The 125,963-nt window shown below is 33.9% G+C and overlaps 3 protein-coding genes and 4 pseudogenes across 4 annotated transcripts; all 7 read right to left on the bottom strand.

Moving 5' to 3' along the window:
* Positions 1-5,444: 5,444 nt before the first annotated feature.
* On the bottom strand, positions 5,445-25,339 carry LOC131870097 (ATPase family AAA domain-containing protein At1g05910-like; annotated as a pseudogene).
* A 9,420-nt stretch (positions 25,340-34,759) lies between these two features.
* LOC131870096 (ATPase family AAA domain-containing protein At1g05910-like) lies at positions 34,760-72,914 on the bottom strand (annotated as a pseudogene).
* LOC131870091 (uncharacterized) lies at positions 39,643-40,973 on the bottom strand. Its single transcript, XM_059215797.1, has 2 exons — positions 40,412-40,973; positions 39,643-40,066 (listed from the first exon to the last, which is right to left on the bottom strand). The coding sequence occupies exons 1-2, from the start codon at positions 40,512-40,514 to the stop codon at positions 39,846-39,848; spliced, it is 324 nt and encodes a 107-aa protein (XP_059071780.1). The 5' UTR covers positions 40,515-40,973; the 3' UTR covers positions 39,643-39,845.
* Positions 43,688-48,672, bottom strand: LOC131870089 (uncharacterized). Of its 2 annotated transcripts, XM_059215796.1 has the most exons (3): positions 48,470-48,672; positions 44,574-44,639; positions 43,688-44,149 (listed from the first exon to the last, which is right to left on the bottom strand). In XM_059215796.1, the coding sequence occupies exons 1-3, from the start codon at positions 48,532-48,534 to the stop codon at positions 44,050-44,052; spliced, it is 231 nt and encodes a 76-aa protein (XP_059071779.1). In that variant the 5' UTR covers positions 48,535-48,672; the 3' UTR covers positions 43,688-44,049. The 2 variants fall into 2 exon arrangements, with proteins under 2 accessions (XP_059071779.1, XP_059071778.1); XM_059215795.1 differs by lacking the exon at positions 48,470-48,672 and having other exon boundaries at positions 44,574-45,227.
* A 290-nt stretch (positions 72,915-73,204) lies between the features above and the next one.
* Positions 73,205-75,653, bottom strand: LOC131870095 (ATPase family AAA domain-containing protein At1g05910-like; annotated as a pseudogene).
* Positions 75,654-78,613: 2,960 nt separating this feature from the next.
* On the bottom strand, positions 78,614-79,922 carry LOC131059698 (uncharacterized). The gene is made up of 2 exons (XM_057992717.2): positions 79,530-79,922; positions 78,614-79,166 (listed from the first exon to the last, which is right to left on the bottom strand). Exons 1-2 carry the CDS (start codon positions 79,591-79,593, stop codon positions 78,964-78,966), a joined length of 267 nt encoding a protein of 88 aa, XP_057848700.2. The 5' UTR covers positions 79,594-79,922; the 3' UTR covers positions 78,614-78,963.
* Positions 79,923-92,085: 12,163 nt separating this feature from the next.
* LOC131870094 (ATPase family AAA domain-containing protein At1g05910-like) lies at positions 92,086-122,992 on the bottom strand (annotated as a pseudogene).
* Between the last annotated feature and the right edge of the window lie 2,971 nt (positions 122,993-125,963).

Below are 125,963 nucleotides of genomic sequence, written 5' to 3'. Positions count from 1 at the left end.
GGGATTGGCTCTTGTTTCATCATAGGATACACACATGAACTCTAGATCTTGCTCCCTAGGCCTCCATCTATCAAAAATGGGTGTCAAAATAGCCTTATCTCTCCTCAGCTCATTCCATATTTCCATAATTTTCCCCACATTATTGTAGAGCAATGAGGCATTTATTGTATCTGCAAAACTGGAGATTGTGGCCCTTACTTTCTCCTCATATTTCCTTGCATACAAGGCCTGAGCCTGTTTCAAGTTTTCTAGTTCTTGGGGAGTGATCTCAATCATTTGAGAGCTGGAGGGTGCTGGAGATGGTGGAAGTTCAATGATAGGGCTAGTAGGTGGAGATCTTATAGGAGAAGAGGAAATCATCAGTGTTGAAGACTCACCTTGTTGGTATTGTCCCATCAACTGGCTTTGCAATTTAGCAATGATGCTATCTTTACCTCTTACCTCCTCCTTGGCACTGTTATAGGCCTTTAAAACTGTTTCCAACTTAATTTGGAGGGCCTCCTTTTCTTTGGCTTCCTTCTCTGCCACTGCAACACTGAATTTTGCAGTTTCCAACATAGTGCTAGCAGCCTCTACTACCCCTATACTCTGCACTCTCTTTACCATCATTCCACCAAGGCAACTTGACCCTGGGGTGTCTTTGCCTTTCTTGCTCTCATTTCTCTTGAGAGACCACATGACTAATGCAGCATTATCCTTATTGAAAGTAACCCCTTCCATGGGTTTAGTATATTTTCTTACTGCATCTAATACCAGGGCATCTACAATATCCCACTCTGGTAAGATAAGCACTCCAGCTTGTGCTACCATATCTCTTCCCTGCTCAGGGGTGATGGTTTTGAATTCTTCCATCATCTCTTGTTTTATTTCTTCTTCCACTGAGGCTGGATCTTTATTGGGCTGCTCAGCCTTTCTTGTCTCACATCTAGCATTATATCTATCTATATGTTGTTTCCAAATGAATTGCATAAATGCCTCCGATGTGACAAAATTGTCATCAGCTAGAAAGGCACTACTTGCCTTTTTTAATCTCAGGATCCCATTTCTGGCCTTTAAGTTCAGTGGAGGTGATATCCATTTCAACATCAATGGGTTCTTTTGGCATCTCTTCCTCCACTTCATCATAGGTGTATGCAATTTCCCCTAAACTACCCAACTGCAAGAGTTGTTCAGCTGCTGCTTGTTCATCTCCTATATGGATAGGGGATTGGGATGGGGAATACAAAGGTGTATCTGATTGCACTTCCTTCCCCACCCTTTGCTTCTTTGGGCTATCTTGGATGTCAATGAAATCTTGTATCTTCCTCTTTCCTTTGGATGTAGAGGGCTCCCCTATTGTAGGCACCAGCACACTGTAACCTGATTTCTTATGCAGTGTGTAATCACCAGGAGGAATTGCTTTGCTAGAAGCTGACCTGCTTAGGACCATTCTGGCTTTTTCAGGGTTTCTCTTAATCACAACTTCCCTCTTCTCCTTCAGTGTTTGCATCACATCCTTAAAGCAAACAATCAAAAACTTTATTTTCTCTTCTAGTGGGAAGAAGCTAGACAATGGGTCATAGCTAGTATCAAACTGATGCACAAAATCCAAGGCTTTCTTATAAGCCACCCACTTTTCTTTCCTTAGCTCCTGCTCATCTAGATCAAACTCATTTCTGATGAGGTCTTCAGGAAATTGGAATTGATGAGGCCTACCTCTGCATGCTACCTTCTTCCTAAACACACCATTGAAGAAGTCCTCTGGATCAGCACACCTGGACACTACAGTGGATAAATGATAAGGTTTGAGGAAATCTTCAAAGCAGTTCCAGCCTCCCTTTGTTATTACAAATTGGTGGGCTATGGTAGCTGTAGGGAGAATAGTCCCTTTACCTCTGCCTGTCAACTCTGCTTCTTGTAGGCCACCAATTTGCCTAAGGATCTCCGCTATTCCCACTTTGAGAGGGACCTGGTAAGGTAACAAAAATGGAGTGCCCCTGAAACCGAAAACTCTAAAAACTGTGGAGAGTAGATATAAATAAATGTCACCCCAGTTATGAACAATTTTTATATTCTCTGTGAATTATTTTGGCCTTATGAATTCCAGAAGAACCTTGGGGACTCTTGGGTTATCAGAGCAGAGGAGAGTCCTTATTTTGGATGCAAAATATTTATCAAACTTCAAAAAACTAGCATCCTCTTTGTCCCATGACAACACAGTACTCCATAATTGTACTGGCATTTTTTCTCCTTCCTTCTCCTTAACCAGGTCTAGTCCACTGGCAAAATAATCACCACCTTTGAAGAGAAAAAGGTGCATTAGGAGTGAATACCATCCGAAAGGTCTGTCCACCTTTCCATTCTTTATTCCTATCAACCCTCCATGGATAGCATTGGCAATGAAAGAGGCATAATCAAATGTGATAGCAAGAGAAGGATTCAAAATCTAGGCAATCATTAGCAAGTAATGATTCGGCATATTTGCTTCAGTATCTTCTCCTAGAACTTGACAAAGTGCCCAATACATTCCTTTAGCCCTCAGTGTAAACATACTTAATGAGAAGGGCTCTTGTGTGTTGGGTCCTACAACTGTTAACCCTCCTATTTTCACAAAAAGTTCTTTGAGAGGCCCATTCCTGAGATGACTTCTCTGTGCACCATAAATTTGAGCTAATGATGTGAAATTTATAGGTTCTAGGAAGTTTGTGAACTCATTAAGCCCGAATGCCGTCCTAAACTCTTCAGCATTAATTTCAACAAGGGTTTTCCCATTTACATCTCGGATGCATCTTGTGACTTGATCATAATTTAACGCCATTTGGGTTAGCAGGTCTATATCCATGAATACCCCCGGGACTACTAATTTCCCAACATCTAATTCCTAGATACTGTTTTGAGGGGCAAGAGAATTTCTCATTCCGAATCCAACTTTACACAACCCCAACCCAGACAGTCCAACCTGTGGATCTTTCAACCAATTACCTTTATCATATAATCCTTCTCTTATCTTTAAGTGGGGAGCCCTAGGAACTAACTCTTTAGCCTTTGATGCCTGATTGGTTGACAACGTCAATTGTTCTAAAAAATCATCACATACACTTCTTTCTAAATAGTTAACCTTGCCAGAGAATTCCCTTTTAGGAGCCATTTTGTAAATGCAAGAAATAAATGTCACTCTTAAACAACTCTGCAAAGAATTAACTATCTATTTTAGAACACTGCACAAGAATTGCTACACAAAAATACAAGAGAACCTGTTCTTTGCTTGAAGGAATTTGCTCTGCAACTGAATGGACTCGCTTTGTATATCAGGAAAATAACTCTGTGTCTGCTCTTCTGCAAAATCCTTTAAAAGATATCTTTACCTGGTTGTTAGGAAATCAAATATTTGTACTCAGGGCCTTAACTATAACATTGATTCCGCATGCTTCAGCCGTCCCTTCGAAATTGAATTCATACAAGAATTCATATTTTTCGCTCCAACGGGTCACAATATTCCTGCAAGTGCTTCATTTTGTTCTTTCGCAACTTCGCGAGGCATAACTATTGGGCAGCTTAGTCCTGCGAAATAATGCCAACCGTTCGATCAAAAGAAACTTGATCGAGCGTTAGATCAACTGACAACTTTGGCTTTTCTCTGGGTCCCACTTTTCTATTGGCTGCGTGATACCACGTGGCGTCCAACCATTGGCCTTAAAATTCCCTTCGCATTCCACTTGATACCAGCCACCTGTCTTTCTTTCATACCGCCAGTTCTACCTTGGCGGGCCCACACTTTCTTTCTTAGACCACGTGTCATCATGACACGTGGACGGCTCGCGTTCACTCTCGCTATTTTGCAGGGTATAAAGGACGAGCATCTTACCCTTGCAAAATAGCGTGGGCTGTCGGATCATCTCTGAAGTTGATCGGCGTTTAATCCTCTGAAAAGGCTTTCAGGAGGGGTGGGCCCGTTGACGCATCGTAAACACCTGGCACCCTGTCACCTTTGGAGCTGATTTGTCGCTCTGTCATTTGCCAAAAGAAAACCACGAGGCCCCACTTTCATCTCAACAGCTGCATCCTCCAGGTCATCATCATGGCACGTGGACGGTTCTCGTTCACTCTCGCTATTTTGCGGGGTATAAAGAGTGAGCACCTTACCCTTGCGAAATAGCGCGGGCCGTCGGATCATCTCTGAAGTTGATCGGCGTTTAATCCTCTGAAAAGGCTCTCAGGAGGGGTGGGCCCGCTGACATATCATGAACACCTGGCATCCAGTCACCTTTGGAGTTGATTTGTCACTCTATCATTTGCCAAAAGGAAACCACAGGGCTTCAATAAATTATTAACAGCTGTACCTGCCAGGTCATCTCCACTTGCGACCTAACTCACCTCTGGGACCTGCCTTTCAGCCTTTAATCCTGACCAGCTGACTGTTGTGACTTGTGCCATGTGCCACCATTTTACTTGTTGTCAACAACCAGCTGGACTGTCTATGTGGCATGCCATGTGGTTTTCGCAACTTTGCTATTTTTAAACTACGCGCAACTTTTCCCAGCGAAATAGCGCGAGCCATGGATTAATCCGCGAGATGCGCACTGGTTACTAGGCCCGACAACTTTAGAAGAAAAAAACACAAGGCATAAATTTTTCGATTAATCAACATAACCGCCTAGGCAAACAACAAGGGGGGACACATCCTACGACCCCATGACCCATTACTTAAGTGAATAAAGTAATGGAAGATTAGAAACCAGAATGTTTTAAAACAAATACGATAGGATCTAAAATCAAAAACCCTTAAACCCTTAAAGGCTAGAACAAAGCTGAAGCATTTGGAATTACACCCTATTCAAAAAATTCAACATACCATAGCCAATCATAAGAAAAGAAAAACCCAATTTTAATCAGTGATAACAGAAGGATCTATAATCAGCAACCATCTCATTAATCTTTTCAAGCCCCTCAAAGTTGTTGTTCATGGCTTCTTCACTAATGTCGACAAGATTCTTGAGATTTTTCTTAATCTCAGCCATTGAATATTCCACCCTATCAATCCTTTGTTAATGGTTACATTTCATTACCTCAACATTCTGAGATAGTTTTTGAGTCATGATCATGAGTTTTTCCAGCTTGCTGGGTTCAAGGGAAGCAGTGAAAATGTCAATTATTTTTTTAACCCCCATCTTGAGGGTGTCGATTTCTCACTCGACCCACTTCTAGCAGCGCTCCTCGCTTCTGGTGGCTTCCATGACAAGATTCATCAGACTACCATCTTTCCCCTGATTATCTTTCTGGACATTGATAGGGATGTCCAATTTAATCCCTTGGTCCATAATCTTCGAGCTGTGATCCTTTGCCACCAGCTTTTTCTTTTTGGTGAGGGGTTCAGCCTTGGAGATTAGCTTGTTGTTGGATTTGTATTTACTAGCTACCCATATGGGGGGTTCTTGTTGTTGAGCATCTCAGGAGTGACCATCTTTTCATTTTTCGTCTACAGGTTCATATTTAAGGTCATCAACAGGAACCCCATTATCGTCCAGGTCCATCTCCGAATCAGAGACGTCTTGGACTGCCATTTGCAGATCAATCTCGGCAAGCAGAGGAAAAATTTCAAGGGATTTGGTGTGTTCCATGATAAGGACGATAAGTCCCTCATGCAGAACAGGGTTGTTAGGGTTTTCCAGGTGCTTTTCCAGGCTATTCTCAAGGGAGGAGGCAAGATAGTAGGGAACAGAGATAATTTTACCATGGTGAAAAAAATTTTAAATAGTGAAATGGTAGGAGAAGATACTTGCATACTTGCCATCAAGGGTGATATATCTCATTATAAACTCTTCCATGTCAGCCCATGGGGCCATGAGGTCTTTTCTATTATAGCCACCATCAGCCATCTTGGTGACTTTGGAGCGCTCCTTGTCTTTTTCAAAGAAACTCGATAAGTCCTCCTCCCCAATTTTTCTATCCCTGTAAAACCTTCTTCTAGTCGTAGCCAGACCAGTGACCATCACCACCAAAGTTTCATCAATCTGATATTCGGCACCATAAGCCCTGAGACTCCCTTTTTTCCATCCATTTACAAAGGCATCAGTAATTAGAGGAGAGGGGCCATGAAGTCGGTCTAGGTAGGGGACAAGACCACCATCGACGACTTCCTACCAGACATCTTTATTCTTTTTCCACTTCTTGAAAGTAGAGGGCTCTTGTCTGTTCTTATCCCCTCCCATTATGCTCCTAGTCGCCAGATAATAGGAGATCACTATCACCAACCAGTTACAGAAAATGGGCCACACCCAAAGGATATCAAAACAATAGTAGAAAAACCACACAAGGAGATAGGAAAACCAGTCGCTGAGGAGGTTTCTAGACTTTAGATTAGGGAAAACCATAAAGAGTCATTTCCCTATCAACTCAGTCATATCATGGTGAGGGATCATTGATTAATGTAGTAATCGTTACCAGCCAGATCGCACAGATTTTCGGGGAAAGTGTCTCTGCTACACCACCAGTTGGTTGCACGTATCCCATCGCTAGATTGGCCAGTGGATTCATTGCCTTAATGCCTTCTCGGTATATGTGCAAGATTTGTAAATATGTCAGATCATTAATAATATTTCCGCAGTCCTTGATCAAGCTGACAATCGTCCAGCTAGGATCCAAGCGACCACTCAAACAGTTGATAGTGTTTAGTGAGTTGTACTCTAGCCACACTTTAGTAAACCCCTCTCTTTTAGCCATGTGTAGCCTAATGTGGGAAACACTGGCTTCCGTGTAGTGGTTATTCTAGCTGCCCAGGGGGAGCGCCACCATGGAAACCAATAGACTAGAGTGATTCCTAGCCACTCCCCTGCACCCGGCTCGCCCAGGATTTCCTTTAGCCACCCCATCCACATTGGTTTTGATCCTGCCCATAGGGGGAGGATGCCATGCCACATTTTGTCTGCACTGCTTGGTTTTGTGGACTGGGTTGGCAATGTTCCAATCAATTTTCCACCGATTGATAGTATCCCAATCTTCTTGGAGAGTAGGAAGGCGGGAGTCACTCTTTCGGCGGGGGCAGGCATGGAGAAAGTTCTCTTTTATAGAATTGTGTATTCTAACAACCACAAAAAAAGGAGGAGTTTCCAAGTCCCTAAAAACTCTATTATTTCTTTCTTTCTAGATGCCCCAGGCAATATGAGGAAGAGATAAATTCCAAAGAGCACCTAAGGCCTGATTATCAGAAGGGCATTTCCATTCAAACCACATTTGCTGAGTAGAAACAGGGAAGACCGAGGCAATGTTCCAAATGATAAGGAAGTGATTCCAGATATCTTTGGCATAGGCGCAATGCAGTAGAAGATGACTAGCATCTTCCTCCACCTCTTTACAGAGAAAACATTTGTTAGAGAGAGGAATACCTCTTCTGCAAAGATTATCGATGGTAGAGATCTTGCCCTGCATAAACAACCAGAAAAAGATGTTAATTATAGGAATTAGGAGTTTGTTCCAGATACATGCCCAATAGGGGGGAAGAAGGATCTAGAGATGAACTTATAGGCATCATCAACTTTGAACTTCCTTGAAGAGGAGAAGTTCTAGAATGCTTTATCCATCCCTTGAGAGCAAGGGATGTGGATGCATTTCAACCAAGGCTGCATAGGTCTTAGATCATTATCAACAGAAGAGAGGTCCAACCATTCTCCATTTTTAATGTAATCAACCACCCAGGCGCCAATTTTTCTGAGGCATAATTCTTTGTAGGGGGAAGCCCAAACAGAGTCTGATAAGGGGCCCTCACCGGTCCACCAATCATCCCAAAACCTGATTCTGGTACCATTACCTAGCATCCATCTACAACCATGCAAGATAACTTTGGAGGAGCCAAAGAAATTTCTCTAGAAATCAGAAACTGTGTTGGGGAGCTCATAAGTTTCCGTAGTGTATTGGATATCAGGGATGTGGTACTTAAGTTTGAATATATCAGTCCATTCATTAGTCTCCTTAAGACATCTCCATGGTTTCTTAGACATCAGGGCTTTATTGAAGTCTCTCAAATTTTGGATATCTAGACCTCCCATGAGTTTGGACAAGCAGACTTGATTCCAGGCCACAAGGTGTAATCTATTTTTGGATTCAGTTCTAGTCGATATTTTTTTTTTTTGAATTCTTTCCAATTTATCTACAATTTTGGCTAGTTTTTTGAAAAGACTCATAGCATAAACTAGAAGGCTCTGAAGAGAGGCTTTGAGAAGTTGGAGTTTATTAGCTTGGCTTAACAAGGCACCTTTCCATCCAGCCAGTTTGTTTTAGAATTTGTCTATAAGATTCACCCAAAAATATTCAAAAGTCGGGCCCTGACAGAGTGGAAGGCCCAGATAGGAATCAAGCAAAGTTCCAATTTTGCAGCCAATAATCGAGGCAATATTAACTTTCCTATGCTCGGGGGTGTTAAAGAAGAAGATGGAGCTTTTAGGCAGGCTAATTTTTTGCCCCGAGCCATGTTCATATATATTAAGAGTCGTTTTTAAGTTCTTGGCTTCTTTGATCGAACCTTCCCCCATCAAGAGAGTGTCATCAACAAATTGCTGGTGAGAGCAAGTGGGGGCCTGAGAGGAGGGCCGAAGGCCCATAATATTTCCATTTCTGACCTCCCTCTGAATTATTCTTCTAAGAGATTCACTCATTAGAATGAAAAGGAAAGGAGATAGAGGACCCCCTTGTCGAATGCCCCTAGACCCAAAGAAAAAACCGGAGGTAGATCCATTATTCAAGACAAAGAATTTTGGGGTGGAAACACATTGCTCAATAATTTGGATGAAGTTATCTCTGAATCCAAAGGACCTTAGGATTCTGAGGAGGAAGCACCAATTAACTGTATCAAAAGCTTTTAGCAGGTCAATTTTTTGGAGAAAACCCAGTTTTTTGTTAATAGAAAGGGAGTGGATGTTCTCATGAACCACAATAGTAGAATCTAGGATCCACCTCCTGGGCACAAACCCATTTTTATGTTTAGAGATTAAAGAGGGGATGATAAGCTTAAGCCTGAGTAGAAGAATCTTGGTAAAAAATTTATAAATAGAGTTGCAAAGGCTAATAGGTCTAAAATCCAGAAAAGAGAAGGCGTCAAGTTTCTCTGGGATGAGAACCAGGAATGAGGCATTCATCTCCTTCAAGAGAGAGCGGGATCCAAAAAATTCTTGAGCAGCAATGACCACATCAGAGCATATAATTTGCCAAAATTTTTGAAATAAAAAAAGAGAGAAGCCATCAGGTCTGAGGACCTTGTTACCTCCAAAAGAATAAACACCATTGTGAACTTCTTCAGGGGATAGGATTCTGGTAAGATCCAAATTCATGTCCCTAGAGATGAGGGAGGGAATTTCCTGCAAGATTTCAATCTAAGTTGAAGGATCCAGAGGATCATCCACATAAAGGAGATTGGGGAAGAAATTGATGGCTTCCTGACAAATCTCATCATGCTTCACAACCCATCTCTGCCCAATCTGAATTTTGTTTATTCTATTGGTAGCCCTATGCTTAAAAGTTGTCATATGGAAGAACTTAGTGTTTTTGTCACCGCTTTTGAGCCCTAAGGGTCTAGATCTCTACTTCCAAAATTCTTCTTCTTTGGAGATAATATCATGTAATTTGGTCAAAATATCAATTTCTTTATTCGAGACATCAATATCAAACCCGTAAGCTTGGATATGCTCTTGAACCTTCGCAAGTTCTAGTTTGAGCTTCTCTTTAGCTTTGAAGATGTTGCCAAAAGTGGATTTATTCCAGTGTTGGATATTAGACTTAACATTGGAAAGCTTTTTGGCTATACGAAACATAGCCATTCCCTGGATATCAATATTCCACCACTCCAAAATTTTATCTTAGATTTTTGGGGCCATGAGCCACATTTTCTCAAATCTGAAGGGGTACACCTTTCTGCCAGACAATGGAGAGACTGAGAGGCAGATGGCGAAGTGATCTGATTCAACACGGGCTAAGGCATTGAGTCTGCGGGATGCCAGCTGGATCCAATCTGGGGAAATAAGATCGCTATCAAGATTGACTTGAATAAGATCCTCCCCACTGCATCTATTGGACTAGGTGAATTTAGCCCCAATAAGATCAAGATCTCGGAAATAGTTTCCTTATATAGTTCTAAAAACTAATATTATTTTGGGAGAAGAATGTTCAAACGTTGAATTGTGAGTGAAATAAAATAGATAAGATGAATGCAGATGCACGCACAGAGATACAAGCATAATGGAAAATTTAGAATGATGAATAAGACGTAAACCATGACATTACTAGCAAGTGCATTGAACGATGCAACAAGCTAAAGTGAAGAATAATAAAATTTGTTTTAGTTGAACAATGAAAGTGTTAGAGTTTCAAGCATATCTGAAGCAAATATGAACTAACAATTATATGCAGATTTAAATATAAAAGATAAAGAAATAAAATAGGACATAGATAACATAGAGATTTAACGTGGTTCACCCAGAATGGGTTACATCCACCATACACAGCCGTCCAATCTTTCTTATTATCCAGCAAAAATAGTACATCAACCTTATAATGCCTTAAGCATCCCAGCCGCTTACCCCGGCGAGGATATGTGCTGAGTGTACAGTACTTTGCTAATCAGTCACCATATTTCAACAATCTCCCACTTGGAGACTGATCAGGCTCCACACCGAACAATCTCCCACTTGGAGATTGATACTACATGACACCACTATACATGTAACATCCGCTAGATAAAACACTAGGACTCGACTGGTATAAATTCCACAATTATCAATCAAGAAAACCAACAGAAACTGATGAAGAAATCAGCTTCTCCTGTGGAACTGCCTTTGTGAACATATCGATAGGATTCTCACTTGTGTGAATCTTCTCAAGCCGTAACTGACCCTCCTCCAAAATAGTTCGGATGAAGTGGTACCTGAGCTAAATGTGCTTTGTCCTTGAATGAAAAGCAGAGTTCTTCACAAGATGAATGGCACTCTGGCTATCAGTATACAATGGGCTATCCTCTTGTGTCTGACCCAATTCCTCCAGAAAACATTGCAACCAAATCATCTCCTTGCTGGCTTCTGTAGCAGCAACATACTCAGCTTCAGTGGTTGAAAGTGCAACAACCTTTTGCAGCCTAGAAATCCAACTGACTACAGTTCCCCCTATAGTAAAAACATACCCTGTAGTACTCCTCCATGAATCAATATCACCTGCCAGATCAGAGTCAACAAATCCACTCAGAGAAGCATTAGATCCTTTGAAACATAATGCCTTTGAAACTTAATGCCTTCGTAGTAGTTCCTTTCAAATACCGAAGAATCCATTTCACAGCATTCCAATGTTCCATACCCGGATTACTCATAAACCTGCTCACAACTCCCACTGCATGTGCAATATCTGGCCTTGTGCATACCATTGCATACATCAAACTGCCAACAGCTGATGAATACGGGATGTTAGACATTTTATTAACCTCTTCCTGTGCCTTTAGGGCACATCTCCTTAGTCAATTTGAAATGACTAGCCAAAGGTGTACTAATTGCTTTTGCATCCTGCATGTTAAATCTTTTCAACACCTTCTTTATATACTCACTTTGGGACAAATTCAAGGTTCTATTTTTCTTGTCCCATGTAATCCTCATACCAAAAATTTACTTAGCTGCACCCAAATCCTTCATAGCAAATGACCTGGCTAATTTCTGTTTAAGATCATTTATATGTTGCATGTTAGACCCAGCAACAAGCATGTCATCAACATAAAGCAATAAGATAATATAAATGCCATTATCAAATCTCTTAAAATATACACAATGATCAGAATGACATCTATGATAACCGTGTTCAGCCATGAAATTATCAAATTTTAAATACCATTGTTGGGGTGCTTGCTTTAGGCCATACAGACTTTTCTTCAACCTGCACACCAAGTTCTTCTTACCTTTGACCTCATATCACTGTGGTTGCAACATGCAAATTTCCTCCTCCAAATCTCCATGGAGAAAAGCTATTTTGACATCCAATTGTTCAAGATGTAAATCATCTACAGCCACAAGACTAAGTACAGTTCTAATTGATGTCATTTTTACAACTCGAGAAAATATTTCATCATAATCTATACCCTTTTTTTGGGCAAAACCTTTTACCACAAGTCTAGCCTTATATCTTTTCTGACCTCCTTCCTCCTCCTTCAGTTGATAAACCCATTTGTTAGGCAAGGCTCTTTTTTCTACAAGTAAAGGGACTAAGTCCCAAGTCTTATTTTTCATCAAGGAGTCCATCTCCTCTTTCATGCCTAGCTCCCACTGTTGTTTGGTATCTACTTGCATTGCTTCTTCATATTCTTCTGGTTCACCAGAATTAATTAATAATATAGAATACAAAGAAGGAGAAAATCTTTCAGGGGGTCTACTTGACCTCGTAGAATATCTAACACTTGCAGGAGTTTGTGGAACATTCTGTTGTTGCTGAGCATTAGGTACCTGTGGCATTTCATTTTCAAGAATCTCATCCAACACCACATATCCTTGCTTGTCTTGTTCATGCTTCTTTTCCTGCATCTGTTCTTTATACATAACCTTCTCATTGAATATAACATCTCTACTTCTAGTTATTTTCTTATTTTCAAAATCCCATAACTGATAGCCATATTCATCTATCCCATATCTAATGAAGGTACATTTCTAAGATTTGGCATCAAGCTTGGCTCTGTTTTCTTTATCAACATGGACAAAAGCTTCACAACCAAAGGTTTTCATAAAAGAATAATTTACCTTTTTACCAGTCCATGCCTCCTCTAGAATACCACCATCCAAAGGGGTTGAAGGTCCTCTATTTATAAAATAGACAACAGTATGTACAGCATCTGCCCAAAAATGTAAGGGCAATCTAGCATGCAATCTCATGCTCCTTGTGCATTCCATGATAGTCATATTCATTCTCTCTAACACACCATTTTCCTGTGGAGCTCCTGGAACTGTCTTCTTCTTTCTAATCCCATTTAACGAGCAATAATCTTGAAATACCTTGCTGCAATACTCACCTCCATTATCAGATCTGAGATACTTCAACCTTTTTCCTGTCTCATTCTCAACTAAAGCTTTCCATTTCTTAAAAGTTTCAAAAACATCTGATTTTTGCTTTAAGAAATATACCCATGTTTTTCTAGTTGAGTCATCAATAAAAATAACATAATAACAAGAGCCACCAAGAGATGATACCTGAGCTGGTCCCCATACATCTGAATGCACAAGCTCTAACTTCTCACTCTTCTTCTCTTATCCAACCTTGAGAAATTTGACTCTTTTTTGTTTGCCATAAACATAGTTTTCACAGAACTCTAAATCTATCTTCTTTAGTCCTGGCAATAGATTTTTGGAGTGAAGGATTTTCATCCCTTTCTCACTCATGTGCCCAAGCCTATGGTGCCACATTATCGAATTTGTTCTTACAACATCTATTGTTGTTGTCCCTATAGTAACTTTATCTGTAGCAGCTAAGGTAGAGTAAGTGTCACCAGTACACAAATATAATGTGCCTACCTTCACACCTTTAGCTATTACTAATGATCCTTTACTAACCTTCTAGATACTGTCTGAGAAGGTAACTATGCAACCTTCACTACCTAGTTGCCCTGCAGAAATTAAATTTCTTCTTAAGTTAGGAACATGTCTTACCTCCTGTAGCAACCACTCATTACCATTCTGCAACTTGATCTTTATCTTTCCTTTTCCAACAATTTGATAGGGCTCATCATCACCCAAATATACTTGTCCAAAATCACCTTGAACATAATCTAGAAAATATTTTCTATGGGGTGTAGCATGAAATGAAGCCCCAAAATGTATTACCCAGGAATCATTAACATTATCCAAACATAAGATTAAAGCATCTTGTAAAGTATTGCTTGCAATATTAGCTTCCTTACTGTCATTTTCATTTTTGTCTCCTTCTTTGTTTTTCCGAGACCAACAGTCTTTCTTTCGATGACCAAGCTTTCCGCAGTACCATCAATCTTTCTTTCCTCTAGATTGAGAGCGTCCTTTCTTTGACTTCACTCGCGACTTCTCATTCCCAGGGCCTTTCCCTCTTTCCTTTGATCTTCCTCTATTCTCCACATTCAAAACACTACTTGATGATGTTGGAGTCTCACCTGTGCTTTTCCTTCGCATTTCCTCGCTTAGGATAACACCAAAAATATCATCAAATACAAAAGTATTTTTACCAGAGACAGAGTTACTTACAGCCATAACCAAGCTATTCCAGCTTTCTGGCAAAGAACATAAAATTAAGAGAGCCCTAACCTCTTCTGCAAAGGTAATTTTTACCAAAGACAGTTGACTAGTAATTGTATTAAATTCATTTAAGTGCTCTGCTACAGATCCTCCCTCACTCATTTTCAAATTAAACAAACACTTCATAAGAAATACCTTATTCGAAGCCGAGGGTTTCTCATACAACTTTGCCAATGTCACCATCAAATCTACAGTCATTTTTGCTTCTGCTATATTGAATGCTACAGACGGTGCAAGGCACAATCAAATGGATCCCAGTGCCTTTCTATCTAAAATGTCCCACTCTTCATCTGACATTGTGGTCGCTTTCTTTGCCTTTCCTTCCAATGGCCACCACAAATCCTTTTGATACAAGTAATCCTCCATCTGCCTTTTCCATAACTGATAGTTCTAGTCGTTAAAATTTTTGACCTTGAACTTGGAATCCTCCATTGCCCCCACTCAAATCTGAGAGTCCTACTAATTTACAGAAAACCTTGCTCTGATACCAATTGTTAGAGTTTCAAGCAGATCCGAAGCAAACATGAACTAACAATTATATGCAGATTTAAATACAAAAGATAAAGAAATAAAATAGGGCACAAATAAAACAAATATTTAACATGGTTCACCCAGAATGGGTTACATCCACCATACACAGCCGTCCAATCTTTCTTATTATCTAGCAAAATAAGTACATGAACCTTACAATGCCTTAAGCATTCCAGCCACTTATAACATGCGTTTTTAGGGCAAAAACAAAGTCGGCCTTTTTAGGGTTTTTCTTATAATGTCGATTTTCATCAAAAAATACCCAAAAAACATTTTCTCGGGGGCTCCCACCCTCGAACCCCTACTTTTCTCAGGGGCTGCCACCCCCGAACCCCTTCCTGGGGCCCGGCCTAGCCCAGGACCCGACGAGGATACGTGCTGAGTGTACAGTACTTTGCTGATGAGTCACCACATTTCAACAATCTCCCACTTGGAGACTGATCAGGCTCTACACCGAATAGAAAGGAGTAAGATAGTTAAGGACTCAAACAACAACATTGGGCACTTTGAATTAGGCAACTAAGAATTTCCCATCATACTCCTCGTACATGGAGTTTAAAAGAATAAATCTATTTTTATAGTTGAATTGGGTGGGGAGGGAGAAAACAATTGGAATGGGGAGACCATCTTTATGGTAAGTTAAAAAGGGATAAAAAGTTAATGATGGAAATTTGAAAGATTTGAAGAGAATTCTCATAATACCACCAATTCCATAAATCATGCCAATTCAAGAACTAAACCAAACTCACATTCCTAGCATTAATAGGAATAAGAAACTAAGTTTAATTATGATAAACCAGCTGCTGAAGATCCTTATATCCTTATATTTATTGAAAGGCAAAGATCGCAAAAATGATATGAATTCAAAATGACTTTTTGATCTTTATGAACTCAAGTAAGCAAATAATAGATCATCCAATATAAATGAGACTATTGAGATAAATATAATTCACATACAAAATATATCATAACAATATAAAATGTGTTAATTCAGTGGAATTTACTTATCTTCTAGCATCTAGTTAAAAATAAATTGTAAGAGGTGAATATGAGAGTTAGATTCACACCAAAATGAATCCAACAAGAGAAGTCATCTACATCCTTCTAATACAATTTATATTAAATTAAGTGACTTCTAAATATTTATTATTCAATATGAAAAAGGTATAACTATGCAAGCATATGACGATAAATACATTTTTTTTACTCATCAAAATCTCACAATTCTTTGACTTCCACATTTTGGCATGGCCTAAAATTGAAGATGTTTTATCCTTTTATAAATATTCTAATGAATCGTTGATTCTCAATACCCTAAACCAATATTTTCTACATGTAGGAATTTAATAAATTGAAGTTAAGAAATAGGGCTTATGCATATCCTTTAAAAAATTAAAAATAAAATTTGAAGGTCGAATTATCACTATATTGGAAGAATCATATTTAAATGTATTTAGAAAATTTCTATCACATAAGAAAAATATTTGTAGAAATAAATCATGCAGAAAAAAATAGAGATTGAGTAAACAAACACACTTTCAATGTGATACCACACATTAAAAATAAAATCTATTTATAATATGGGGCACCAAAATAAACTTAAAATATGCATATGAACATTTTAAAATTATAACTTCCTATATCTATTCATTGTTGGACAAGGTAAGGGAGTTTGGTTTCATTCATTATGATAATTATAATAAAAAAAATTTTTGGATTAGATATCATAAAGTCATTACATATCATCAGCCACATCAAGGTACTGTAGGAGGGTGCATACACAAAAAATATACAGTTTACTGAGCACCTCCACTTATGGGAAGATGATTACAATAATTACATCATAATTATACGAGCAAAAAAGACCAAAATAGAGAGTTCTAAAGGACTATGCAAAAGATATTTCAGATTCTGGTGCAAATTTGTCTCCCAATGGAGGGATCTAGGCCACCCAGCCCATGATTCCATCTTGCCATACTTCCACATGGCCATCAAGTACATCCTTCTTGTGGGGGTGTGAGGTGCGTTCATGAAACAAGTCAGCTTCCTCCCCAGAGATCTCGATGTGTAGGTGTCTACGGTCCATCTGTCTCATGAAGGCCATGAGTGCTTGCTCAAATACTGTCTTTCCTGGTTCATCTCTCTCCCATGTGTTAATAAAAGTTTTGAAATAAATAGTGTAATTTATGTATAATTACTATGTAAATAAGATTGGATTTGAATCTCTAACCTTTAATTTATTTGTGTATGCATCAACAAATTTAGTTACATGAATAATTATATCCTTTAATTTTATGGACTATATTTATGTAAAAGTAAAATATTTTAATTATTTTTAAATTAACCATGCCTAATATAAATACATGCATAATGAACCATAAATGTAAGTGGTAGTTCCAAAACATACTAATACAATTTGGAGAGAAGAATGTTCGAATATGATTTACATATGTCATTAAAAATACTTTAAAAATTAGAGAGAGAAAATAACACAATATTTCATTATTAAGAAAAATTAAAATTGAACTAAATTCATCCAATCAAAAAAATAATACTAATAAGAAAGTTAATAAAGAGATTATTCACATTGTAACAAATAATCTGATTTATACAAAATAATAGGAATTTCATCTTTTAATTTATATAAATTTGAGTAATGATATTTATTGTTATTGTAATTAATATGTATCTCAAAGTGAGGATAAAATGTAATGATGAAAATTACATATATTGCATTTATTTCTCTTATTTTAAATTTGTTTCTTTCATTAATGCGTAACAGATATATTTTTACACTAAAAGTTAATACATTCCATGAATGTAATTTGATTTTGCATCCACAAATCTAAATTGATTTGATTTCTACACATTTGTATGAATCATATTTTATCCTCATTTACCCATTTGTTTATATTGGTATGAATCATATATTGCATGTTGTCTATGTCTCCCTTAGTGGCAACGCTAGTTCCAGCAGACTTCCAAATACATAAGAGTGATAAATCTGAGTTCCAAATACATAAGAGTGATAAATCATAAACCCATGCAAATAGAAAAAAGCTTATGACACAAGGAAACATCCTCTGCAAAAGAGACTGTTTTCATTCTAAACCGCATGCATTTTCACATACATTAAAAAAATATATACAATTACCATAAAAATACGAGGAAAAATATGGTGGCAAACTGGGACAAACTAAAACATTGCATACAAGGAGTGCATCTCAGGAACAAAACCTATTAAATAAGCTGTATTGCATAGATTAGGTGTGGGCTGCAGCATTTCGGCAAGGCGGGACACCGATACAACGCACCTTTTCTTAAGCTTGGGACTATGGTCATGTTTATGCTTGTCATGATACAAAGCATCTGCAGAGAGCAACCTTTTTTCTAGTTTTTTTTGGGTTCTTGTTAAGACATAACCTCTAACCCTTTATATTAGTCCACGAAAAAGGTCGGAAAGAAGTCAGTTTCTTACATTAACTACCGAATACCTGCACATCCTCGTACTATTATTGAATTCAATTAATTTACATTATTAATCTAATAATATTTATTTCTTTGTAAATCTACAAGAAGGTAGGTGGTTTATTATATATATATATAAGTTTAGATTATTTTATCTACTTGAGAATTATCGAATTTAGAAGATTATATATTTTTTATAATATTATTGTATATATTATATTAATTCTCCTAGTAAAAACAATTCAAATGGGAGGCCATCTTTATGGTAAGTTAAAGGGAATAAAAAGTTAATGTGGAAAACTGTTGGTAATGTTAATGTGGAAATCTTAGATGAGATCACTAATATATGTATTTCATAAGAATTCATTGACTCTAATCTAGGAAGAAAGCTATTATTGCTAAATTGTATGTATATGGTATCTATGGAATAGAATCTAGTACATGGATAGAGCAAAAATGGATGGGTGTGAATTTGGAGGTGATTTTCTTGGTATGAGGTTTTTATATATATTCTTTTAGTTGGAATTTGAGAAAGATAATGTGTTTAAGGGAGGTCCTTGGTTTATGTAGAAGGTGAATCTACAAGTCAAAGTATGGTCTTTAATCTTTGACTCACACAAGAAATTTGAAAGATGTGCTTATTTAGAAATCTTAACATCGAATTACAATGTTGAGATTTCCAAATGATCATATCTATTAATAACTTCAAAATTGCAAAGTTATCCTCATAATACCAAAAACCAAATAAATCATGCCAACCCATTAACCAAACAAAATCACATTCCTAACATGAATTAGGAAGAAAAAATTAAAACCGATCATGATAAATCAACTACAAAATATTCTTCTATTTATTGAAAGGCAAAGACCCCCAAAATGATACAAATTCAAAATGACTTATTCATCATTATGAACTCAAGTAAGATAGCCCTCAAATACTACATCATTAAATATAAAAGAGATTATTGAGATAAATATCATTCACATAGTAAAGAAAATAATTCTACATACTTTCAAATAACAATTTCTATTAAATTAGGTGACTCCTAAATATTAATCCTTCAATGTAAATAATGCATAACTTTTCAAGCATACCAAAATAAACACATTTTGTGTGCTCATCAAAGTATCACAATCCTTTGACTTCTACATCTCGCATGTTTAGTGTTCTACATTATTTCTAATGTCAATTTCTATTATATTGACTCCCAAATATTAATCTATCATTGTGACAAATACATAAGTATACAAGCATATGGAGATAAACACATGTTGTGTGCTCATTAAAGTATCACAATCTTTTGACTTCCACATCTCACATAGATTCTAATGAATTTTTCATTCTCAATACCCTAAACCAATATTCTATATATGTAGAAAAAAATCAGAAAGAAAAAAAAGAAGATATTAAGTAAGGAAACACACTATTAATGTGATACCACCCTAATATATTACAATTAAAATCTATTTATATAAAGGTGCACCAAAATAAGTTTAAAATATTCATATAAACAGTTTAATATTATAACTTCCTATATCTTTTCATTGTTGGACAAGGTAAGGGAGTTTGGTTTTATTCATTATGATAATTATAATATAGAAATCCAAATAAATAATATAATTTTTAGATAATGGTTATGTAAGTAAAATAGGATTTGAATCTACTACATTTGTTTAATTTTTTTATATACCAACAAATCTAGTTATAATTATACCATTTAATACTATGCATTATATTTACTTAAAAGTAAAATATTTTAATCCATTTTAAATTAACCATGCCTGATATAAATACATGAATGACCAACATAAATCTATATTTAATGATCATAAATGCAAAGAGCTAGTCACCTCTTAAATATATTATACTAACAAGAAAGTGAAAAGAGATATTCCATATTGTAACAAATAATCCGATTTATACAAAATAATCAGAATTTCATATTTTAATTTATATATATGAATAATGACATCCTAAAGAAGAAGTTGATTTGATATGTGAACCAATTTCATTGAAGAAAAACCACTTCAATTTAATTCAAGGCTAAAATTTCTAATCCCATAAAACAATAGTGGCCTAGAACAAAATGAGGAGGGAATGTAAATAAAAATTAACCTTGTTGTTGAAGAGCCAACATGTTACAACTTATTAGATAAAACATTATTAAATATGATAATAATTGAAAGGAGCTTGTAAATTATTTTATTTGTTTTATTTTGATATTTATTGTTATTTTACAAAATCGTTCGCCATGAGCATTCCCATTGAATTCATGAAAAGAAATGTTGAAGTTCTCTTGCAGAAGTATTTTTATTATAAATAGCTTTGCACATTCCTTCCAGTTTAAGTTTATATCATCAAATTAACCTTCACCTTCACCTTTATTTTTGGTGTGGCCATGACATGCTAAGGTCATGTGTGTGACCTAGTCTTGTTAGCTATCTTCAACATACATAAAGAATTTTATGTGTTTAGAAACAATATCTAATTGATGTAGCAGGTTCTATGGATGCTTGACATTGGTGAGCATGTTTCAATCTCATATCCTTACAATATAAATTAGCAATAGTTAAAAATGCTTTCTATTTTTCTGCAAGAAAAAGTTTTAGTCACTAGATAAACACAGAGCCTCCAAAAACTAAAAAGCTTATGATTTTGTGACAGATGATCAGAAAAGGAATTCATGTGTATAATTTCAATATCCTGAAACTGTGAGCTTGCACATGTTTATCAGTCAAAGTTGAAATTTGCAAAACTTGTTTGTACATGGATTACTATGTAATACATACTGAAGACTGCCTTACAACAAATATGAAAATTTAGATATTAATCAATTTTAAGAAATTTACAAGTTCTAAGAAATGTTTTAGATTTATAGAGAAATTAAGATGTTTTGTTTAAATGAAATCCATGATTTCCATTTTGAAAATTATAGGCTACCCAAAGAAAGAAAAAAAAATTATATAGGAAAATGTAATCTATGGAAAAATTTAATCTCTTTGATTTTGGTATAAAAAGAGAGATAGCTATATATGTAGACAATAAAACTATATGTACATAATCCACCATTAACCATTATAGAGTGATTTCATTTAATTCTCTAAAATGTTATGTATGACACTTGAATGCTAAGAATGGGTGATACTATAAGATGTTTTTGATAAGTGCCCTAGGATTTGTCATTGATTGTGACATCATAAGACCAAATTCAAATATTTTCAATACATTTCACAAAATTATGTTCTATTGATTTAATCTGTTTGATTTGCATTCCGATTGATTCATTATTTCTTCTTGATTATTTTCCTCACATTGTTGCACGCCTTTAAATGCCTCATTTGTCACACAACCATGATGGCATTTTGTTTTTAGAGTATTCTTCCCATGAGTATCAATCTCCATGGGTTGTGATCTGTCCACAACAAATGGATCAGAGTTCCCAACCACAACTTCACCTGTAGAAAATAAACATTTCTGAGAATTTCAATACAATTGTGCTTCTAATTCTAAATATAAAAAATAAAAGGATTAGAAGTGGCATGGTGCAAAGCTTAATTCCACCTTGATCAGGATCATTATTCTTCTTTGAGCGCTTCAAGACCTCGTAACTTTGAGATACATTCATATTAGGTTGAACGTTGCGCAAGCATTCATTTGCTCTTGCAATATGAACTGGTTGAGCAACAAGATTTTAAGGAAAATTTATAGTCGAATCCTCTGACCTGCAAGTTGGCCCACCCTAAGCAGCAATTTTATCACAAAAGGCAACTAGTGTAGGATCCATTTGAGAAAGCATGCCAAGAACCTGATTATGCGTAAGACAATGATTGGAAAAGTGAACAATAAATGCTTACTACTTGACATAAAACATTTGAACTTAAATTACTGTATGTCTCTCTTAGCACATTTAACCATACCGCATCCCTTAGTGCATATGCTATGTTGACAGTTTGAGCTCCATTGTAATAATCACCATTATATGCCTGTTATGTAGAACTAATGACAGTTACTATTAGGAATGAATGGAAAACAAATTTGTGTTCAACCCCATAAAGTTGCTAGGATCATAGGCATGCCCATTCACGCTTACTTTTGCATTGGCTGGAATTAGTTCCACATCTTGCAGTAATGCTGAGCATGTGAAGTAACACCTGTTATCCACATGCTGCATTAAAGTAGTGATATCCATTGAATTTTGAACTATTGAATAATTGTAAGGAGCGTCTTCATCCATGAGAGGGTAATGGAAGATAGTGAACCATTTTTCATATAGAAGTCTGCACATTAGATTTGGATACATATAAGCACTCAAAATTAATTTTCACTTGGTAAATACATCCTCAACAAAAGAATCAGATAATGATTGATGCATCACTACAAAACCTACTGCAGACATCCCAAAGACACATTCAGGGTCATCGAATAGCATGCTCCTCTACTTCTGCCTTGGCACGTAGCTCAGTTTCACTTGGTCCTCTTGCTGCTTTTGGTACCTTTGTAAGTTCAGGATTAGAAACATTCTTTTTAGGAGGAATTACCACTTGTTGATCAGGGATAGTAAGAACAACATCAACCAGTTGCGAGATGAATCTACACCTGTCATTCGAACCTGGTTTTTCTACTTGGTTACTGCTCATAATGCAAAAGAATGTAATCCAATTAGATCAGCTCTTATTAATCTCTGGCACCCAGGTTTAATATTAAGGATTCTATGAATTAATCTGCTAGAAAAACTAGGATCTATTGGATTCATTTGTAGGAAAATGCCATTGGTGTCTCAGGATTTTACCTTCTATTATAGTAAATCAAAAAAAAAATTGTAATGCATTCAAGGTGTACTAGATACGATCAAATTCATGTACACTCAATTCAATGACAAATTCAATTTATAAAGAGTCAAAAGCTAATGAGGTACTTGGTACACAATACTTTACAGAATGGATTCACATGCATAAGCATAATCTTCAAAAAAATAAGTAGGAAAAATACAAAAAGTAAAACAATGATGCCCTTGATACATACATATAGCGACAAACAAACAAGGATGCAACTTCTCCATCCAATTCGTCAGAGAGTACAGAGGAGGTTGCAAGAAGCAATAAAGGAAGGTATGATGGCAATCCTTCCAATATAGCTAGTAGAACAACTCTTAGATGATCGTGGGCCTATGAAGCTTAGTGAAACAATCAAAATCAAATATGTAGACATTTTAGGAAGCTTTAGCAATAAAAAAAATATGATTTCAAATATTGCATAGAACATTAAAGGTATCAAGTGTATTAATGTAATGATATACACAATGTCTCCCACCAAAGTTGAAGTTGAGGCAGATACAAGATAGAAGGAGTAGTCATCCTTGCTTCTCCCACAATGTGTACTAATGCTTCCTTAGGGGTCCATGCACTTGGGTCAAACAAAAGTGATGGAAGTCCAAGACAATGCACAGTGAACCTCTCTAATTCATGTAAAACTGCAAGGCCAATGTGATCTTGGCAAGAAAAGTACAAATATAGTATCCTTAAAAAATTTAGCCAGCTTACAAGCCAGCCAATTCAAAAGTTTTTAAAAACAGACTCATTTTATAGACGTGTAAACATCTATGAAAGCATTTTCTAACCGTACCCAACTAGCACCCTCCTTCTCACAAAGTAGAAGTCTTGGTCTGTAAACAAATGAAATGGAAGAACCATAGGGAAATCCAAGTAACTTGGCAAGATTGAAAGAACAGTCATTCAATGAATTTTTTTAATCACCCTTGGCCACTATGTAGAAGATCTCAAAAATATAATCACTGATTATTTTTAAATGTCCTTGTAAGCATTGAGCTATTACTGGGGACAATGACCTTGACTATATTGTTGCACCTCTATTGTAGTAGGACTAATAGCGGACTAGATTCCAAGAAATCATGCTTCTCTACCTTCATAGAATCCAAATCTATGACAAACTTATCATCACTAGTGTATACTTGAGGATATTTCTCACGAAAAGCATTAATGGCAGCTTCTATGCACGAAGCTTTTAAATCAGCACCACAAGACCCCACACAAGTTGCTTCTACTTCCATTCTTAATTCCTCTGATAAATGATTCTTTCACTTTCTTCTGTGGATCTTTAATATCTCAGCTCATGCTTTACAATTGGGTAAGGAAAATACAAATTCATTATCAAATCGACCAGGCCAGCGCAGAGCTCCATCAATAACATCAATCTTGTTTTTCACTCCAATAAGAACTACTTGACATATAGAGTTTAGACCATCCATTAGAGAAAGAAGTGTAGATACAATAGAATTATGAATTTGTTCATGTTTACTAGACCTCGCTAGGGCAAGACCATCTATTTCATCAAAAAATATTATGGATGGTTGGTTCCTTTGCATTTCTTCAAAAAGTAATTTCAGTTGCCGCTCAACTTCCCTAACCCACTTGCTCAACACATCAGCTCCCTTTCGCATTTAAAAGTTTATTTTTTGTCCTACCTTTCAAGCTACACATGCTAAAGCCCTTGCAATCAACATTTTTCCAGTTCTTGGAGAACCACACAATAAGATTCGCCTTGGAGGAGAGATGTGATATTTTGCAAAGAAATCGGGATAGAGATGAGGGAAAAATCCCATTTCTTTCAATGCATCAACGTGGATAGATAGCCCTCCAATATTATCAAAACTCACTGTTTCATCACCCTGCAAGGGTTGAATGCTAGCTCCACCTTTTGAACTAGTCTCAGTAGGTTGTGTAGCTACACCTCCATAACCAAACGTATCACCTTGGTGTCCCCATCCAGATGCTGCAACTTTCAAACCCCATGTAGCTGCGTTGCTCTTACTTGGTTCTGACCTTAATTCTTTTTCTGCATATCTTCTTGATCATTTGATCTTTGATCTTTCCTACATTATTGTTGAATGATCAAGTTTAGTCAAAACAAATTTATAGATTTTGAACATTGAAATTATGATGCAGCATTTACGAGCAGAAGGCAAGCCATCAATGGGGCATTCATTGCATTCACATCATGATACTACACTTAAGAATCTTGTGGATAATGATATTGTTCCTTGACATCAAGTTGCAACACTACCATCCATTTTGAGTACACCCATAAAGCTTTTCTTAAGCTTTAATCCGAAATTTTTTTATACATTCTAAACATTGAAATTATAATTTGTAATTTTTATTTATATTAAAACTTAAACTTGATATCCAATGAACTATCTTTTTTATCCATGGTGTGTAATGAACACATTTTGAGCTCTACAATATTTTTCTAAAATTTAGTAGTATGCATGTTTTTCAAAAATATTTTTACAAATTTATTTATTATTCTTAAATAAATAAATTTATTATTCCCTATTCTTCTAAAGGTCTTCAATTAATTAATTCCTCTAAATTCTTATCTTCAGAAAATTTGGTGAGTTTTTGAAATTTGAACTTCTTTGGGTTTGCTAAGTCTTTGAATTTTTTTTGGGTTTGTCAAACTTTTTTCTAGTCCAAGTTTTTCAACTATGCTACTAAGTAAACTAGCAACTTAGTGACATATAAGTAATATGCCAGAATGCACTGTATTCTACCCAAACTAAAATCTACACCCAATTCAGAACAAATAGCCAAGATTTTTTTCTTCATTCTTCTTCATTATTCCAGAATTTGACCTTGGATGTTAAGGACCACATTTCCTTGATTCTATATTAATTGCCTCACCAATATCTTTCATCTGGAACCACCATCCCAGGACATTATGGGCAAATTCACTTGTCGATATATAATTCAAGAACTTGTAATAAAGTCCACCACTAACAAAGAATTTGGTTTACATTTATATGATTTCTTTCTTCATTTGGCTACAAACACTGCATTGGTAGCAACAATATTAACATGTCTTTACAATAATATCAACTGAAGTTGTTAAGACTTAAGAATATAACAGTGAATGCCCCTGGAGCAAGAGATTAGTCTACCCTATGTAAAGCTGAAAAATGTTATATATCTTGCAAACTTCAAGTTCATGGACAATCAGATAACTTCATAGACATCTAAACAAAAATATTAGGAGGACAACTCCTATACTAGATCACCACTAAACAAGATATCAGTTTTTTAACATCGCCACCAAACAAGACACCATTTTGATGTATGAGAGTACACTAATGCAAGAAATCTACTACATGATTATTTTTTACATTTACCTTATGTTGCTTTGAACTATACAACCCTACCCCCTCCAAATTCAAAAATAAGACCTCAGTTATACTCCATAACAAAACCTAAGCCATTGCAAAAATTAAAACCATCAACGGAACTGTAGAGTACAAGTTGGAGCAATCACCAAAAGGCAAGTGTTCAATTCTTGTGGGTTTAGGTCTCCAGTGATAAACCCAAGCGAATTGAAAATTGGATATAGTGAGAATTATACATTCTCTTCGTATTAAAATAAAAAAATGGAAGGGGTTTTCGCATACACTATAACAACATCTAAATCTGAGTTCCAAATACATAAGAGTGATAAATCATAAACCGATACAAATAGAAAAAGCTTATGACACAAGGAAACATCCTCTAACAAAAAGAGACTTTTTCATTCTAAACCGCGTGCATTTTCTCATACATTTAAAAAATATATATAATTACCATAAAAATATGAGGAGAAATATGGTGGCAAACTGGGGGAAACTAAAACATTGCACACAAGGAGTGAACACCAGCTTAGGAACAAAACCAATTATTTCTTTGCACGTCACTTGTTGGATTTGCCAACCGTGATAAAAACAGGGACGCCGATACAAGGCACCCTTTCTTGAGCTTGGGACTATGGTCATGCTTATGCTTGTCATAATACATCTGAAGTCACCTTTTCTTGAGCTTGGGACTATGGTCATGCTTATGCTTGTCATAATACATCTGCAGGTTGTGGTTGAGATTCTGCCTCCTGCACAGGGCTCTCTTTTGCGAATTCTTCTTCTTTTGTTTCTGTTTCTGTGACTCCCCACTTTGTAATTTTAGACCGTATATTACAACTAATAAAATTAGTGGACCGTATGTATCGACAGGCTATTTTTTCCACAAACCGTATATATGACACTTAAAATTATTAATAAGCCGTAAAATATTATAATAGGTAATATATATTATTTTACAATGTTTATTATAAATATATGAATTTATTTAGAATATTTTAAAATGGTAGATTTAAGATATAATTGTTTCTTATTTTATATTATTTTTAAAAGATTTTTAATATGTTTTTTCTTATATAAATTTAGAAACTTTGTCAATTTATTTTTTAATATTTTTTAAAGATTGTCTTAAATATCAATTTAGAAACTTCTAACAATTGAAATGATAAGATATAATCATTTCTAATTTTTTTATATATTATAATAAAAAAATCTAAAATGGTTTCTATTTTTATAATAAACAAAATTTTTGGGTTGAATTTAGAAACTTACAAGTAAATTAATGATTTTCTTAGTGCATTACTAATTTATCTTTATTTTTTTAATTTTTACCATTTTTTGATGGAATTATTTCTTTTCACTTCAATTGAATTTTATTGGAACTTCAATTCTGTGAAGCTTAAAGAATTTATATTAAACTATTCACAAATTAAAAAAAAATTAACACTTAATATATTTTTTAAAACATAAAACGAAAGGCATTAAAATTACTAAACCGCCATGAAAAATTCATATGACAAGCAAGGGTGGCCGTCAAATTCTAGGCCTGACCTCTAACCCTCTAGCCCTCTATATTAGTCCACGAAAAAGGTCGAAAAGAAGCGAGTTTCTTACATTACTTACCGAATACCTGCACTGCCTCATACTATTATTGAATTCAATTAATTTTCATTGTTAATCTAATAATATTAATTTATTTATAAATCTAGAGGAAGGTGGTTGCTTCTTATTCTTATTAATTTTAATATTAAGAGTATAAAAATGTTTAAAATATATATTAATTTTAAAATATTTTACTTTAAAATCTTAAGAATTTTTGTGGTTTATTAAAGATTATATATTTTTTATAATATTATTGTATATATTATATTAATTCTCCTCGTAAAAACAATTGAAATGGGGAGGCCATCTTTATGGTAAGTTAAAGGGAATAAAAAGTTAATGTGGAAAACGGTTGGTAATGTTAATGTGGAAATCTTAGATGAGATCACTAACATATGTATTTCATAAGAATTCGTTAACTGTAATCTAGGAAGAAAGCTATTATTGCTAAATTGTATGTATATGGTATCTATGGAATAGAATCTAGTACATGGATAGAGCAAAAATGGAAGGGTGTGAATTTGGAGGTGATTTTATTGGTATGAGGTTTTTATATATATTCTTTTAATTAGAATTTGAGAAAGATAACGTGTTTAAGGGAGGGCCTTGGTTTATGTAGAAGGTGAATCTACAAGTCATAGTATGGTCTTTAATCTTTGACTCACACAAGAAACTAAAAACATGTGCTTATATAGAAATCTTGACATCAAATTACAATGTTGAGATTTCCAAATGATCATATCTATTAATAACTTCAAAATTGCAAAGTTTCAGGACAATCCTCATAATACCACAAAACCAATAAATCATTAAATCATGCCAACCCATGAAACAAACAAAACTCACATTCCTAACATGAATTAGGAAGAAAAAAGGAAAACTGATCATGATGAATATACTACAAAATGTTAGATAAAAATGAATTCGTTTATTGTATCTATTTTGGATTCTTTTTTATCTAACATTTATTTTTTCATTAGGAAATTATGTGTTTCATAAATCTAACTTGATCCCACCCCCACCAAGACGTACTGGCATGCTTGGTTGTGGATTCCTCCATCTAGTTCTAATTCTCTTTCTTCACCCCCATTTTAATAATTTATTTTAAAAAATTTATTTTAGTGTTTACTAAATAATAAATTATTCTCCTACTTTGTCCCAATTAATTAAAATTCTTTCATCATTGGAGATTTATATTGTTAAGCAATAACTTAAAGTAGTTACAATCCTAATGTAGATGGAGTGAAAGTCTTTTGGCTAATACAACTTAGCTAAATCAAAGTTTTTCTTCCTTTGCACATTATAGAAAAAATATTTAGAGACATTTTTATGAGTAGAGTTGAATCATGAAAATGGCTATTTCATTTGGCCTAGTCTATTTTGCATGGTTATGTTTGTTATTAATATCATTTTTCAAAGATTTTTAACTTTTTTAATACACTTGAAAAAAAATGTTGTTCATAAAAATAGATTTTAGCATTCTTTTGAGATGAGAAGAGAAGTCTCCAGTTATATTTTAGTGGTGTATTAAACTTATAGAAGATGATACAAAATTTTAAATTCATTTTACAAAATATGAAGTGTTTTATACCATGTAAAAACATAGCTTAAAAATAATCATTAATAAAGTGATCTTTTAATGGTGTGCCTATACATGATTATTTTTAACCACTAAGGATATTTATATATACATAATCTTAGTCATTCAACTAAAAAATAGAAAAATAAACAATTCATAATTCTTTAAAAGATTATCTTACAAGTGAATGTTATAAATTAAGTTAAATTATACAATATAATTTATAAATTGATTTATATTATACAATTTAGATTGAAGTGGAAACAATATTGCGAATAATAAAAATTAGACTTCAAGAAATCTGATTAATAATTTTAAAATAGATTCTTTTTACAATAGAAATATTTTAAACTATACTAGACACTAATAAAAAAAAATTCAAAGTCAAATTTCGTATGAAGTTCCAAAATTAAAATTAATTTAGGAGTAGAGTGAAATACGTGGCCACGTAACAGACGGGTATCCCAACACGGTTAAAGATTAATGCGAGTGGAGCGAAGTGGTGAGAGTGAGAACTAGGAAAGAAAGATTAGATGATAAAATTCACCGTCTTATGTCATTCACCGTTTGCGGCGGCACAACATGAAAAATTAGCAGCAGATATAAATGTGTATTAAATTAGATGGAACATTCCTTGCCTAGGTTATTTTAATCAAAAAAGCAGTTTGAGTTTATTTTGGGGATTGGGGAAGGAAGTTGTGGTAATGAGTTTAGTGTTTCAATATATTATATTTAGTTAATAATAATTTTCTATTTTAAGTAAACAAATTGAATTTCTTTTAGATTTAAAAGTAGTGTATATTATGGTGGATAATTTTGTATTTGTTTTTTATTTTTGTATTTTGGTCTTTAGACTTTTATGAACTATAAAGATGTGATTTATAGTTATCCATCATTTTTATGTATATACATAATAATATTTTATAAATGAAAATATTAAAAATTATTTATCAAAAAATATTATGTAGATGAATTCAAAATTTTAATTATTTTATATTAATTGAAGGATATTCTCTAATCATTATGTAACTTAATTTATTTATAATTAATATAAAGAATGTGATTAGTATAATTTATGTGATTAATTTGCAATTATAATCTTCTTTGGAATGAGATCTTTACATTTGTCCCTAGCAGAGAGGCTAGAAAGGAAGTTACCTTTAGAGGTGAATAACCTCTAGTAGCATTATTGGAAAGCATTTTTAATGTCCTCATTGTCTACCAACTCTCTAACTTCCTCCTAGATTCTCTCAATTCTTTCTTTGTATTCCTTTTGCCTCAACATGTTAAAGAAAAACTTGGAGCCTTTATCTCCTTGCTCTAGCCAATGAATTCTAGCCCTTACTTCGATTCTGGAGATCTTTTTATGCTGCCTACCTCTTAGCATGTCTCTAGTTTGGGATATGGAGTGAGATAGTTCCAAATTGGTAGGGTCAATTTGGTTATGAGCTTTTAGAACTGGAAGATTATCCACTAGGTCTCTTTCTAGCTTCCTACCATCTTTAGATTTCTTCTTTCCAACTGTTTGCTGAAGGACCTTCTAGCTCTTAACATTTTTGTTCCATTTATCAATCGTAGAGTGGGTGTGACATTCCCATTTGGTTATTTGCCTAATCATGTAAATAGCACTCCTAACACCTCAATCTTCCAGAAGGTTGGTGTTAAGGATAAAGTTTTCCTCCCTCTAAGGGTGAGGGATCGTTTTAAAATTCAATGCAATCTATGTTGAAATCAGATGATGATTTGAGAGGGTAAAATGGGGATACTTTTGCTATGATTCCATCTTCCCTTTGCTTGAAAGAGAAAAGATCTTTATTAGCATAAAACCTATCCAGCCTACAATAAATTATTGTCCTCCCTTGTTGGAAATTGCACCACGTATACCATATTGACCCATAATAATTCTTCAATCCTTCAAGAGGATCAAATACTCCTATTTTATCCTTCAACCTAGCCCAGTAAAGTTTCTCCCCACACATCCACTCTAGGTTTAGGCCTCCTAGTTTATCCTCTAGGTGCTCAATCATGTCAAAGTCACCCCAACAATATAGGAAACATCTAGGAGGGTACACAACCATTTCCACAATTCCATTCTTTCTTTGTAATCATTGAAAGCATAAAGGGAACAAACACCAGTCTTAGTATCATGAAGATTAAGAATGGTCCACACCACCCTATTGCATTGGGAGGAACCACTATCTAAGAGATGCAGTTCAATTTCATGGGAAACCTTAGGCAATGATGTCCTTAGCAACTGTAAACCTGTCAAAACATTTAGGAAGGTGCTTCTTATTATCTTTTTTCTTAGGTAAGGGAGATTGTTTTCCTTTAGGTCTTCCCCTCTTTAGTTTAAACTTAGTAAAAAGAACATTTATGGCAGGTATAAAAATCTTATAATCTTCAATTTTAGATTCCATAACTTGATCATGACCTAGGATTTGCTCCTTTTTAGTGACCAAATTGCTAGACGTAGACCTAGTTTCTAGGTTTGATTCTTTAGTGATATCATCATAGAGGGTCATTCTATACTTGTCATATACGATTATGGCCAAGTCATGGGCCTGATTAGAGGCCATGTTTCTAATAAGCGAATCCACAACAATAATATCAAGGAAGGCATCATCATTGTCAAGTTTAGAGTTTTGGCTATGGTTGAATTTAGATGTCCTATCACAAAGTTGAGGGGAGAGAGTAGTCTAATTTGTTTAACAACCATAGTCTATTTCTCTATAAAAAAACATAATCTTATATGAAAAATAAGTATAATTTTTCCTTGATTTAATAAATCACAAAATATTTATTGATAATTTGATTACTTCTTCATTTCTACAATATTGTTAATGCTCCATTTATATAAAATTAGGAAACTAAGATTTTTTTGACAAAGTTATCAATTTTGACCAATAATATTTTTTAAATGAAAATAAATATTGAACTTTCAACTCTATAATACCACTAAATCAAATACTAAATTAATTAAAACCTTACTAGTGTTACAAAATATGAAGTGCAACAAAAGTATGAAAAACAGCATAACTATCCTCTCCCCTCTATCTCAAGATGACCAAACCATTATCAAATGGATTTGCATAATTTAATGTTTTCTAGTGCAATCTTTTCTTTCATATAATTGCATATTGCTATAATTAATATTTCAATGTAGGATACGAGAATCTCCATGTGGTAGATGTGAAACTTAGAAGGTAGTTTCTTGGGAAGATGATCATAGCCGTCTCACTCAGTTTAAAAAATAGTTATCAAATTTTCTCCAATCTATTCAACGAGACTAGAAACCTATCAATACGTATGGAGATGGAAGCTACCTCTCATCTTTTACTATTCAAAATATGAATGCATTGCCTTAGTTTAACATCAACAAGACTTAAAAAAAAATATTTTCGCAAAACAAAATTAAAGATGAATCAACTCAATTCAAGTTCCCAGAACTTTTATCAAAAAAGAGAATAACATTAAACTAGTCGTCCAAAATAGTGAGCCTACACTATACATGAATGAAAACAAACTAGGTCAGATTCTAATTGTTTGTTTATATATTGATGATTTGATCTTTACTGGAAGTTTATCTACTGATGAGTTTAAAATAGAAATGAAAAAGGAATTTGAGATGATAGATTTGGGATTAATAAGATATTTTCTTGGAATTGAAGTTATGCAAAATAATAAAGGGATTTTCATTTTTCACACAAAATATGCAAAGGATGTATTGAAGAAGTTTAGAATGATAAATTGCAAACCAGCATCTACTCCTATAGCAATAGGGACAAATCTTAGCAAAGAAGATAATGAGTACAAAATTGATTCAACCATATTTAGAAGACTTGTTGGAAGCTTGATTTATCTCACTGTAACTAGGCCAGATATTATGTATGGAGTCAGTTTGATATCTAGATTTATGAATACACCTAAGAATTCGCATTGGCAAGTTGGAAAGAAAATATTGAGGTATATCGCAGGGATAATAGACTATGGGATATTGTACTCCAAAACAAATAATTTTGAATTGACAGGATATACAAATAGTGATTTTGCAGGGAGCATTGATGATCAAAAGAGTACTTTAGGATATGAATTTCATCTTGGAACAAGAGTTGTTGCATGGGCATCAAAGAAACACCCTATAGTGACTATTTTATCTGCAAAAGCAGAATATGTAGCAGGAACATCAGTGGCATGTCAAGCAGTATGAATGTGAAGGATCTTGATGGACTTAAAGCATGATAAAAAAGAGTCAACAACAATATACTGTGATGATAAGTCAGCAATTGCACTATCAAAAAATCATGTCTTTCACAAAAGAAGCAAGCACATTGACATGAGGTACCACTCCATTTGAGAATTGGTTAATAATGGAGAAATCAACTTGAAGCATTGTAGATCTGAAGAACAATTGGCAGACATATTCACAAAGGCATTAGCACAAGAAAAATTTGAATATTTAAGAGAAAAGTTGAATATTAGTAGAAATTAGGGGGGAGTGTTAGAATAGTCTGGTAATTTCTACCAGTTACCACTATCAACTTACAATTAATGCTCAGTCTAGAAACATCGATAAAAAGACAAGTCTAAGCGATGATAGAAGAGTCCAGAAGGGATGACCAACGAAGAAGAATGAAAAATCTAGAAAGATCCTATGATAATAATTCTAGATCATTCTCTACAGACCTCTATAAATAGAGGCGATGTAACCCATTTCTGCAAGCAATAAAAATATATGTTTGGTTTATGTACAGCAGTACACTTGTGTAACATACATTCTATTTCATTAATGCCTCTGCCCACTTCATTGAGACACCTCATCTTGCGTCATGTGCATTTTTTATTCTCATTCCTTTATGCAGTACTTTACATAGTGGAGACTGCAATCATTGCTTTTCTTCTTTTTTAGGAGAAAACCTCCTCGCATCAGTGTGATTTAGGAAAGAATGTTGTCTCCTTCCTTCTTGTTCTTTACCCTGCTCACCCTTTTCCTCAACTTCATCTTCTTCATCTTGCTCTCCTCCATCCCCAGCCTCCCCTTGATTTCTATCATCTTCCTCCTTTGAGTATTCCTAGTTTTCAGAATATTGATATACATAATGGATTCACATGCCTAAGCATAATCTTGAACAAACTAAGAAGGAAAAATACCAAAACTAAAACAATGATGTCGTTGATATGTACATATAGTGACGACCAAACAAGGATGTAGCTTCTCCATCCAATTCATCAAAGGGAACAAAGGAGGTTGCAAGAAGTAATAAAGGAAGGTTTGATGGCAATTATTATAGTATAGCTAGTAGAACAACTCTTAGATGATCGTGGGCCTAAGAAGCTCAGTGAAACAAACAAAATCAGATATGTAGTCATTTTAGGAAGCTCTAGAAATAAAAACAAAATGATTTCAAATATACCACAGGAAATCCCAAAGTCATAGAACTTTAAAAGTATCAAGTGTATTAATGTAATGATATACACATCATCTCCCACCAAATTTAAAGTTGAGATAGATACAAGATAGAAGGAGTAGTCATCCTTGCTTCTCCCATAATATGTACTAGTGCTTCCTCAAGGATCCGTGCATGGTCAGACAAAAGTGACGGAATTCCAAGACAATGCATAGTGAACCTCTCTATTCCATGTCAAACTATAGGGCCAATGTGATCCTAGCAAGAAAATTACAAATATAGCATCCTTCAGAAATTTAGCTAGATTACAAGCCAACCAATTCAAAAGTTTTAAAAAACACTCATGTTATAGATGTGTAAACATCTATGAAAGCATTTTCTAACCTTACCAAGTCAGTACCCTCCTTCCCACAAAGTAGAAGTCTTGGTCTGTAAACAACCAGAATAGAAGAACCATTGGGAAATCCAAGTAACTTGGCAAGATTGCGAGAACTGTCATTCAACGAATCTTTTTTATAACCCTTGGCCACTACGTAGAAGATATTAGACATATAATCACTGATTATTTTTAGATGTCCTTGTAAGCATGGAGCTATTATTGGGGACAATAGCCTTGAGTGTACTATTGCACCTCTATGGGCAGCAAGAGTAATAGTAGATATAGCTTCCAAGAAATCATGCTTCTCTACTTTCATAGAATCAAAATCTATGACAAAGGTATCATCACTAGTGTATACTTGAGGATATTTCTCACAGAAAGCATTAATTGTAGCTTCTGTGCACAAAGATTTTAAATCAGCACCACAATACCCCACACAAGATGCTTCTAATTCCATTCTTAATTGCTCTCATAAAGGATTCTTCCACTTTCTTGTGTGGATCTTTAATATCTCATCTTGTGCTTTACAATCGGGTAGCTTCCAAGAAATCATGCTTCTCTACTTTCATAGAATCAAAATCTATGACAAAGGTATCATCACTAGTGTATACTTGAGGATATTTCTCACAGAAAGCATTAATTGCAGCTTCTGTGCACAAAGCTTTTAAATCAACACCACAATACCCCACACAAGATGCTTCTAATTCCATTCTTAATTGCTCTCATAAAGGATTCTTCCACTTTCTTGTGTGGATCTTTAATATCTCATCTTGTGCTTTACAATCAGGTAAGGAAAATACAAATTCACGATCAAACCGACCAGGTCGGCGAAGAGCTCCATCAATATCATCAATCCTGTTTGTCACTGCAATAAGGACTACTTGACCTCTAGAGTCTACACCATCCATTAGAGAAAGAAGCGTACATACAATAGAATTACAATAGAATTGTGAATTTGTTCTTATTTACTAGACCTCACTGGGGCAAGACCATATATTTCATCAAATAATATTATGGATTGTTGGTTCCTTTGTGCTTCTTCAAAAAGTAATTTCAGCTGTCGCTCAGCTTCCCCAACCCACTTCTTGAGCACATCATCTCCCTTTCGCATCTAAAAGTTTACTTTATGTCCTACCTTGGAAGCGGCACATGATAAAGCCCTTGCAATCAACATTTTTCCAGTTCTTGGAGGACCACATAGTAAGACTCCCCTTGGAGGAGATATGTGATAATTTCCAAAGAAACTGGGATAGAGAAGAGGGAAAAAGTCATTTCTTTCAATGCATCAATGTTGTCAGAAAGCCCTCCAATATCATCAAAACTCATTGTTTCATGAACTTGCAAGGTTTGAATGTTAGCTCCACCTTTTGAACTAGGCCTAGTAGGTTGTGCATGTACACCTCCATAACCAAACGTATCACCTTGGTTTCCCATCCAGATGCTACAACATCCAAACCCCGAGCAGTTGCGTTATGCATGTCAATTCCCCCACAAACCCATTGCTGGCCAAATTTTCTATTTGCAACATGCATCAATGATAATGAACCAATAGGACCCTAATCCATCTCATCCACAAGAAGAGAATCATCTGACTCATCAATTCTTATAATATTATGCAACAGAGTATTGGGCAAAAGAAGTTTTATCTTCATTTATAAAAAACAATGGAGATATCCTCTGGACGTATGTGACTACTAGTATAAGCAACTTCAGCATACAAATTTAATCATGAAAGATGCCTACATATTTTTCTGATTTGAAGGACAAACTATTTTATGCACCTGAGAAAAGAAATCAAAATAATATAGAGGCTTACGTATTGTAATAAACAAGTTACTTCCAAATAGATTATTAAAATAATACCTTATCATATTTTATAAATGGAAACATGTATATAACTTGCAAAGATCATTAAACATTATTGTAGCATATATATTCCTATAATTCTATCATATTCATAGATTTATCTTTGATCTAAATGTTGCTATAACAAAATAATTTTATGCTCTTACTTGTTTCTAACCTTGATTTTTTTTTTCATATCTTCTTGATCATTTGATATTTGATCTTTCCTACATTGTTGTTGAATGATCAAGTTTAGTCAAAACAAATTTATAGATTTTTAACATTGAAATTATGATGCAGCACTTACAAACAAAAGGCAAGCCATCAATGGGGAATTCGTTGCAACTCTACCATCCCTTTTGAGTACACCCACAAAGCTTTTCTTAAGCTTTAACCAGAATAAAGTTTATACATTCTAAACATTGAAATTATAATTTGTAATTTTTATTTATATTGAAATTTAAACTAGTATGCATTTTTTTCAATAATATTTTTACAAATTTATTTATTCTTCTTAAAAAAAATAAATTGATTATTACCTATTCTTCTAAAGGTCTTCAATTAATTAATTACTCTAAATTCTTTGGGTCAAGTCTTTGAAGTTTTTGAAATTTGAACTTGTTTGGGTCTACTAAGTCTTTGAAGTTTTTTTGGGTTTGTCAAAACTTTTTTCTAGTCCAAGTTTTTCAACTTTGCTACTAAGTAAACGAACAGGTTAGTGATATATAAGTAATAGGCTAAAATGTAATGGATTCTAACCAAACTAAAATCTACACCCAATTTTGAACAAATAGCCAAGATCTTTTTCTTCATTCTTCTTCATTATTCTAGACTTTTACCTTGGATGTTAAGGAGTACAATCCCTTGATTCTATAAGAATTGCCTCACCAATATCTTTCATCTAGAACCACCATCCGGCAAAATCACCTGTAGATATATAATCCAAGAAATTGTAATAATGTCCACCACTAACAAAGAATTTGATTTACATATATATGATTTCTTTCTTCAATTGGCTACAAACACTGCATTGGTAGCAACAATATTGACATGTCTTTACAATAGGTGTTAATTAACTATGATATCAACTGAATTTGTTAAGACAAGAATATAACAGTGAATGCCCCTGGAGTAGGGGATTATTCTACCCTATGTAATGCTGAAAAAATGTTATATATCATGTAAAATTCAACGAGACTAGAAACCTATCAATACGTATGGAGATGGAAGCTACCTCTCATCTTTTACCTATTCAAAATATGAATGCATGAAATATTTTCGCAAAACAAAATTAAAGATGAATCAAGTCAATTCAAGTTCCCAAAATTTTCATCAAAAAAGAGAATAACATTAAAGTAGTCATCCAAAATCTAACGAATTGAACTAATTATAAAATAGACAAACTGAATATATGACTGCAAAATAACCTTATACTAAAAAAACCCATTGGAGAATAAAATCTAATTACCAGAATCAAAGAAAGTACCAACCACAGAAAAAGGAGGTGTGATTCGAGAGGTTTTCACAAACAAGCTAATCCTCTGCCAGGAAATTGCACATATATACATTGGCATTGGCTACCTTTCCAAACTAAAACAACAAGGCCAACAATTTCTCTACAAAAAAATGATTTCTGGAAGGGAGATAATATCAGATTTATGAATTCGAATGAGATCTTGAACAGTCTTTTGAAAGAACGGTCATTTTTCAAGCAGAGAAAAATGGATGCAGATATATGTTGTGCTTCAAAAACACTGGCGAATCAAAAGGAAAAAAATCTTGAGCTGAACCTAAAGGACACGCTCTGGACATGCTCTGAATCAAAACTTGGCTAGACAAGAGTAAGAACTTGCAAGAAAAAAGTAAGAAAATAAACGGAGAAGATAAAGAACATGGTAATAAGGAATGATGCATGAAATCATGGAAAAACTCTACTGCCGAGTTGTCTACTCAGATATTGTATCACAATATTTATGTAATATGAGCTGTGTATGAAATGAAAGTGCTACCGTGCCGGGAGCTTTTTCAACTTTTTTTTCATAAAATTTAAAAATATCCAAGTAAATTTAATCTCATTTAGCAAAGATTTTCTCTTTCCAGCAGAAATTTCATCAATCAAAAGTATTGGTAGCAGTAATTTTCAAAAATCTACAATCACACAGAGAATATGAATCGAGTAGAAAAGCAGAACCACCATAATCCTTTGAAAGCTTTTAAAAATAATTATAATACTGTGTTAATTGCAGCGGAAACAATTATAATTTTCGTTTGATAGCAAACAGCTCTAAGTATTAAATCACACTTTCTAGATTACCCTTCATAACTTCAATCATTAAAGCTATGAGATTTCTACAATCTATTTTGTATCTATTTTGTATTCTAATGGAAAAAAAAAATACACACAATACAATAGAAACAGATAAGAGAATAGTATATGTAGTAGGCTTAGCTATTCTGCAGAAAGTTGTGAAGGAAATGGATTGTTCCAAAATGTACAGGAATCGGACATATCGGCTCCTCCAAAATAGTGGGAAAAAGTCTTATGGAGGATATTTATCAAATGGAAAAATATCTTGAGATTCGATTGTCAAAGTGCTGCTAAATCAAACGCTAAGATCGAATCGGAAAGAAAACGATTGAAGAGGTAACGATTACAAGATTGATAATGACCAAATGTAAGACGAAGATGATTTCGTCTCTCTTATCTGCCTTTTCTTTTACCACAATGCGAGTAGAACCTCTTGGAACACTTTCAGATGACCCAGATTTCGTTTCAATTGTCCTTGTCGTCTCAGCAGTAGCCTTTGTCAGAGGGTCCAGAGATATCAATCCTGCGACAACAAATGTAAAATAAATTTCTATACAAAAATTATTTGAGACGTTTATGATTGCATTTCTTAATCACACATTTTCTAGTCTCTTAGCTTTGATGGAAATGCCTAGTGGTTGAATTTTTACTCTCTATATATCGAGAACATCCTAAATTGCAGCAATTTAAGTGAAGTATGAAAGAAAATGCAGGGAAAGAAAAGTAGAGCAATATTAAACATATGGAAGGAACAACACAAAATTCTCCTGCGGCAGATGGATTAAGTTATCTTCTATTTAGTTCAGAGATGAGGTGTTCGATACATGCAAATTATAAAGTGAAGAAATAAAAAGATAGGGCGGCATACTGTCTTTGTCTCCCTCAGCGGCAATGCTAGTTCCAGCAGCCATGAGCATCGCCATTCCCACCATTACGACAAAGAAATAGGCATATTTTCTCTCTAATGCCATTTTCGTTAGGAAAAGCTCTGAAATGCTATCAACTTGTATAATGACAAATTCATACAGCTTTTTTGAGAGTTTAGTAGATTTCTCGTGAAGCTCTTATAGAGAATTTCTCCACGCCCCTTGCGATTAAACCCTAATGTGGATTGAGTGTGAAATAAAACAATTGCAGCTGCGCGCATGGAGATTAGCGAGGTAGTTGGGAGAAGAGTTCTAGCAGGACATTAATAGTGGGTGCATTGAACGATGCAAATAATTGAAGGCGAGAAGAACAAATACAGTTTTTGTTGAATTGGTTGAACAAAGAAGGGACAAGACAGTTGTTATGGACGTGAGTGAAATAGGACAGCTATAGGATGATTGTACCTGCGATAATGATATGAGATTCCACAATAAAGTAGTGGAAAATCGACAATGCGGACCACAACGCTGATTGTACCTTTCCCATTACTTCTCAACTTTCAAGGAGTCAAGGATAAAGTTAGTATCTGTTGAATCAGTTGTAGAGGCTGTTGTTATGGTAAATTATGTGCATTAAGTAGCGATGAATCAAAGTTATAAAGATGAACAATTTAAGACAATATCGTAAAACTAAAAGTTACAAGTCATTAGATAGATAGAACACTAGCTAACATTAGCAAACAAGATATAATTGTACGTGAAATATAATAATATTATTTTTTTTTTTAATTTATCTTAAAGTAATAATAATAATAACAATATAATTGGAGCATTCTACTTTTATGAATGTTTTTTCATGTCTCATTAAGGTTTGAATATGATGATGATGTCTAATATTGGATCGTTTGAATGAGTCAACTAACTTTTTCTCATCACTTTTCAACTTTCAAGGAGTTAAAAGACTTATAGATAAATTGGTATTTGTTGAGTCTAATGGGAAGGGCAACTATCTCTACTCAAAGATAAGAGGGGATATTTTTTACTATCTTTGATTATTTTACAAAGATTGTTTAATTGGTCTACTTAGGTTTTGAATGAAGTGAATTTGCATAGAAAATGGTAAGAATTCATTTTATTTTGGAGTGAGAAAATTTACATTAATGAAATTTAACTACATCAAATTACTATATTGAGATATTTAAATAACTATATCTATTAATAAGTTTAAAATAAAAAATATTCAAAAAATATTCTTACAATACCATCAACCTTATAAATAATACAAGAGAAAATACAAATAAGATAAAAGTATTTGGCGATAGCTAAATATTAAAGAGAAGAGTAGGATTTACGAAAGAAAATGTAGTTAAAAAAAACTTAGAGCTAATAAAAACTTGTGTGAGGCACAACACAAAATTATCCGACCACAAATAGATTATGCTACTTTCTATTCTGCTTAAAAGTTTAGTCTTAAAAAATTTATAAAACATAAGTGAAAAACAAAAAGCACAGCAGCATACTGTTTGTGTCTCCCGCAATGACAACTCTAGTTCTATCCGCAGAGCGTCGCCATTCTAATCATTATAGCAAAGAAATATTCTCTCTCAAATGGCATTATTGTTTAAAAAGGCTCTGAAATGCTTTCATATTATGATGAATGGATTCAATTTCAGAGAGAGAGAGAATTATTGACTCTTGCAATAAAACCCTAACATTTTAGATCTTAAGATTTCCCAAGAAGAATGTTGAATTGTTGAATCATGAATTGTTGAATCACGACTGAAACCGGGGAAAACAGATCATAAAATTTACAGTGGAAAATTGACTTCTGAGTCACAATTAGTGGCATGAATATGCATGAAATTATTGGGTCAAACGCGGCTTATTTAAATTTACTTGTAAACATCTCAAAAATTTACATAAAACAAAAACAAAATACAATAAATAAGTAAACGAACTAACTAAAGTTTTTTATGAGTTTGATGAGACAGGGCAGACAATAAAATTAGCAGAACAATATGTTTAAAAAATCTCAGCAGCGATTCATACTAGAGCTTTCTTTTCTGCCCTCTTTCCCAGTAGCGTTTCATTTCTTCTATTCTTTTAAACCCTTATTTTTTTAATAATTGCAATATCATTATCGTTGTCCTCGTCCACAGTCAAGACTAATTTTTGATAGTCTTCATGTCTGCTAACTTCCACATTTTCTTCTCGCTGATAACGTCAGCAATATTATTGGCTATTTTGGTTTGTAATTTCGCCGATGGTGCAACAGATTGAAGGGCCATATGAGCAAAAACCAATTTTATGTGTTTTTCTTGTTTAGTATGACGAGGTCTATTAGTTAGACCACGTTCAAATTGTTGCATAGTAATTAATTGTTGACTTAATGAATAGTGAAAAAATAATTGTTGTAGCTTTAAAGATGTCACTGTTCATCATGAGTATTCTTATGTGCATGTTCAAATGAATATTAAAAAAAAATAAAAATTGAAAGAAAAATGAAAGTCCAAATCATTGCCATCTTCAACTAAATCATATTTTAAAGTATTTTAAAAAAAAAAACTTATGAAAAAGATTTGGAAAAATAAATCATATAGAACAAAAGTGGAGATGAGGTAGACAAACACACTATTAATGTGACATCATGATAAATAAGAATTAAAATGTATTTATATTAGGATAGACCAAAACAAGGTTAAGATTGTATATAAACATTTAAAATTATAACTCCCTATATCTATTTATTATTCATTGTTTGAAAAGGTAAGGGATTTTGGTTTCATTAATTATAATAATCATAATAAAAGAATTCAAATAAATAGTGTATGTTGTGGATAATTGTTATGTAAATGAGAAAGGATTTGAAGTGCTGACATTTATTTTCTCTGCATCTAACAACAAACTCATTTACATAGATAATTATACCATTTAATACTATATGTTATATTTACTTAAAAGTAAAATGTTTTAACCCATTATAAGTCAATAATGCTTACTATAAATACATGCATGATAGACATACATGCATATTTAATGATAATAAATGTAAGAGCTAGTCTTAAAACATACCAGTATAATTGATTATACTTAGAAAGAAGAATGATCAAATACCATTTACATAGATCATTAAAAAAAGCTTAAAAAATTAAATGGAGAAAATAACACATTATTTTTATATAAATAAAAATTAAAATCAAATTCATCCCACTAAAATTTCTAACCCCACAAAACTCAGTCAATTTCCCTTTCCAAAGTATAAGAAAATGAAAGATAGCTTGAAGTAAAACTTATCAAGTTGAACCGTCTGGGATAAATTTAGCAAACATTGACTTCAAGTCAAAGCCGATTTCTGGCTTCCTTGCCTTAAATGCATTTCAAAATCAGGGAACAAGAATTTATAGCAGACCTTGGCATTTTGCATAAAATTGAAGAAATGGATTGTTTCAAAATAGGGAAAAAAAAAAGATGATATCCCAGAGTGCTTCTAAATCGAACGCCAAGTTACTATAACTTTGATGCAGAGAATAAGCAGAGAATAGCCAGAGAAGTGAGAAAGAGTAAAAAGAACAAGAAGAAGATCGCGTCTCTCAAAGCCGCCTGCTCAGTTATCGGCATCTCAGCTAATACAGTTTCAACACTATCCGACGGCCGTGATTTCCTTTCTGTTATTCTTGCCGAGTGGACATGAAATGGCGCCTGAGTAGTAGCTTGTGTCATAGAGAGCAGTGATTTCGATCCTGCGACCACAGAAATTAAAATTTCCATATAAAAGAATATTTGAGGTCTATATTGAACAAATATTATTGGTGCAATTCCTTATCTTTCAGTTTCCATTCACTAGCTCTTATGATACCTGGTGGTTGCACTCTTGCAAAAGAATTTCAGGAAAAAGAAACAGATATTGACTAGGGTTAAATATTAAAGAAAAGAGCGGGCAAGACCTAAACCCCAAACACATTTTCTTGTTTTTTTTTCACATATATTGAGAGCATCGTAATTTTCAGCATTTTAAGGAAAGCACGAAAGAAACTACAGGGAAAGAAGAGTTGAACAATATAAAACTTGTGGTTGGTGCAACACAAAATTTTCCTTCGGCAAATAGATTATGTGTTCGAAACTTGCAAAATATCAAGTGAAGAAATAAAAAATATTACGGCATACCTTCTGTGTCTTCTGCAGTAGCCATGCCAGTTCCAGCAAACATGATGATCGCCATTCCCATCATTACTGCAAAGAACCACTCATATTCTATCTTAAATGCCATTTTCGAAAGGAAAAGCTGTCAAATGCAGGCAACTTCTGACGAATGGATACTGTTTTCAGAGAGAATGTAGTAGATTTTACAGAAAGCCTTTTAAGGGAATTTCTGCCTGTCCCTTGCGATAAAACCCTAATATTTTATATCTTTTAGGATATTGCTGTCTTGCTTCGGATATAGTTTCCTTATACAGTTCTAAAAAATAATATTATTTTGGGAGAAGAATGTTGAAACGTTGAATAGTGAGTGAAATAAGATAGATAAGATGAATGCAGATGCGCGCGTGGAATGATGAATGCAGATGCGAAAGTAATGGAAAATTAGGAATGATGAATAAGACGCAGACCATGACATAGTAGCAGGCGCATTGAACGATGCAACCAACTAAAGTGCAGAAGAATAAAATTTGTTTTAGTTGAACAATGAAAGGAGTAAGACAGTTAAGAACTCAAAGAACCACATTGGGCGCTCTGAACGAGGCAACCAAGAACTTCCCATCAATACTCCTCGTACATGGAGTTTAAAAGAATAAATCTAGTTTTACAGTTGAATTGGTTGGGGAGGGATAAAACAATTGGAATGGGGAGGCCATCTTTATGGTAAGTTAAAAAGGGATAAAAAGTTAAAACGTGGAAATCGGTTGGTAATCTTAATGTGGAAGTCTTAGATGAGATCGCTAACATATGCATTTCAGAAGAATTCCTGGACTCTAGCTATTATTGCTAAATTCATAGGTATATGGCTATCTATGGAAAGGATTAGGATATGGATAGAGTAAACATGGAAGAGCCTTAATTTGGAGTTAGATTTTTTTTTTTGTGTTAGTTTTTTTATGGATAGTATTTTAGTTAGAATTTGAGAGATAATGTGTTTAAGGGTGGGTCTTGATATATGAAAATTCAAATTTATATAATTTTGTTTAGTTCTTAAGTTTGGATTCTCATTAAGAATTTTTGAAAATCTTCATATCAAATTAGAATGTTATTATCTTCAAATAATCATATTTATTAATAAAGTTAGAATTTGAAAGATTTAAAGAGAATTCTCATAATACCATCAACTCTAGAAATCATGTCAATTAAAGAACTAAACCAAACTCACATTCTTAGCATTAATAGGAATAAGAAATTTAATTTAATTATGATAAACCAGCTATTGAAGATCCTTCTATTTATTGAAAGGCAAAGACCACAAAAATGATATGAATTCAAAATGAGACATTGATCTTTATGAACTCAAGTAAGATAAACCTCAAATAATAGATCATCCAATATAAATGAAATTATTGAGATAAATATCATTCACATACAAAATATATCATAACAATATAAAATGTGTTAATTCAGTGGAATTTACCTATATATCACTAAAGATAAACTGTAAGAGGTGAAGATGAGGGTTACATTCACACCAAAATGAATCCAACAAGAGAAGTCTTCTACATCCTTTCTAATACAATTTATATTAAATTAAGTGACTTTTAAATATTAATCCTACTATGCAAACATATGAAGATAAACACATTTTGTTTACTCATCAAAATATCACAATCCTTTGACTTCCACATTTTGGCATGGCCTAAAATTGAAGATGTTTTATCTTTTTATAAGCATTCTAATGAATCGTTGATTCTCAATATCTTAAATCAATATTTTCTACATGTAGGAATTCAAATTGAACATGATTGCTTATGGCACAGTACATAATCCAAATACATGTTTTTAAAGATTGCACTAATTTGAATATTAATGCACATAGCAGGCAGTAGAAATCTTTTGTCTTCTCCACAAAACATTTTTTTGGTTTGTTCAAAATGGTTTTATGTTATTCACAAACCCTCTCTTCAAATTTGGTTAAAAGGGCTTCGGCCCTAGCTCACCCGGTCGTGGATCGCAACTTAAGGCGTGGGTATGTTCCCCATGGTCTTGAGTTCGAGTCCCCGGCTGTGTTAACTCTCTGTGTGTGTTTCTACCTTGTGAGTGGGTCGTACACACTGGGGGATTAGTCTTGCTTCGGCAAGGACACCTCCAGATTCCACGATAGTGAATATAAAAAAAATTTTGGTTAAAAGAAAAATGATTGTGAATTTGACATGGTTAGAAATAGTGTATAATTTAAATTAGGATTGAGATTTTAAATCAATTGATTTTTTTAAAATATGAAAAGGTTCCATGTATATCTAGATTTTATTTTTTAATTTATTTTAATATTAATTGTTGATTCATTTAATGTGGTTAATACTTATCAAACTTAATGAAAAAAAAAGAGTTTAGTTTAATTCAAAAATTTTAGAATATAAAATGATTTGCATGTAGAAAGGTTGCATTTATATCAAGATTTTAACTTTTACTTTGTTTTAAGACTAATTGTAGATTCATTTTAACATTAACACAACTCAAATTTAATGATTCATTTTAAAACCCTTAGGGTTTAAAATCAATGAAGGGTTAAAATTAATATGCCCTAATGTTAATTGATGACATCAAGAGTTAATAATTTTAGTTTTAGTTAGAGATTATTTTAATAACTTTAGTTAGAGTTAAGCATTTAAATTAATTTAATTATAAGCAATTAAAATTCAACTTACTTTATCTTTTGACAATTATTTACAATTTAAAGACTCAAGCAAAACTACATTACATAAATGATTCACGCAAAACTACTTAAAGGAAGAAAAATGGTTTCAATTAGTGTAAACAAAATTGGACCATATCTCTAAACCTAATTAAATATTAAATCAAAGTTAACCCTAATTCCAACCCTAAACCAAATTGAAATTCTAATCCTAAAACTTGATTTGATTGAACCTTGATTGTAAATCTAATTGAACTCTAACTATGATAACAAACCAAATTTAAAATTAAAACAAATTAAACCCTAATTTTTTATCTAGTTGAACATTGTATTTAATAAGACTCTAACCTTATACCCAATTAAACAAAATACCATTTATAATAATAAATCATTAGATTTATAAAAGAAAAAAATTATTAAAAAAATTGAAATCAAATTCATTTAATTATATAAATATAACAAAATAATAAAATTAACAAATTATTCACATTTTAATAAATAATTCTTAATTATATAAAATAATAAAAATTCGATATAATAATTTATTTTAATTTATATCTCTATCATATATATGTGTGCGCTTAAATACCTTTAGGTAAAGCTGACTAATGATATCCCAAACATTAAATTGGCGGGACGTGTAAATTTCACCATTTTCACAGAGCACAAACAAAGTCGATTTAATTAAAGGACAAAACTTCTAAACACACAAAACCCAGTCAATTACCCTTGAAAATTTTTAATTTTAAAATATATTAAAATGAAAGTTTGCTCCTAGTAAAACTTCATATGTGAATTGTCTCAGCTAAATTTTTCGAATATTGACTTACAATCAAAGTCAGGTTTTTTTTTTGTTTCTTTGCCTTATAATATTAGATTGTAAAATAGAGAGTATCAGAGTTTAAACACAAAATTTTAATGGAAGAGGGAAGGAATTTGATATTTACAAATGATAAAAATATAAAGATAATGATACAAATTTTTAAAATCAATTTACAAAATATGAATTCTCTTATTTCAAATAAAAGCATAGCTTAAAAATAATCATTAATAAAGTGATCTTTACATTTTAAAAAAAAAATTAAAAAAAATTTAATTCTTTAAATGATACATGATATTTAATCAAAATTAAATTATACAAATAAAAAATAGATTTGAAATAAAATTTTATGAACTCGCTTTTAACTTCATAAACTACGAGAGGTGTTGGGAAACAGGTGGTTGCCTCTTCAAAACGCCCAATATTAACGTTGTGGCCGGCATTTTATTCATGGGCGCTGCTGCAGTCATCTTACACTTAAAATTGCAAACAAAATATTTGCAAATAGAATCGCAATGCTTCTTTGTGCCAGAATATATCCATATCGAATCGTAATGATGCTCGAATATTTCCAAATCAAATGGCAATGCTTCTTGTGCCACAATATTTCCAAATCAAATCGCAATGCTTCTGGTGCCTCAATATTTGCAAACCGATTTGCAATGAACAAAAGCAAATCATCCATGATCCGAATTGGCAAGAATTCAGAACCGTTTTTCATGATGTAGTGATGAATTTGCCCTTATCAGGCATTACAAATGGTCCCACCATCTTCGCAGTGACAAAGGCATTTTCTGATACATCATATTATAAGCTTCCTGCTGGTCACTGCATATCAATAACTTACAAACTACTTTGGTCTGTGCAGTAGAATTACAATGGAAAAATCGATTTCGCAGCATTCTTGCTCTATTTTACAACATCGGCTTTCTCAATGGAGGAAGCGGTGAAGCAATGTGCGGTGATATATATGAAGATGAAAAGAGAATTTCATGAGGAATTTGTGGGATCGCCTTAGCTGGTCTCTACCCCATGAAATATTGAAGGAATCACCGAAGTGACCTTTCTTTAAACTATGATCCCTATTATGAATAAAATAGGTCATGATGTTTATAATATGTGTGTCAAACCAATAGCAGAAAATGGTTTTACTAAATGGATGTGATAACAGATCCGGCAATTTTTTAGTCTTAATCAACTGATCTCTAAAATGACTTTCATTATTTGTTCCTCTTTAAATTAGAAAAATGGTTGGCCAGATTCACATTATTATAGTTATAACATCAAAGCTTTCTTGTAACCTTAGATAATTTTTTTTATTATTTTATTTTTATTTATAACTCTCATTGACAAGCATTCTCTTCTGGTATTTTTATTTTGTTTCGATGTGAATGCAATCATCATTTTGACTTCTTATAATTGAATTTTAATGAGATGTTAGAATATCTGTAAAGTTTGAACATGATTATCAAATTTCATATGTAGTATGTTGGTTTAGTTAATGCGAAGAAACCTGCATGTTTTATATAATCTGTAAATGTTTTTTCGTTTTTTGGTCCTATTAATAAAAACTGCGAAAGTGAGTTGAAATAAAGTTCTTCCTGATACGATATCTGTGGTTTCTTTTCTGAATTATTTAAAAATAAAGTAGGAAGGAGCAAGATAAATAAAAGTGCCTCCTTGCATTATTTTCTCTGTTGAAAAGAAAGGATTAACCGCTAGTACATTTGTTGACTCTTTAGTTAGATACAATATACTGATGGGACACATTTTATCTCTCAGCTTAAAACATTGGACAAATTGCGTATCTAGAGAGCATTCTCTGTTTATAAAAGAATATAAGGAAATAATTTACAAGTCATCTCATAAAGAATTAATGTGTGTTACATCATTCTTGAATATGGATGCAATGGTTTAGTAAGGTTCATTTAATGGGATGTATTATGTTGTATGAACTCCTGTTTATATTTGTAAATTATGAGAAATTAAGCTATACTGTTTTGCATCCCTCAGGTTTTAGTTTCAACAAATTAAAATATTGATGGCAATAATAGAAATAAACAATGATTAAATATGAGTAAAATGTTGTGACAAAATTATCCGTAAGACTTTAGTTTTTTCAGACCGAAATAGAATTGTATCAAACAATAAACATTTACTTTTAAGATAACCGTTGTATTTGGAGTGGAGAATGGAATTTTGTGTAGAGTACTCAAACAAAAGCGAAATTCAACAAATAAAGTTTGATACGAATTTTTAGAGCCACCTTGCTATGCCTTCTCATAGCCGTTGATTCGCTCGATTGGTTGGATAGAACTAGTACTGTTAATAGGCTTAAAGGTTCATTTATCGTCTTTTCTAGCCATTGATTTTGCTTAAAACAAATGGCTCAGATCAGTTTAAGAGTACTTGAATTCCTTGTGATATGTGTTTGAAATTGAGAGAGTTCTTAGCGTACGAGAAAAGAAACTTAGGGCATAATGTTGTTGCCATCACTAGCCATAGATCTGTCTTTAAAAGAACTGTTCAGATCTCATTCCACAAAAATTCAAAGTTAATTAGGGTAATATCATTTTAGTTCTAGAAACATGGATTAGAAGGGGTCACTAAGGGCATGTCCCCATGTTGCCGCTTAGTTTATTTTGACTAGCAGCACCTGCTCAGCTTTTTAAGGAGCAATTTGTGGAGTAGGTGGCCCCATGGATAATCAAATGGCTGCTTATTTTTATGCAATCTTCTTAAACTATTTTGTAATGAAATTATTGATAATATTTTTTACAAATAAAATTCATAAGCTTATTTCAAAGCTTATTTTCATTTTTTAAGTAGCTGTGCTCCACTAAAATAGCGAAAGATTCTAATTTATCCTTTTCTCTTAATAATAATTTTACATGAGAACACTCTCACAATTTAGCTTCAAGAGAATTAACTAGGTTTTGCACTCCATGGATTCAAAAAGTATATCTGACTTGATATTTTTTTGTCAACCTCTACATGTTGTTTATGCACTCTTCTTTCCAACTTAATTTAATGCACTTACTACATTATTAATCTGTGTCTAATTATCACTAATTGTAAGGAAGAAAAGATATACTTTTTACACAAATAATAAGAAATTTAATATTGCATAATCTAATATTATAAAACACACAACTTTTGTGTCATCTCACTATCAAACAAAAATAAATATTTCCCCAGTTTCTTCAATGATGTTACTAAAGGTTTTTTCCTCTCACCACCTTCGTATGCCCTCACTCTTTTGTTTTTCTACATCTAGTAAATTCAACAATATCATCATATATTTTTTTTGATAAAGGGTATAAAGCCTGAATTATATATATAATTTTAATAATAAAATTTACATAAAGAAAGGAATTATGAATGCAGAACTTATGTACTGCAATCCCAAAAGATGATTACAGAAACACGCTAGGAGAACTATGAACCAAGTCATGGAAACACATGCTAGGAGAACTATGAACCTAGTCATGGAAACCCTAACCAACTCAAAGACCACAAGACAAATAATCTGTACCACACAAGACACGAAAAAATACAGAGCATTATGACACTGTACAAAGCCAAAAAAATTACAAAGAGCTTTTAAAATTTGGGAGAATTTTCTCCCCATCCTTCATTATCCTTTCTTACCCCTACAATATCCTTTCCTTTTGACTAAATATCTACTACCATATCTGCTACCACACCTTAGTTTTCTATAGACACAACCTTCATATGCTAAAGAGACATAATCTTGATAGTATGGGGTTTATAGAGTAATAGTCAATGGAGCACATAGAAAACACCAAAGAATCGACCAACCATAGAAGAAGAAATGATATTCAAGAAGAGCCCTATTAATTTTCAAAAAGCTTATACAAGCATTTCTTAAGATATTTTTAGGTAAGAGTCCTCCCACCCAAGCGTTGACCTCAAGGAGACCATAGTTCTTCATTGCATTATCCAAACCCTCTAGAAAAAAATTCCACTTTCACATATTGTATTGCAATTTTGAGCAATAGGCCATAATTTTGTAACACGTGAAATCAAGTGGAGAGAAAGATAGAACCTCCTGTGAAGGATAAATGTTGGGGTTCTTTCACATTTAGAAAATTCTCCCCAACAATGGTGATAATGGTCCTCTCAACTTTTGAACAATCCGATTTGAAAGTTCGCTTGAGATGATCTGTTAGGATTTAGAAATGAATTAGAAGAACAATGAATTCACAGACAAAGACAAATGAGATACACAATATATCATGGTTCGACAGATTGCCTACATCCACACTTAAAGAAGGGGAATCAATGTATGAATAACCAATCTATAACAAATCTGGTTTGTACATACACATCTGCAAGAAGCTTTAGAATACCTCTCACAAAATGATATTCAAACAGCTCTTAAAGAGCTTTATAAACGGAAGATGAAGAGCCAAGAGTTTTGGCGGCAAAATGGAAGGAGTCCGTTGGACTTCACTTCCAACAATCTACCCCTTGAAGGCCAACAAACTGCTGCAACAAGTAGATTCCCCCACTCAGTCCTACTATCAGATATTGGAAAGGCCGAGAGAAGCTTGACAAAAATCAAACTTCTCCCACTTAACAACTTTAGTGAGCACATCAGCTAGATTCTTTTCGGTGTGAATTTTATCTACATGAAACTTACCTTCTTCGACCATGTGACGAACATAATGACTGCAAAAATCAACATGTTTGGACTGAGCCTGAGATGCCTAATGCTTAGTTGTAAAGATGGCACTGCTATTATCACAAAACAAAGAAAAATCTTATTGCTTCAAACCCAGCTTGCTAACAAGAGTTGCAACCATACCATCTCCTTGGCTACTTCAGAAAGAGCTATGTATTCAGCCTCTGCAGTCAATTGAGCAACTGTATGTTGTAATTTAGAAGCCTAACTAATCACTACCCTAGCAAATGCGAAAGCATAACTTGAAGTAGACTTCCTTTTGTCTAAATCTCCAGCAAAATCAAAATTAGTATACCCTTACAAGTGTGCCTTGCCCTTCCCAAACCATAAGAAAAAGTTTGAAGTAGCCTTGAGATACCACAAAATATACTTGACCGCCTCCCAATGTGATTTGTCTGGATTAGACATAAATCTGCTCACCACTCCCACAACATGAGCAATATCCAGACAAGTAGACACTATAGCATACATAAGAATTCCAACTATAGATTTGCATAGAATTTTGTCCATAAACTCCTCATCTTCTTGTGTTTGTGGACACAATTAAGAAGACAACTGAAAATGAGAGGCTAAGGGGACACATATAGACTTAGCATCCGCCATACCAAATCTGTCCAATACTTTTTTAATGTAACCTTGCTGAGATAGTTTAAGTTCTCTCTTTTTCTTATCTCAAAAAATAGTCATTCCAAGAATTTTCTTCGCTAGCCCTAAATCTTTCATGGAAAAATCATTAGCTAAGTGAGTTTTAAGCTCACAAACAATCTTCATGCTTGTGCCGGCTACTAGCATATCATCCACATAAAGAAGAAGTATAACAAATTCGCCATTCAGTAGCTTTTTAAAATAGATACAAGGATCAAACTCACAACGAATAAACTTGTGATCAATCATAAACTTATCAAATTTAAGATACCACTGTCGTGGGGCTTGCTTAAGCCCATACAAACTCTGTTTCAATCTACAATAGAGATGTTCCTGACTCTTTTTAATAAATCCTTCAGGTTGATGCATAAACAATTCCTCATTAAGGTCGCTATGGAGAAATGTCCTCTTCACATCCATCTTTTCAAGCTCAAGATCCTAGGCTGGAACTAATCCCAATACTGCTCAGATGGTAGTCATTTTGGTTACTGGCAAAAAAATTTCTTTAAAATCGAGGTCTTGCTGCTGAGCGTATCCCTTGTCATTCCTCTTTCGGAATACCAAAGTCTAATTTAGTTGAGGGACTTTGGTTGATCAAATATACTGCTGTGTTACAAGTCTCTGCCCAAAATTCCTTTGCTAGACTGCATTTGATAACATACATCTTGCCTTTTCAAGGATTGTCCTATTCATCCTCTTGGCTACACCATTTTCTTGAGGAGTTAAAGGAACAACCTTAATTCTTCTAATCCCCTTATCAACACAAAAGTCATCAAATTCATGTGAACAAACTTTAGATTTCGTAGAGAGCATATAAATCCATACTTTCCTTGTACAATCCTCAAGAAAGGTGACAAAATAGTTAGCTCCTCCAATGGAGGTTATCTCGGTAGGCCCAAAAACATCCGAGTATACAAGCTCCAACAGTGTTGTCTTCGTATCACACCCACCTTTCAAAAAATTGACTCACTTTTGTTTTCCATAAAGACAGGTTCACAAAAGGCCAAGTCAACAAGTTTGAGGCCCAGAAGGTGATTTATTGTGTGCATAACATCAATCCCTTTCTTGCTAATATGCCCAAGCCTTTGATGCCAAAGATTCGCTTTGCTATCCTCAATCACCATTGCAGCTCCCACTTCACCATGAGTGTTAAATATATATAGACTACCCAATTTATTTCCATTTTCAATCACCGTGATACCATGAGTTACCTTCCAAGTATCTGGAAGAAAATTTACATTAAGAACATGATCAAACAGCTTTCCAATGGATATCAAATTTTGCTTCAATTGTGGGACATGCCAAACATCTTTGAGCAGTCGTGTTTTACCACCTTCTAATGGTAGCAACACATCACCCTTGCCTGTAATTTCACAATCTTTGTTATTTCCTAAGAAAACATTTCCAAAATGTTCTTCTTTGTAGTTAATGAATGCTTCAAGACATAAGGTAGCATGATGGGAGGCACCAGAATCAAGTACCCATGAACCCGGGGTAGGGTTGGTTGTTGAATGGATTAGTACACTATCATCTTTGTCGTAGACTGTATTTTCTTTGCTCTCCTGCACCTTCTCTTGTGCCCTTTTGTAGTTTCTACAATCCTTCTTTACATGACCAACTTTTCCACAAAACCAACAATCACCATTTATGTTTCTAGACTTTGATCTCCTTGCTGATTTCAAACATGTATGATAATTATTTCTTCCTCTATTATGGATCCTACCTCTATTTTCGGTGCTTACCACTGTTAAGGCTTCACCGGATGAAGGTTCTTCATTCTTTCTTCTTGAATCCTCGCTGAGAAGAGTAGCTGCTACATCATTAAAAACTAACTTATTTTTACCAGATTTTGATGTGCTAACTATTGTTACAATGCCATCCCAGCTGCTTGGCAAAGAGGATAATAAAAGAACAACCTTGCTGTCATCATCTTGTGTCATCCCCACTGAAGTTGCTTGACTAATCAATGTAATAAATTCATTGATGTGATTTCCCATAGTGCAACCTTCCTTCATCTTAAGCTTGTACAATCACTTCATGATAAACACTTTATTGGCAACCCATGCCATTTCATACATGGCTGTGATTTTGTCCCATACATCTTTCATTGTTGCTTCAACCGTGACATTGAAGAGGACATTGTTGGACAGCGAGAGGAAAATTGTCACTCTTGCCTTCTTATCTAATTTTTCCCATTCTTCATCAGCCATCATAGTTGGCTTCTTTGCTTTCCCTTCAAGTGCAAGTGAAAGGTCTTTCTTTATCAGCAAGGACTCCATCTGCACCTTCCATAACCCGAAGTTCTGACCGAAAAAGTTCTCTATCTTTGATTCTTCCATGATTCTGGAATTTCAACCACCCAAATCTTAATAGCAATCTAACCCTGCTTTGATACAAAATGCTAGGATTTAGAAACAAATTAGAAGAGTAGAAATAGAATAACAAATTCATAGATAAAGACAAATGAGACACACAATATATCGTGGTTTGACAGATTACCTAAGTCCACACTTAAGCAGGGGAATCAATGTATTAATAACCAATCTAGTTTGTACATACACAGCTGCAAGCAGCTTTAGAATACCTCTCACAAAATTATATTCAAACAACTCTTAAAGAGCTTTACAAACAAAAGATGAAGAGCCAAGAGTTTTGGCGGTAAAATGGAAGGAGTCCGTTGGACTTCACTTCCAACATGATCCCCAGTGAATGGACCAGACGTGGGAAATTCCCATTATTTGAGTGGGATAAAAATTCTTCTATTGAGTGCCTTGTATTCCATTATGACCCCTTGAACTATGAATTCAGAATTAAATTGAAAATAAAAGTTGTCTGGTGAAGAAATAAACATGAGACCCTCCATTCTTATAGCCAAGCCAAAATCTTCAAACAAGCTTTGACAGGCAAAAACAAACCATATTAATAACTTACACATGTCAAATGAAATTAAAAATATTTGGAATATATTGGGAAATCCACAAAGGCTCCACCATATAAATTCATGATGATTCTAACTCATTGAAGGACACAACTCGAATAAATTATGAACAGTTTGTGAAAACGAGCATACGTAGACCTTGATTTGACAATATTCCCTAGGGCCCAAAAAGAAGTGTTGCCAACAAAAAGAGAAATGAAACCATTCATTGCAATTGAGAAGGGTAGTTAATGATTTAACCAAACATGTTAGGAAATAAACACTTAGGCCATATCATGTTGCATAATTACTACAAGATCTGTATCCACTCTTGCATCTTCCTTAATAAAATTTCTCCATTGTCTAATCGACATCCTTTATTTTCCAACCCATCCACCAACTTTTTTTCTTCCATGAAATAATGATTAATTTGATATTGGTCAAGATAATGGAGGAAACTCCAAGCCTCCTACAATATGTATTCAGTTTTCTAGTTTAGAGATTGGAAATTATTGAATGCAAATATAATGTTCATAGAGTCTCCTTCTAGGATTAGGTTTTTGATATTAAGCTTACTTTCCATTCTAAGATCAAACATGTGTTCTCTAGATTCTACCATATTATTAGTTCAATCTAGATTTCTTGTTTCCCATGCTTCCAAAATGACACCCTCATGATCTCTCAAAAGATATCCAACACTCAAAGTCCTACACTCAAAGTCCTGAGATTCCCTTTCGTTGGTCAATCAAAATTTAATTTGGAGTGTCTAATATTTGAGGGTTTTCATTTAATTTATTTTCTATTAACCTTCTTCCTTACATTATTAATGAGGCTTCCCTTAAATGGTAGCTTTACATATTTCCATTCCTTAAGAACATTATCCTTTCAAGATGTGAAACAAGAGTCTAACCTTTTAATTCACATGAATCAGACCATTTATGTTTAATTGTATAACCTTTAACCACTTCTGAAATTTGATTCTAAATCTTATAAGGAACAACCTCAACCTTATTCCTTTCATTTCTGAAAATTTTCTTGTTCCTTTCCCACCAAATATTCTAGATCAAAATAGTATGAGCAACCTCCCAAAGGATTACAAAAAATGATTCTTTGTACAATTTGGATCAAGTTTCAAAGAACATTAAAAATTGGAGTGAAGGGAGTAGACCAACTCAATTTATTGAGTAGCCACAACCAACATTCATATGTAAAAGCATGTTTGAGAAGAAGATGATCCTTTTGTTTCTTCATCCTTGTCACACAAAACACAATTGAACACTAGAGTAATATAATGCCATCATATTGCATTTTTAAAAGGTGTGGTTAAATAATATATGGTTAGTTTTTCCATTACTAAAGAAATTATTTGGATAAATGATGGGAAAAATATAAAATGAGCATACAAAACATGTGTAGAAAAATCTCATGGTTTCAAACATGCACTTCACATTGTTCAAGAATGGGATTTTTAAACAATTGTGAAAATCCCTTTGAAAAGAAAAAATGTCATGCTACAATGGCTTATCAGCATACAAAATGGTACTTTTACATAATTCAAAAAAACCATTTGAAAATAATAATAAAAAAACTCTTTTTTATAGCCCCTCTATTTCTCAAACTACTTACCCTCTCCATACTTCCTATCTACAACAACAAGATGGAAAACATATTTAGGTAGCTATATATACCTATCTTTTGTAGAGTTTGTGAAATTCCCACAAAATAGATCAAATATGCACGTCAAAAATGAAAATGTGAGTTTAGGCACCCGTAAATTGAACCAAATTATGCCTCTATAGTGCTAAAAATAAACCCTCGGGTCCTCTAAAATAGGAATTTAAAAACATTTCAAAACTATTACTAAAAATAATATTGCTAGGTCCTCTAAGATTTTGCATCTTTTTCATATCGCTCCATAAAATTGGACAGAAATAGTAAAGGGACAAAATAAAATCCTATTTAAAGAGCATGTAGGGAGGGATCATGGCTACTCTTTATCTCATGCATATGTCTACAACATGTTATGAGTTGCCCCTTTGGTGGGAAAATGAAACTATTGTCAAAGACAAAATATATAAAACTCAAATAAAAAAATGACAATTTGGGTCCACTTTTTTATGTTTTATGTTTTTTTTAAAAATTGGCATATGAATTCATGAGTTGTGATGTTGCTATAATGGAAAGAGGAGAGATTTGTCTCTTTAGTTGGCTATATAATCTATCATCATTATGTCACCCTATGTGGTATGTGATCTTGTATATGATATGATGTTTTATGATGCATCCATATGCCATTTTATTGGGAGAATTATTGTAGATAGATTTTTTCCATTTGGTAAATATCATCTATAATATTCTAGTTATTTTTTCTATAAATTTTGATTCCCTATTTTTATTTGGACAAAAGTTTAACATGATTGAAGTTATCTAGTTTCTAATCTCTTGTTAAAAAATGGTTGGTTCAAAACGCCCAATATTAACATTGTAATCTCCATTTTATTCATGGGCACTGCTGCACTCATCTTAGACTAATTGTAAACCGAATATTTGCAAATTGAATCGTAATGCTTTTTGTGCCAGAATATTTCCAAAGCGAATCGCAGTGCTTGTGGTGCCTGAATAATTGCAAACCGAATCGCAGTGAATAAAAGACTTTTGAGTTGGTCCACTAGTCCAGCTCAACACGCATAATTTTTAATTATATTTCATTTTAATGTAGTAGAAAATCTAAATTTTTGAATGAAAATTGATTGAGTTTTATGGGGCCTTCAATTAAATTGTAGTTTCTGCTCTACTTGAATAGGCAAAAAAAAATTTATCATCTCAATATAATATTTGGATATCAATATCAGTTTTAATAAAACATGTGTATAATTTGATATAATTTATAATAATTTATTATAATATGAATAATATTTTTTAATTTTATTATTAATATTATATTTTTTATTGAATGAATTCAGTTTTAATATTTATTTACAAAGAATCAATCTAATAATCTTTTATTCACTATTTAAATGATATTGTGATGGTATTTCAATATTTGTCATTCTAAATATTATGAATTGTATGAGTATGTTTTGGTATTAGTTATTCTTCTTATAATGTAATTATATTAAATATATTTATATGTTCATTACACATATATTTATTTTAGACATGATTGAATTACATATAGAATCAACATATCATTTCATATTAAATAATTATATCAATATAAGATATTTTATTAATAAAATAAAGGTTACATATTAAAATATCATTCTATTTGTACTAATTTTTTTAAAATTGAAAAATAAAATATAAATAAAATAATGATACGAGATACTCTAATTTTTTTGACTAAATAGTTAAAACAATATTTATATAAATTATTATATATTTACTTGAAATAGTTTGAAAATAATACTACGACTTAAATTGTTTATTTATTTGAAATCTTACCTTCTGCAACAATGAAAGAGCCATAGAGTTCATAATGCATTGTAAGCTATAATTCTTTAAATGTTTATTTGTAGATTATATGCTTATTTTGGTCCACCATAATATAAATATACTATAATTGTGATGTATGAGGTGATTTCACACTGAGTGTTCTTTTACCTCCTGTAAACTTTAAGAAGTGATGGGAAATAGCTGTTTGCCATTTCAAAACTCCCAATATTGAAGTTGTGGTCTGCATTTTATTCATGGGCTCTGCTCAAGTCATCTCACACTTATAATTCGCAATGCTTGTGGTGCCTCAATATTCGCAATGCTTCTGGTGCCTTCATATTCTCAAATCGAATCGCAGTGAATAAGAGCAAATCACCCCTTTTGAGCTGGTCCACCAGTCCAATCAGCTCAACAAGCACAATTTGTGTTTCATCCATGATCCCAATTGGCCAGCATTCAGAACAGTTTTTCATGATATAGCGCTGAATTTGCCGTAGGAGGCTTCTTCATACATGACAAAGGTGCGGCGTTCTCTAAGGATGTCTCTTGTACGTATACGTAAACAACCCCATTATATTATAAGCCTCTTGCTAGTCACTCCATATCACTAACTTACAAAATACAGAGGAATCGATTTCTCACAGTAGTTTTGCTTTATTTTGCAATATCGGCTTTCTGAATGGAGGAAGCGGTTGACCTAGGGTACAGCCGCGCAGATTTCTGTTCTAAAGAAACGATGATCCACAAATTTGAGGAGTGGGCGGGTGTGCATATATGAAGATGAAAAGAGAAAAATCATCAGGACTTTGTGGGATTGCCTTAGTTGCTAGCCATCCCACAAAGCATTGATTCCATGAACTTTCTTCAAACTATGATCCCCATTATAAATAAAATGGGTCATCAGATAACCACAAACGTTGTACATAAGTAAATCAATTTGATATATGACATGTGATGCATTTATTTTGCCCTATAATTCTCTTTTATATGATATGTGTCATACCAACAACAGTATGAAAATGGTTTTACGAATTGGATGTGATAGTAGCTTAATCAATAATAAAACCAATCCAGTTTTCTTTTAAATGACTTTCATTACTTGTCCCTCTCTAAATTAGAAACATGGCAGATTAGTTGTTATAACATCAAAACATTCTTTCCCTTAAGATAGTTTATATCTTATTTTATTTCTAGCTTTCATTGGCAAGCATTCTGTCGCGGTGTTTTATTTTGTTATGCCAATGTCATCATTATCTTGATCTCTTTCAATTGAGTTTCAATCAGGCATAAGAACATCTATAAAGTTCACATGATTATCAAATTTTATATTGGTATGACTTTTTATTTATATGAATGATATTTATCTTGAATATGGATAACTGTAAAATCTTGTTATTAGAGGCTTTTGTAGTATGTTGGTTTAGTTAATATGAAAATTCTATAGTCCATAAATGCTATTTTGAGCTAATCATGAAGTCCGAAATATATTCAATTTCTTTTCTGTATTATTTAACAAGAAAGCAGAAAGAAGAAATGTAACTAAAAGTGCCTCTTTGCATTATTTCTTTCTCTATTGAAAAGAAAGGATTAGCCAGGATTACATTTACTGACTCTTTAGTTAGATACAATATATTGATGGGATATATTTTATCTAACAGTTTAAAACAATGGACAAATTACCTATCTTTAGACAATTCTCTTTTTATAAAAGAATATAAGGAAATAGTTTACAAGTTATTTCATAAAGAGATAATGTGTGTTGCATCATTCTGGAATATGCATGCAATGATTTGCTAGGTTCATCCAATGGAATGTATTATGTTGTATGAACTCCCATTTATATCTGTAAACTATCAGAAATTGAGCTATGCTATTTTGCAACCCTCCAGTTTTACTTCTAAACAAATGAAGATAGTTTTAAAATATTGATGGTAATAACATAAATAAACAATGATTAAATAAGAGTAAAAAATTAGTGAGAAAATTATCCCTAAGACTTTAATATTTTCAAACCGAAATAGAATTTCTTCAAATAATAAACATTTACTTTCAAGACTGCAATTGTATTCGGAGTGGAAAATGGACTTTTGTATCAGAGTAATCGAATAAATAAATTTTGATACGAAATTTTAGAGGTAACTTGCTATGCCTTCTGATAGCCGTTGATTCGCTCGATTGGGTGTATAGAACTAGTACTGTGAATAGGCTTAAAGGTTCACCTCTCGTCCTTCCTAGCCGTTGATTTTGTTTAAAACAAATACTTCAGATCAGTTTAAGAGTATTTGAATTCTTTGTGATATGTGTTTGAAAATGAGAGAGTTTATAGCGTAGGAGAAAAGAAACTTAGGGCATAATGTTGTTGCCACCACTAGCCATAGTTCCATCTTTAAAAGAACGACTCAGATCTCATTCCACAAGAATTCAAAGTCAATTAGGGTAATATAATTTTAGTGTTGGAAACATGGGTTAAAATTGTGCAGTTGCTATGCTAATACTAAGTTCTGATGTTTTAGCTTCAAGAGAATTCATGAGGTTTTGCACTCAATGGATTAAATATTACGGCCAAGACTTTAATGTGAAGCATCGATAATGATGTACATGGTCACATGAATGACAAATTAGCATCATGGGAAGTTTTGCAATGGTAAGATTATTAGTGTAATAATGTGGAGTTTAATTTTAGAGTATTGACGTTGTCTGTGTTTTTTTAATTTCAGAGTGTTGATGGGTATGTGTATGTGTGTGTATGCGTGTGCATATGCGTGTGCTTGTGGATGTGTGTGTGCTTGTGTATGTGTGTTCATGTGCATGTGCGCATGTGTTTGCGTGTTCGTGTGCATGTGTGTGCATGTGTGTGTGCGCGTGTGCGTGCGTGATGAGGGTACAACCTGAGAAATAGAAAAACACAACAAATTACAATAAAACACATAAGATTATGTTATTATTATCTGAAACAAAACTATATGCAATACATGTAATTACAATCTAGAATAAATCCTCGCAGGATGCAACACATTATAACTTAGAGAGTTTTTTGAAAAACCTTACAAAATAATTTCCAACCCAAAAACTAACTCCCAAAAACTCAACTCCAAACACTCACATCCCAAAACTAAACTCACAGGTTTCCTCAATGAGTCCTAAATAGCCTTATCCAGCTTGGAGCCAAAATTACAATTTACAAATTACGAATTGGCACACAAATGCCAAAACATGAAATTGGAAATATAAAAATATAGCCAAATTCAAAAATTGAAACTTTCTGAAAAATTGTCCATCTTTTGGCAGCCATAACTTTTGATGCGAGAATCAGACTGACGAACCGTTTGAAGCATCAAAAATCTCTATGAGCGAAGAATTTGTGAAGAATCTTCATTTCTAATTCTCGCCATTTTCAGGCCTGTTTGAAACCGTTTAACGCCTCAAATCTCACTCAAAATATTTTTTTTTCAATTTATTTCGAGAAACTAAAAGTTTAATAAATTCCAAACCATGCTTTGACCTGATTCTTTTGCCAATGTGCTTATTTTTCCTTCCTTAATCTTCTTGCAAATTTTGGTCTCCATCCACCTTCAAATAAAAGCCTTCTATCTTGGGTAGTCAGCTAGAAAAACCAACTTGTCAATTCTGAAAGTTGGAATCACTTATTCATCCAAATGGGAATCCAGAATTGCAAAAAAATTAAAATAAAACTAAACAAAACAAAAAAATTTTGGGTGATGCAGGAGTGCCCTTATACCGCCGGATATTCTTGCATAGTGCATGCATGTGTGTACATGTGCATGTGCATGTATGCATGTGTGTGTGTGTGTGTGTGTGTGCACGCGAGCATAGTGTGCATGTGTGCACATGTGCAGGTGTGCATCCATGTGCCTGTGCATGTCTGTGCATGTGCGTGCTACCATAAATACTAATATTTTCTTCCCACAATCAGATCTGCATTCTCTGTGTCTATGCTATCTGTTTCATAATCCTCTAAATTGATAGAATTTGTCCTCTTTCTTGTAGAACAACGTGGAGTAGATGTATGTGACTGCCAATATAACCAACTTCAGCATACAAATTTAATCATGAAAGATGCCTACATATTTGACAAGAGCAGCTGAGAAATCTACGAGTTACCTGCATGTTCATGTTCTCTGTCTGATTCAAAGGACCAATAATTTTATGCACCTGAAAAAAGAAATCAAAATAATATAGAGGTTTTTACAAGAAAAATGAGAAATCCACAATGATCTACATAACAAAGCATATAATGAAGGATGTATTGTAATAAACAAAAGTCTCAAGTATCTAAGACTCAAAAAGCACAGATCAATGAGAAGGGAATAAATTTTTATAAGTAAAAATGATTTATCATTTAAATCAGCATACATATTCATCTCTACCAAGTAAAATGTTGAAGAACACTAGCATACTAAAACTAAGAAGAAATTAGACTCAATTTAAAACTTACATAAGAAAGTTATAGAGCTTTAGTACTAAACTTGACTAAGTTGCTGAGCATAGAATCTAAGTCTAGTAACAAAAAATATAAAGCACATATCAGGCAACTGATGTAATTCATTAACTTCAATGAACTACAACTTGTAGAAGGAACCATTCAAAACTAACAAGAAATTAGACTCAGTTTAAAACTTACATAAGCAAATAATAGAGCTTCATTACTACACTTGAGTAAGTTGCTAGGCATAGAATCTAAGAGTGGTAACAGAATATATAAAGCACATATCAAACAACTGCTATAATTCATTAACTTCAATGAACTACAACTTGTGGAGGGAACCGCTGAAAACCATCTTCACCTCTCGTGAACTCGAAAGGCTGATTGGCCTTCCCATTTTGCAATCCATATCTCTACATTCCAAATAGATTAATAAACAAATACCTTATCATATATTATAAATGGAAACTTTTATATAACTTGCAAAGATCATTAAGTGTTGCCAACATTATTGTAGCATATACATGCCTATAATTCTATCATATTCATTCTTCTCTACTTTCATAGAATCTAAATCTATGACAAACTTATCATCACTAGTGTATACTTGAGGATATTTCTCACGCAAAGCATTAACTGCAGCTTATGTGCACAAAGCTTTTAAATCAGCACCATAATACCCCACACAAGTTGCTGCTAATTCCATTCTCAATTCCACTAATAAAGGATTCTTTCACTTTCTTGCATGGATCTTTAATATCTCAGCTCGTGGTTTATGATCGAGTAAGGAGAATATAAATTCAGTAATGAAGAAGAATGAAGATATTTTTCTTCATTCTTCTTCATTATTCCATAGTTTGACCTTGGATGTTAAGGAGCACATTCCCTTCATTACATAAGAATTGCCTCACCAATATCTTTCATCCAGAACCACTATCCAGGGACATTGGGGGCAAATACACCTGTAGATATATAATCCAAGAAATTGTAATAATTTCCAGCACTAACAAAGAATTTAGTTTACATTTATATGATTTATTTCTTCATTTGGCTACAAAACTACATTGGTGGCAACAATATTGACATGTCTTTACAATAAGTGTTTATTAACTATGATATCAACTAAAGTTGTTAAGACAAGAATATTCTACCCTATGTAAAGCTGAAAATATGCTATATATCTTGCAAACTTCAAGGTCATGGACAATCAGATAACTTCAGACATCTAAATAGAAAATTAGGAAGACAACTCCTATACTAGATCACCACCAAACAAGATATCAGTTTTTTAAGGTCACCACCAATCAAGACACCATTTTGATGTATGAGAGTACACTAATGCAAGAAATCCACTAAATGATTTTTTTTTAAATTTACCTTATGCTGCTTTGAACTATACAACCCCACGCCCTCCAAATTCATAAATAAGACCTTAGTTATATTCCATAACAAAACCTAAGCCATTGCAAAAATTAAAACCATCAACTGATCTATAGAGTACAAGTTGGAGCAATCACCAGAAGGCAAGTGTTCAATTCTTGTGGGTTTAGGTCCCCAGTAATAAACCCAAGCAAATTGAAAATTGGATACAGGCAGAATTATACATCCTCTTGGTATTAAAAAAAAATAGAAAGGGTTTTTGCATACACTATAACAACATCTAAATCTGAGTTCCAAATACATAAGAGTGATAAATCATAAACCTATACAAATAGAAAAAAGCTTATGAAACAAGGAAACATCCTCTCGCAAAAGAGACTTTTTTCATTCTAAACCACATGCATTTTCGCATACATTAAAAAATATATACAATTACCATAAAAATACGAGGAGAAATATGGTGGCAAACCGGGGCAGACTAAAACATTGCACACAAGCAGTGAAACACTATCTCAGGAACAAAACCAATTATTTCTCTGCACGTCACTTGTAAAAGATTGACGCATTGTAAGAGATTGACTTACTTACACTTCAATAAGCTGCATTGCTGCCACATTTCCGCGAAGCGGGATGCTGATACAAGGCACCTTTTCTTAAGCTTGAGAATTTGCCTCCAGTGCAGGACTCTCTTTTGCGAATTCTTCTTCTTCTTATGTTTTTATTTTCGTGACTCCCCATTGCATTTTGCGGTCGAAGGGGAGGTTGATGCTTTTCAATCCATAGCTCATACAAAACAAACCACTGCAGATAGCGACCTTTTTTCCTGTTTTTTCTTGTTTTTGTTAAGACATAACTTCTAACCCTCTATATTAGTTCACGAAAAAGGCAGGAAAGAAGCCAGTTTCTTACATTAATTACTGAATACCTGCACAGCCTCTACTATTATTGAATTCAATTAATTTTCATTGTTAATCTAATAATATTTATTCCTTTATAAATCTACAGGAAGGTAGGTGCTTCTTATTATTATTAATTTAATATTAATATTATAAAATTGTTTAAAATATATATGATTAATATATAATTTTATATATTCTAATTTAAAAATATTGTACTTTAAAATCTTAATTAATATTAAGAGTATAAAAATGTTTAAAATATATATGATTAATATATAATTTTATATATTCTAATTTAAAAAATATTTTACTTTAAAATCTTAAGAATTGTCATTTTTTTATTAAAGTATATATATATATATATATATATATATATAAGTGTTTAGATTATTTTATTTACTTGAGAATTATCGCATTTAGAAGATTATATATTTTTTATAATATTATTGTATATATTATATTAATTCTCCTCGTACATGGAGAAAAAAGAACAAAACTAGTTTTACACTTGAATGGGTTGGAGAGGTAGAAAACAATTGAAATGGGGAAGCCATCTTTATGGTAAATTAAAGGGGATAAAAAGTTAATGTGGAAAACAGTTGGTAATGTTAATGTGGAAATCTTAGATGAGATCACTAACATATGTATTTCATAAGAATTGGTTGACTCTAATCTTAGAAGAAAGCTATTATTGCTAAATTGTATGTATATGGTATCTATGGAATATAATCTAATACATGGATAGAGCAAAAATGGATGGGTGTGAATTTGGAGGTGATTTTCTTGGTATGAGTTTTTTATATATAGTCTTTTAGTTGGAATTTGAGAAAGATAATGTGTTTAAAGGAGGGCCTTGGTTTATGTAGAAGGTGATTCTATAAGTCATAGTATGGTCTCTAATCTTTGACTCACACAAGAAATTGAAGAGATGTGCTTATTTAAAAATCTTAACATCATATTAAAATGTTGAGATTTCAAAATGATCATATCTATTAATAACTTCAAAATTGCAAAGTTTGAGGACAATCCTCATAATACCACAAAAAAAATAAATCATGCCAACCCATGAACAAAACAAAATCACATTCCTAACATGAATTAGGAAGAAAAAATTAAAATTGATCATGATAAATCAACTACAAAATATCCTTCTATTTATTGAAAGGCAAAGACCCCAAAAATGATACAAATTCAAAATGACTTATTGATCACTATGAGCTCAAGTAAGATAACCCTCAAATAATAGATCATTAAATATAAATGAGATTATTGAGATAAATATCATTCACATAGAAAATAAGTCATAACAATATAAAATGAGATAATCACATGAAATCTACATATTCTCAACCATCTCATTAAAACTCAACTCTAAGAGGTCAAGATGTGGATGAGAGGTCAAGATGTGGATGAGTCACTCCTGAATATTAATCCTTCAATGTAGATAATGTATAACTTTGCAAGCATACCAAGATAAACACTTTTTGTGTGCTCATCAAAGTATCACAATCCTTTGACTTCTACATCTCACATGGTTAGTGTTCTACATTGTTTCTAATGTCAATTTCTATTATATTGACTCCCAAATATTAATCTTTCATTGTGACAAATACATAAGTATACAAGCATATGGAGATAAACACATTTTGTGTGCTCATTAAAGTATCACAATTTTTTGACTTCAACATCTCACACGGTTCAGCAACCGAAGATTCTAATGAATTTTTCATTCTCAATACCCTAAACACATATTTTGTAAGTGTAGAAAAGAATCATTAAGAAAAAAAAAAAGATATTAAGTAAGGAAACACACTATTAATGTGATACCACCCCAATACATTACAATTAAAATCTATTTATATTAAGGTGCACCAAAATAAGTTTAAAATATTCATATAAACATTTTAATATTATAGCTTCTTATATCTTTTCATTGTTGGGCAAGGTAAGGGAGTTTGGTTTTATTCATTATGATAATTATAATATATAAATCCAAATAAATAGTGTAATTTTTAGATAATTGTTATGTAACTAAGATAGGTTTTGAATCTATTACTTTTGTTTTATTTGTGTATATACCAACAAATCTAGTTATAATTATACCATTTAATACTATGAATTATATTTACTTAAAAGTAAAATATTTTAATCCATTTTAAATTAACCATGCCTAATATAAATACATGAATGACCAAGGTAAATGTATATTTAATGATCATAAATGTAAGAGCTAGTCACCTCTTATATATATTATACTAATACGAAAGTGAAAAGAGATATTCCATATTGTAACAAATAATGTGATTTATACAAAATAATCTCAATTTCATATTTTAATTCACTTGTTTATTGTTATTGTATATTTATAAACAATATCTGATTGGTGTAGCAGTTTCTGTGTATGGTCTAGTCTCGTTTAACAGAGTTATTCTCTTTCTAGCAGAATTTACAGCAATCAAAAGTGCTACTAACAATAATTTTCAAAATTCTAGTTCAAAGAATATATGTCGCTTAAAAATGCAAAAAAGCCATTATCCTTTGAAAGCTTTTAAAAATGGTCATTGATAGCAAGCAAACATCTGTAAATGATAACTGGCACTTTCTAAATTACCCCTTATTAACTTCAATCCCGATAAAATTCTGTTCAGAGAAAATAAGAGATCCAGAATTTGTCAAATGGCAAAAGGTTTTATTGAGGATATTTATCAAATGGCAAAAACTCTTTGAGATATGTTATCTTAATATAAAATCGAAGAGAGCACTGATGCAGGAAAAGTGAGCACGAGCAAGATGAAGATGAAGATGAGCGCCCCTCACATCTTTATGCTCATATATCGCCTTGTTAGAAAAATCACAGATAGCTGCCATTCTGATCTTGCAACCACAAAAGTAAAATAAATTTATATATTTAAAAAAATGAGGTGTATATTAAAATTCTCCTCCCTCTAAGGGTGAGGGATCATATTAAAATTCAATGCAATCTATGTTGAAATTAGATGATGATCCGAGAGGGTAAAATGGGGATACTTTTGCTATGATTCCATCTTCCCTTTGCTTGAAAGAGAAAAGATCTTTATTAGCATAAAACCTATCCAACCTACAATAAATTATTATCCTCCCTCATTGGAAATTGCACCACATATACCATATTGATCCATAATAATTCTTCAATCCTTCAAGAGGATAAAATACTCCTATTTTATCCTTCATCCTGGCCCAGTAAAGCTTCTCCCCACACATCTACTCTAGGTTTAGGCCTCCTAGTTTATCCTCTAGGTGCTCAATCATGTCAAAGTCACCCCAACAATCTAGGAAACATCTAGGAGGGTACACAACCATTTCCACAATTACATTCTTTCTTTGTAATCATTGAATGCATAAAAGGAACAAACACCAACCTTAGTATCATGAAGATTAAGAATGGTCCACACCACCCTATTGCATTGGGAGGAACCACTATCTAAGAGATGCAGTTCAATTTCATGGGAAACCTTAGGCAATGATGTCCTTAGCAGCTGTAAACCTGTCAAAACATTTAGGAAGGTCCTTCTTATTATCTTTTTTCTTAGGTAAGGGAGACTGTTTTCCTTTAGGTCTTCCCCTCTTTAGTTTAAACTTAGTAAAAAGAACATTTCTGGTAGGTATACAAATCTCATAATCTTCAGTTTTAGATTCCATAACTTGATCATGACCTAGGATTTTCTCCAGTGACCAAATTGCTAGATGTAGACCTAGTTTCTAGGTTTGATTCTAGTGGATGATCTTTAGTGATATCATCATAGAGGGTCATTCTATACTTCTCATATACGACGATGGCCAGGTCATGAGCCTCATTAGAGGTCATGTTTCTAATAAGCGGATCCGCAACAATAATATCAAGGAAGGCATCATCATTGTCAAGTTTAGAGTTCTGGCTATGGTTGAATTTAGATGTCCTATCACAAAGTTGAGGGGAGAGAGTAGTCTAATTTGTTTAACAACCATAGTCTATTTCTCTATAAAAAAACATAATCTTATATGAAAAATAAGTATAATTTTTACTTGATTTAATAAACCACAAAATATTTATTGATAATTTGATTACTTCTTCATTTTTGCAATATTGTTAATGCTCCATTTATATAAAATTAAGAAACTAAGCTTTTTTTGACAAAGTTATCAATTTTGACCAATAATATTTTTTAAATGAAAATAAATATTGAACTTTAAACTCTATAATACCACTAAATCAAATACTAAATTAATTAAAACCTTACTAGTGTGACAAAATATGAAGTGCAACAAAAGTATGAAAAACAACATAACTATCCTCTCCCCTCTATCTCAAGATGACCAAACCATTATCAAATGGATTTGCATAATTTAATGTTTTATAGTGCAATTTTTTCTTTCATATAATTGCATATTCGTATAATTAATATTTCAATGTAGGATATGAGAATCTCCATGCGGTAGATGTGAAAATTAGAAGGTAGTTTCTTGGGAAGATGATCATAGCCGTCTCACTGAGTTTAAAAAATAATTATCAAATTTTCTCCAATCTATTCAACGAGACTAGAAACCTATCAATACGTATGGAAATGGAAGCTACCTCTCATCTTTTACTATTCAAAATATGAATGTATTGCCTTAGTTTAACATCAACAAGATTGAAAAAGAAATATTTTCGCAAAACAAAATTAAAGATGAATCAAGTCAATTCAAGTTCCCAAAATTTTCATCAAAAAAGAGAATAACATTAAAGTAGTCATCCAAAACAGTGAGCCTACACTATACATGAATGAAAACAAACTAGGTCATATTCTAATTGTTTTTTAATACATTGATGATTTGATCTTTACTAGAAGTTTATCTACTGATGAGTTTAAAATAGAAATGAAAAAGAAATTTGAGATGACGGATTTGGGATTAATAAGATATTTTCTTGGAATTGAAGTTATGCAAAATAATAAAGGGATTCTCATTTTTCACACAAAATATGCAAAGGATGTATTGAAGAAGTGTAGAATGATAAATTGCAAACCAGCATCTACTCCTATAGCAACAGGGACAAAGCTTAGCAAAGAAGATAAAGAGTGCAAAATTGATTCAACCATATTTAGAAGACTTGTTGGAAGCTTGATGTATCTCACTACAACTAGGCTAGATATTATGTATGGAGTCAGTTTGATATCTAGATTTATGGATACACCTAAGAATTTGCATTGGCAAGTTGGAAAGAAAATATTGAGGTATATCGCAGGGACAATAGACTATGGGATATTGTACTCCAAAACAAATAGTTTTGAATTGACAGGATATACAAATAGCAATTTTGCAGGGAGAATTGATGATCAAAAGAGTACTTCAGGTTATGAATTTCATCTTGGAATAGGAGTTGTTGCATGGGCATCAAAGAAACACCCTATAGTGACTATTTTATCCGCAGAAGCAGAATATGTAGCAAGAACATCAGCGGCATGTCAAGCAGTATGGATGTGAAGGATCTTGATGGACTTAAAGCATGATCAAAAAGAGTCAACAACAATCTACTGTGATAATAAGTCAGCAATTGCACTATCAAAAAATCATGTCTTTCACAAAAGAAGCAAGCACATTGACACGAGTTACCACTTCATTTGAGAATTGGTTAATAATGGAGAAATATATTTGAAGTATTGTAGATTTGAAGAACAATTGGTAGACATATTCACAAAGGCATTAGCACAAGAAAAATTTGAATATTTAAGAGAAAAGTTGAATATTAGTAGAAATTAGGGGGGAGTGTTAGAATAGTCTAGTAATTTCTACCAGTTACCACCATCAACTTACAATTAATTCTTAGTCTAGAAAAATCGATAAAAAGATAAGTCTAAGCAATGATAGAAGAGTCCAGAAGGCATGACCAACGAAGAAGAATGAAAAATATAGAAAGATCCTATGAAAGTAATTCTAGATCATTCTCTACAGACCTCTATAAATAGAGGCGATGTAACCCATTTCTGCAAGCAATAAAAATATATGTTTGGTTTATGTACAGCAGTACACTTGCGTAACATACATTGTATTTCATTAATGCCTCTGTCCACTTCATTGAGACACCTCATCTCGCGTCATGTGCACTTTTTATTCTCATTCCTTTATGTGGTGGAGACTGCAATCGTTGCTTTTCTTCTTTTTTAGAAGAAAACCTCCTCACATCAGTGCGATTTAGCAGAGAATTTCATCTCCTTCCTTCTTGTTCTTTACCTTGCTCACCCTTTTCCTCAACTTAATCTTCTTCATCTTCCTCTCCTCCAACCCCAGCCTCCCCTTCATTTCTATCATCTTCCTCCTTTGAGTATTCCTAGTCTTCTGAATATTGATATACATAATGGATTCACATGCCTAAGCATAATCTTGAACAAAGTAAGCAGGGAAAATACCAAAACTAAAACAATCATGTCGTTGATATGTACATATAGCGATGACCAAACAAGGATGTAGCTTCTCCATCCAATTCATCAGACGGAACAAAGGAGGTTGCAAGAAGTAATAACGAAAGGTTTGATGGCAATTATTATAGTATAGCTAGTAGAACAACTCTTAGATGATCGTGGGCCTAAGAAGCTCAGTGAAACAAACAAAATCAGATATGTAGTCATTTTAGGAAGCTCTAGCAATAAAAACAAAATGATTTCAAATATACCACAGGAAATCCCAAAGGCATAGAACTTTAAAAGTATCAAGTGTATTAATGTAATGATATACACATCGTCTCCCACCAAATTTAAAGTTGAGACAGATACAAGATAGAAGGAGTAGTCATCCTTGCTTCTCCCATAATGTGTACTAGTGCTTTCTTAGGGGTCCATGCACTTGGGTCAGACAAAAGTGATGGAAGTCCAAGACAATGCACAATGAACCTCTCTATTTTGCGTCAAACTATAGGGCCAATGTGATCTTGGCAAGAAAATTACAAATATAGCATCCTTTAGAAATTTAGCTAGCTTACAAGCCAGCCAATTCAAAAGTTTTAAAAAATACTCATGTTATAGATATGTAAACATCTATGAAAGCATTTTCTAACCGTACCAAGCGAGCACCCTCCATCCCACAAAGTAGAAGTCTTGGTCTATAAACAACTGGAATGGAAGAACCATAGGGAAATCCAAGTAACTTGGCAAGATTGCGAGAACTGTCATTCAACAAATCTTTTTTATCACCCTTGGCCACTACGTAGAAGATCTTAGACATATAATCACTAATTATTTTTAGATGTCGTTGTAAGCATGGAGCTATTACTAGGGACAATAGCCTTGAGTGTACTATTGTACCTCTATGGGCAGCAAGAGTAATAGTAGATATAGCTTCCAAGAAATCATGCTTCTCTACTTTCATAGAATCAAAATCTATGACAAAGGTATCATCACTAGTGTATACTTGAGGATATTTCTCACGAAAAGCATTAATTGCAACTTCTGTGAGCAAAGATTTTAAATCAGTACCACAATACCCCACACAAGATGCTTTTAATTCCATTCTTAATTGCTCTCATAAAGGATTCTTCCACTTTCTTCTGTGGATCTTTAATATCTCATCTTGTGCTTTACAATCGGGTAAGGAAAATACCAATTCATGATCAAACTGACCAGGTCGCCAAAGAGCTCCATCAATATCATCAATCCTGTTTGTCGCTGTAATAAGCACTACTTGACCTCTAGAGTCTACACCATCCATTAGAGAAAGAAGCGTACATACAATAGAATTGTGAATTTGTTCTTATTTATTAGACCTCACTGGGGAAAGACCATATATTTCATCAAATAATATTATGGATGGTTGGTTCCTTTGTGGTTCTTCAAAAAGTAATTTTAGCTGCCGCTCAGCTTCCCCAACCCACTTGCTGAGCACATCATCTCCCTTTCACATGTAAAAGTTTACTTTATGTCCTACCTTGGAAGTGGCACATGCTAAAGCCCTTGCAATCAACGTTTTTCCAGTTCTTGGAGGACCACATAGTAAGACTCCCCTTGGAGGAGATATGTGATAATTTCCAAAGAAACTGGGATAGAGAAGAGGGAAAAAAGTCATTTCTTTCAATGCATCAATGTTGTCAGAAAGCCCTCCAATATCATAAAAAATCACTGTTTCATCGACTTGCAAGGTTTGAATGTTAGCTCCACCTTTTGAACTAGGCCTAGTACGTTGTACATCTACACCTCCATTACCAAATGTATCACCTTGGTTTCCCATCCAGATGCTGCAACTTCCAAACCCTAAGTAGTTGCGTTATGCATGTCAATTCCCCCACAAACCCATTGCTGACCAAAGTTTCTATTTCCAACATGCATCCATGATAATGAACCAATAGGACCCTGATCCATCTCATCCACAAGAAGAGAATCATCTAACTCATCAATTCATTGTGCACAATGATGTTTTTCCGCCCTTGAGACACCTCGTCTTGCATCATGTGCATTTTTTATTCCCATTCCTTTATGTAGTACTTTACATGGTGGAGACTACAATCATTGTTTTTCTTCTTTTTCAGGAGAAAAACCCCTTGCTTCGGTGCCATTTCAGAGAGAATACCATCTACTTCCTTCTTGTTCTTTACCCTCCTCACCCTTTTCCTCAACTTCATCTTCTTCATCTTCCTCTCCTCCATCCCCAGCCTCCCATTCATTTCTATCATATTCCTCCTCTAAGCATTCGTGGTCTTTAGAATCTTGACAATAATGTTGGATAGTTGACTTTCAAGGCCAAATTCCTTCTCATTGTGGCAAAGATATAGTATCTCTTGTCCTCTTCTCTTGCATTGGACTGGACTGCTCATCCTAACTAGGGTTATTCTCAAATTTAATAGTAGCTGGGTGATACATTTATCTCTATAGCCATTGATACCCAAACTTATAATATTATGCAACAATGTATTGGGCAAAAGAAGTTTTATCTTCATAAAAAAAAACCAATGGAGATTGGAGAAAATCCTACCATCAGATCTGTATCCTCTGTGTTTGTGTTATCTGTTTCATAATTCTCTAAATTGACAAAATTTGTCCTCTTTCTTATAGAACGACATGGAGTTGACCTATGTGACTGCCAGTATAAGCAACTTCAACATACAAATTTAATCATGAAAGATGCTTACATATTTCACAAGAGCAGCTGGGAACTCTATCAGTTACCTGCACATTCATGTTTTGTGTCTGATTCGAAGGACAAACTATTTTATGCACCTAAGAAAAGAAATCAAAATAATATAGAGGCTTTTACAAGAAAAATGAGAAATCCACAATGATCTACATAACAAAGCATAGAATGATTGATGTATTGTAATAAACAAAAGTCTCAAGTATCCATGACTCAAAAAGCACAGATCAATGAGAAGGGAAGAAATTTTTTAAAGTAAAAATAATTTATTATTTAAATTAGCATACATATTCATGTCTGCCAAGTAAAATGTTGAAGAACACTAGCATACTAAAATTGAGAAGGGATTAGACTCAGTTTAAAACTTACATAAGAAAATTATAGAGCTTTTGTACTAAACTTGACTAAGTTGCTGAGAATAGAATCTAAGACTGGTAACAGAAAATATAAACCACGTATCAGACAACTGTTGTAATTCATTAAGTTCAATGAACTACAACTTGTGGAAGGGACCGCTAAAAACCATCTTCACCTCTCATGAACTCGAAAGGTTGATCGGCCTTCCCGTTTTAGAATCCCTATCTCTTAATTCCAAATAGATTATTAAACTAATACCTTATCATATATTATAAAAGTAAACATGTATATAACTTGCAAAGATGATTAAGTGGTGCCAACATTACTCTAGCATATATATTCCTATAATTCTATCATATTCATAGATTTATCTTTGATCTAAATGTTGCTATAACAAAATAATTTTATGCTCTTACTTGTTTCTAACCTTAATTCTTCTTTTTTATATCTTCTTGATCATTTCATCTTTGATCTTTCCTACATTGTCGTTGAATGATCAAGTTTAGTCAAAACAAATTTATAGATTTTTAACATTGAAATTATGATGCAGCACTTACAAACAGAAGGCAAGCCATCAATGGGGAATTCGTTGCATTCACATCATGATCCTACGCTTAAGACTCTTGTGGATAATGATATTGTTCCTTGACATTAAGCTGCAACTCTACCATCCATTTTGAGTACACCCACAAAGCTTTTCTTAAGCTTTAATCAGAATAAAGTTTATACATTTTAAACATTGAAATTATAATTTGTAATTTTTATTTGTACTGAAATTTAAACTTGATATGCAATGAAGTAGCTTTTTTATCCATGGTGTGTAATGAACACCTTTTGAGCTCTAAAATATTTTCCTTAAATTCAGTAGTATGCATTTTTTTCAATAATATTTTTATAAATTTATTTATTCTTCTTAAAAAAAATAAATTGATTATTACCTATTCTTCTAAAGGTCTTCAATTAATTAATTACTCTAAGTTCTTATCTTCAGAAAATTTGCCGGTCCAAGTTTTTCAACTTTGCTACTAAGTAAACGAACAAGTTTGTGATATATAAGTAATAGGCTAGAATGCAATGGATTCTAGCCAAACTAAAATCTACACCCAATTATGAACAAATAGCCAAGATCTTTTTCTTCATTCTTCTTCATTATTCCAGTCTTTTACCTTGGATGTTAAGGAGTACAATCCCTTGATTCTATAAGAATTGCCTCACCAATATCTTTCATCTAGAACCACCATCCCGGGACATTAGGGGCAAATTCACCTGTAGATATATAATCCAAGAAATTGTAATAATGTCCACCACTAACAAAGAATTTGATTTACATATATATGATTTCTTTCTTCAATTGACTTCAAACACTACATTGGTAGCAACAATATTGACATGTCTTTACAATAGGTGTTAATTAACTATGATATCAACTGAAGTTGTTAAGACAAGAATATAACAGTGAATGCCCCTGGAGCAGGGGATTATTCTACCCTATGTAATGCTGAAAAAATGTTATATATCATGTAAAATTCAGCGAGACTAGAAACCTATCAATACGTATGGAGATGGAAGCTACCTCTCATCTTTTACTATTCAAAATATCAATTCATTGCCTTAGTTTAACATCAACAAGACTGAAAAAGAAATAGTTTCGCAAAACAAAATTAAAGATGAATCAAGTCAACAATTCAAGTTCCCAAAATTTTCATCAAAAAAGAGAATAACGTTAAAGCAGTCGTCCAAAATCTAACGAAATGAACTAATTATAAAATTGACAAACTGAATATATGACTGCAAAATAACCTTATACTAAAATTGACAAACTGAATATATGACTGCAAAATAACCTGAAATCAAAGAAAGTACTAACCACAGAAAAAGGAGGTGTGATTCGAGAGGTTTTCACAAACAAGCTAATCCTCTGGCAGGAAATTGCACATATATACATTGGCATTGGCTACCTTTCCAAACTAAAACAACAAGGCCAACAATTTCTCTACAAAAAAATGATTTCTGGAAGGGAGATAATATCAGATTTATGAACTCGAATGAGATCTTGAACAGTCTTTTGAAAGAATGGTCATTTTTCAAGCAGAGAAAAATGGATGCAGATATATGTTGTGCTTCAAAAACACTGGCGAATCAAAAGGAAAAAAATCTTGAGCTGAACCTAATGGACACGCTCTGGACATGCTCTGAATCAAAACTTGGCTAGACAAGAGTAAGAACTTGCAAGAAAAAAGTAAGAAAATAAACGGAGAAGATAAAGAACATGGTAATAAGGAATGATGCATGAAATCATGGAAAAACTCTACTGCCGAGTTGTCTACTCAGATATTGTATCACAATATTTATTTAATATGAGCTGTGTATGAAATGAAAGTGCTACGGTGCCGGGAGCTTTTTCAACTTTTTTTTCATAAAATTTAAAATTATCCAAGTAAATTTAATCTCATTTAGCAAAGATTTTCTCTTTCCATCAGAAATTTCATCAATCAAAAGTATTGCTAGCAGTAATTTTCAAAAATCTACAATCACACAGAGAATATAAATCGAGTAGAAAAACAGAACCACCATAATCCTTTGAAAGCTTTTAAAAATAATTATAATACTGTGTTAATTGCAGCGGAAACAATTATAATTTTCGTTTGATAGCAAACAGCTCTAAGTATTAAATCACACTTTCTAGATTACCCTTTCATAACTTCAATCATTAAAGCTATGAGATTTCTACAATCTATTTTGTATTCTAATAGAAAAAAAAATACACACAATAGAATCTTGAAAATTCTGTTCGATAAAATAAGAGAACCAGAATATGTAGTATATGTAGTAGGCTTAGCTATTCTGCAGAAAGTTGTGAAGGAAATGGATTGTTCCAAAATGTACAGGAATCGGACATAACGGCTCCTCCAAAATAGTGGGAAAAAGTCTTATGGAGGATATTTATCAAATGGAAAAATATCTTGAGATTCGATTGTCAAAGTGCTGCTAAATCAAACGCTAAGATCGAATCGGAAAGAAAACGATTGAAGAGGTAACGATTACAAGATTGATAATGACCAAATGTAAGACGAAGATGATTTCGTCTCTCTTATCTGCCTTTTCTTTTACCACAATGCGAGTAGTACCTATTGGAACACTTTCAGATGACCCAGATTTCGTTTCAATTGTCCTTGTCGTCAGAGGGTCCAGAGATATCGATCCTGCTATAACAAATGTAAAATAAATTTCTATACAAAAAATATTTGAGACGTTTATGATTGCATTTCTTAAACACACATTTTCTAGTCTCTTAGCTTTGATGGAAATGCCTAGTGGTTGAATATTTACTCTCTATATATCGAGAACATCCTAAATTGCAGCAATTTAAGCGAAGTATGAAAGAAAATGCAGGGAAAGAAAATGCAGGGAAAGAAAAGTAGAGTAATATTAAACATATGGAAGGAACAACACAAAATTCTCCTGCGGCAGATGGATTAACTAGTTATCATCTATTTAGCTAAGAGATGAGGTGTTCGATACATGCAAATTATAAAGTGAAGAAATAAAAAGATAGGGCGGCATACTGTCTTTGTCTCCCTCAGCGGCAATGCTAGTTCCAGCAGCCATGAGCATCGCCATTCCTATCATTACGACAAAGAAATGCTATCAACTTGTATAATCACAAATTCATACAGCTTTTTTGAGAGTTTAGTAGATTTCTCGTGAAGCTCTTATAGAGAATTTCTCCACGCCCCTTGCGATTAAACCCTAATGTGGATTGAGTGTGAAATAAAACAATTGCAGCTGCGCGCATGGAGATAAGCGAGGTAGTTGGGAGAAGAGTTAGAACAGGACATTAATAGTCGGTGCATTGAACGATGCAAAGAATTGAAGGCGAGAAGAACAAATACAGTTTTGTTGAATTGGTTGAACAAAGAAGGGAGAAACAGTTGGAATGGATGTGAGTGAAAAAGGACAGCTATACTGGGCGCTTTGAACGAGGCAACTAACTTTTCCGAATTGGCAAGAATTCAGAACCGTTTTTCATGATGTAGTGATGAATTTGCCCTATCAGGCATTACAAATGGTCCCACCATCTTCGCAGTGACAAAGGCGTTTTCTGATACATCATATTATAAGCCTACTGCATATCAATAACTTACAAATTACTTTGGTCTGTGGAGTAGAATTACAATGGAAAAATCGATTTCGCAGCATTCTTGCTCTATTTTACAACATCGGCTTTCTCAATGGAGGAAGCGGTGAAGCAATGTGCGGTGATATATATGAAGATGAAAAGAGAATTTCATGAGGACTTTGTGGGATCGCCTTAGCTGGTCTCTACCCCATGAAATATTGAAGGAATCACCGAGGTGACCTTTGTTTAAACTATGATCCCTATTATGAATAAAATAGGTCATGATGTTTATAATATGTGTGCCAAACCAATAGCAGAAAATAGTTTTACTAAATGGATGTGATAACAGATTCGGCAATTTTTTAGTCTTAATCAACAGATCTCTCAAATGACTTTCATTATTTGTTCCTCTTTAAATTAGAAAAATGGTCGGCCAGATTCAAGTTATTATAGTTATAACATAATTTTTTTGATTATTTTATTTTTATTTCTAACTCTCATTGACAAGCATTCTCTTCTGGTATTTTTATTTCGTTTCGATGTGAATGTAATCATCATCTTGACTTCTTATAATTGAATTTTAATGAGATGTTAGAATATCTGTAAAGTTCACATGATTATTAAATTTCATATGTAGTATGTTGGTTTAGTTAATGCGAAGAAACCTGCATGTTTTATATAATCTGTAAATGTTTTTTCGTTTTTTGGTCCTATTAATAAAAACTGCGAAAGTGAGTCGAAATAAAGTTCTTCCTGATATGATATCTGTGGTTTCTTTTCTGAATTATTTAAAAATAAAGTAGGAAGGAGCAAGATAAATAAAAGTGCCTCCTTGCATTATTTTCTCGGTTGAAAAGAAAGGATTAACCACTAGTACATTTGTTGACTCTTTAGTTAGATACGATATACTGATGGGACACATTTTATCTCTCAGCTTAAAACATTGGACAAATTGCGTATCTAGAGAGCATTCTCTGTTTATAAAAGAATATAAGGAAATAATTTACAAGTCATCTCATAAAGAATTAATGTGTGTTACATTATTCTTGAATATGGATGCAATGGTTTAGTAAGGTTCATCTAATGGGATGTATTATGTTGTATGAACTTCTGTTTATATTTGTAAATTATGAGAAATTAAGCTATACTGTTTTGCAACCCTCAGGTTTTAGTTCCAACAAATTAAAATATTGATGGCAATAATAGACATAAACAATGATTAAATATGAGTCAAATGTTGTGACAAAATTATCCGTAAGACTTTAATTTTTTCAGACCGAAATAGAATTGTATCAAACAATAAACATTTACTTTTAAGATAACCGTTGTATTTGGAGTGGAAAATGGAATTTTGTGTAGAGTACTCAAACAAAAGCTAAATTCAACAAATAAAGTTTGATACGAATTTTTAGAGCCACCTTGCTATGCCTTCTCATAGCCGTTGATTCGCTCGATTGGTTGGATAGAACTAGTACTGTTAATAGGCTTAAAGGTTCATTTATCGTCTTTTCTAGCCATTGATTTTGCTTAAAACAAATGGCTCAGATCAGTTTAAGAGTACTTGAATTCCTTGTGATATGTGTTTGAAATTGAGAGAGTTCTTAGCGTACGAGAAAAGAAACTTAGGGCATAATGTTGTTGCCATCACTAGCCATAGATCTGTCTTTAAAAGAACTGTTCAGATCTCATTCCACAAAAATTCAAAGTCAATTAGGGTAATATCATTTTAGTTCTGGAAACATGGATTAGAAGGGGTCACTAAGGGTATATCCCCATGCTGCTGCTTAGTTTATTTTGACTAGCAGCAGCTGCTCAGCTTTTTAAGGAGCAATTTGTGGAGCAGGTGGCCCCATGGATAGTCAAATGGCTGCTTATTTTTATGCAATCTTCTTAAACTATTTTGTAATGAAATTATTGATAATATTTTTTACAAATAAAATTCATAAGCTTATTTCAAAGCTTATTTTCTTTTTTTAAGTAGTTGTACTCCACTAAAATATCAAAAGATTCTAATTTATCCTTTTCTCTTAATAAGAATTTTACATGAGAACACTCTGACAATTTAGCTTCAAGAGAATTAACTAGGTTTTGCACTCCATGGATTCAAAAAGTATATCTCACTTGATATTTTTTTTGTCAGCCTCTACACGTTGTTTATGCACTCTTCTTTCCATCTTAATTTAATGCACTTACTACATTCTTAATCTATGTCTAATTATCACTGATGGTAAGGAAGAAAAGATATACTTTTTACACAAATAATAAGAAATTTAATACTACATAATCTAATATTATAAAACACACAACTTTTGTGTCATCTCACTATCAAACAAAAATAAATATTTCCCCATTTTCTTCAATGATGTTACTAAAGGTTTTTTCCTCTCACCACCTTGGTATGCCCTCACTCTTTTGTTTTTCTACATCTAGTAAATTCAACAATATCATCATATATTTTTTTGGATAAAGGTTATAAAGCCTGAATTATATATATAATTTTAATAATAAAATTTACATAAAGAAAGGAATTATGAATGCAGAACTTATGTACTGCAATCCCAAAAGATGATTACAGAAACACGCTAGGAGAACTATGAACCTAGTCATGGAAACCCTAACCAACTCAAAGACCACAAGACAAATAATCTGTACCACACAAGACACAAAAAAATATAGAGCATTATGACACCGTACAAAGCCAAAAAAATTACAAAGAGCTTTTAAAATTTGGGAGAATTTTCTCCCCATCCTTCATTATCCTTTCTTACCCCTACAACATCCTTTCCTTTTGACTAAATATCTGCTACCATATCTGCTACCACACCTTAGTTTTCTATAGACACAACCTTCATATGCTAAAGAGACATAATCTTGATAGTATGGGGTTTATAGAGTAATAGTCGATCGAGCACATAGAAAACACCAAAGAATCAACCAACCATAGAAGAAGAAATGATATTCAAGAAGAGCCCTATTAATTTTCAAAAAAATTATACAAGCATTTCTTAAGATATTTTTAGGTAAGAGTCCTCCCACCCAGGCGTTGACCTCAAGGAGACCATAGTTCTTCATTGCATTATCCAAACCCTCTAGAAAAAAATTCCGCTTTCACATATTGTATTGCAATTTTGAGCAATAGGCCATAATTTTGTAACACATGAAATCAAGTGGAGAGAAAGATAGAACCACCTGTGAAAGATAAATGTTGGGGTTCTTTCACATTTAGAAAATTCTCCCCAACGATGGTGATAATGGCCCTCTCAACTTTTGAACAGTCCCATTTTAAAGTTCACTTGAGATGATCTGTTAGGATTTAGAAACGAATTAGAAGAGCATAAACATAACAATGAATTCATAGACAAAGACAAATGAGATACACAATATATCGTGGTTCGACAGATTGCCTACATCCACACTTAAAGAATGGGAATCAATGTATGAATAACCAATCTATAATGAATCTGGTTTGTACATACATAGCTACAAGAAGCTTCAGAATACCTCTCACAAAATGATATTCAAACAGCTCTTAAAGAGCTTTACAAATGGAAGATGAAGAGCCAAGAGTTTTGGCGGCAAAATGGAAGGAGTCCGTTGGACTTCACTTCTAACAATCTCCCACTTGAAGGCCAACAAACTGCTGCAACAAGTAGATTCCCCCACTCAGTCCTGCTATCAGATATTGGAAAGGCCGAGAGAAGCTCGACAAAAATTGAACTTCTCCCACCTAACAACTTTAGTGAGCACATCAGTTGGATTATTTTCGATGTGAATTTTATCTACATGAAACTTACCTTGTTCGACCATGTGACGAACATAATGACTATGAAAATCGACATGTTTGGACTGAGGCTGAGATGCCTGATGCTTAGTCATAAAGATGACACTGCTATTATCACAAAACAAAGAAAAATCTTATTGCTTCAAACCCAACTCGCTAACAAGAGTTGCAACCATACCATCTCCTTGGCTGCTTCAGAAAGAGCTATGTATTTAGCCTCTGTAGTCAATTGAGCAACTGTATGTTGTAATTTAGAAGCCCAACTAATCACTGCCCCACTTGAAGTATACTTCCTTTTGTCTAAATCTCCAGCAAAATCAAAATCAATAAACCCTTACAAGTGTGCCTTGCCCTTCCCAAACCATAAGAAAAATTTTGAAGTACCCTTGAGATATCGCAAAATATACTTGACTGCCTCCCAGTGTGATTTGTCCGGATTAGACATAAATCTGCTCACCACTCCCACAACATGAGCAATATCCAAATGAGTAGACACTATAGTGTACATAAGAATTCCAACTATAGATTTGTATGGAATTTTGTCCATAAACTCCTCATCTTCTTGTGTTTGTGGACACAATTAAGAAGACAACTAAAAATGAGAGGCTAAGGGGACGCATACAAACTTAGCATCCACCATACCAAATCTGTCCAATACTTTTTTAATGTAACCTTGCTGAGATAGTTTAAGTTCTCTCTTTTTCCTATCTCAAAAAATAGTCATTCCAAGAATTTTCTTCGCTACCCCTAAATTTTTCATGGAAAAATCATTAGCTAAGTGAGTTTTAAGCTCACAAACAATCTTCATGCTTGTGCCGGCTACTAGCATATCATCCACATAAAGAAGAAGTATAACAAATTCGCCATTCGGTAGCTTTTTAAAATAGATACAAGGATCAAACTCACAACAAATAAACTTGTGATCGATCATAAACTTATCAAATTTGAGATACCACTATCATGGGGCTTGCTTAAGCCCATACAAACTTTGTTTCAATCTGCAATAGAGATGTTCTTGACTCTTTTTAATAAATCCTTCAAGCTGATGCATAAAAAATTCCTCATTAAGGTCGCTATGGAGAAATGTCCTCTTCACATCTAGCTTTTCAAGCTCAAGATCCCAGGCTGCAACTAATCCCAATACTGCTCAGATGGTGGTCATTTTGGCTATTGGCAAGAAAATTTCTTTAAATTTGAGGTCTTGCTGCTGAGTGTATCCCTTGAAAACTAGTCTTTCTTGAAATCTTTTCCGACCACCAGCTTCATCTTTCAATTTATACACCCACTTATTTCATAATTCCTTTCTGTCAAGCGGAAGTGGCACCAAATCCCATGTCTGATTTTGCAATAGTGTGTCCATTTCTTCGCACATTGCAGCATGCTAGTTATCACAATCTGCAATTTTACAAGCTTCTTTACATGTTGCAAGATCTGTTTGATCATAGATTAACAAAGTAGGGTCAGCTTATTCACAAAATAAAAAGTCATAGTCAAAGAACTTTACAGGAGGTCGCCTCTATCTGGTATATTTTCACAATTGACTCTCTATTGGAGTAGTGGAATCATTCACTTTATTTGTGCTCTCTTTATGCAAATCAATGTTGCTTACATTTAATGTTTGATGCCCATGGTGGATTTTACTATCTACATGGCAATCAATGACATGTGGATTCTTGTCCAGGCTATGTGAAGGCAGGTCGCAGGAGTAGGAAGTCGTGGAAGCATCCTCCATGGCCAATGTGTGTTGTTGGTGCTGGCAGGAGAGACCACGTGAATGGTCTTTTACGAGACCACCACTAACGGTAGGTAAGACTTGTAGTGGCGGTGAACCCGTAGGAGTCTGTGAGGTGGTGAGCTCATGAGTGTGGAGTGGAGGCTTTTGCGGTGTGAGATGGCAGTGCCATGAGATAATCCATGACACTGTGCAAACCATGACAAAACTGTGCTGAAAATGCCTTCGTCAACAGTCTTCCTGCAAGCTCATGTTGGTTGTGATATGTTATCTGATCCCCCTGTTCCATGGTGTGCTATTTAAAATGGCAGTGAGAAGTCATGATAAATGGTTTCTTCTTCATCATTCTCATGCTGAGAATTATCTTCAACCATGGTAGATGACATAGGGGCTCCCACTGGATGAGAGATCTGAGGTAGAGTACTAGCAGATGTAGAATAATTTTGAAACAGAGATAGAGGAACATACTCTTTATTGGGTTTATTTGAACCTTGCAGGGCAAGGAAGGAAGTCTCATGAAAAATGACATCCCTGCTGGAAACAATTTTTCTATGAATAAAGATCCCACAACCTGAAACCAAATTTCTCTTCACCATACCCAACGAAAAATGCACTTCTGTGACTTGGGATCCAGTTTGGTTCATTTTTCCTTGGGTATATGCGAGAAGGCTTCACATCCAAACACATCAAGATGCGAGTATGAAATCCTCTTCCCTTGTCATTCCTCTTTCAAAATACCAAAGTCTAATTTAGATGAGGGACTTTGTTTGATCAAATATACTGCTGTGTTAGAAGCCTCTGCCCAAAATTCCTTTCCTAGACCTGCATTTGATAACATACATCTTGCCTTTTCAAGGATTGTCCTATTCATCCTCTCGGCTACACCATTTTCTTGAGGAGTGAAAGGAACAACCTTAATTCTTCTAATCCCCTTATCAATACAAAAGTCATCAAATTCATGTGAACAAACTTCGGATTTCATAGAGAGCATATAAATCCATACTTTCCTTGTACAATCCTCAAGAAAGGTGACAAAATAGTTAGCTCCTCCAATGGAGGTTATCTCGGTACGCCCAAAAACATCTGAGTATACAAGCTCCAATGGTGTTGTCTTCATATCACACCCACCTTTCAAAAAACTGACTCGCTTTGTTTTCCATAAAAACAGGTTCACAAAAGGCCAAGTCGACAAGTTTGAGGCCTGGAAGGTGATTTATTGTGTGCATAACATCGATCCCTTTCTTGCTAATATGCCCAAGCCTTTGATGCCAAAGATCTGCTTTGCTGTCCTCAATCAGCATTGCAGCTCCCACTTCACCATGAGTCTTAAATATATATAGACTACCCAATTTATTGCCATTTGCAGTCACTGCGATACCATGAGTTACCTTCCAAGTATCTGGAAGAAAATTTACATTAAGACCTTGATCAAAGAGCTTTCCAATGGATATCAAATTTTGCTTCAATTGTGGGACATGCCAAACATCTTTGAGCAGTCATGTTTTACCACCTTCTAATGGTAGCAACACATCACCCTTTCCTGTAATTTCACAATCTTTGTTATCTCCTAAGAAAACATTTCCAAAATGACCTTCTTTGTAGTTAATGAACGCTTTAAGACATAAGGTAGCATGATGGGAGGCACCAGAATCAAGTACCCATGAATCCGAGGTAGGGTCGGTTGTTGAAAGGATTAGAACACTATCATCTTTGTCGTAGACTGTATTTTCTTCACTCTCCTGCACCTTCTCTTGTGCCCTATTGTAGTTTCTACAATCCTTCTTTACATGACCAGCTTTGCCACAAAACCAACAATCACCATTTCTGTTTCTAGAATTTGATCTCCTTGCTGATTTCAAACATCTATGATAATTATTTCTTCCTCTATTATGGCTCCTACCTCGATTTTCAGTGCTTACCACCATTAAGGCTTCACCAGATGAAGGTTCTTCATTCTTTCTTCTCGAATCCTCGCTGAGAAGAGTAGGTGATACATCATTAAAAACTAACTTATTTTTACCAAATTTTGATGTGCTAATTGTTGTTACAACGTCATCCCAGCTACTTGGCAAAGAGCATAATAAAAGAACAACCTTGCTGTCATCGTCTTGTGTCATCCCCGCTGAAGTTGCTTGACTAATCAATGTATTAAATTCATTGATGTTATTTCCCATAGCGCAACCTTCCTTCATCTTAAGCTTGTACAATCGCTTCATGATAAATAGTTTATTGGCAACCCACACCATTTCATACATGGCTGTGAGTGTATCCCATACATCTTTCGTTGTTGCTTCACCCGTGACATTGAAGATGACATTGTTGGACAACGAGAGAAAAATTGTCACTCTTGCCTTCTTATCTAATTTTTCCCATTCTTCATCAACCATCATAGTTGGCTTCTTTGCTTTCCCTTCAAGCGCAAGTGAAAGGTATTTCTTTATTAGCAAGGACTCCATCTGCACCTTCCATAACCCGAAGTTCTGACCGGAAAAGTTCTTTATCTTTGATTCTTCCATATTCTGGAATTTCAACCACTTAAATCTTAACAGCAATCTAACCTCGCTCTGATACCTAATGTTAGGATTTAGCAACAAATTAGAAGAGCAGAAATAGAATAACAAATTCAGAGATAAAGACAAATGAGACACACAATATATCATGGTTCGGCAGATTGCCTACATCCACACTTAAGCAGGGCTATCAATGTATTAATAACCAATTTGGTTTGTACATACACAGCTACAAGCAGATTTAGAATACCTCTCACAAAATTATATTCAAACAACTCTTAAAGAGCTTTACAAACAAAAGATGAAGAGCCAAGAGTTTTGGTGGCAAAATGGAAGGAGTTAGTTGGACTTCACTTCCAACATGATCCCCAGTGAATGGACCAGACTTGGGGAATTCCCATTATTTGAACAGGATAAAAATTCTTTTGTTGAGTGCCTTGTATTCCATTATGACCCCTTGAGCTATGAATTCAGAATTAAATTGAAAATAAAAGTTGTCTAGTGAAGAAATAAACATGAGCCCTCCATTCTTATAGCGAAGCCAAAAACTTCAAACAAGCTTTGACAGGCAAAAACAAACCATATTAATTAACTTACACATGTCAAATGAAATTTAAAATATTTGGAATATATTGGGAAATCCATGAAGGCTCCACCATATAAATTCATGATGATTCTAACTCATTGAAGGACACATCTCGAATAAATTATGAACAGTTTGTGAAAATGAGCATATGTAGACCTTGATTTGACAATATTCCCTAGGGCCCAAAAAGAAGTGTTGCCAACAACAAGAGAAATGAAACCATTCATTGCAATTGAGAAGGGTAGTTAATGATTTAACCAAACATGTTAGGAAATAAACACTTAGGCCATATCATGTTGCATAATCACTACAAGATCTGTATCCGCTCTTGCATCTTCCTTAATAAAATTTCTCCATTGTCTAATAGACATCCTTTATTTGCCAACCCATCCACCAACTTTTTTTCTTCCATGAAACAATGATTAATTTGATATTGGTCAAGATAATGGAGGAAACTCCAAGCTTCCTGCAATATGTATTCGATTTTCTAGTTTAGAGCTTGGAACTTATTGAATGCAAATATAATGTTCATAGAGTCTCCTTCTAGGATTAGGTTTTTGATATTAAGCTTACTTTCTATTCTAAGATCAAACACGTGTTCTCTATATTCTACCATATTATTAGTTCAATCTAGATTTCTTGTTTCCCATGCTTCCAGAATGACACCTACATGATCTCTAATTTAGTTTAATTTAATTTGTAGTGTCTAATATTTGAGGGTTTTCATTTAATTTATTTTCTATTAACCTTCTTCCTTACATTATTAATGAGGCTTCCCTTAAATGGTAGCTTTACACATTTCCATTCCTTAAGAACATTATCCTTTCAAGATGTGAAACAAGAGTCTAACCTTTTAATTCACATGAATCAGATCATTTATGTATAATTATATAACCTTTAACCACTTCTAAAATTTAATTCTCAATATTATAAGGAACAACCTCAACCTTATTCCTTTCATTTCTGAAAATTTTCTCGTTCCTTTCCCACCAAATATTCTAGATCAAAATAGTATGAGCAACCTCCCAAAGGACTACAAAAAATGATTCTTTGTACAATTTGGATCGAGATTCAAAGAACATTAAAAATTGGAGTGAAGGGGCTAGACCAACTCAATTTATTGAGTAGCCACAACCAACATTCATATGTAAAAGCATGTTTGAGAAGAAGATGATCCTTTGTTTCTTCATCCTTGTCACACAAAACACAATTGAACACTAGAGTAATATAATGCCATCATATTGCATTTTTAAAAGGTGTGGTTAAATAATATATGGTTAGTTTTTCCATTACTAAAGAAATTATTTGGATAAATGATGCTAAAAATATAAAATGAGCATACAAAACATGTGTAGAAAAATCTTATGGTTTCAAACATGCACTTCACATTGTTCAAGAATAGGATTTTTAAACAATTGTGAAAATCCCTTTGAAAAGAAAAAATGTCATGCTACAATAGCTTATTAGCATACAAAATGGTACTTTTACATAATTCAAAAAAACCATTTGAAAATAATAATAAATAAATTCTTTTTTATAGCCCCTCTATTTCTCAAACTACTTACCCTCTCCATACTTCCTATCTACAACAACAAGCTGGAAAACATATTTAGGTAGCTATATATACCTATCTTTTGTAGAGTTGGTGAAATTCCCACAAAATAGATCAAATATGCATGTCAAAAATGAAAATGTGAGTTTGGGCACCCATAAATTGAACCAAATTATGCCTCTATAATGCTAAAAATAAACCCTCAGGTCCTCTATAATAGGAATTTAAAAACATTTCAAAACTATTAATAAAAATAATATTGCTAGGTCCTCTAAGATTTTGCATCTTTTTCATATTGCTCCATAAAATTGGACAGAAATAGTAAAGGGACACAATAAAATCCTATTTAAAGAGCATGTAGGGAGGGATCATGGCTACTCGTTTTCTCATGCATATGTCTACAACATGGTATGAGTTGCCCCTTTGGTGGGAAAATGAAACTATTGTCAAAGACAAAATATATAAAATGCAAATAACAAAATGACAATTTGGGTCCACTTTTTTATGTTTTATGTTTTTTTTTAAAAATTGGCATATGAACTCATGAGTTGTGATGTTGCTATAATGGAAAGAGGAGAGACTTGTCTCTTTAGTTGGCTATATAATCTATCATCATTATGTCACCATATATGGTATGTGATCTTGTATATGACATGATTTTTTATGATGCATCAACATGCCATTTTATTGGGAGAATTATCCTAGATAGATTTTTTCCATTTGGTAAATATCATCTATAATATTCTAGTTATTTCTTTCTATAAATTTTGATTCCCTATTTTTATTTGGACAAAACTTTAACATGATTGAAGTTATCTAGTTTCTAATCTCTTGTTAAAAAAATTCACATGGTTTTGTTATTCCTTTAAAAATGCTAGTTATCATTTAGAACAATTTAATATTGACTAAAAATTATAATTGTTTCATTTTCAATTACTAATAAACTAGAACCACTTTGGAAGACTTTTAAATGATTATGTGTTTTTTATTTTTGAAGAAAATTTTATTTTATAAAAAAAAATTGGTAATAGAACTTACTGAAAAGATTAAAATGAGCAGAGAAAACAAAAACAAAAATAGAATAAATAAATAACAAGAGACAACACACGATTTATAGTAGTTTGGAAATTTTCCTACATCCACTCTCAAGCAAGGAATTATCATATATTAGCCATATCCAATTACATACAGTACATAGATTGCACACATTTTTATACATTCATACAAAAGTATAAATTGAAGAGTTGTGGGAGCCAAAGGTCATGTGACCATTGGGATTCACATCCCAACAATCTCCCTTGTGAAGACCAACTGACATAGCCTTGCACTATGACATCCCTGCTTCCATTTCAAAACTCATATTACAACTAGCTTGCAAGACTTTAACTTTGCGAACTCTTGTTCACATACACTGTGGATACACCTTCTCCAAATCAAATTTGACTCCTCAAAATATAACAGCTGAACATCTTAGCTTACAACTTTCTCATACACAAATGCACCCATATATTCATAATAAAAACCACCACTATCTACAGATGTAAAATACCCTCTATCAATGTCTCCTTGTCTCGTGCTCCCCCGTAAAGAATCACCATTACCGGAGTCTAATAACCAAACATAAGACTCAGGCTCATTGAAGAATGAAATGATGGTATGATTTCCATCAATTAACCCTCACTAGATGACACTACCATAGGTGGCACACAAATTCCTGCCACATTCACAGGATTCAAAGCTACGGTGGCCACAAATCCAGTGTCAAGACTTGCCATCACATGATGACCAAGTCTATCTGCTATTAAATGATGAAAAATAATTCCCTCCTTGAACTAGTCATACTACGCCAACTGCAAGCGTGTTACAATCATAGCTTTATGCACCATCACAACCAAACCAATCCAAGTCAAATCGACACGCTCCTGCCTAACCTTTGTGCCACCACATCCGCAATGCTTTTGTAATTCCACCTCTGCATTCTCACCACCATCACACACAGAGGGTGTTCCACAGGGTTCGATGCTCCATGCAGCCCTGAAGAATGTACGAAGTGACCAAAAATACCGCCAAGATTGGCATACATTCCAAGGCCGGAAAGAGTCGAGGCACCCAGCCCATCATGCCTAGATAAACCTACAGAGGGTGTTATCCTCTATCCTTCCACATTCCTAGCAAATGTAGACTTCTCACCTTCTTGTTTATAAAAAAAATGTAAAAATACTTGCAGGACAATCGTAAGCAACTTGAGTCATAACCTCTTTTTCTTCCAAACTTATTTCTCCCCTCAGAAATTCCCCTCTTCCCAATTTCGCAAGCCTGAGGCACCGTAGTTCCTCCAACCAAGAGAAATCAACATTCATTCAAGTCTCTTTGGACATCTCCTCACACTTCTTCTTAGCACGCTTGTGGGTACCAAGCTTCTTCTTGGCAACCTTGAGAGCCCTCTTGTCCTTCTCCATCTTCAGCAACTCTATTATTCTCTTCTCGTATGGGGTGAAACCTGCTACTTCCTGGATCAATTTTCTCACAAAATATGTCCTCTTGCTTCGCTTCCCTTTGTTGGTGGAGGGTTGGGGTGTGAACTCTCGCCTGGTTGCAACATGTTCTCTGTTTGTTCCCATGAACAAGCCACTCTTTTCCTACAGAGGCACCATTTCTGCTCTGCAAACAATACAACCAAGAGTGACATTTGAAAAGGATTGATTCTTGATCTCTCCCAGCTCTTTGATGGGAATTCAAATATCCACAATCTCTACCATGTCTAAGATATTCAAGGGGGTATCGATTTCTGTTCATATCCTCTTATGGGCTTGTTCATCAATGCCCATGGCTCGATTTCCCCTTAGCAGGCTCTGTAAGCTCTTCAACTACCATGACTGTTTGTCTCCAATAAGGGTCCCACTAATCATTTCCTGACCAACATAGTGGCCATCCAACTTCATTGTTTTGGTCACTCTGCATTTATTCAACCGTGATGATGCTTTACGCAACCATCCTTTGGACACCTCACCGGGCTCTAGCGCCATTCTCATTACCAAAATATTTCTCACACCTACGGTATGGAATGGCCTCTTCGGAGCAACTTGACACAACACCACACCATCTACAAAGCCCTTTGAAGCCTCAATTACTTTCAGGCTCCGTTGCTCTACTCCCTCACTCAAATCTACATCCTCCTCCTCACCTCAAGAGGCAAAATTAATAGCAGATTTACTTTGGAGCTCCGATGGCATACACTCCTCTTCTTTAGCCGAATTTTCCCCATTTTTCCAGCTATCCCACCAATGTACGTGATTTTTTGTTTTAATTTTTTCTTGCACAATCTTACCCTCCACCAAGTCTAAATTTCCAAGAAATTCTTCGATGACTGAATCAGTGTCTTTATCTTTGAGTAGAGAAAATGGAAACAAAAATAGAATAAATAAATAACAAGAGACAACACATGATTTATAGTGGTTCGCCAATTTGCCTACGTCCATTCTCAAGAAGGGAATTTTCATATATTATCTGTATCTGATTACATACAATACATAGACTGCACACATATTTATACATTCATACAAAGGTATAAATCGAAGAGTTGAGGGAGCCAAAAGGTCATGTGACCGTTGGACTTCACATTCCAACACTTACAAGTGCTAAGAATTTTGGCAAGTAGCAAAATAAAGATTAATCTTTTAAAATGATATTAATTTTACTTAATAAGTATTTTTCTCTCTATTTGTTATCAATTTTTCATTTTTTATAAAATCATCTACATAATAATATGTCTTTAGTCTATACACATATCATATTACTCAAATAATTTGATACACAAATAATTAGAAAACCTCATTTCACATTGTCCATTTTGTCGTTAAGCTCTATTCTTTAATAGAATCCATCTCATTTATCTATTTTATGAGCTCAAAATAATTTGTTTATATGTTTTTATCATTTGTGGATGTTAAATTCTTTCTTTCTTCTATTAAAATGTTTAGTCAAAACTCTAATGTTCTCTCCTTAACAATTTAATGCATTAAGGAAAGGGAGCTATAAAAATCTATCTTTGACTATAATTTGATGTTGGCTAAATTTATCTAAGGCATATCATCTCAACATAATAAGTTCACTTAGAAAAAAAAATCATTTTAATGTAGTAGAAAATTTAAATTTTTGAATGAAAACTGATAGCGTTTTATGGTGTTATAAGTTTTGCCCTTTAATTAAATTGTAGTTTCTACTCTAAGAGGATAGTCAAGTTTTCATTTGGATATCAATACTTAGCTTTAATAAAGGTGTGTGTATAATTTTGTATCAATAATAATAATTTATTACAGAATGAATAATATTCTTAAATATAATTATTAATATTATATTTCTAATTGAATGAATTTGGTTTCAATATTTATTTACAGAGAATCAATTTAACAATCTTTTATTGAATATTTTAATGATATTTGAACATTCTTAATATGTTTTGGTATTATTTATTCCTCTTATTATGTATTTATATTAAATATACTTATATGTTCATTACAGATATATTTATTTTAGAAAAACAAGAAACTAATAATGCTTTTAACTAAATAAACTTTAAGGAATGATGACAAATGGCTGGTTCAAAACGCCCAATATTAACATTGTGATCTCCATTTTATTCATGGGCACTGCTGCACTCATCTTAGAGTAACTGTAAACCGAATATTTGCAAAACGAATCGTAATACTTTTTGTGTCAGAATATTTCCAAAGCGAATCGCAGTGCTTGTGGTGCCTGAATAATTGCAAACCGAATCGCAGTGAATAAAAGACTTTTGAGTTGGTCCACTAGTCCAGCTCAACACGCATAATTTTTAATTATATTTCATTTTAATGTAGTAGAAAATCTAAATTTTTGAATGAAAATTGATTGAGTTTTATGGGGCCTTCAACTATCTAGTTTTAATAAAACATGTGTATAATTTGGTATAATTTGATATAATTTATAATAATTTATTACAATATGAATAATATTTTTTAATTTTATTATTAATATTATATTTTTAATTGAATGAATTCGGTTTCAATATTTATTTACAAAGAATCAATCTAATAATCTTTTATTCACTATTTAAATGATATTGTGATGGCATTTGAACATTCATCATTCTAAATATTATGAATTGTATGAGTATGTTTTGGTATTAGTTATTCTTCTTATAATGTAATTATATTAAATATACTTATATGTTCATTACACATATATTTATTTTAGACATGATTGAATTACATATACAATCAACATATCATTTCATATTAAATAATTATATTTTAATTATATCAATATAAGATATTTTATTAATAAAATAAAGGTTACATAAAATATCATTCTATTTGTATTAATTATTTTAAAATTGAAAAATACAATAAAAATAAAATAACGATACAAGATACTCTAATTTTTTTTGATTAAATAGTTAAAATAATATTTATATAAAATATTATATATTTACTTGAAATAGTTTGAAAATAATACTATGACTTAAATTGTTTATTTATTTGAAATCTTATCTTCTGCAACAATGAAAGAGCCATAGAGTTCATAATGCATTGTAAGCTATAATTCTTTAAATGTTTATTTGTAGATTATATGCTTATTTTGGTCCACCATAATATAAATATACTATAATTGTGATGTATGAGGTGATTTCACACTGAGTGTTCTTTTACCTCCTGTAAACTTTAAGAAGTGATGGGAAATAGCTGTTTGCCATTTCAAAACTCCCAATATTGAAGTTGTGGTCTGCATTTTATTCATGGGCGCTGCTCAAGTCATCTCACACTTATAATTCGCAATGCTTGTGGTGCCTCGATATTCGCAATGCTTCTGGTGCCTTCATATTCTCAAATCGAATCGCAGTGAATAAGAGCAAATCACCCCTTTTGAGCTGGTCCACCAGTCCAATCAGCTCAACACGCACAATTTGTGTTTCATCCATGATTCAGAACAGTTTTTCATGATATAGCGCTCATACATGACAAAGGTGTGGCGTTCTCTAAGGATGTCTCTTGTACGTATACGTAAACAACCCCATTATATTATAAGCCTCTTGCTAGTCACTCCATATCACTAACTTACAAAATACAGAGGAATCGATTTCTCACAGTAGTTTTGCTTTATTTTGCAATATCGGCTTTCTGAATGGAGGAAGCGGTTGACCTAGGGTACAGCCGCGCAGATTTCTGTTCTAAAGAAACGATGATCCACAAATTTGAGGAGTGGACGGGTGTGCATATATGAAGATGAAAAGAGAAAAATCATCAGGACTTTGTGGGATTGCCTTAGTTGCTAGCCATCCCACAAAGCATTGATTCCATGAACTTTCTTCAAACTATGATCCCCATTATAAATAAAATGGGTCATCAGATAACCACAAACGTTGTACATAAGTAAATCAATTTGATATATGACATGTGATGCATTTATTTTGCCCTAGAATTCTCTTTTATATGATATGTGTCATACCAACAACAGTATGAAAATGGTTTTACGAATTGGATGTGATAATAGCTTAATCAATAATAAAACCAATCCAATTTTTTTTTAAATGACTTTCATTACTTGTCCCTCTCTAAATTAGAAACATGGCAGATTACTTGTTATAACATCAAAACATTCTTTCCCTTAAGATAATTTATATCATATTTTATTTCTAACTTTCATTGGCAAGCATTCTGTCGTGGTGTTTTATTTTGATGCCAATGTCATCATTATCTTGATCTCTTTCAATTGAGTTTCAATCAGACATAAGAACATCTATAAAGTTCACATGATTATCAAATTTTATATTGGTATGACTTTTTATTTATATGAATGATATTTATCTTGAATATGGATGACTGTAAAATCTTGTTATTAGAGGCTTTTGTAGTATCTTGGTTTATTTAATATGAAAATTCTATAGTCTATAAATGCTATTTTGAGCTAATCATGAAGTCTGCAAAAGTGAGTCGAAATATATTCAATTTCTTTTCTGTATTATTTAACAAGAAGGCAGAAAGAAGAAATGTAACTAAAAGTGCCTCAAGGATTAACCAGGATTACATTTACTGACTCTTTAGTTAGATACAATATATTGATGGGATATATTTTATCTAACAGTTTAAAACAATGGACAAATTACCTATCTTTAGACAATTCTCTTTTTATAAAAGAATATAAGGAAATAGTTTACAAGTTATCTCATAAAGAGATAATGTGTGTTGCAACATTCTGGAATATGCATGCAATGATTTGCTAGGTTCATCCAGTGAAATGTATTATGTTGTATGAACTCCCATTTATATCTGTAAACTATCAGAAATTGAGCTATGCTATTTTGCAACCCTCCAGTTTTACTTCTAAACAAATGAAGATAGTTTTAAAATATTGATGGTAATAACATAAATAAACAATGATTAAATAAGAATAAAAAATTAGTGAGAAAATTATCCAAAGACTTTAATATTCTCAAACCGAAATAGAATTTCTTCAAATAATAAACATTTACTTTCAAGACTGCAATTGTATTCGGAGTGGAAAATGGACTTTTGTATCAGAGTACTCGAATAAATAAATTTTGATACGAAATTTTAGAGGTAACTTGCTATGCCTTCTGATAGCCGTTGATTCGCTCGATTGGGTGTATAGAACTAGTACTGTGAATAGGCTTAAAGGTTCACCTCTCGTCCTTCGTAGCTGTTGATTTTGTTTAAAACAAATACTTCAGATCAGTTTAAGAGTATTTGAATTCTTTGTGATATGTGTTTGAAAATGAGAGAGTTTATAGCGTAGGAGAAAAGAAACTTAGGGCATAATGTTGTTGCCACCACTAGCCATAGTTTCATCTTTAAAAGAACGACTCAGATCTCATTCCACAAGAATTCAAAGTCAATTAGGGTAATATAATTTTAGTGTTGGAAACATGGGTTAAAATTGTGCTGTTGCTATGCTAATACTAAGTTCTCAAGAATTCAAAGTCAATTAGGGTAATATAATTTTAGTGTTGGAAACATGGGTTAAAATTGTGCTGTTGCTATGCTAATACTAAGTTCTGATGTTTTAGCTTCAAGAGAATTCACGAGGTTTTGCAGTCAATGGATTAAATATTACGGCCAAGACTTTAATGTGAAGCATCGATAATGATGTACATGGTCACATGAATGACAAATTAGCATCATGGGCATCTACAATATCCCACTCTGGTAAGATAAGCACTCCAGCTTGTGCTACCATATCTCTTCCCTGCTCAGGGGTGATGGTTTTGAATTCTTCCATCATCTCTTGTTTTATTTCTTCTTCCACTGAGGCTGGATCTTTATTGGGCTGCTCAGCCTTTCTTGTCTCACATCTAGCATTATATCTATCTATATGTTGTTTCCAAATGAATTGCATAAATGCCTCCGATGTGACAAAATTGTCATCAGCTAGAAAGGCACTACTTGCCTTTTTTAATCTCAGGATCCCATTTCTGGCCTTTAAGTTCAGTGGAGGTGATATCCATTTCAGCATCAATGGGTTCTTTTGGCATCTCTTCCTCCACTTCATCATAGGTGTATGCAATTTCCCCTAAACTACCCAACTGCAAGAGTTGTTCAGCTGCTGCTTGTTCATCTCCTATATGGATAGGGGATTGGGATGGGGAATACAAAGGTGTATCTGATTGCACTTCCTTCCCCACCCTTTGCTTCTTTGGGCTATCTTGGATGTCAATGAAATCTTGTATCTTCCTCTTTCCTTTGGATGTAGAGGGCTCCCCTATTGTAGGCACCAGCACACTGTAACCTGATTTCTTATGCAGTGTGTAATCACCAGGAGGAATTGCTTTGCTAGAAGCTGACCTGCTTAGGACCATTCTGGCCTTTTCAGGGTTTCTCTTAATCACAACTTCCCTCTTCTCCTTCAGTGTTTGCATCACATCCTTAAAGCAAACAATCAAAAACTTTATTTTCTCTTCTAGTGGGAAGAAGCTAGACAATGGGTCATAGCTAGTATCAAACTGATGCACAAAATCCAAGGCTTTCTTATAAGCCACCCACTTTTCTTTCCTTAGCTCCTGCTCATCTAGATCAAACTCATTTCTGATGAGGTCTTCAGGAAATTGGAATTGATGAGGCCTACCTCTGCATGCTACCTTCTTCCTAAACACACCATTGAAGAAGTCCTCTGGATCAGCACACCTGGACACTGCAGTGGATAAATGATAAGGTTTGAGGAAATCTTCAAAGCAGTTCCAGCCTCCCTTTGTTATTACAAATTGGTGGGCTATGGTAGCTGTAGGGAGAATAGTCCCTTTACCTCTGCCTGTCAACTCTGCTTCTTGTAGGCCACCAATTTGCCTAAGGATCTCCGCTATTCCCACTTTGAGAGGGACCTGGTAAGGTAACAAAAATGGAGTGCCCCTGAAACCGAAAACTCTAAAAACTGTGGAGACTAGATATAAATAAATGTCACCCCAGTTATGAACAATTTTTATATTCTCTGTGAATTATTTTGGCCTTATGAATTCCAGAAGAACCTTGGGGACTCTTGGGTTATCAGAGCAGAGGAGAGTCCTTATTTTGGATGCAAAATATTTATCAAACTTCAAAAAACTAGCATCCTCTTTGTCCCATGACAACACAGTACTCCATAATTGTACTGGCATTTTTTCTCCTTCCTTCTCCTTAACCAGGTCTAGTCCACTGGCAAAATAATCACCACCTTTGAAGAGAAAAAGGTGCATTAGGAGTGAATACCATCCGAAAGGTCTGTCCACCTTTCCATTCTTTATTCCTATCAACCCTCCATGGATAGCATTGGCAATGAAAGAGGCATAATCAAATGTGATAGCAAGAGAAGGATTCAAAATCTAGGCAATCATTAGCAAGTAATGATTCGGCATATTTGCTTCAGTATCTTCTCCTAGAACTTGACAAAGTGCCCAATACATTCCTTTAGCCCTCAGTGTAAACATACTTAATGAGAAGGGCTCTTGTGTGTTGGGTCCTACAACTGTTAACCCTCCTATTTTCACAAAAAGTTCTTTGAGAGGCCCATTCCTGAGATGACTTCTCTGTGCACCATAAATTTGAGCTAATGATGTGAAATTTATAGGTTCTAGGAAGTTTGTGAACTCATTAAGCCCGAATGCCGTCCTAAACTCTTCAGCATTAATTTCAACAAGGGTTTTCCCATTTACATCTCGGATGCATCTTGTGACTTGATCATAATTTAACGCCATTTGGGTTAGCAGGTCTATATCCATGAATACCCCCGGGACTACTAATTTCCCAACATCTAATTCCTAGATACTGTTTTGAGGGGCAAGAGAATTTCTCATTCCGAATCCAACTTTACACAACCCCAACCCAGACAGTCCAACCTGTGGATCTTTCAACCAATTACCTTTATCATATAATCCTTCTCTTATCTTTAAGTGGGGAGCCCTAGGAACTAACTCTTTAGCCTTTGATGCCTGATTGGTTGACAACGTCAATTGTTCTAAAAAATCATCACATACACTTCTTTCTAAATAGTTAACCTTGCCAGAGAATTCCCTTTTAGGAGCCATTTTGTAAATGCAAGAAATAAATGTCACTCTTAAACAACTCTGCAAAGAATTAACTATCTATTTTAGAACACTGCACAAGAATTGCTACACAAAAATACAAGAGAACCTGTTCTTTGCTTGAAGGAATTTGCTCTGCAACTGAATGGACTCGCTTTGTATATCAAGAAAATAACTCTGTGTCTGCTCTTCTGCAAAATCCTTTAAAAGATATCTTTACCTAGTTGTTAGGAAATCAAATATTTGTACTCAGGGCCTTAACTATAACATTGATTCCGCATGCTTCAGCCGTCCCTTCGAAATTGAATTCATACAAGAATTCATATTTTTCGCTCCAACGGGTCACAATATTCCTGCAAGTGCTTCATTTTGTTCTTTCGCAACTTCGCGAGGCATAACTATTGGGCAGCTTAGTCCTGCGAAATAATGCCAACCGTTCGATCAAAAGAAACTTGATCGAGCGTTAGATCAACTGACAACTTTGGCTTTTCTCTGGGTCCCACTTTTCTATTGGCTGCGTGATACCACGTGGCGTCCAACCATTGGCCTTAAAATTCCCTTCGCATTCCACTTGATACCAGCCACCTGTCTTTCTTTCATACCGCCAGTTCTACCTTGGCGGGCCCACACTTTCTTTCTTAGACCACGTGTCATCATGACACGTGGACGGCTCGCGTTCACTCTCGCTATTTTGCAGGGTATAAAGGACGAGCATCTTACCCTTGCAAAATAGCGTGGGCTGTCGGATCATCTCTGAAGTTGATCGGCGTTTAATCCTCTGAAAAGGCTTTCAGGAGGGGTGGGCCCGTTGACGCATCGTAAACACCTGGCACCCTGTCACCTTTGGAGCTGATTTGTCGCTCTGTCATTTGCCAAAAGAAAACCACGAGGCCCCACTTTCATCTCAACAGCTGCATCCTCCAGGTCATCATCATGGCACGTGGACGGTTCTCGTTCACTCTCGCTATTTTGCGGGGTATAAAGAGTGAGCACCTTACCCTTGCGAAATAGCGCGGGCCGTCGGATCATCTCTGAAGTTGATCGGCGTTTAATCCTCTGAAAAGGCTCTCAGGAGGGGTGGGCCCGCTGACATATCATGAACACCTGGCATCCAGTCACCTTTGGAGTTGATTTGTCACTCTATCATTTGCCAAAAGGAAACCACAGGGCTTCAATAAATTATTAACAGCTGTACCTGCCAGGTCATCTCCACTTGCGACCTAACTCACCTCTGGGACCTGCCTTTCAGCCTTTAATCCTGACCAGCTGACTGTTGTGACTTGTGCCATGTGCCACCATTTTACTTGTTGTCAACAACCAGCTGGACTGTCTATGTGGCATGCCATGTGGTTTTCGCAACTTTGCTATTTTTAAACTACGCGCAACTTTTCCCAGCGAAATAGCGCGAGCCATGGATTAATCCGCGAGATGCGCACTGGTTACTAGGCCCGACAACTTTAGAAGAAAAAAACACAAGGCATAAATTTTTCGATTAATCAACATAACCGCCTAGGCAAACAACAAGGGGGGACACATCCTATGACCCCATGACCCATTACTTAAGTGAATAAAGTAATGGAAGATTAGAAACCAGAATGTTTTAAAACAAATACGATAGGATCTAAAATCAAAAACCCTTAAACCCTTAAAGGCTAGAACAAAGCTGAAGCATTTGGAATTACACCCTATTCAAAAAATTCAACATACCATAGCCAATCATAAGAAAAGAAAAACCCAATTTTAATCAGTGATAACAGAAGGATCTATAATCAGCAACCATCTCATTAATCTTTTCAAGCCCCTCAAAGTTGTTGTTCATGGCTTCTTCACTAATGTCGACAAGATTCTTGAGATTTTTCTTAATCTCAGCCATTGAATATTCCACCCTATCAATCCTTTGTTAATGGTTACATTTCATTACCTCAACATTCTGAGATAGTTTTTGAGTCATGATCATGAGTTTTTCCAGCTTGCTGGGTTCAAGGGAAGCAGTGAAAATGTCAATTATTTTTTTAACCCCCATCTTGAGGGTGTCGATTTCTCACTCGACCCACTTCTAGCAGCGCTCCTCGCTTCTGGTGGCTTCCATGACAAGATTCATCAGACTACCATCTTTCCCCTGATTATCTTTCTGGACATTGATAGGGATGTCCAATTTAATCCCTTGGTCCATAATCTTCGAGCTGTGATCCTTTGCCACCAGCTTTTTCTTTTTGGTGAGGGGTTCAGCCTTGGAGATTAGCTTGTTGTTGGATTTGTATTTACTAGCTACCCATATGGGGGGTTCTTGTTGTTGAGCATCTCAGGAGTGACCATCTTTTCATTTTTCGTCTACAGGTTCATATTTAAGGTCATCAACAGGAACCCCATTATCGTCCAGGTCCATCTCCGAATCAGAGACGTCTTGGACTGCCATTTGCAGATCAATCTCGGCAAGCAGAGGAAAAATTTCAAGGGATTTGGTGTGTTCCATGATAAGGACGATAAGTCCCTCATGCAGAACAGGGTTGTTAGGGTTTTCCAGGTGCTTTTCCAGGCTATTCTCAAGGGAGGAGGCAAGATAGTAGGGAACAGAGATAATTTTACCATGGTGAAAAAAATTTTAAATAGTGAAATGGTAGGAGAAGATACTTGCATACTTGCCATCAAGGGTGATATATCTCATTATAAACTCTTCCATGTCAGCCCATGGGGCCATGAGGTCTTTTCTATTATAGCCACCATCAGCCATCTTGGTGACTTTGGAGCGCTCCTTGTCTTTTTCAAAGAAACTCGATAAGTCCTCCTCCCCAATTTTTCTATCCCTGTAAAACCTTCTTCTAGTCGTAGCCAGACCAGTGACCATCACCACCAAAGTTTCATCAATCTGATATTCGGCACCATAAGCCCTGAGACTCCCTTTTTTCCATCCATTTACAAAGGCATCAGTAATTAGAGGAGAGGGGCCATGAAGTCGGTCTAGGTAGGGGACAAGACCACCATCGACGACTTCCTACCAGACATCTTTATTCTTTTTCCACTTCTTGAAAGTAGAGGGCTCTTGTCTGTTCTTATCCCCTCCCATTATGCTCCTAGTCGCCAGATAATAGGAGATCACTATCACCAACCAGTTGCAGAAAATGGGCCACACCCAAAGGATATCAAAACAATAGTAGAAAAACCACACAAGGAGATAGGAAAACCAGTCGCTGAGGAGGTTTCTAGACTTTAGATTAGGGAAAACCATAAAGAGTCATTTCCCTATCAACTCAGTCATATCATGGTGAGGGATCATTGATTAATGTAGTAATCGTTACCAGCCAGATCGCACAGATTTTCGGGGAAAGTGTCTCTGCTACACCACCAGTTGGTTGCACGTATCCCATCGCTAGATTGGCCAGTGGATTCATTGCCTTAATGCCTTCTCGGTATATGTGCAAGATTTGTAAATATGTTAGATCATTAATAATATTTCCGCAGTCCTTGATCAAGCTGACAATCGTCCAGCTAGGATCCAAGCGACCACTCAAACAGTTGATAGTGTTTAGTGAGTCGTACTCTAGCCACACTTTAGTAAACCCCTCTCTTTTAGCCATGTGTAGCCTAATGTGGGAAACACTGGCTTCCGTGTAGTGGTTATTCTAGCTGCCCAGGGGGAGCGCCACCATGGAAACCAATAGACTAGAGTGATTCCTAGCCACTCCCCTGCACCCGGCTCGCCCAGGATTTCCTTTAGCCACCCCATCCACATTGGTTTTGATCCTGCCCATAGGGGGAGGATGCCATGCCACATTTTGTCTGCACTGCTTGGTTTTGTGGACTGGGTTGGCAATGTTCCAATCAATTTTCCACCGATTGATAGTATCCCAATCTTCTTGGAGAGTAGGAAGGCGGGAGTCACTCTTTCGGCGGGGGCAGGCATGGAGAAAGTTCTCTTTTATAGAATTGTGTATTCTAACAACCACAAAAAAAGGAGGAGTTTCCAAGTCCCTAAAAACTCTATTATTTCTTTCTTTCTAGATGCCCCAGGCAATATGAGGAAGAGATAAATTCCAAAGAGCACCTAAGGCCTGATTATCAGAAGGGCATTTCCATTCAAACCACATTTGCTGAGTAGAAACAGGGAAGACCGAGGCAATGTTCCAAATGATAAGGAAGTGATTCCAGATATCTTTGGCATAGGCGCAATGCAGTAGAAGATGACTAGCATCTTCCTCCACCTCTTTACAGAGAAAACATTTGTTAGAGAGAGGAATACCTCTTCTGCAAAGATTATCGATGGTAGAGATCTTGCCCTGCATAAACAACCAGAAAAAGATGTTAATTATAGGAATTAGGAGTTTGTTCCAGATACATGCCCAATAGGGGGGAAGAAGGATCTAGAGATGAACTTATAGGCATCATCAACTTTGAACTTCCTTGAAGAGGAGAAGTTCTAGAATGCTTTATCCATCCCTTGAGAGCAAGGGATGTGGATGCATTTCAACCAAGGCTGCATAGGTCTTAGATCATTATCAACAGAAGAGAGGTCCAACCATTCTCCATTTTTAATGTAATCAACCACCCAGGCGCCAATTTTTCTGAGGCATAATTCTTTGTAGGGGGAAGCCCAAACAGAGTCTGATAAGGGGCCCTCACCGGTCCACCAATCATCCCAAAACCTGATTCTGGTACCATTACCTAGCATCCATCTACAACCATGCAAGATAACTTTGGAGGAGCCAAAGAAATTTCTCTAGAAATCAGAAACTGTGTTGGGGAGCTCATAAGTTTCCGTAGTGTATTGGATATCAGGGATGTGGTACTTAAGTTTGAATATATCAGTCCATTCATTAGTCTCCTTAAGACATCTCCATGGTTTCTTAGACATCAGGGCTTTATTGAAGTCTCTCAAATTTTGGATATCTAGACCTCCCATGAGTTTGGACAAGCAGACTTGATTCCAGGCCACAAGGTGTAATCTATTTTTGGATTCAGTTCTAGTCGATATTTTTTTTTTTTGAATTCTTTCCAATTTATCTACAATTTTGGCTAGTTTTTTGAAAAGACTCATAGCATAAACTAGAAGGCTCTGAAGAGAGGCTTTGAGAAGTTGGAGTTTATTAGCTTGGCTTAACAAGGCACCTTTCCATCCAGCCAGTTTGTTTTAGAATTTGTCTATAAGATTCACCCAAAAATATTCAAAAGTCGGGCCCTGACAGAGTGGAAGGCCCAGATAGGAATCAAGCAAAGTTCCAATTTTGCAGCCAATAATCGAGGCAATATTAACTTTCCTATGCTCGGGGGTGTTAAAGAAGAAGATGGAGCTTTTAGGCAGGCTAATTTTTTGCCCCGAGCCATGTTCATATATATTAAGAGTCGTTTTTAAGTTCTTGGCTTCTTTGATCGAACCTTCCCCCATCAAGAGAGTGTCATCAACAAATTGCTGGTGAGAGCAAGTGGGGGCCTGAGAGGAGGGCCGAAGGCCCATAATATTTCCATTTCTGACCTCCCTCTGAATTATTCTTCTAAGAGATTCACTCATTAGAATGAAAAGGAAAGGAGATAGAGGACCCCCTTGTCGAATGCCCCTAGACCCAAAGAAAAAACCGGAGGTAGATCCATTATTCAAGACAAAGAATTTTGGGGTGGAAACACATTGCTCAATAATTTGGATGAAGTTATCTCTGAATCCAAAGGACCTTAGGATTCTGAGGAGGAAGCACCAATTAATTGTATCAAAAGCTTTTAGCAGGTCAATTTTTTGGAGAAAACCCAGTTTTTTGTTAATAGAAAGGGAGTGGATGTTCTCATGAACCACAATAGTAGAATCTAGGATCCACCTCCTGGGCACAAACCCATTTTTATGTTTAGAGATTAAAGAGGGGATGATAAGCTTAAGCCTGAGTAGAAGAATCTTGGTAAAAAATTTATAAATAGAGTTGCAAAGGCTAATAGGTCTAAAATCCAGAAAAGAGAAGGCGTCAAGTTTCTCTGGGATGAGAACCAGGAATGAGGCATTCATCTCCTTCAAGAGAGAGCGGGATCCAAAAAATTCTTGAGCAGCAATGACCACATCAGAGCATATAATTTGCCAAAATTTTTGAAATAAAAAAAGAGAGAAGCCATCAGGTCTGAGGACCTTGTTACCTCCAAAAGAATAAACACCATTGTGAACTTCTTCAGGGGATAGGATTCTGGTAAGATCCAAATTCGTGTCCCTAGAGATGAGGGAGGGAATTTTCTGCAAGATTTCAATCTAAGTTGAAGGATCCAGAGGATCATCCACATAAAGGAGATTGGGGAAGAAATTGATGGCTTCCTGACAAATCTCATCATGCTTCACAACCCATCTCTGCCCAATCTGAATTTTGTTTATTCTATTGGTAGCCCTATGCTTAAAAGTTGTCATATGGAAGAACTTAGTGTTTTTGTCACCGCTTTTGAGCCCTAAGGGTCTAGATCTCTACTTCCAAAATTCTTCTTCTTTGGAGATAATATCATGTAATTTGGTCAAAATATCAATTTCTTTATTCGAGACATCAATATCAAACCCGTAAGCTTGGATATGCTCTTGAACCTTCGCAAGTTCTAGTTTGAGCTTCTCTTTAGCTTTGAAGATGTTGCCAAAAGTGGATTTATTCCAGTGTTGGATATTAGTCTTAACATTGGAAAGCTTTTTGGCTATACGAAACATAGCCATTCCCTGGATATCAATATTCCACCACTCCAAAATTTTATCTTAGATTTTTGGGGCCATGAGCCACATTTTCTCAAATCTGAAGGGGTACACCTTTCTGCCAGACAATGGAGAGACTGAGAGGCAGATGGCGAAGTGATCTGATTCAACACGGGCTAAGGCATTGAGTCTGCGGGATGCCAGCTGGATCCAATCTGGGGAAATAAGATCGCTATCAAGATTGACTTGAATAAGATCCTCCCCACTGCATCTATTGGACTAGGTGAATTTAGCCCCAATAAGATCAAGATCTCGGAAATAGTTTCCTTATATAGTTCTAAAAACTAATATTATTTTGGGAGAAGAATGTTCAAACGTTGAATTGTGAGTGAAATAAAATAGATAAGATGAATGCAGATGCACGCACAGAGATACAAGCATAATGGAAAATTTAGAATGATGAATAAGACGTAAACCATGACATTACTAGCAAGTGCATTGAACGATGCAACAAGCTAAAGTGAAGAATAATAAAATTTGTTTTAGTTGAACAATGAAAGTGTTAGAGTTTCAAGCATATCTGAAGCAAATATGAACTAACAATTATATGCAGATTTAAATATAAAAGATAAAGAAATAAAATAGGACATAGATAACATAGAGATTTAACGTGGTTCACCCAGAATGGGTTACATCCACCATACACAGCCGTCCAATCTTTCTTATTATCCAGCAAAAATAGTACATCAACCTTATAATGCCTTAAGCATCCCAGCCGCTTACCCCGGCGAGGATATGTGCTGAGTGTACAGTACTTTGCTAATCAGTCACCATATTTCAACAATCTCCCACTTGGAGACTGATCAGGCTCCACACCGAACAATCTCCCACTTGGAGATTGATACTACATGACACCACTATACATGTAACATCCGCTAGATAAAACACTAGGACTCGACTGGTATAAATTCCACAATTATCAATCAAGAAAACCAACAGAAACTGATGAAGAAATCAGCTTCTCCTGTGGAACTGCCTTTGTGAACATATCGATAGGATTCTCACTTGTGTGAATCTTCTCAAGCCGTAACTGACCCTCCTCCAAAATAGTTCGGATGAAGTGGTACCTGAGCTAAATGTGCTTTGTCCTTGAATGAAAAGCAGAGTTCTTCACAAGATGAATGGCACTCTGGCTATCAGTATACAATGGGCTATCCTCTTGTGTCTGACCCAATTCCTCCAGAAAACATTGCAACCAAATCATCTCCTTGCTGGCTTCTGTAGCAGCAACATACTCAGCTTCAGTGGTTGAAAGTGCAACAACCTTTTGCAGCCTAGAAATCCAACTGACTACAGTTCCCCCTATAGTAAAAACATACCCTGTAGTACTCCTCCATGAATCAATATCACCTGCCAGATCAGAGTCAACAAATCCACTCAGAGAAGCATTAGATCCTTTGAAACATAATGCCTTCGTAGTAGTTCCTTTCAAATACCGAAGAATCCATTTCACAGCATTCCAATGTTCCATACCCGGATTACTCATAAACCTGCTCACAACTCCCACTGCATGTGCAATATCTGGCCTTGTGCATACCATTGCATACATCAAACTGCCAACAGCTGATGAATACGGGATGTTAGACATTTTATTAACCTCTTCCTGTGCCTTTAGGGCACATCTCCTTAGTCAATTTGAAATGACTAGCCAAAGGTGTACTAATTGCTTTTGCATCCTGCATGTTAAATCTTTTCAACACCTTCTTTATATACTCACTTTGGGACAAATTCAAGGTTCTATTTTTCTTGTCCCATGTAATCCTCATACCAAAAATTTACTTAGCTGCACCCAAATCCTTCATAGCAAATGACCTGGCTAATTTCTGTTTAAGATCATTTATATGTTGCATGTTAGACCCAGCAACAAGCATGTCATCAACATAAAGCAATAAGATAATATAAATGCCATTATCAAATCTCTTAAAATATACACAATGATCAGAATGACATCTATGATAACCGTGTTCAGCCATGAAATTATCAAATTTTAAATACCATTGTTGGGGTGCTTGCTTTAGGCCATACAGACTTTTCTTCAACCTGCACACCAAGTTCTTCTTACCTTTGACCTCATATCACTGTGGTTGCAACATGCAAATTTCCTCCTCCAAATCTCCATGGAGAAAAGCTATTTTGACATCCAATTGTTCAAGATGTAAATCATCTACAGCCACAAGACTAAGTACAGTTCTAATTGATGTCATTTTTACAACTCGAGAAAATATTTCATCATAATCTATACCCTTTTTTTGGGCAAAACCTTTTACCACAAGTCTAGCCTTATATCTTTTCTGACCTCCTTCCTCCTCCTTCAGTTGATAAACCCATTTGTTAGGCAAGGCTCTTTTTTCTACAAGTAAAGGGACTAAGTCCCAAGTCTTATTTTTCATCAAGGAGTCCATCTCCTCTTTCATGCCTAGCTCCCACTGTTGTTTGGTATCTACTTGCATTGCTTCTTCATATTCTTCTGGTTCACCAGAATTAATTAATAATATAGAATACAAAGAAGGAGAAAATCTTTCAGGGGGTCTACTTGACCTCGTAGAATATCTAACACTTGCAGGAGTTTGTGGAACATTCTGTTGTTGCTGAGCATTAGGTACCTGTGGCATTTCATTTTCAAGAATCTCATCCAACACCACATATCCTTGCTTGTCTTGTTCATGCTTCTTTTCCTGCATCTGTTCTTTATACATAACCTTCTCATTGAATATAACATCTCTACTTCTAGTTATTTTCTTATTTTCAAAATCCCATAACTGATAGCCATATTCATCTATCCCATATCTAATGAAGGTACATTTCTAAGATTTGGCATCAAGCTTGGCTCTGTTTTCTTTATCAACATGGACAAAAGCTTCACAACCAAAGGTTTTCATAAAAGAATAATTTACCTTTTTACCAGTCCATGCCTCCTCTAGAATACCACCATCCAAAGGGGTTGAAGGTCCTCTATTTATAAAATAGACAACAGTATGTACAGCATCTGCCCAAAAATGTAAGGGCAATCTAGCATGCAATCTCATGCTCCTTGTGCATTCCATGATAGTCATATTCATTCTCTCTAACACACCATTTTCCTGTGGAGCTCCTGGAACTGTCTTCTTCTTTCTAATCCCATTTAACGAGCAATAATCTTGAAATACCTTGCTGCAATACTCACCTCCATTATCAGATCTGAGATACTTCAACCTTTTTCCTGTCTCATTCTCAACTAAAGCTTTCCATTTCTTAAAAGTTTCAAAAACATCTGATTTTTGCTTTAAGAAATATACCCATGTTTTTCTAGTTGAGTCATCAATAAAAATAACATAATAACAAGAGCCACCAAGAGATGATACCTGAGCTGGTCCCCATACATCTGAATGCACAAGCTCTAACTTCTCACTCTTCTTCTCTTATCCAACCTTGAGAAATTTGACTCTTTTTTGTTTGCCATAAACATAGTTTTCACAGAACTCTAAATCTATCTTCTTTAGTCCTGGCAATAGATTTTTGGAGTGAAGGATTTTCATCCCTTTCTCACTCATGTGCCCAAGCCTATGGTGCCACATTATCAAATTTGTTCTTACAACATCTATTGTTGTTGTCCCTATAGTAACTTTATCTGTAGCAGCTAAGGTAGAGTAAGTGTCACCAGTACACAAATATAATGTGCCTACCTTCACACCTTTAGCTATTACTAATGATCCTTTACTAACCTTCTAGATACTGTCTGAGAAGGTAACTATGCAACCTTCACTACCTAGTTGCCCTGCAGAAATTAAATTTCTTCTTAAGTTAGGAACATGTCTTACCTCCTGTAGCAACCACTCATTACCATTCTGCAACTTGATCTTTATCTTTCCTTTTCCAACAATTTGATAGGGCTCATCATCACCCAAATATACTTGTCCAAAATCACCTTGAACATAATCTAGAAAATATTTTCTATGGGGTGTAGCATGAAATGAAGCCCCAAAATGTATTACCCAGGAATCATTAACATTATCCAAACATAAGATTAAAGCATCTTGTAAAGTATTGCTTGCAATATTAGCTTCCTTACTGTCATTTTCATTTTTGTCTCCTTCTTTGTTTTTCCGAGACCAACAGTCTTTCTTTCGATGACCAAGCTTTCCGCAGTACCATCAATCTTTCTTTCCTCTAGATTGAGAGCGTCCTTTCTTTGACTTCACTCGTGACTTCTCATTCCCAGGGCCTTTCCCTCTTTCCTTTGATCTTCCTCTATTCTCCACATTCAAAACACTACTTGATGATGTTGGAGTCTCACCTGTGCTTTTCCTTCGCATTTCCTCGCTTAGGATAACACCAAAAATATCATCAAATACAAAAGTATTTTTACCAGAGACAGAGTTACTTACAGCCATAACCAAGCTATTCCAGCTTTCTGGCAAAGAACATAAAATTAAGAGAGCCCTAACCTCTTCTGCAAAGGTAATTTTTACCAAAGACAGTTGACTAGTAATTGTATTAAATTCATTTAAGTGCTCTGCTACAGATCCTCCCTCACTCATTTTCAAATTAAACAAACACTTCATAAGAAATACCTTATTCGAAGCCGAGGGTTTCTCATACAACTTTGCCAATGTCACCATCAAATCTACAGTCATTTTTGCTTCTGCTATATTGAATGCTACAGACGGTGCAAGGCACAATCAAATGGATCCCAGTGCCTTTCTATCTAAAATGTCCCACTCTTCATCTGACATTGTGGTCGCTTTCTTTGCCTTTCCTTCCAATGGCCACCACAAATCCTTTTGATACAAGTAATCCTCCATCTGCCTTTTCCATAACTGATAGTTCTAGTCGTTAAAATTTTTGACCTTGAACTTGGAATCCTCCATTGCCCCCACTCAAATCTGAGAGTCCTACTAATTTACAGAAAACCTTGCTCTGATACCAATTGTTAGAGTTTCAAGCAGATCCGAAGCAAACATGAACTAACAATTATATGCAGATTTAAATACAAAAGATAAAGAAATAAAATAGGGCACAAATAAAACAAATATTTAACATGGTTCACCCAGAATGGGTTACATCCACCATACACAGCCGTCCAATCTTTCTTATTATCTAGCAAAAATAGTACATGAACCTTACAATGCCTTAAGCATTCCAGCCACTTATAACATGCGTTTTTAGGGCAAAAACAAAGTCGGCCTTTTTAGGGTTTTTCTTATAATGTCGATTTTCATCAAAAAATACCCAAAAAACATTTTCTCGGGGGCTCCCACCCTCGAACCCCTACTTTTCTCAGGGGCTGCCACCCCCGAACCCCTTCCTGGGGCCCGGCCTAGCCCAGGACCCGACGAGGATACGTGCTGAGTGTACAGTACTTTGCTGATGAGTCACCACATTTCAACAATCTCCCACTTGGAGACTGATCAGGCTCTACACCGAATAGAAAGGAGTAAGATAGTTAAGGACTCAAACAACAACATTGGGCACTTTGAATTAGGCAACTAAGAATTTCCCATCATACTCCTCATACATGGAGTTTAAAAGAATAAATCTATTTTTATAGTTGAATTGGGTGGGGAGGGAGAAAACAATTGGAATGGGGAGACCATCTTTATGGTAAGTTAAAAAGGGATAAAAAGTTAATGATGGAAATTTGAAAGATTTGAAGAGAATTCTCATAATACCACCAATTCCATAAATCATGCCAATTCAAGAACTAAACCAAACTCACATTCCTAGCATTAATAGGAATAAGAAACTAAGTTTAATTATGATAAACCAGCTGCTGAAGATCCTTATATCCTTATATTTATTGAAAGGCAAAGATCGCAAAAATGATATGAATTCAAAATGACTTTTTGATCTTTATGAACTCAAGTAAGCAAATAATAGATCATCCAATATAAATGAGACTATTGAGATAAATATAATTCACATACAAAATATATCATAACAATATAAAATGTGTTAATTCAGTGGAATTTACTTATCTTCTAGCATCTAGTTAAAAATAAATTGTAAGAGGTGAATATGAGAGTTAGATTCACACCAAAATGAATCCAACAAGAGAAGTCATCTACATCCTTCTAATACAATTTATATTAAATTAAGTGACTTCTAAATATTTATTATTCAATATGAAAAAGGTATAACTATGCAAGCATATGACGATAAATACATTTTTTTTACTCATCAAAATCTCACAATTCTTTGACTTCCACATTTTGGCATGGCCTAAAATTGAAGATGTTTTATCCTTTTATAAATATTCTAATGAATCGTTGATTCTCAATACCCTAAACCAATATTTTCTACATGTAGGAATTTAATAAATTGAAGTTAAGAAATAGGGCTTATGCATATCCTTTAAAAAATTAAAAATAAAATTTGAAGGTCGAATTATCACTATATTGGAAGAATCATATTTAAATGTATTTAGAAAATTTCTATCACATAAGAAAAATATTTGTAGAAATAAATCATGCAGAAAAAAATAGAGATTGAGTAAACAAACACACTTTCAATGTGATACCACACATTAAAAATAAAATCTATTTATAATATGGGGCACCAAAATAAACTTAAAATATGCATATGAACATTTTAAAATTATAACTTCCTATATCTATTCATTGTTGGACAAGGTAAGGGAGTTTGGTTTCATTCATTATGATAATTATAATAAAAAAAATTTTTGGATTAGATATCATAAAGTCATTACATATCATCAGCCACATCAAGGTACTGTAGGAGGGTGCATACACAAAAAATATACAGTTTACTGAGCACCTCCACTTATGGGAAGATGATTACAATAATTACATCATAATTATACGAGCAAAAAAGACCAAAATAGAGAGTTCTAAAGGACTATGCAAAAGATATTTCAGATTCTGGTGCAAATTTGTCTCCCAATGGAGGGATCTAGGCCACCCAGCCCATGATTCCATCTTGCCATACTTCCACATGGCCATCAAGTACATCCTTCTTGTGGGGGTGTGAGGTGCGTTCATGAAACAAGTCAGCTTCCTCCCCAGAGATCTCGATGTGTAGGTGTCTACGGTCCATCTGTCTCATGAAGGCCATGAGTGCTTGCTCAAATACTGTCTTTCCTGGTTCATCTCTCTCCCATGTGTTAATAAAAGTTTTGAAATAAATAGTGTAATTTATGTATAATTACTATGTAAATAAGATTGGATTTGAATCTCTAACCTTTAATTTATTTGTGTATGCATCAACAAATTTAGTTACATGAATAATTATATCCTTTAATTTTATGGACTATATTTATGTAAAAGTAAAATATTTTAATTATTTTTAAATTAACCATGCCTAATATAAATACATGCATAATGAACCATAAATGTAAGTGGTAGTTCCAAAACATACTAATACAATTTGGAGAGAAGAATGTTCGAATATGATTTACATATGTCATTAAAAATACTTTAAAAATTAGAGAGAGAAAATAACACAATATTTCATTATTAAGAAAAATTAAAATTGAACTAAATTCATCCAATCAAAAAAATAATACTAATAAGAAAGTTAATAAAGAGATTATTCACATTGTAACAAATAATCTGATTTATACAAAATAATAGGAATTTCATCTTTTAATTTATATAAATTTGAGTAATGATATTTATTGTTATTGTAATTAATATGTATCTCAAAGTGAGGATAAAATGTAATGATGAAAATTACATATATTGCATTTATTTCTCTTATTTTAAATTTGTTTCTTTCATTAATGCGTAACAGATATATTTTTACACTAAAAGTTAATACATTCCATGAATGTAATTTGATTTTGCATCCACAAATCTAAATTGATTTGATTTCTACACATTTGTATGAATCATATTTTATCCTCATTTACCCATTTGTTTATATTGGTATGAATCATATATTGCATGTTGTCTATGTCTCCCTTAGTGGCAACGCTAGTTCCAGCAGACTTCCAAATACATAAGAGTGATAAATCTGAGTTCCAAATACATAAGAGTGATAAATCATAAACCCATGCAAATAGAAAAAAGCTTATGACACAAGGAAACATCCTCTGCAAAAGAGACTGTTTTCATTCTAAACCGCATGCATTTTCACATACATTAAAAAAATATATACAATTACCATAAAAATACGAGGAAAAATATGGTGGCAAACTGGGACAAACTAAAACATTGCATACAAGGAGTGCATCTCAGGAACAAAACCTATTAAATAAGCTGTATTGCATAGATTAGGTGTGGGCTGCAGCATTTCGGCAAGGCGGGACACCGATACAACGCACCTTTTCTTAAGCTTGGGACTATGGTCATGTTTATGCTTGTCATGATACAAAGCATCTGCAGAGAGCAACCTTTTTTCTAGTTTTTTTTGGGTTCTTGTTAAGACATAACCTCTAACCCTTTATATTAGTCCACGAAAAAGGTCGGAAAGAAGTCAGTTTCTTACATTAACTACCGAATACCTGCACATCCTCGTACTATTATTGAATTCAATTAATTTACATTATTAATCTAATAATATTTATTTCTTTGTAAATCTACAAGAAGGTAGGTGGTTTATTATATATATATATAAGTTTAGATTATTTTATCTACTTGAGAATTATCGAATTTAGAAGATTATATATTTTTTATAATATTATTGTATATATTATATTAATTCTCCTAGTAAAAACAATTCAAATGGGAGGCCATCTTTATGGTAAGTTAAAGGGAATAAAAAGTTAATGTGGAAAACTGTTGGTAATGTTAATGTGGAAATCTTAGATGAGATCACTAATATATGTATTTCATAAGAATTCATTGACTCTAATCTAGGAAGAAAGCTATTATTGCTAAATTGTATGTATATGGTATCTATGGAATAGAATCTAGTACATGGATAGAGCAAAAATGGATGGGTGTGAATTTGGAGGTGATTTTCTTGGTATGAGGTTTTTATATATATTCTTTTAGTTGGAATTTGAGAAAGATAATGTGTTTAAGGGAGGTCCTTGGTTTATGTAGAAGGTGAATCTACAAGTCAAAGTATGGTCTTTAATCTTTGACTCACACAAGAAATTTGAAAGATGTGCTTATTTAGAAATCTTAACATCGAATTACAATGTTGAGATTTCCAAATGATCATATCTATTAATAACTTCAAAATTGCAAAGTTATCCTCATAATACCAAAAACCAAATAAATCATGCCAACCCATTAACCAAACAAAATCACATTCCTAACATGAATTAGGAAGAAAAAATTAAAACCGATCATGATAAATCAACTACAAAATATTCTTCTATTTATTGAAAGGCAAAGACCCCCAAAATGATACAAATTCAAAATGACTTATTCATCATTATGAACTCAAGTAAGATAGCCCTCAAATACTACATCATTAAATATAAAAGAGATTATTGAGATAAATATCATTCACATAGTAAAGAAAATAATTCTACATACTTTCAAATAACAATTTCTATTAAATTAGGTGACTCCTAAATATTAATCCTTCAATGTAAATAATGCATAACTTTTCAAGCATACCAAAATAAACACATTTTGTGTGCTCATCAAAGTATCACAATCCTTTGACTTCTACATCTCGCATGTTTAGTGTTCTACATTATTTCTAATGTCAATTTCTATTATATTGACTCCCAAATATTAATCTATCATTGTGACAAATACATAAGTATACAAGCATATGGAGATAAACACATGTTGTGTGCTCATTAAAGTATCACAATCTTTTGACTTCCACATCTCACATAGATTCTAATGAATTTTTCATTCTCAATACCCTAAACCAATATTCTATATATGTAGAAAAAAATCAGAAAGAAAAAAAAGAAGATATTAAGTAAGGAAACACACTATTAATGTGATACCACCCTAATATATTACAATTAAAATCTATTTATATAAAGGTGCACCAAAATAAGTTTAAAATATTCATATAAACAGTTTAATATTATAACTTCCTATATCTTTTCATTGTTGGACAAGGTAAGGGAGTTTGGTTTTATTCATTATGATAATTATAATATAGAAATCCAAATAAATAATATAATTTTTAGATAATGGTTATGTAAGTAAAATAGGATTTGAATCTACTACATTTGTTTAATTTTTTTATATACCAACAAATCTAGTTATAATTATACCATTTAATACTATGCATTATATTTACTTAAAAGTAAAATATTTTAATCCATTTTAAATTAACCATGCCTGATATAAATACATGAATGACCAACATAAATCTATATTTAATGATCATAAATGCAAAGAGCTAGTCACCTCTTAAATATATTATACTAACAAGAAAGTGAAAAGAGATATTCCATATTGTAACAAATAATCCGATTTATACAAAATAATCAGAATTTCATATTTTAATTTATATATATGAATAATGACATCCTAAAGAAGAAGTTGATTTGATATGTGAACCAATTTCATTGAAGAAAAACCACTTCAATTTAATTCAAGGCTAAAATTTCTAATCCCATAAAACAATAGTGGCCTAGAACAAAATGAGGAGGGAATGTAAATAAAAATTAACCTTGTTGTTGAAGAGCCAACATGTTACAACTTATTAGATAAAACATTATTAAATATGATAATAATTGAAAGGAGCTTGTAAATTATTTTATTTGTTTTATTTTGATATTTATTGTTATTTTACAAAATCGTTCGCCATGAGCATTCCCATTGAATTCATGAAAAGAAATGTTGAAGTTCTCTTGCAGAAGTATTTTTATTATAAATAGCTTTGCACATTCCTTCCAGTTTAAGTTTATATCATCAAATTAACCTTCACCTTCACCTTTATTTTTGGTGTGGCCATGACATGCTAAGGTCATGTGTGTGACCTAGTCTTGTTAGCTATCTTCAACATACATAAAGAATTTTATGTGTTTAGAAACAATATCTAATTGATGTAGCAGGTTCTATGGATGCTTGACATTGGTGAGCATGTTTCAATCTCATATCCTTACAATATAAATTAGCAATAGTTAAAAATGCTTTCTATTTTTCTGCAAGAAAAAGTTTTAGTCACTAGATAAACACAGAGCCTCCAAAAACTAAAAAGCTTATGATTTTGTGACAGATGATCAGAAAAGGAATTCATGTGTATAATTTCAATATCCTGAAACTGTGAGCTTGCACATGTTTATCAGTCAAAGTTGAAATTTGCAAAACTTGTTTGTACATGGATTACTATGTAATACATACTGAAGACTGCCTTACAACAAATATGAAAATTTAGATATTAATCAATTTTAAGAAATTTACAAGTTCTAAGAAATGTTTTAGATTTATAGAGAAATTAAGATGTTTTGTTTAAATGAAATCCATGATTTCCATTTTGAAAATTATAGGCTACCCAAAGAAAGAAAAAAAAATTATATAGGAAAATGTAATCTATGGAAACATTTAATCTCTTTGATTTTGGTATAAAAAGAGAGATAGCTATATATGTAGACAATAAAACTATATGTACATAATCCACCATTAACCATTATAGAGTGATTTCATTTAATTCTCTAAAATGTTATGTATGACACTTGAATGCTAAGAATGGGTGATACTATAAGATGTTTTTGATAAGTGCCCTAGGATTTGTCATTGATTGTGACATCATAAGACCAAATTCAAATATTTTCAATACATTTCACAAAATTATGTTCTATTGATTTAATCTGTTTGATTTGCATTCCGATTGATTCATTATTTCTTCTTGATTATTTTCCTCACATTGTTGCACGCCTTTAAATGCCTCATTTGTCACACAACCATGATGGCATTTTGTTTTTAGAGTATTCTTCCCATGAGTATCAATCTCCATGGGTTGTGATCTGTCCACAACAAATGGATCAGAGTTCCCAACCACAACTTCACCTGTAGAAAATAAACATTTCTGAGAATTTCAATACAATTGTGCTTCTAATTCTAAATATAAAAAATAAAAGGATTAGAAGTGGCATGGTGCAAAGCTTAATTCCACCTTGATCAGGATCATTATTCTTCTTTGAGCACTTCAAGACCTCGTAACTTTGAGATACATTCATATTAGGTTGAACGTTGCGCAAGCATTCATTTGCTCTTGCAATATGAACTGGTTGAGCAACAAGATTTTAAGGAAAATTTATAGTCGAATCCTCTGACCTGCAAGTTGGCCCACCCTAAGCAGCAATTTTATCACAAAAGGCAACTAGTGTAGGATCCATTTGAGAAAGCATGCCAAGAACCTGATTATGCGTAAGACAATGATTGGAAAAGTGAACAATAAATGCTTACTACTTGACATAAAACATTTGAACTTAAATTACTGTATGTCTCTCTTAGCACATTTAACCATACCGCATCCCTTAGTGCATATGCTATGTTGACAGTTTGAGCTCCATTGTAATAATCACCATTATATGCCTGTTATGTAGAACTAATGACAGTTACTATTAGGAATGAATGGAAAACAAATTTGTGTTCAACCCCATAAAGTTGCTAGGATCATAGGCATGCCCATTCACGCTTACTTTTGCATTGGCTGGAATTAGTTCCACATCTTGCAGTAATGCTGAGCATGTGAAGTAACACCTGTTATCCACATGCTGCATTAAAGTAGTGATATCCATTGAATTTTGAACTATTGAATAATTGTAAGGAGCGTCTTCATCCATGAGAGGGTAATGGAAGATAGTGAACCATTTTTCATATAGAAGTCTGCACATTAGATTTGGATACATATAAGCACTCAAAATTAATTTTCACTTGGTAAATACATCCTCAACAAAAGAATCAGATAATGATTGATGCATCACTACAAAACCTACTGCAGACATCCCAAAGACACATTCAGGGTCATCGAATAGCATGCTCCTCTACTTCTGCCTTGGCACGTAGCTCAGTTTCACTTGGTCCTCTTGCTGCTTTTGGTACCTTTGTAAGTTCAGGATTAGAAACATTCTTTTTAGGAGGAATTACCACTTGTTGATCAGGGATAGTAAGAACAACATCAACCAGTTGCGAGATGAATCTACACCTGTCATTCGAACCTGGTTTTTCTACTTGGTTACTGCTCATAATGCAAAAGAATGTAATCCAATTAGATCAGCTCTTATTAATCTCTGGCACCCAGGTTTAATATTAAGGATTCTATGAATTAATCTGCTAGAAAAACTAGGATCTATTGGATTCATTTGTAGGAAAATGCCATTGGTGTCTCAGGATTTTACCTTCTATTATAGTAAATCAAAAAAAAAATTGTAATGCATTCAAGGTGTACTAGATACGATCAAATTCATGTACACTCAATTCAATGACAAATTCAATTTATAAAGAGTCAAAAGCTAATGAGGTACTTGGTACACAATACTTTACAGAATGGATTCACATGCATAAGCATAATCTTCAAAAAAATAAGTAGGAAAAATACAAAAAGTAAAACAATGATGCCCTTGATACATACATATAGCGACAAACAAACAAGGATGCAACTTCTCCATCCAATTCGTCAGAGAGTACAGAGGAGGTTGCAAGAAGCAATAAAGGAAGGTATGATGGCAATCCTTCCAATATAGCTAGTAGAACAACTCTTAGATGATCGTGGGCCTATGAAGCTTAGTGAAACAATCAAAATCAAATATGTAGACATTTTAGGAAGCTTTAGCAATAAAAAAAATATGATTTCAAATATTGCATAGAACATTAAAGGTATCAAGTGTATTAATGTAATGATATACACAATGTCTCCCACCAAAGTTGAAGTTGAGGCAGATACAAGATAGAAGGAGTAGTCATCCTTGCTTCTCCCACAATGTGTACTAATGCTTCCTTAGGGGTCCATGCACTTGGGTCAAACAAAAGTGATGGAAGTCCAAGACAATGCACAGTGAACCTCTCTAATTCATGTAAAACTGCAAGGCCAATGTGATCTTGGCAAGAAAAGTACAAATATAGTATCCTTAAAAAATTTAGCCAGCTTACAAGCCAGCCAATTCAAAAGTTTTTAAAAACAGACTCATTTTATAGACGTGTAAACATCTATGAAAGCATTTTCTAACCGTACCCAACTAGCACCCTCCTTCTCACAAAGTAGAAGTCTTGGTCTGTAAACAAATGAAATGGAAGAACCATAGGGAAATCCAAGTAACTTGGCAAGATTGAAAGAACAGTCATTCAATGAATTTTTTTAATCACCCTTGGCCACTATGTAGAAGATCTCAAAAATATAATCACTGATTATTTTTAAATGTCCTTGTAAGCATTGAGCTATTACTGGGGACAATGACCTTGACTATATTGTTGCACCTCTATTGTAGTAGGACTAATAGCGGACTAGATTCCAAGAAATCATGCTTCTCTACCTTCATAGAATCCAAATCTATGACAAACTTATCATCACTAGTGTATACTTGAGGATATTTCTCACGAAAAGCATTAATGGCAGCTTCTATGCACGAAGCTTTTAAATCAGCACCACAAGACCCCACACAAGTTGCTTCTACTTCCATTCTTAATTCCTCTGATAAATGATTCTTTCACTTTCTTCTGTGGATCTTTAATATCTCAGCTCATGCTTTACAATTGGGTAAGGAAAATACAAATTCATTATCAAATCGACCAGGCCAGCGCAGAGCTCCATCAATAACATCAATCTTGTTTTTCACTCCAATAAGAACTACTTGACATATAGAGTTTAGACCATCCATTAGAGAAAGAAGTGTAGATACAATAGAATTATGAATTTGTTCATGTTTACTAGACCTCGCTAGGGCAAGACCATCTATTTCATCAAAAAATATTATGGATGGTTGGTTCCTTTGCATTTCTTCAAAAAGTAATTTCAGTTGCCGCTCAACTTCCCTAACCCACTTGCTCAACACATCAGCTCCCTTTCGCATTTAAAAGTTTATTTTTTGTCCTACCTTTCAAGCTACACATGCTAAAGCCCTTGCAATCAACATTTTTCCAGTTCTTGGAGAACCACACAATAAGATTCGCCTTGGAGGAGAGATGTGATATTTTGCAAAGAAATCGGGATAGAGATGAGGGAAAAATCCCATTTCTTTCAATGCATCAACGTGGATAGATAGCCCTCCAATATTATCAAAACTCACTGTTTCATCACCCTGCAAGGGTTGAATGCTAGCTCCACCTTTTGAACTAGTCTCAGTAGGTTGTGTAGCTACACCTCCATAACCAAACGTATCACCTTGGTGTCCCCATCCAGATGCTGCAACTTTCAAACCCCATGTAGCTGCGTTGCTCTTACTTGGTTCTGACCTTAATTCTTTTTCTGCATATCTTCTTGATCATTTGATCTTTGATCTTTCCTACATTATTGTTGAATGATCAAGTTTAGTCAAAACAAATTTATAGATTTTGAACATTGAAATTATGATGCAGCATTTACGAGCAGAAGGCAAGCCATCAATGGGGCATTCATTGCATTCACATCATGATACTACACTTAAGAATCTTGTGGATAATGATATTGTTCCTTGACATCAAGTTGCAACACTACCATCCATTTTGAGTACACCCATAAAGCTTTTCTTAAGCTTTAATCCGAAAATTTTTTATACATTCTAAACATTGAAATTATAATTTGTAATTTTTATTTATATTAAAACTTAAACTTGATATCCAATGAACTATCTTTTTTATCCATGGTGTGTAATGAACACATTTTGAGCTCTACAATATTTTTCTAAAATTTAGTAGTATGCATGTTTTTCAAAAATATTTTTACAAATTTATTTATTATTCTTAAATAAATAAATTTATTATTCCCTATTCTTCTAAAGGTCTTCAATTAATTAATTCCTCTAAATTCTTATCTTCAGAAAATTTGGTGAGTTTTTGAAATTTGAACTTCTTTGGGTTTGCTAAGTCTTTGAATTTTTTTTGGGTTTGTCAAACTTTTTTCTAGTCCAAGTTTTTCAACTATGCTACTAAGTAAACTAGCAACTTAGTGACATATAAGTAATATGCCAGAATGCACTGTATTCTACCCAAACTAAAATCTACACCCAATTCAGAACAAATAGCCAAGATTTTTTTCTTCATTCTTCTTCATTATTCCAGAATTTGACCTTGGATGTTAAGGACCACATTTCCTTGATTCTATATTAATTGCCTCACCAATATCTTTCATCTGGAACCACCATCCCAGGACATTATGGGCAAATTCACTTGTCGATATATAATTCAAGAACTTGTAATAAAGTCCACCACTAACAAAGAATTTGGTTTACATTTATATGATTTCTTTCTTCATTTGGCTACAAACACTGCATTGGTAGCAACAATATTAACATGTCTTTACAATAATATCAACTGAAGTTGTTAAGACTTAAGAATATAACAGTGAATGCCCCTGGAGCAAGAGATTAGTCTACCCTATGTAAAGCTGAAAAATGTTATATATCTTGCAAACTTCAAGTTCATGGACAATCAGATAACTTCATAGACATCTAAACAAAAATATTAGGAGGACAACTCCTATACTAGATCACCACTAAACAAGATATCAGTTTTTTAACATCGCCACCAAACAAGACACCATTTTGATGTATGAGAGTACACTAATGCAAGAAATCTACTACATGATTATTTTTTACATTTACCTTATGTTGCTTTGAACTATACAACCCTACCCCCTCCAAATTCAAAAATAAGACCTCAGTTATACTCCATAACAAAACCTAAGCCATTGCAAAAATTAAAACCATCAACGGAACTGTAGAGTACAAGTTGGAGCAATCACCAAAAGGCAAGTGTTCAATTCTTGTGGGTTTAGGTCTCCAGTGATAAACCCAAGCGAATTGAAAATTGGATATAGTGAGAATTATACATTCTCTTCGTATTAAAATAAAAAAATGGAAGGGGTTTTCGCATACACTATAACAACATCTAAATCTGAGTTCCAAATACATAAGAGTGATAAATCATAAACCGATACAAATAGAAAAAGCTTATGACACAAGGAAACATCCTCTAACAAAAAGAGACTTTTTCATTCTAAACCGCGTGCATTTTCTCATACATTTAAAAAATATATATAATTACCATAAAAATATGAGGAGAAATATGGTGGCAAACTGGGGGAAACTAAAACATTGCACACAAGGAGTGAACACCAGCTTAGGAACAAAACCAATTATTTCTTTGCACGTCACTTGTTGGATTTGCCAACCGTGATAAAAACAGGGACGCCGATACAAGGCACCCTTTCTTGAGCTTGGGACTATGGTCATGCTTATGCTTGTCATAATACATCTGAAGTCACCTTTTCTTGAGCTTGGGACTATGGTCATGCTTATGCTTGTCATAATACATCTGCAGGTTGTGGTTGAGATTCTGCCTCCTGCACAGGGCTCTCTTTTGCGAATTCTTCTTCTTTTGTTTCTGTTTCTGTGACTCCCCACTTTGTAATTTTAGACCGTATATTACAACTAATAAAATTAGTGGACCGTATGTATCGACAGGCTATTTTTTCCACAAACCGTATATATGACACTTAAAATTATTAATAAGCCGTAAAATATTATAATAGGTAATATATATTATTTTACAATGTTTATTATAAATATATGAATTTATTTAGAATATTTTAAAATGGTAGATTTAAGATATAATTGTTTCTTATTTTATATTATTTTTAAAATATTTTTAATATGTTTTTTCTTATATAAATTTAGAAACTTTGTCAATTTATTTTTTAATATTTTTTAAAGATTGTCTTAAATATCAATTTAGAAACTTCTAACAATTGAAATGATAAGATATAATCATTTCTAATTTTTTTATATATTATAATAAAAAAATCTAAAATGGTTTCTATTTTTATAATAAACAAAATTTTTGGGTTGAATTTAGAAACTTACAAGTAAATTAATGATTTTCTTAGTGCATTACTAATTTATCTTTATTTTTTTAATTTTTACATTTTTTTGATGGAATTATTTCTTTTCACTTCAATTGAATTTTATTGGAACTTCAATTCTGTGAAGCTTAAAGAATTTATATTAAACTATTCACAAATTAAAAAAAAATTAACACTTAATATATTTTTTAAAACATAAAACGAAAGGCATTAAAATTACTAAACCGCCATGAAAAATTCATATGACAAGCAAGGGTGGCCGTCAAATTCTAGGCCTGACCTCTAACCCTCTAGCCCTCTATATTAGTCCACGAAAAAGGCCGAAAAGAAGCGAGTTTCTTACATTACTTACCGAATACCTGCACTGCCTCATACTATTATTGAATTCAATTAATTTTCATTGTTAATCTAATAATATTAATTTATTTATAAATCTAGAGGAAGGTGGTTGCTTCTTATTCTTATTAATTTTAATATTAAGAGTATAAAAATGTTTAAAATATATATTAATTTTAAAATATTTTACTTTAAAATCTTAAGAATTTTTGTGGTTTATTAAAGATTATATATTTTTTATAATATTATTGTATATATTATATTAATTCTCCTCGTAA

The sequence above is a fragment of the Cryptomeria japonica genome, unplaced genomic scaffold (genome assembly GCF_030272615.1).
Source record: "Cryptomeria japonica unplaced genomic scaffold, Sugi_1.0 HiC_scaffold_287, whole genome shotgun sequence".
Taxonomy (NCBI): Eukaryota; Viridiplantae; Streptophyta; class Pinopsida; order Cupressales; family Cupressaceae; genus Cryptomeria; species Cryptomeria japonica.
This window is presented reverse-complemented; position numbering and strand designations above follow the sequence as displayed.

Excerpts from the sequence above, each read along its gene's own strand:
- LOC131870091 (XM_059215797.1), bottom strand. The coding sequence starts at position 40,514 with ATGGCATTAGAGAGAAAATATGCCTATTTCTTTGTCGTAATGGTGGGA. Across the intron at positions 40,067-40,411 it reads CGCTGAGGGAGACAAAGACA|GATTGATATCTCTGGACCCT; the intron begins GTATGCCGCCCT and ends TTGTTGTCGCAG.
- LOC131870089 (XM_059215795.1), bottom strand. The coding sequence starts at position 44,676 with ATGGCATTTAAGATAGAATATGAGTGGTTCTTTGCAGTAATGATGGGA. Across the intron at positions 44,150-44,573 it reads TACTGCAGAAGACACAGAAG|GATCGAAATCACTGCTCTCT; the intron begins GTATGCCGTAAT and ends CTGTGGTCGCAG.
- LOC131059698 (XM_057992717.2), bottom strand. The coding sequence starts at position 79,593 with ATGATAGGAATGGCGATGCTCATGGCTGCTGGAACTAGCATTGCCGCT. Across the intron at positions 79,167-79,529 it reads CGCTGAGGGAGACAAAGACA|GATCGATATCTCTGGACCCT; the intron begins GTATGCCGCCCT and ends TTGTTATAGCAG.